The following is a 143,506-nucleotide window of genomic DNA, read 5'->3' as shown; positions in this document are numbered from 1 at the left end:
CATAGCTAGTTTAGCATAGCAGATAAGCATTTTCATATTACTATGCATTATTTCAATATTTAGAAATATTTATAAATATAAATGAATATTTATATATTTATATATTCTATATGAGACTATATTTATATTCAATATTTATAAATACAAATAAAATACATTATTTGTTGTATCTTTTGCCAACATAAAACAAAAGTACATTTTCTGACTTTGAAAAGGAATATTTCCAAAAGCTGCAATCTTTGCTCTCTCCCTTGACAGCACTTTGTTCCCCTAAACTAATTGCTCCCCTTTAAATGGCAATTATTTGCTTTTAAACTTCAGCCATGCACAATTATGTTGACGAATATCCTATGCCCAAGTGACAAATCCTATTTGCCAAATGAAAACCGTTGTTGATAGACTACAGAAGGACCTGCGTAATACTCAGGGCAAGGTCTAATGTGCACGCACACACAATCTCCATTTTCAGTTTCTGGCACTTAGTGTTAGATGCGTACAACAAATAGAAAGCAGGTCACCTCAAGAAATGAACCCTCGCTATTTCAGCTGAGTACTTACTCTTGACTGACAATCAATGCCCCAAACCCCCACAGAGAAAAGCCTGAAAGAAGTTCACAAACTATGTTTTACATGGATTCTTGGGTCAATTTCTCTTAGATAAATGCACAAGGCCCAGCATCACAGGCCATGTAAAATTTGTTCTACTCTGCTGGAATCTGTCAGAGCTAAGGCATGGATGGCCGCCAAATGGAAAGTAAGAACCAGACTTATTTTACCTACCCCTTTCAGCCACATTAGCACTTAAAAGAAGACTGGCATTTTATGTATTCTTGTCTATGACTTTGTTTGTCACTGCCATAATCAACAGTAAAATATCCTTTCTGAAACTCTCCTTAGTAGCCTACTAGATAATGCCTCTCATAGGCATCGGACAGTCAGGCAGCAAGATGTGCAGATCAAGAACCAACTTGAGTCCAGTAGCACCTTTAAGACCAACAAAGATGTATTCAAGGCGTGAGCTTTTGAGAGCAGGCACTCTCCCTCAGACAAAATGGAACAAGGATCATAAGAGCGGAGATATAAGGCAAAAGCAGATGAGTGGCAAATTAGTAAACTGTGTCCTAATATCCAAATCATGCAGTCTGGTACTTTTTTGCTAAAACAGTTTATCAGTCCTTTTGAGTTCAGTTGTAGTTCACAAAAACCTTGGAGAAATAAAAATGTCAAGGTTAGTAATTAATGGCAGGCATTTTCCCAGCTGTAAAAAGAAATAATTAAAAGACACTCGTTGCTTGACCCACCTGTCTCCACCCAAGGGTGGAAGCATCTCCACAAGTGACAAGAAGGAGAAGGAGAAGAGTTGGTTCTTATATGCCACTTTTCTCTACCCGAAGGAGTCTAAAAGCGGTTTACATTCGCCTTCCCTTTCCTCTCCCCACAACAGACACCCTGTAATGTAAGTGAGGCTGAGAGAGTCCCGATATTACTGCTCAGTCAGAACTGAGGAAGACTGCATGCACTCAAAAGCTCATGCCTTCAATAAGTCTGATATTTTTCAGTGTCCTGACTGGCTCAACTGAAGACTTTCTGCTCCTTTGAAAGTACTTCCTCCTCCCTGCTTACCTCCAGAACAGAAGAATATTGCAGACTACAGTTGGTCTCTCATTTCTACACAAAGTTGTTTCTCTTCACAATAAAACTATTTCATTCTTTTAAGCAGTCTAGTTCTTTACTCCTCTTTGGAAATGTAAACTCTGCCAACACCTCCTACTTCTTCTCTACCTCCTCTCTCCTGCATGTCCATCCTGTACCTCTGAAAAGATTAGTAGGAGTACAATGTTAATTCCATGATTGTTTTCCCTACAGAGTTTATAAAAACGATATTTATAAAAGCATCATTATCATTTTGCTGGCCATTTTATGCCTCCCTCTCTCTCTCTCTCTCTCTCTCTCTCTCTCTCTCTCTCTCTCTCTGTGTGTGTGTGTGTGTGTGCACGCGCACACATGTAGATGTATAGTAGTGGAAAGTGTCATCAAATGCCACTAAGTCATTTATAGTTGACATGTAGGGACCCTGTAGGACAGGGGTAGTCAAACTGCGGCCCTCCAGATGTCCATGGACTACGATTCCCAGGAGCCCCTGCCAGCATTCGCTGGCAGGGGCTCCTGGGAATCGTAGTCCATGGACATCTGGAGGGCCGCAGTTTGACTACCCCTGCTGTAGGATTTATAAAGCAAGAGATTAACTGAGGCAACTTGCCATTGCCCCCCCCCCTGTGTAGCAACTGTGATCTTGACTTGTGTCCTCCGACCCAAATACTGATCCTGTTTAGCAACATCTGCTGATTGACTTGTATCCTCCCTTCCAGTGCAAGATGATAACATATTCACATGCTTCACTGCTGGGATTCCTCCCCCCCCCCCTCCCCGCAGGGCACTATGCAAGAACATTTATCATTGGGCTTCATCACCCAGATTGTTCTCTGATGCATCCTACCATCAAAACCAAGCAGTACATGATTTTATTTTTGTTTCTGTAGCGTATGCCTACAAAATGTTATCAACACAAGTCAAAAGGTTGCCTTTTCCAAACAAAAAGGTTGTGTGCCTTTGGTATGCAAGCCTAGTGCAAAGGCTTAGCCTATGTGTAGAACCACTGAGTTAACAAAATACAGATGTTCATGAAGAACAATCACATGGGAAGTGAACTATAGGAGACAAGCGCTTCCCTTAACTTCATCCTCATTTAAAGGCAGGAGGGAAAGAATCTGCTTTAACTAAGGCTGCTGCCTTAAATGCAGTGGCACGTGTTTCTAAGTTGGCACTCAACTAAACAAATTAAAGATAGTTGTAGAAATCACAGGAGCATCATTTGTAGTACTAAATAACAAGGTGCTGTGTCAGCATTCTTTCTATGAAAAAAATGAGAAATCTTCTCCCTTCCTCCTGGATCCCTGAGGAACCTATACTATTTTCTGTGAAGGATTTCCGATGAAAGCTATTCTAAAACATTGTCAAAGAATAGAAGAGAGTAGAACAACCAGGGAGGAATAAATCATGAGGATCTTTCCCAGCTTGTTGGACCCTTCTGCAAAGGTCTTTGACATATTAGCTCATCAGCAAGGTATGTTTCCCATACAACAGCACTCTGAAGCACATACAAGAGGATATATGTGGGAGGAGAATGAAATTGCATTAGAACCCAAAGCAGCATTTATGCTTGGAAAATCCAGATTTTATTTACCAGAATCTATGTAAAATTATTGGGGGAAATGATACCATTTAAGAATAAAAATATTTTCATGTCTAATGCATAGTAGTAAAGACAAACTTTATTGCACTAGGCCATAGTATGTAGAATCATAGTATGTAGAATCATAGAATCATAGAGTTGGAAGGGACCTCATGGGTCATCTAGTCCAGCGGTCTGCAACCTTCTTGTTGCCGCAGACTGCTGCCACGGGGTAGGGGGAGAGGGTGACCCGGGCCCCGCACATGCACGGCAGCCCTGGTGCAAACACACATGCGCGAACCTGCCATACATGCGCGTTTGCACCTGCTGGGACCGCAAACGTGCACGCGTGGTGGTGCTGCGCATGCGCAAAACTGCTGCGCGCTTGCCTTTGCAGCCCCACAGGGCACAAACGCACATGCGCATGCTCAAGTAACTGTATTTCTTCACAAGTATACAGATTCTTAACATATATTGCTACACCTCCCCCCTTCTTTACTTGTCTGTCCCTTTTGAATAGATTGTACCCCTCAATTCTAGTATTCCAATTGTGTGTATTATCCCGCCAAGTAGTAGTACTTGTTTAATAGTAGCTTTCGAAGATCTTTTAGCAGCACTGAAATTTCATAGAGGGAATAATTGATTGCCAAAACAACAAAAGCCTGGTGGGATTGCAAAGCTGCTGTTTTCCTGCAGGCAAGTGCTTTGGTCAGGCTGCTGCTTCCATCTTTGGGAAGCACATTTGTTTCCATTGCAGAGGAAAGCAAAGCGAGTTTAATGAACAGTACACTGCAGAGCAGCTGGTAGAAAACTCTGTTAGTTAAACACTGACATCTACAGTCACATTTCAGAGAATTCCTCTGCAGTGTGGGCTACAGCAGCGAGTTCTGTCTGAAAATGAAGGGCATTCTTGTATTCAAAATTAAATAATCCTATTTCCTTACAGCATCCAAATGAAATCAAGATAACCAGGGTCCAAAACACATAGTATCCAAAATTAATTCAGCAGGAATAGAGTTTACAGATGGATAAAAAAAGTTTCTGCTGCATTTTAGATTATTTGCCTCACCGGGCAGCAGCCATTGTAAATTGATAAAGAACTGCATTAAGCTAATATTGCAGTAATAACCCAAACCCTTAAATATCCAAAAGTTTTAATCCTTGCTCCCTGATACCCAAGACCAGTGGTGTAGTGGGTAGTGGATAGTAGCCTCTTCCCAGGACAAGCATCCATTCATTTGACCAAAGTGGATAGGCTACTTCAAGGCTTCTAATCCCACCCCCAAGTGCCAGACTGCTTCGGTGTTTATCAAAGTTTGGGGGTGGCCACAGTATACCACCCACTGGAGACTCAACCCCAAACCTTTGTCTGGGTTCAAAGGCGTCACAGGAACAAGAAATATTACCCTATGTAGTACAGAATGTATTACATAATACTATGTAATGCAGAAAATTATATGCAAACACCAAGGTGCCTCAGTCACCAGCCAAAAACACCGGACACAAATTGGAACTGCCTGTACTGGAAGAAGAAGTGATCTGGGACCTGAAATAGCTCCCAAATAATAAGGCTCCTGGTATAGATGCCATAAGAGCCTCTTGTGGCGCAGAGTGGTAAGGCAGCAGAAATGCTGTCTGAATCTGTCTGTCCATGAGGCTGGGAGTTCAATCCCAGCAGCCGGCTCAAGGTCGACTCAGCCTTCCATCCTTCCAAGGTCGGTAAAATGAGTACCCAGCTTGCTGGGGGGTAAACGGTCATGACTGGGGAAGGCACTGGCAAACCACCCCATATTGAGTCTGCCATGAAAACGCTGGAGGGCGTCACCCCAAGGGTCAGACATGACCCAGTGCTTGCACAGGGGATACCTTTACCTTTACCTTTATAGATACCATTCCAATGGAACTACTCAGATCTGTTCCACCAGCAGCGATCACAGCATTATGCCAAAAAGTCTGGGAAACTGGCACATGGCTAATAGACTGGAAAATGTCCATTTTTATCCCATTATTAAATAAAGGTGATGCTCGCATCTGCTCAAGCTATTGAACTATAGCCCTGATCTCCCATGCGAGTAAAATCTTATTGAAGATCATTCAGAACCATCTCAAATCAGCCATTGATGCTCAGCTACCAGATGTCCAGGCTGGTTTTCGACATGGTCATGACACCTGAGACCACATTGCAAATTTGCGCTGATTCTTGAAAAAAAACATGATTATCAAAAGGCCATCTATCTATGCTTTATTGATTACTTTAAAGCATTTGACTGTGTTGATCACAAGAAGCTATGGGATGCCTTACATGAATTGTGAGTGTCGTCCCACTTAACCCACCTCGTCAGTTCATTGTACACCAACCAAGAGGCCGCAGTATGTACAATATATGGAGACACTGATTGGTTCAAAGTCAACCAACCAGTGAGACAAGGGTGTATATTATCACCTTTCTTTTTAACCTTTATGCAGAGGTAATTAAGCGGAAGCTTAATCTGGAAGAATCTACGATCCGAGTCACAATTGGAGGTCATAACATCAATAATCTCCACTATGCAGATGATACACTCCTTGCTGAATCAGAGCATGATCTGAAGACCCTGATAAAGAGACTAAAATAAGAAAGTGAAAAGACGGGACTATACCTAAATATCAAAAATGACCAAGATCATGACAACTACTGGCAGTAGCACCAAAGTCATGATTGACAATGACTTTGTCATTGAATGTATTGATGATTTCATCTTTCTTGGCTCTATGATAACTTGAAGTGGTGGATGCAGCCGTAAAATCAAACTGGGCAAATTACACTGGGCCAGAACACAATGTTAAGCATGAACCGAATATGGAAAGATAAGGATATCAGCCTTAATACAAAGTGCCGGCTAGTCAACGCCATTGCCTTCCCCATAACAAGCTATGGATGCAAAAGCTGGACCCTGAAGAAAGAAGACAGGAGAAGAATAAATGCTTGTGAATTATGGTGTTGGAGATGAATGCTGCAAATACCATGTACAGCCAAAGTTACCAACAAGATAGTTTTAGAGAGGAGCAAACCAACTATGTCATTAGAAGGGAAGATATTACGGCTAAAGCTCACTTACTTTGGACACATTATGCGATCAGACTCGGAGAAATCATTAATGCTCGACATGGTCAGTGGCAAAAGGTTGCCAAAGGATCTGCTGGCTCAACACAATCAAAGCCGATACAGGGATGACCATGAACCAACTAAAAGAAGCAGTCATTGACAGAAATGTATGGCGAAAACTTTCCAATAGAATCACTGAGGGTCGGACACGACTGAACGGATAACATCATCATCAATACAGAAAAAAGGCTCGCCGTAGCTTCATCCACCCCTAGCATCTGAGTCCCCATATCGATGTTCGTTATGGAACCCTGATAATTCTTGTCAGAAAGGATCTAGGTCCTGGTTCTAACAATCTGTTAGGTTTCTGCAGTTAGCTCAATAAACAAATTCTTGACTTGGTACAAAGGTTGATTTATTTGAAAGCAAGCAAGTAAACTACACCAGTGCTTTGCCAGAACTGAATTCTGGCCTTAGAACCTCAGTATATATTCCTCAGTCCTATACCCCTCTTCCATTGGGAGAAGTTCAAAAACCTAAACAATTGCAGTGGTGTGAACACATCTTCTTATCAAGGACACCAGCTAGTCCTCCCTGGAACACTGGGAAGATGGATGGGAGGGGTGGTGTGAAAATAAAGGGAAACCAGAACAGACAATAAAGCAATATACATTCAAGAATCCCACAGCTACATTCCCAGCTAACTAACTACTAAATATATGGCAGAAAAGGAAGAAATTATAACCTAGGATTTCATTAAAATTCCACTCTCAATTCTACTAAATCTGATAACCACTTTTGTACACAAGGATAATGAGCTCTTTGGGGAATAAAATGACCAAGCTTTTTTGCACTGTGTACTGGGTCCAACTATGATACTAAGAACAATACAGTTAATAGTCTCATAAGTTTCCTGCTGGGTACAGCATGTCTTATTCTGAAACAACTAAAATGAAAATGCTGAGGAAACGCATAAAATGCAAATTCTAAGCTAATTGTTCAGCTAACGTGTGGTGATTTGTATGAATGGGCACGAATTTCCTGTCAAGTATCTTCTTTAAAAGACGCTGTTCTGAGTCCAAATGTCTTGCTGCATGAAAAAGGGAATTGTTGAAATTGCAACCAGCAAGTCATTTGATGAAGTCAACCTTGAAGGGCTGTTGTTACGCTGTTTAAGCAGTTGAGCTGTACCCGTGTGATGTCTCGTGGCATCAAGTGGTCATTGGAGGGGTCACAGGGAATTCTGAGCCATGTGCTCTGGGGATTCCTTTGTCTTCCTGCTTCTTCAGGAAGAGTGGATCAGTGTATGCCTTTGCAGAAGCAAGAAGCTGCCATTTGGCTCTACTCTCCCTATGTGCTGACATGTGGGATGTAAACTGCTTGAAAGCTAGCTATAGGGATTTGAAAAGTGCTGTTTTTGTAATTGCTTCAGTAAGGAGACTTAAGGAGATGGATATACCTATTTGTAAATAATCTTTCCTAGTAAAGAATATTCTCTTTTAACATCAAAGTGCTGTGAGTCTGGATCTGTGCCTCATCCACAAAGGTAACTATTAACTGCATTCTTTCAAAATGCTCTGTTACTCTGCAGCTTTGTTTCTCTGGAGGGACTCAAGACCAAGCTTAATCCATAAATCCCAACAGGAATCATCAGTATTAATAATTTGGATATTACTGCAACCTACCTATACTGCATAAGAACATAGGGTGGAAAATACTTCCCCAGATGTACCAAATCTTCACTTTTCTCAAGCACACGAGATTGGCTGTCTTATTACTGTGAAGGCCATCATCATATGAATTTTTAAACAGGGATTAAACACATTAATGGAGGCCATCTCTTAACCATAATGACTACAGGGAATGTTTATGTACAGAGAACATTTTTGCACCATCCAAAGGAGCGTCAAAGCAGTTTACAATTACATATACTTCCTCTCCCCACAACTGACACCCTATGAGGTACGTGGGGCTAAGAGAGCTCTGAGAGAACCGTGACTGGCCCAAGGTCACCCATCAGGCTGCATGTGGAGGAGTAGGGAATCAAACCCACCTCTCCAAATTAGAGGCTTCTGCTCTTAAACACTACACCAAACTCTCTCTGTACATCAAACCGGCTCTCAGAGGTCATATATCTACCAGGGGCTGAGAACAAAACACAGGCTGATTCTTTAACATTCCTCTCTGTAAGCTTACAGAGACATCCAGGTGGTCACAACTTAATAGTACTGAACCTTGATCTGATCTAGCAGAACAATTGTCTTGTAATTACTGGTCCAGCACAGATGCTTCCCCACTGGTTTTATCATCCTATAGACAGCAATACTGAATCAGGATCCATAATTTTCTGATGTTATGCCTGATTTTGCCAGTAAAAACAGTCATTCTTTGACTTTTCCATCCTATATACACTGTACAGTTTTATTATATAATCCCTGTATACTAGAAAACAGCAACTGCAGGGGCCAGAGGTGACTCCAGTGCTCTAAAGAATACCAGCTGCTGTCTTCAGATGCCAACACACAGGCAAGAGAAGTGCATGGATAAATGTATGGGTATAGCAACAAGATTAGAATCTCACTTTGGATCCACTCCTGCAGACAATCCTCCAGTAAATTGAGCTGATGCTTGTGGCCATACAGGACTGGTTTTATGATGTACCAATGGATCAATTTTTGTTCAGAATCTCAAGGCCAGGGGTAGTTAAACTGTGGTCCTCCAGATGTCCATGGACTACAATTCCCATGATCCCCTGCCAATATTTGACTACCCTACTCAAGGCCATTAATCGTCTGATCCTTCTGACTCTCCTTCTAACAGCAGTACACATACATTAATTTTAACATAACATGTGGGAGAAAATCATTTCTTTGTGTAGGCTATTAAAAAAACAGGGAATGTAACCGTAATGGTGACAGTCATAACAGCAGCAAGCATGTCAAACTGCTACTATAACTTGCCAGTGGAGAGATAATACATTTATTAAAATTTGATGGGACAGTCAATCTCCCACTGTTATTCTAATAGCATTTATTAACTAGGAAGTTGTGCAATAGAAAAAGAAAATCCAATTTGGCAAATGCACTGTGGGATGCCTTTTCAAGAGAGATGGGGCTTTTAGAAAAATTATGTATTTTTCTCTTATTCTAAATCTCGGAGAGATGAGATAACAAATGCTAAAGACAGAGGGAAGTCTGATGACAGACTGTCAATCTCTAACAATGAAAAGCTGTCTTGACGGGTAAAGTTCAAGGGAATAATAGCAATATTGTCTGTTAACAAACAGGCAGAATCCATAAAGGTTCTCTTTAAGAGCATAACCCACAGTTAGGGTTGCCAGCCTCCAGTTAGTAGCTAGCAGTCTCCTGGGATTACAACTGATCTCTAGACAACAGAGATCCCCTAGCAAGAATGGCTGCTTTGAAAGGGGACTCTATGGCATTATACATCATTGAAGCCTCTCCCTTCCCAAACCCCACCCTCTTCAGGCTCCATTACCAAAATCTTCAGAACACCACCTTGGTGTAGTCGTTCAAAATAGCAGCCTCTAATCTGGAGATCTGGGTTTGATTCCCCACCCCTTTAGTTGCAGCCAACTGGGTGGTCTTGTGCTAGTCACAGTCCTGTTTGAGCTTTCTGACAGATCAGTTCTGGCTCACCTCCACCCAGGGTTTCAGATGTGGGGAGAGGAAGGGAAGGTGATTGTTGCCAGAAATGCTATGCTTCTGCTATAATTGAGAGTTGCCTTTTTAGATTTGTTGGTTAGCTGGCTATCAGGCCAAGTTTTATTGCCTTTTATTGCTGTTTCCTTTCATTTTCACACCTCTTCCCCAACTTCCCCCCTTCCCCACACATCCATCTCCATTTGCCTCCAGAATGCAGCCTTGGGTACTGACTATCTGGCTGTTGTGACTGTTTGAAGTCTTCCCGTGTTTCACAGGTTCTCATAGGGGGTTGTTCTGCTAGTTGAAGGGTTAAATGCAATGCCTGTTTGCCTATGCCTCAGTTTTGACAATGTATTGTTAAGTTAATTTGCTTAGAGAAGGGCCTGTGCCTGGGTTGCAGTGGCACCGGCCACTTCCTAACCAACTGCCCTCCAGGAAGAGGATGAAATCCAAGCCATGAGTAATCCAGTGCCTCACAAGAAGACTCCTCACAGGTAAGCCTGTCCTTAACCCCATTAGCATAGTACCTAGGGATACCTGTTGTACAAGGATTCCAAAGACAAGGAAACTGATGCCCATAAGCCAATGGAAAATGGGGCTAACCTGCTGTGAGATGGTCCCACCAGCAGGTTCCATCAATGGGTGTGAAATCAGTGAGTCCCATGCCGCTTCTTATACCAGTGACTTAGTCCAACTCAGAGAATGGTACAGGGCTAACAATTCAGGGGGTTCTGGACTGTGGCTGTACCCAGATTTTATAAATCCTGAGATGGTCCTGAAGTTGTGAGTGGGACTGGAAGAACTGAATATACCCATCCACTTTGCACAGATGGATACCTAGTTCTTCCAGTGGGGTGACTATCCACCATGACAGTGGACAGCATTGGAGGTGCTACAACCAGTGGAGTGGTGGCAAAGGGAGTGGCTTTTCCATTTGTCTTGGGTTAGACTGGCTTTGGTAGCATGTTTCCAGTGTATGGTGGTGGCCCCATGTAATGATATTGCCTTATGGAATGAACTATCATGGTGATGACCAAAAAGCTGGCTTTTTAAAAAGGTTTGGATAATTAATGGAGCAGGTTCTATCATATAAGTTATGATAGTTAAATGCCTCAGTGTATCAAGATGCTGGAGAAAAATCGGGGAGGTCCATTGCCTTCATATTCTGTTTGTGAACTTCCTACATACATCACATTACTGGTCTCTGCTAGAAACAGAAAGATGGACTAGATGGCTAGATTATCTAAATCTAGCAAGGCAGTTCTCAGACTCATGGGAAACCAAGCAATTTTCAATCCAGGCAATGGCTCAGATCTGCTTTATTTTAAAGGCATCAAATTGATACAGCCAGAGAAGTTCCCATACAATCATGCCCTCTCCTGGCAGAATCAGACGTATCCGTCACCAATGATCTAGCAATCAGTGTATTCAAAGAGAATAAGTAAATTTCTTAGGCAGGTTACCCAGGATATTTTACCTAGCAATATCTTCCCAATGTAACTTATGGCACTAAAGAAGTTCCTTGTTGCCATTGTAAGCAGATGAAATTTAACCAGTATTTTGCAGGAATTCAAGATGTAAGGAGGGAAGGGCTGGATATCCTGCATTCCTGGTGAGATTAATTTCAGCAATAAGTCAAGCAAAGTAGCAGAACAAAACAAAATGTGAATAGGCAGTCAAGGTGAGATTTTATTAGTTGATCAGAGTCAATGTTCCATAGTAAGATAAGATAGTAACAGTGTTCTTTTAAAACACATAACGAAATTTCTGCTTTCTTTAGGCACAGAGGTCAAGGAATACTAGAGAACAATATGTGCTCCACAGGCCTTTCATTGACCTCCAACATCCTTCTACATCCAACACAAATTCTTTTTTATTATTTTTAGAACTGTCCATGAGTCTGCCCTACCCAATCTTTCTGTCTTCCTTCCCAGTATGTGCTTGCTTCCTCTCCCACATAATTCCCTCTTCAACTTTTAACCTTTCTCAGCCAATCCAAGATCTCCTGCTCTCTTAAGAGCCAGCTTGGTGTGGTGAAAAGCCTCTAATCTGGAGGATTTGATTTCCCACTTCTTCACATGCAGCAATCTGGGTGACGCTGGACCAATCACAGAGATTTCTCAGCTTCAACTAACTCATAGAGTATCTATTATGGGAAGAGGAATGGTAGATCAGTGGTCCCCAACCCCCAGTCCGGAGACCGGTAGTGGTCCGTAGATCAGTCGGTACCAGGCCACAGCTCCTCGTCCTCCTCCCCAGCTGCTGCCTCGGGGGCTGCCCTGCCACTCTGCTGCCGCCTCACCTTTCGTGCTCTCCAGCGGCCACCATGGCTGGGGCTCCCCCTCGGCGTGGCACTGCGCAGCTGCTGCTGGCAGCGCCCCCCAACAGGTAGCGGGAAGTCAGGGGCGCCAGTGGGAAAGTAAGTGGCTCAGGTGGCAGTGGTCACGTCCCTTGGCAAAAGACTACCCCCCCCCGGGGCCTTAGCAAAAATGTCAAGCATTGAATGGTTCCTAGTGATAAAAAGGTTGGGGACCACTGCGGTAGATGATTGTATGCCGTTTCTACGCCTTTGGATAACAAAAAACAGGGCACAAAAAGCTTTCTCCTTTCCTAAACGCCTGAGTGATATACATCTCTCTCTCCATTCAGATTTCACCTCAAAACCTTCCTCTTTAGTGACACCTATGGACTGAACTTTTACTCTTCATCAGCAATCAAAACAAAGCCCTAGTAAATGTGGTGTGTTTTTTCACACTTATTCCTTTGCCATTTCTCCCCTCTTTCTCTTGTTTGCCCTTCCCTCTTTCTCCTATCTTTGTTGTTTATCCTCTGAGAAGAATCTATGCATAGCCCCATTAATCTTTTCCTCCCTTTTTTGTCTCGAATAAATCAACTGCCAGTTATTTCAGGTGGAGAAGGAGCAGCAGGAGACGTTTAACATGTTCTTTCCCAGCCATTTATCCACCTCACATTGCCACGTGTGCATGTGCCTAAATATAGAAACATCCCCTTTCCTCAACAGATTAATTACATGGGTACCTGTAATTTCTTGAGGGGAGGGAAATCTGCAAGGAGGAAGGTTTTTGGTTTTTTAATTATTATTATTTGAATTCTATCCCACCGCTCACTTGCATCCTGGGGTGGCTAACAATATTTTTAAAATTAGAATATTAATTTTAAAATTACAATAAAGTTATACTGTATTTAATAAAATAATCCATTAAAATTATAAGCAGTGAACAATAAACATCCAGCAATTAATACAAACCCTTCATCCTCCTTGGTCCCAAAGGTAGGAACACCCAATTTTTCAGGAGCAGCATGATAGAAGAGCTCCGTTTTACAGGCCCTGTGGAACTGCCGGAGTTCAGGCAGGGTCTGGATTTCACTAGGGAGCTCATTCCACCAAGCTGAGGCAAGAGCAGAAAAGGCCCTGGCCCTGGTTGAGGCCAGACACACCTCTTTGGTGTCAGGGACCACCAGACTGTTGCAGTTGGCTGAGGGTAATGCTTATCGGGAGACATACTCAGATAGGTGGTACCTTAGATACCCTGGATCTGGACCACAGATAGCCTTATAGCTTAATACCAACAGCTTAAATCAGATCCATAATTCAAATGAAAGCCAATGCAGCTGTCGTAGGATCAGTGTCAGAGGGTCCTGCAAGGTGTGACCCGGGCAGACCCACATACTTTCTGCACCCAAAAAATATAGTGAAAGGATTACCTTTTGAAGATGCCATATTTTTGGCATTTCTCATGACGTTGTCAACATCCAGAGTCCCAGAAGCAAACCAGTAGCTACATCCTCCATTTTAAAGTGCTAGTTGGGGAATCGCATGGATTCCCCAAAATCCTCTGTAAGCAGAGGAGAACAAGCCACACATGAAGGAAATGTGTGGAGCTGAAGTAGCGCTATTTCTGCCTCCAGTACCCACCCTTGTCCCTCTCCCTTCTCCTGGGGACAGAGTTTTTAATTTTGTTTTAAGCAACCTGCCTGGAGCAACTAATAGATGTTAAATCATCCAGGCAAAGCAAAAAAAAAAATTCCCCATCAGTTAACACACCAAGCATGCCTCTCTACATCCCTCCCCCCAAAAAAATTGGGCTCAATATTAATTTTTAAAAGCTTCAAGGCTCACGATGATTGCAAAAGGGGTAGCATTAAAAAGCACTATGCATCTATGATTAGAAAAAGGCAGGTGGGAAATCAGCTTTATTCAGGATCAGCTACACAGGTAGATGGCCAGATTTCCGGGTCTTTATTTGGCTTTTAAAAGACACCCAAACACTGACAAGGCATTTTTCAGATATTTTTTCAGCTTGGATAAAGCCAAATACTGAAATAGGCCTGGAATTGTTCATGATATTATGTTCATACATTATGTTTTTCCATTTCATTCTGTACTCAAAATATCCAGGATTCCTCTTATGAACAAAAGGGGCCTTCTTGCTAGCAGAACCTGCTGTCCACTAGCAATAATCAAAGGTTGTTTTTTTTCTGAATGATGCAGTTCTCTTTCTAACCCACTTCTGAGCTTCTGTGCTTCCAGCCCACAAGCAATAGAAATTACTTCAGATGTTTTTAATCAAAAAAGCAAACACATCGTAGTTGTTTGTCAAACACAAGCTTTTCATTACATGAGAACGAGGTAGATAGACAACATGCATTAAGACAACATTATTGGAAGATAACAACACCATTAATACTCCCCAGTGGAAACTGCAGTATACAATAAGCAGAACAGCTGGGAGAAATTGCAAATTAGGCAGGCTCATTTTGCATTTTATTGGAGAAGAGAGAATAAAATGGCACTGAGTAGAAGGGAAACCCTAATTATTGGGAGATGGGAGGGGCACTTTTCCCTAACTAAGCTTTAGAGCAGCCTCTGCCTTTCAATTCTCTCAATGCACACCACCAACAGAGCTAGAGAAAAGAACAAGAAAGGCCTAAATTAAACTCAGTCTTATAACTATACTACCATGTGCCTTAGGCATTACGTTTGCATGAAGGAATTGCATTTAAGGCACTTCACAAAGCTTCATGCATCTAAATGCAAACGAACCCCTACTCCTTTGCACCAAGGATTATTAATATGGTTAAAAGTACACTGCCGGCCTCCAGGTGAGGCCTTGGGAATCTCCCAGAATTACAGCTCGTTTCCAGACTATGGAAATCAGTTCCTCTGGAGAAAATGGATGCTTTGGTGAGTGGCATTGTGCCCTGCTGAAGCACCCCCAAATTTTCAGGAGTCTACCAGCCTGGGGCTGGCAGCTCTAGCTTAGGGATATATCTCCAGTACAGACTACCTAGCCCATATGTCTATTGTAATTAGGTGCAGAGTTAGGGATCTCAGGATTTCCCTTTGCTATTTCTCCATTTTTTTTTAAGTCCTGTGCCCAAGTTTTTCCCCTTCTCTCCCAAAGCAAGGGCTTCTACCCCATAATATCATGCTAATTCTGAGGATTATGTAGGCTTTGCCCTCTGAGGTCAACATAAGGGAAATGAACTGAAGCCTATACAGGGTGGAACACAATTTTGAAAAAAATATAGTACCAGTATTTAGCATAGCCTGAATAAAATTAATACACTCCACTGAACATACTCCACTACAACATACTCTTGATGAATGAACATACTCTGCTTACAAGATACTTACTGGACATTGAAAATGTTTGCCTTGTCCAAGCCCTTTAAAAAAATATTAGAGGCCTCAGATTGTTTTATCTGGCCTTCTGGTCCACAGAACCGAATATAGGTCCATAGTGCCCTGAATATATTTTTTGATATAAAGGAGCCAACTACCAATTATTATATTTATTGTTTATTTTATGTATGCTGGTTTTATGTAATAAAGATGATAATGCAGAAATGTGTCTGGTCAGTGGAGGCAATAGTATGCATGCATGTATGTATGTATGTATGTATGTATGTATGTATGTTTGTTTGTTTGTTTGTTTGTTTGTTTGTTTGTTTGTATACCGCCCTCCCCGGTGTGCGAGATCCAAATAAAGGGAGTCTTAGCAATCTGTGAGAATCTCAGATTACTCCCAATAATCAGTTTTCATTTGGAGAAAGAAAACTCTTTATTGTAGAAATAATGATAAGATCATCATAGGGTCCTTGCTAAAAATGCCCCCTTATCTCCTAATGTCTACTGCTCCTCCCAGTACTAAATGGCATGGGCATGAACAGTCCTTTTTGATAAAATTGACAGTCTGTGGTACTCAAGGCCTTTGGGATAGTGTTTTCAAGGCAAATTGTCCCTATTCTTGAATGATTGTATGGTCTTGTCCTTGAGTACTGCCAGGGCCCCCAGAATCATTAAAAGCACCCCTGAATAGAATACATAATTAGCCAGGTGATATCTACTTGACTGACAAAACCTAATATCCTACATCTGAAGAAGTGTGCATGCACAAAAGTTTCTATCCGGAATAAAACTTTGTTAGTCTGAAAGAAGCCATTGGTAAGTTATTTTCTCCACTTGCTAATAGAGTTTGCTTTAAAATGTTTCACCATGCCAGAAATTTCTGCACATTCATTCTACCCCTTTAGAATGCCTAGGGGGAGTTTTCTCCCCCTTGAATTAACCATAGTTAGAGATTTTCCAGTAAACTTAATTGGTATTAGAATGTAGACAAATAAAAGTACTTCTTCACATGAAAAATAGTTTCCCTTCTATAAGATGTGATGTAGAGTTTTAGCTTAGATAATGCTAGAAAGAGAGAGGAATATTGCCTTCATAGCATGCTTGCAACCTTCACAGGGGAAACTGATCACTTTAAGAAACAAGTTATTGGACTAAATCAGGTGTAGTCAAACTGTGGCCCTCCAGGTGCTGGCAGGGGCTCATGGAAATTGTAGTCCATGGGCATCTGGAGGGCCGCAATTTGACTACCTCTGGACTAAATGCTTGGCCTGTTCCAGTTGGTAATCTTTATGTTATATACTGAACTCTGGTGCTGGAGAAGACTCTTGCGAGTCCCTTGGACTGCATGGCGAACAAACCGGTCAGTCCTAGAGGAGATCAGCCCTGATTGCTCCATAGAAGGCCAGATACTGAAGATGAAACTCAAATACTTTGGCCACCTCATGAGAAGGAAGGACTCCCTGGAGAAGAGCCTAATGCTGGGAGCGACTGATGGCAAAAGAAGACGGGGACGACAGAGAATGAGGTGGCTGGATGGAGTCACTGAAGCAGTCAGTGTGAGCTTAAATGAACTTCAGGGAATGGTACAGGACAGGAAGGGCTGGAGGATCATTGTCCATGAGGTCGCGATGGATCAGACATGACTTCACAACTAACGACAACAACTTGTTATATTCTGAATCATTTTCTGATGCCAGAGTGTAATGTGCCTTAAGTTTTTAGAAAAAAAGTACACCATATCTATACAAAGTCTGGAAAGATTTCCCCAGGATTTCCCCAGCTGGGTGACTTTGGGCTAGTCACAATTTTCTTAAAATAATTATCTTAGAGTTCTCTCAGCCCCACCTACCTCACAGGATCTGTTGTGGGGAAAGAAAGGGAAAGGTGTTTATAAGCTGCTGTGGGACTCCTTCAGACAGAGAAAAAGAAGTATTTAAAAAAATGGCTCTTCTTCTTCTAATCTAACATCTCATCTCCCCCCCCCCCCCGCCCAACAACTCAAGAGCTAAGAAGCATGAAATGCCAAGAAGACATATGGTCATCACCCCATCATTTTCCCAACCCAACTCACACATCAAAGAGTTTGAAAAGAAAATGACTTTTTATTGCTTTGCACTAGCTATTATGTCATCCCCAGTTTGTATATTTTCTTTGGAAAAAAAAAGCCATTTCATTGCAAATGTATACCATTTGCTGCCAGAGGCCAGGTAACTGAAGCCAAAAGAAAAACAAGGAAAATACTGAGGATTCATAACTACTATCTATACTCCTGAGGGGGGGAAAAACAAAAGTAAATGTCTTTTCACAACAGGATGGTAAATATTTCATTTAAAATTGCTCCCCACTCTCTTCATTAAGCTTCTTATTGTATGTCTTTTAGAAGAAACTTGCAGCTTCCAAAGAAACAAATATAAATGTCTCCTTTGCAAAGGCAGCAGCTGAATGTAATTAGAGACACAGGGCTGAAATAATAACAAATAAAATCATGACTATGCTTCCGATGATGCAATAGCCCTTGGGAAAAGAGCCCCCCCCCCAAGAGCCATTCAGAGAAGCTGACGAATAATCACCAAGGGGCATCTGATTGGCCCTCACTGGGAGGGCTGATCCCCACTGAGAGCCAGTCCCCCACTGAGCCTACTGAGGACTCTTCCCTATCACCTCCTCCACAGCCAGCATGTCTCTGTGCTGCTGCCACAGATGATGAACATCAGCAAGCTCCACCAAGGGACCTGACATTCTTGCTGGTTTCCCCGCTTCCACATGAGGAGTACCAGCAGCCCTTGATGCAAAGGCCCACCATTATCACCGGACTCTCTGCCTCCATGCAGAAAAAAGAGCACGAGCAGCCTCCACCATGGAGGCCTGCAATTCTCACTGATCTCCCCTTGGGGCTAAGAAAGCAAGCAGCCATTGCTGCGGCAGCCCTTCATTCACACCAGCCTCCCCTCTTCTGCATGGGGTGAGGAGCACTGGCAGCCTCTGCTGCAGTGGCCCATCATTCAGGCTGACTTCACCAGGGGGGTGACTGTGTCCTCTGATGCTCTTCATTGCCTCCCGCCAGAACTTCGGAGGGGGGCAGGCCACCCACTTTTAAAGTGGGCTTCTCTACTAGTTATTGAGTAAAAACATATTTGTTCCAACTATGTATATGTGCTGTCAAGCCACCTCTGACATACACAGTGAGGTAGGTGAGACTGAGAGAGCACTGAAAGAACTATGCCTGGCCAAAGGTCACTCTGTTTGCTGCATTTAGAGGAGTGGGGAATCAAATGAAGTTCTCTAAAATTGTTTGTTCTTTATTTATCTATTCTGAAGACTTCTACTATTTCTCAGCACAAATTAGAAGCCACTCACCACTACACAAGCTGGTTGTCTCTGGTTGTGTTTACCTCTTTTCCTACTGTCTTCTACTTTTCCTAGCATTATTGTCTCTTCCATTGAATCTTGTCTTCTCATAATGTAACCAAGAGACAATAGCCTCAATTTGGTCATTTTAACTTCTAGGAAGAGTTCAGGCTGGATTTGATCTAGGCCCCACTTATTTGTCTCTTGGTGGTCCAAGGAATCCAAAGGATTCTGCTCCAACACATTTCAAATAAATCCAGTTTTCTTCAAACTAACTATGCATTATGTAGAACAGTGGTTCTCAACCACCACCGCCCTGCGACCCCAACAGCAGGGGCGGGGTGGCGGTGGCATGCATGCTCATGTGTGTGTGCACGTGTGCGGGTTCACATGGCAACGCAATGTGCAGATGCAGTGGTGCACATGCACACACACGGCAGTGCACATGCACAGACGTCACTGTCACTCTTGCTGTAGGGGGCTTATCAGCCATGCGGAGTGCTAGGAAGCACGAGAAAGCAAGAGGAAAAATAGAGCATGAGAAGGTGAGAAATGGCAAGGGACATGTTTTTTTATAGCATTAAGCTAATGCAGTTGCTTAATGTTATGTTTTTAGAAGTGCAGAATTGCCCTGAGTTTTCATTCATCAGTTATTTCTGCTTACCTCTTTTCGAGTATTTTCCAATGATATGTGTGCAGGATACCTCAGTTGTGGCCACAGGTGAAGCAATCTCTCCACTATAAGAGAGAAGGAGGGCATGCTCTAACATGGTCACAAGAAGATGAGAAATAAAGCTGATGACAGCAAAGTCACAAAATGTTCTTTATTATGAACAGCAAAGCACAATCAGCCACTGTTAGATCTGTGGGTTCAGGACCACAGAGACACAGGAATCATTGCAGCTATTTATTGGAGAAAACATATGATTTGTTGGCAAGCCAGGAAGGTCAACAGGTGCAGGTGCCAATCTTTCACCATCATCTTGGAGACAGCATCCTTAGTGGCGCACAGCATCCTCTCTGCTTGACCATTGGTAGAGTGGTGGAATGATGCAGAGGTGACACAGTGAATGAGACAAGTCAACAGGAAATCCTTGAATTCTTTAGACCTGAACTATGTCCCATTGTCATACACAACAGTATCTGGCAACCTGTAGGTGGGAAAGAGCTGCAGCAATGCCCAAATTACCACAAGCAAAGTCACTGTGGTCACATGGACTACCTCCAACCATATGGAGTAAGAGTTCACCACTACTAGGAAGGTGTGACCTTGGAACAGGCCAGCAAAGTCCAAATGAAGCTATGACCAGGACTTTTTAACAGACTCCCATATCTGCACAGGGGCCTAAGGGATCTCTGGCTGGCTTTCCTGTCATGCCCAGCACTGGTGAGCCCAGGATTCAGCCTCCCAGTCAATCTCTGGCCACTACATATAGCTCCTGGCTAGACCCTTCATGTGAACAATGCTGGGGTAGCCTTCGTGTAGTGACTTGGGACCTGGCAGCATAGTTTTAGAGGTACTACCACCTGCTGTCTCCACATGGGACAGCCCTTGTGGAAGGACAGTTCCAGGCACCATGTAAAAAGAAAGGTCCAAAGTCTGGGTCCAGCTTTCCACTGGGCCACCACCTCCAAATCCATTGGAGAACCCCAGACAGCAACTGGTCCTTGGCTAAGTGGAAGCAATGTCTGAGGCATGGAGTGGGGGGGGGGGGAAGCAAGAGAGTCCAGCAGCATGATTTCGCAATCCAGGACAGAGGAAGAGGCATGAGAAATCATCAACTATTGTCATAAAATACCAATTTTAACCTACAGTGTCTGGCATTGGACTATGTATATCACTGTGGATTAGCCTTCACTCTTCTTTGGAAAGGATGCTTGCACTACTTAGGAGTTTAAACAGGATTCACAGTTAGTGTTATCAGTACATATTACAAAATCAAACCTTCAATCATTTGGTTTCTTTTAATAATCTGAATAAATTCAGAAAACTAATGTGCCAGTCTTTTGTGCCATGCCTCATTACACATGGTATGAGCACAGGCTTCTGCTACATTTATTTTGGGCTGACTGCTTATAGGTAGGCCATCAATTTCATCATAGTACTCAGCTACTTCATGTAATTGGTATAGGCTCTTGTGTTTAAATCCTATAAGGCAAAGTTGTTCATCTTTATTCATATGGCATTTTCCATATTTAAAGGTAAGGGTATCCCCTGTGCAAGCACCGAGTCATGTCTGACCCTTGGGGTGACGCCCTCCAGCGTTTTCTTGGCAGACTCAGTACAGGGTGGCCTTGCCAGTGCCTTCCCCAGTCATTACCGTTTACCGGTGACTATTTATCCCTCTGCAGTCAGTTCAATTATACTCAGAATACAGGATGTAAATTTTGGAACTAGAAACACATCTCTCAAATACATTTCATACGTGGAGCCATCTAATAACAATCATGTCAAAAATCCTTTCCCTTTCTTAGTAGCTTTAAGGCACTGTCCATTTCCAATAAAAATAGGCATTTCAGGAGTATTAAAAACTTTGCAGTGCTGCTTATATAACTTGTAGAACTGGAGTCGATATATCTCCCATTTATCTATTTCAAACAAACACAGAATTTTATGGGGTCCAGGATTTTTGCTGAATATCACAATTCTTATGTGGGCATTAGAATGCTTTATGCCCAACCTAATCACAAAAACGGCATTTTATGACTTTAATCCTGGCATCTGGCATTTGCTGCTGCCTTGAGGTTGCCAACCCCTTCCTGAAGTTGTTCTCTGCTTCCCCCTGTGGTCACTGCCAGAGTCATTAAGACTATTTGAATTGCTTTCTTCCTGGTCAGTGCAAGTCATGTGACCTTGCAAATTGCTCTTGGTTCCCTTGGTAAAGAAGCCAGTTTTATGAACCTCATTTCTATGTTGATTAGGGTTCCCTCTCTTTGCATTTTCTCTTGCAAACCCATTTTTTCTTGCAAACCTCCCCCTTTCAGCAAATGATTTATATGCAAAGGCTTAAGAGTTAACATCACAATTCTCACACAGGGCGTTTCTCCATGCAACTTGATCTGAAAAAAAATTTAACAGCTTCATCCAGAGTAACTGGAGCTTTCCTATCAATCTGACTTGTGATCGAATGATAATCGTATGGCATACTAAAAAACAATGTAGTAATTATGTTTATATCTGCCAATATAGCATCAGAGATTTCTAACTCCTGGAAAAGTCCTTTCATTTTTAATATATCCTGATCAAAGGGTCTCATTCTCAATAATGCATGAAATAAAGTCTCTTAATTAATCCAGAGGAGTAGGTCCACCCCTTTCTAACAAGAAACATTATCATGTCAGGGACAGACTTTTGTTTTAGCAAATCAGGATATTCAGCTGTACTTACATATGAGATGATAATTGTAGAGGCTTTTGCATCTTTCTCCATCCAGCTTTCAAGGCATCTACGCTCAGAGTGACTGGAGGAATTCCTCCTACAATCTTGATTAATTTCTCTGCTCTTAGCACTAGCTTCAGGCATCCAACCCAGTCTGAAAAGCTGTGCTTCTTCAAGCAGATGAGTCCCACTCTTAAAACTGATCTGTCTGTTTCATTCATGTCTACACAAAAACAGAGATTAACGTGTGCTCTTCAAAATGGGAGAAAGCACTTTGATTTTTCTGTCTAGTGACTTCTACCAAGCATGCCTCTTGTTACTGGACCACTTGTAGTTCATCATGTGTCAAAAACTTAAGTTGCACCAAATATGCAAACTTTTTGCAAAAATAATAAATACATTAAAATATGATATGGCCTGGGCTCATAACCTGAAGGATATTAATAGGATGAACTTGTGGTAAAGTCTTAATATTACTGAAAGCAAGCAGAGTGCCTGGTTTGGTTTGGAAGAACAGTGTGCAGCTGTGTGCATGTGATCAGAAAACAACAAAGAAAGAAAATACATGTTCTGCTTAGTTGTACTTAACTAATATCAGAATGATATGGCCTGGGCTCATAACCTGAAGGATATTAATAGGATGAACGTGGTAAACAGTTCATTGCATCAAGGCAGCAATCAACAGCCAAACGGCCCATCAAATTTAAAGAGTTACCAGCTCATGAAATAAACCTTGCAAATTTGGGGGGAGGGGTTTGATGATTTATTTTGCTGTATGCTGCGGAACCTATCAGCCATACTTTCAGCATTGTCATTAGATTGCCCTCAGCATTTTCTAAAGTCAATTTCAAGCCCGGTAGTGAAATGGTTAAACACTAAATCATCCATGCTTTGTCCTGAGTGATCTTTTAGCTCAAGGAAAGTTAAAAATCTCTCCTTGATATACCATCTTGGGGCTATTGCAGCTAACAATGTATGTGAGCAACTTTACCAACTGTCCCTGTAGCCTTTTGCTCCCTAGGGCCTAATCCTAAACTAAAATAGAATGTTACAATGAAAATGACACGGGTTACAGTAGGGTTGAGTTATTGGCTTAAGTCAATATTATTCTGAAACAGAGTACAAGGAAAATTGTTGAAGGGTTGCTTAGAGCAGTGTGTTATGACAACATGTGTAAAAAAGGGCTATGACCATGTCAGAAATATTATACACATTGGCTGGAGGCCCCCCTAGAGTTGGAGACCCTAGGCTTCAGCCTAGTTAGGTTAATGGTAAATCTGGCCCTGTAAGCACTATGTTTTACTTATTTGCTCATGAACTCATTTTTTTTCAATTCCCCTGTTATTTTTATTCATTTTATTACTTTATTCACTTGCTTTACTCAACTTGCACAAATCTAAAACCCCTGAACTGAACAGTTCTTTGGATCCTGACCTATATCTGTAGATTCTCATTTAAAAAAAAAAAAGACTTGCAAAATTACTTTCTGTGTATCTTGCTAGGTTTTCCTTATGTAAGGGGGAAGAAGAAGGAAGAAGAGTACAGGTGGCTTAAGAAGAAAATATACTGCCTAAGCCCTTTTCTTGAATGGGATTCTAATCAGCAGCACTGCAGCTGCGACACAGTGTTTTGTGTTCCAGTGATTCATTACAGCAAGGGCCAGCAGACATCATCTGCCAATGTATGCTTGTGAAATAAGGAAACAGTTTCCCATGAAAAAGTTAGAATAAAACTGATTTTAGAAACTAGTTGGCATTTTCTTTGATTACTTCCTGTGGAAATCTTTTGAAAACCTTTGTACTAACACAAGCAGAAAATCATGATGCTAAACAGAGCTCTCTTTCGCCCCAAGGAGTTTCAGGAAGGAGGCCTGCTTGGTTTAGAGATTAGGGGTAAAAACTGCAAAGAAAAGGCTTACTCAAGCATGCTAAGGATGGGGGCAGAGGAAAAAGATCAATAAAAATTGTGGTTAAAATTAAGAATGTGTTTCATTAGGTGACCAAGGCCAGCTTGGAACTTTTGGAGATTAGTGACTGAGCTTCCAGGTCCCCTGAATGAGAATGCAATGCGATTTTGCACTCATTGCACAATTAAGTGCACAGAAATCAGTTGGCCTGATTTCACTCAGTCAGCCAGCATAATAAGAAATCATAATTGTTTAAGTCAAAATGTGCAGAAAATGGGCCTTTCATCGTGCTGGATATATCATTGTCAATATTTATCTTGAACAAAGTGAAGCTATGTTTTGTTTTAAAAGTTAAGCTTTAAGCCTCTCAGACTTGCCTAACTTTTGCTTTCCCTTACGCCTAGAATCCATATCTGTTCAATACTGGTACAATCCAGGCAGCTGTATAAATACTCCTTGGAAAGTATTAATCAACTCCAGTACAGGAGGCCTGTTCTCTATTGCATCTGATCACCCTATCTATGAATTTTTCTAAGCTTTTCTCCCTCCCCAGTCTCCCTGTCTCACCCATGTCTTTGTAGTTTAGATTGCACCAAATGTTTGGGCTACTTTGAAAAGCAGGTCATCCCCTTCCCAGGGGAGGGGTGGAATGAGGTCTGCTAGCGTTTATCAGAGAAGCCTTTCCCAAGCCCTGTTATTCCTGTCTATGCCTTTGTAATAATGTCTACGTCTCTGAATAAAAAAACCTTGCATTTGAAGAAGTTTTCCTGTTCGTATCAACGAGCACACTTACAGTTAGACAGGACAAACATTTGACTGCTTTCAACACGCCATTGGGGCAGTTTGAGTACCTTTCTTTTGATTGATTCTTACGTCTTGTAGCTTTGGAATGCCTATGTGTCTTTTCAACATTGATGTCCTTGTCTGGCAAATACTGTTCAGAAGAAATAATGAGTACTTGTTGCCGGTCTTGTTTTCTAAAAGTCTCTAACACTCCTTTTCCTGTCTCCCAAATTTCAAGTTTCTCTTCTGCTTGGAGTTCTTCAATTCTGATCCCCTGATCTTGTAACTGACTAGTGACAGTAGCTATCTTTAGTCCATCACTTCTTCCTAGAATTTCTTTCTTGCTGTTTTGGATTTCCTTAAAAGTATCCTTGAGCAAATCTTCTGTAAAAGCTTTCAAGTCCATGGTCTGTTTTTCCAAAAGACGGACCATTTCACTCCTTGTTATCACAGGCATATTGATAGCAGGAAGTAAATTATTCCAAAAGTGATAGTCGGATTTTGTTCCAAGCCAGAAGAGTAGACTTTTCAGGTTTCCAGGTCGCCTTTCAGTGACATCTTGAAGCAAAAATAGTGAAGGCTCTCGTCCTGGTGTCTGGAAGTCTCGCGGGAACTATATATCTTGCCACTGATCTCCGAAACATAAACAATAAGAAGAGGGGGAGGGCTCCCCTTCAGAAATCCCTTGGCCTTGATCCCCGCCTGTAATAAAGTCTCTCCCAACTCTGGTTAGCCTCAGCTTGTGCTGAAAGAGACCATAAATAAAGGAAAGGGGGAGGAAAGAGCCCAACTCACGGTGTGGCGATAGAGTGAGCAAAAGGAGACTCCAGTAATCTCTGAGTATGATGATAATTGGACACCAAACAACAAGGTCAAATCCAGTCTACGAATCAGAGGGTTTTTTCTTCTTTTTTATAAAATAGATACAGCTCTAAAAAAGATTAGAGTTCAGGACGATGGCGGCTGAAGTCCTCTTGTCTTGCAGCACAAGCAGCTTAGTATCCCGGGAAAGAAAAGTTCCCCAAGGATCAGAGATGGCCCCAGGAGCTTCTGTAAACTTTCCTGGGTAGAAAGTGGGGGAAGTTAGCGAACCTCACCCTCTTCTGTTGACTGCTGCCACGAATCAACCCCTGCCTGGCTGCGAAGTCCCCAAGCAAGTGGACTCTTCAGGACTCCAACTAGACCCACCTCTGGTGTACATGTAATTTTATTTGTTCTATTCCCAAAAACCTTCAGATCATATCCTTTGAGTTAAAAATGGTCAGTGAGGGAAGCGTCCTTGACCTCAGGAAAGGTACTCGTGGAAAACAATCTCTCACTGTGGTGTTATATTGCCAACAGTCCTCAGAGAAGCAACCAGCTGGATAAAGACCCATGCCTGACTGAAATCCACAGCCCACCCATAGCTCAATGCTGCAGTAACAAGAAATTTTTGTTATTTTGAGATGTTAGGGGAAATGTTACTGAATACATTTTCTAGCTGTAACCTGACATAGTGTGCATGTGGAGTCATTGGCCAACAGGCCAGTCACTAACTGTTGCTGGGTAAAAAGTATTACATTTAAATATTACAAAAACAACAATTCCCACCTAGTACAAGTAATATCATGAGACAACAGAACATTAGCCTAAAATTATTGTTGTTTTCTGATTCCAGGATCAAGTAACAGCATCAATCCAGTTATAGAAACATAAAGAATCATTTCACGTTTCTAAGAGATTGTCTTTGTTAAACTAAGTGGTGGGTGGTGCTGAAATGTATTGGAATGACACTTGAAATATGGGGATGCATTTGTCATTCTGCCAAGGACATGGAGAGAACCTGCTTAAACACCAGCAGGAAAACTATTTGTTGAAGCAGCTGAAGCAGTAAGTTGCAATTCATTGAAAACAAGCCCCAGGACCCTGCTACATGATCAACAACTATTGAAGTGGGACTTGAAATATGGATTTGATGGTGCAGAACAGGAGATAGATAATGCACACTTTGGACTGACCTCCATTTGGTGGAGTGTGATAACCAACAACATCCAAAGAGCAGCTGTGTGCATCTCTCAGATGAATTCATCTGAAATATGTCAGCCCCAGATGTGAGAATTGTTGGATATTCTGTTTAAAAGTAATATTAGTTAGCAGGGTTGATATATAAATGATGCCAGAAAAGGCAGTGTTATAATATTTTAATAAGACTGTTTTACTAGGCTACCCGAGTAGGGGGAACTTGGCAATAAAAGAAGAATATATATAGCTTCTTATAGCTCATAAAGGAGCTCTACAGTCCTAGCTGTTACATGTTTGAAGTCTTAAGATGGATCTCTCTCACTGCCCAAGGCAGTCTCAGAGAAGAACAAAAGGAGGAAAGAAGAGTCCTCCTCTTCCAGTCACTTGCATGGGTGAGAACTAGACACATTAGCTATGGTGGTTCAACTTTGCATACTAATAAACATATCACATGACCCACTAAGCCTGTTCCCACAGCAACACGTGTCAACAAACATTAACCCTTTCTCTGACAGACAGCGGCTGAAGCTTACTAAACAGACAAAGGCTAACAAAAATTCAGAGATATTACTTGGATTCTAGGATCCAGAATGTGAAATTTAAAACTTGCTCCACTAGTACTTTAAATTAAACTAAGGAATTTTTTTCCTCCATCCAGATTGGCTCTCAGCAGCTCAGCTCCTAGGTGTGATTATCATTGAGGTGGGTAAAGATTTACATGCTATAATATGCTCCAGCACAAATCCTTGTTCAGAGAAAACTAGATGGCCAATAGAATGGTTTTAGACTAGTCTTCTCCATGATATGCTAACTTTCTATATATCCACCTTGTGCAGTCCCCCCTCCTCTCACACTGGGAGCCCAGGCATATTTACCACTCTACTTAAAAGAGAGAATAAGATAATTAACACTATTTGGTGGTTCTGCCTTGCACTTACTCAAAACAGGTCTGTCAGCTCTTTCTAATTATGCTCAGCTCCAGGGCTTTCCGTAGTATTAATAGCTGAGATGTACATTGCACGCTTGAAAAGGTTCCCGTTTGAAGTTTTTAATAACCTCAGGGTACCCCTTAAGCCACTTGGGAGGGCAGGAAACAAACAAACAAACAAATAATGCCAGTGAGCAAGACTGCCAACCTCAAGGAAAGGTCTGGAATTCTTCATGAATTACCATTGGTCCCCAGGCTAAAGATATCAGTTTTTCTGGATGAAATGGTAGCTTCTGAGGTCCAACTCTATGGCATTATGTCTCCACTGAACTCCCTCTCCATTCTAAGCACTGCTCCCAAATCTCAAGGAATCTCCCAGGATGGTGTTGGCATCCATGTGCTCCTAATCACCTTGATATTCCTGTTATAATCTTAACTATGTTACTGTTTTCATTTTTGCAGAACATGTTGGGGGTTATTTGAATGCAAAGGTGGAAAACAAAAATAACATTAAAAACTTCTTAGAGAAGCCACACATTTTAATTCATAGTAAAATAATTTTCCTGAATCTGCTTCTTCATTGTACAGAGGCACAGCTAAACTTGCAACCAACACACAACAGGTAATTGCTTTTAAGGAAAGTACTTCTACTGCACCAGGAATGATTGAATAATCTAAAAACAAGACAGAACTGCCCACCCTGGAGTAAACTCACAGGAAAGAGATAAGGTCACAGCAGGTAGCTTACCTCTGTGGGTTTCTTAAGAACTTTTTATTATTCATTTATTTATCATAGGTTGCACTCTAGCAGTTCTTTGTCTCATTATTTGGTAGTTTTCTACACAGAAACCACCCTAATTTTTACAAATTCTCCATGGTAAGATATCATAATCAAGAAAATGTCTGGGAGGAATAAGTGAAGACAGAAGCTACTGCCTTAGTACGATACGATATAACATTTATTGTATATAGCCAAAGGCCATTACAAAGCACAATTAAAACAATGTGGTACAAATACAAATAAAATAATATTTCTCCAATATTACATACATAAAATTGTAAATATGGGCTACTGAGTTATACAACAAGAAGGAAAAAATGGCATATCAAGGTGGAGGCTCCTGTAAAAATGCTTTGGCTCGGATCTTCCTGGCAGCCAGAGCGAAGTGCCACCCTATGTGAGATATAGGGGTCAACATCTGATAACAGATAGGTGACTTTGTCAAGGTCAGAAATAGGGTGTGAGTTTGGTAATAACTTGGCAAGGAATTTGCCCCTGGGTTCCGAATACAGGGGACAAGCCAAAACATAGTGGGGCAGGTTCTCCACAGGTGGATTTCCACATATACACAGGCTATGGGTATTTGGAGATATCGCCCAGAGAGCATGGCTGATGGCATCATTTCAAACCGCAACGATATTAGGGCCATTCTAAGATTACATGTTGTTATGTTTACTAAATATTATGCTCTAGAGTGGTCTTTTCTAATTGTTTTATACCATGGGGCTGATTGTGATAGTATTGCCTTAGCATGTTAATATACCATTGTTTAACTAACTGCTGCCAAGAACATGTTTCACATAGTATAAACACTGCCTCCTTTACTCTCTCAATTCATATTTCAACTAGACCACCAATCCACACTCTTTTACTACAAGTTTGAAGCTGATTGCTGGTGCTGAGGAATTGATGCAGGGAATTGCTAGGATTTTTTGCCACAAGATGGCAGCCTTTACTTTCTAATATCTTTTAAATGGTTTCCTACTTATAGCTGGGAGGGGGTAAGGCTTAGGATAGCCTTATGTTATGTTACATAGTTGAGGAGCTTGGGAATGTTCAGCCTGGAAAAGAGGAGGTTGAGAGAGGACATGATTGCTGTCAAAATATCTGATACTTTGCCACTTAGAGGAGGGCAGGGAAAGGTTCCTGTTTGCAGCAGAGGACAGAATCCATAGTAATAGGTTTAAATTATGTAGAGAACAATATTGGGTAGCTTTCAGGAAAAACCTGTTCACAGTCAGAGTAGTTCAGCAGTAGAATCGACTGCCTAAGGTGGTGGTGGTGAGTTCCCCCTCACTGGCAATCTTCAAGCAGTGGCTGGAAATAAATAAATAAGACAGGCAGGCAGATACTTATCCTGGATGGTTTAGGTTGATTCTCAACTGAGCAGGGGTAGGACTAGATGGCTCAGATGGCCCGTTCCAGCTCTATGCTTTTATGGGCCCATTCATCATGGAGATCACAGGCAGATGGTTTCTTAGCATTATTTTCACGTTGTCAAATTTGCAGTGACAGATAGCTAGACACAGCACTGCTACGAAATCAGCCATGGACTCCCCTTTGTGTTGACCCTGACAGTAGAAGGCATCACACCTTCTTATCTTAGCAGGCTGAAAGTCAAAGTGTTTGTTGTAGCTTATTGACAATGCTATTGTACTCTGCCTCCCATGGCTTGACTGGAGCCAGATCTCTGGCAAGAGCAAAGGTAGAGTGGCTGCAGACTCTCAACACTGTGCTGCACTTTTTCACTGGATCGGTGATGTCAAAGTAACACTCAGGACAGGCAACATAAGACTCCTAGTCTTCCATATCATTGGCTTCAAAGGGTATAAATTTTGGCAGACACTACGGCAATTGTGATTGGTGGAGACCTGGCTATGGAAATACTCCAGCCAATCAGGCAGCCCTTACGACTTAAGTCACCACAGTTATTTCAATAGCAGCTGACTCCCCGCAGATGGTGACAGGGCACCACAAGACTCCCTTTGTTGTGAACCAGAGTGAGAGGTGGGCGCACTTGACCAGACAGTTCCTCTTGGGCAGACAGGGCACTTAGCACAGCGGAAGGCTCACTGGTGGCTTCAGTCAAGTTGTTACTTGCCAGGGCAGGCTGCCTAGCACAGCCATCCCATCCTTGTTGTCCATATTAAGTCTGCAGGTTCGGTAGACACAGACACAGCCCCTTGTAAACAAGCAGTTCTTCATTAACTCCAAGCAGGGAACACATACACAACACAAACCTATATATAGTTAGGCTAGCCCACCAATTAACCTATTTGGTCCTTATCGCAGGCTACCAATTGGTCCAGGGGTAGTCAAACTGCGGCCTTCCAGATGTCCATGGACTACAATTCCCATGAGCCCCTGCCAGCATTCGCTGGCAGGGGCTCATGGGAATTGTAGTCCATGGACATCTAGAGGGCTGCAGTTTGACTACCCGTAAATTGGTCCATGAGTCCTTAGAACAAGATTCCACTATTGATAAACTTAGGATTTCTCATTTGCATAGTAGTCAGATCGGTTGAGCTCACGTATATAACAGTGCCAACTTTTTAATAGTAATGTAAGAAAAGCTAGCCAACTAATTCCCTGCCCTCTCATCGACTCTGCGAAAGACAGGCCAGTGAGCCTCATGACGGAAGCAGAGATGACTCCATGACAGCGACGTTGGTACAGAAATTGACATTCAACGTAGGCACCTGCCCAACGCCGAGTCCTCAGACATAGTAATTATCAAAGAGGTTACAACGGTAACATGATCCGAACAGCCCTTCCGGTTCCCAGTTGAGCCAGCTGTCGTGGTTAAGAGCCTGGTGGTGCAGCCAGGAGAACTGGGATTGATTCCTCACTCCTCCTCCGCATGCAGCCAGCTGAGTGACCTTGGGTCTGTCCCAGTTCCGTCAGAGCTCTCCCAGTCCCACCTACCTCACAGAGTGTCTGTTGTGGTGAGAACGGGAGGCGCTTGTAAACCGCTTTGAGACTCGTTCCGGTCGTCAAAAGCATGGTTTAAAAAACAACACCCTACCCCTTCCTCCAGTTGAAAATCCATAGGAAGGCGAGAAACAGCGCAATCTTCCCTCCCAGACCTATGCCTGGCGTCTTCCCCTTATACACTGCATGGGCGGTCCAGGGCATACCGGAAGTTCAGGTTGTGCACAACGCGGTCGCTCTGATGGGGCGGGGATTTAGCTGCCGCTTTGCCCTCCCCGTCGACGTAGCGGAGTGCGCGGAGGGGCGGAGTTGTGGTCTTTCACCATAGAGATAGGAAAAGGAAGCGGATCCGTTTCCCTTTCGCTGACTTGGGGCAAGGCTATTCGGGGGGGCGGTCCCTGCTGCTGTTGCATTCCCTGGTTGTGGTCGCCAGGTAAGCCTTTGGGAAGGAGGAGGAAGGGTCGCAGGTGGGCGGGCGGATGGGCATGTCTGGGCGGCAGGATGGATTGGAGAGGGGGGGAGCTTCTCAAGATCTCCCCCCCCCCAGCCCTCATTTCAGAAGGTCTCCCTTCCATGATGCGGATTCTGCCCCTCTAACATCTGTGGTTTGCAGCAGGGGTAGTCAACCTGTGGTCCTCCAGATGTCCATGGACTACAATTCCCATGAGCCCCTGCCAGCAAACGCTGGCAGGGGCTCATGGGAATTGTAGTCCACGGACAACTGGAGGACCACAGGTTGACTACCCCTGGTTTGCAGTACAAATGTTGACCGGGCTGAGACTCTGCAGAGAATGCCTGTTACTGGCAGCACGGAAAAATGTGAACACTAGCCTTGTTAATATTGACCATGTTGGTTTTTTAAAAATGCGATGGTAGTAATGTTCGTTTTATTGGAATGCTGCCTGCCACAACATTCGCTGGCGGCAGTGTCCAGCACAATCAGACGGTATTAAAAGCAAATCCAAAGCCATGCCCCCTAAGGTCATCCACGTTGCTCTAAAAAGGAAGCAGAAACAGAAAAAAGGCTGCAACCAGTAATGCAACAAGAACAACAGCAGCTTAAATGAAAGAGCACCCAAACAGAATATGTAATAATGGTAATGGATGGAAGAAAGACCCAAGCAGATTCATTAAAAATAAACTAGGTTTTTAAAAAAGAGATGAATTTGACCCTGAATGATATTGTGTTTGTTGATAATATCAGTATTGGTGCCATTTAGTTTTAACAAGATTGGTTTTCCATACATTTGTGGATTGGCTGGCTATATGAAAAAAAATATCAGGTACAGAGTGGTGGTGATGATGATATTAAAATGAAAGGAAAGAAGATGGCTTGTCTCTGTATGTTCAGAAACTTTTAGTGTTCTCTTAGTTTCAGGTGCTTCATGTGCATTAAATTCTTTGCAACCATTGCTATTTTTATCTTCCTGTTCCAGAGAGGGTGGCGGAGGGTGGCTGGCAGACAATGGGGCAGAGACAGGATTTTAACTGGAGACCTCCTCTGTCCCAGCTGCTGCATTCCACCAAAGCTTTGGGATGAATAAAATATGGACAGAGATCCGCTTTTGAAAACTTTCTCAAGTCCTAATTATGACATCTGTCTGTTAGTCTATGAAAGCCTTGCCCAACTCAACTTATAAAACCTCTACAGTGCCATAGCTACTTTGTGTGGCTACTGCTGTGTAGCCTGAATATGCAATATCTTTAGTATGCGATATCTCTTTCACAGGATCTGACACAGTAGGTCAATATTGTTATTCCTATCTTGCACTGGGGTAGAGTGGGTGTGTCTGAGACAGTTACAGCTCCCTTGAGGCCTCACAGTGAACTCATGACAAATTAATAATAAAGAGGGAGTTTCTGTTTGTCACTCACATACTGAGCCACACTCATTTATGCTGTGTCCTGAAATTTGAGTATTACAAAATTTCCTGGATGTTATATAAACTTTCATATAGTGGAACACAGATTACCTTCTCTTCTCCCATCCTACTAACCTGAGACCCTTCTAATAACATTATATACATTATAAAGTGATTGTTAATGTTTGCCTTTGCTTTACATGCCCACTATACTACTTAGTTCTTTAATCAGCATGAATTCCTAAAGTAAAAGCTAATTGAGAGAGGAAGCTCATTCTCTGCTAGACAAAAGAAAAGTCAAGAGTGGTTTAAGGATTTGCAGGACCTGTAGCACCAGATCTCTATCATGCTCACAAAAGTTTTGGGTGCTGTTTAACATACTAGGCCATTAGAATGATCAGAAATGGGGAGGATGATCTTTTCTTAGGCCATCGCATATTGACTAGTCACAAATCTTAATAGCTCTGTAGTTCTTACATAAACAGATCAAGAGGATTAATTAGCGCACTAATTGAGCTCTAAGCGACAAGAAAAATATCAGGCTAACTTTTACAGAGCCAGTTTATCTATGGAGCACATGTAGCACATACTATGGGCCCTGCACTTCCAGAGGCCCCACATGGTGCTTCCCCCCACCCACCCCCCCGCCATGAGTCATAGTCATAGCTTTTCTCCTTCCCCTTTTCTCCTCTTTAAAGACAATTGGAGTGACACTTTTGACAATTAATCGATTGCTTTTTGAAGTATACTTTAAGGTCCATTAGATCTCTATTGGTGTCTTTGCTACTGATGAAAATACATTTGAAATACTTGTCATCCCTATGGCGCTTCGGTGAAGATTACAAGAAATCTGTAAAAAGAAAAATAGACTAGAATCATTAAATGTTATTAAAGTCTTTATATCGATTGTACTCTATTTAGCCTTTGTGTGTTGACTACGTCTACTGAACAAGTGGCTTAATTTTTCTGAATACCTAATTAGGCTGCTCTTAAAGATATCAGCCAGTGAGCACTTCTTTTAAATCAAAATGGTTACTATTAAAAATAACAGTACCTTTGCTAATTCCAATATTGCATTGATGGTCAAGATAGCTTGGGACATTTGCTGCCCCCCTTTCCAGGTACCTTCCTTTTATGAGAATATTCTAAAAATAGTCCTAATTGTTAGAGAGCATGTTTATTTCTCATAACTGGTGGCAAAATATTAAGCCGCAGTACTTATTTGAATTCTGGAGCAATATAGACAGTGACAAGCGCAAACTTGCTAACAAAATGTATTATCTCCCCCAATCCCAATCTCATTGGCAGTTTTCTTCTGGAAACCATGATTTCTGAAAGTGGTGCGTTTCTGAAGGGCATGATGCTAGGAGGGGTCTTCTGTGTACTGATCACTCTTCTCGGACACATTAAGATGGACTACACCATTAAATCTCATGAACACCGCCACCTTCAGGCTCCCAGAAAGGAGGATGTTTTAAATCTGTCCGAAGATGAACGCCTGGGTTTTAGCCATAGCATCCGTGTCTACTGCATCATCCTTGTCAAGCCTAAAGACCTTAGCTACTGGGCAGCTGTGAGAGAGACCTGGAGCAAACATTGTGACAAGGCAGAATTCTACAGTTCTGAAAATGTGAAAGTCTTTAACTCCATTGTACTTGACACAGAGGACATGTGGCCAATGATGAGGAAAGCGTATAAATTTGCCTATGAAAATTACAAAGATGACTACAACTGGTTCTTTTTGGCCCATCCTACAACATTTGCCATAATAGAAAACCTCAAGTATTTTCTCCTGAAGCAAGACTCGTCCCAGCCATTTTACACTGGCCGTACAGAGACATCTGGAGACCTGCAGTATGTGAATGGTGACGGAGGAATCGTCTTAAGTATTGAATCATTAAGGCGACTTCATAAAGTTTTTGCAGATCCAGACAAGTGTCCAGAACAGGGGGGCATGATTTGGAAATTGTCTGCAGATAAACAGTTAGCTGTCTGCTTGAAGTACACTGGGGTGCAGGCTGAAAATGCAGAAGATACTGATAAAAAGGACATCTTCAATACTAAATCAGTTGGTTCTCTTATTAAAGAGGCAATGTCAAGTCACCCCCAACAGGTGGTGGAAGGGTGTTGTTCAGATATGGCTATCACATTCAGTGGATTGGCTCCTAATCATATGCACGTGTTGATGTACGGAGTGTACAGGCTCCGAGCATATGGACATGGTTTTAATGATGCTTTGGTTTTCCTACCTCCCCCAGGCTCTGATAATGATTAAAAATTCTTATATCAGAGTGGTGGATAATGCATATGAATGGGTGGTCTTCATCTATAGCGTCTTTCAACAAACATTGTGTATATAAGTTAGTACAAATTTTGTATTTCATGGTTTTGGTGTAATTATTTACTCTTTTGCATAACCTGTTTTTGTAATCTTTGCAAATGAAAACGGGGTCTTTAAAAACAATCAACCAATCTTTTTAATACAGATCTGACTTAAAGATCTGATTTGTAAATCTATTCAAGGTTTGATGGTCAACATAACTTAATGTAAATATGTAATATAAGAAAATGTTCTTGATCTAAATTAATTCTATTTTTACAGAATGTTGTCATTTTTTAATATTTACAGGTTTTCTGAGACAGTCAAATGAGAATACAGGTGTTATAAAATAGTCTTCAGCTGTTTCTATCGACTAGCACATAAAGCTTGCTCTTTTAGCTTTTTAAAATGAAATCTATTCTCCTGTAACTGTTGTGAATCTTGTATTGGGGGCAAGGAGCTATTTCAGAGGCCTTACTGCACCTTCTAAAGAATAGCAGCTTTGGTAGCAGAAGGACCACCTGAAATTGGGGTGAAGACTTAAGGTGAATCCTCTTCCCTATAGGGTGGTATGTGGCAACAGCGTCCGAATTGGCCATTCCAGGCCGATGCAGCCCGCGCCGCACCGAGGAGGGGAGTTTCCCACTGGCGCCCATACCTCCCCCCCGCCACTCAGACACTGCCGCACACAGCCCTACTTCCCAACTCCCAAAGTCCTTTACTAGCATCAAAGAAATGCAACAATTCAGGCTAATTACAGGAACATTTCTTTTGCTTCTTAAAATTTTAAATTTTAAAATGTTTGTACTGTTTTAGTGTGGTACCTTGGGTACATTGCATAGCTTATTAGATGCCACATGCCTCTGATTGCATTTACTTGCACTGTGTAATCTGCCTTGAGTTTTATTTGTTTATTATTTTTTTATATTTATATACCCCCCTCCCCGAAGGCTCAGGGTGGTTTACAGGAAACAGGAAAAAGATACAAGCGACATCATATATGGTAACAACCAATGATAACAACAATAACATTAGAAAATGATGGAACTGCAAAAGAGCCTCAGCTCAACTCTTACTGAGACCCAGTGGGTTAGGTAGATTAGTAGCAGTTGTAGTAGGATGGGGGGCTTGGGGGCCAATTGGAACCGATGGTTTATGTCGACCTCAACCAAATGCTTGGTGGAGGAGCTCCCTTTTGCAGGCCCTGCGGAAAAGTTCAGGTTCTGTAAGAGCCCTGATCTCCTCTGGGAGCTTGTTCCACCAGGTGGTGGCCAGAATGGAAAAAGCTCTAGCTATGGTTGAGTCCAAGCAGTGCTTCCTTGGGGCCAGGGACCACCAGGAGGTTGGAAATGGTAGAGCGCAAGGCTCTTTGAGGGGTGTAGGCAGAGAGGTGATCCCTCATACTGGGCCCAAACCACGTCTGGACCAATTGTAGTTTCCGGATCAAGGATAAGGGCAGGCCACCATAGAGCGAGTTACAGAAGCCTAGAGGTGACCATCGGGTGGACCACTGTGGCTAGGTGTTGATTAAAAATAAAGTAGAAGAGTTGGTATTATATCTTGCTTTTCTCTACCCTGGCATCTCAAAATGGCTTACAATCACCTTCCCTTCCTTTCTCCACAACAGATACCCAGTGAGATAGGTAAGGTTAAGAAAATACTGAGAGAACTTTAACTGGCCCAAGGTCACCCAGCTGGTTTCTTTCTTTCATTTATTTATTTAAATTTATTGGCTGCCTCTCTTGAGCCTGTCATCTCAGGGCAGTGTATAAGATGAGAAAATACATGATAATAAAACCACTAAAGACATATTGTTTTAAATTACTAGCTTTTACCCATTGCTTCCCCATCACAGGGAGATATAGGAGGAGATCCCACCCACTCATGAGGAAGCCCATAAAATGTTCTGATCTTCTAGGCATACTGGCCTCAACCATACACCAGGCAGAAGAGTTCCTTCTTACAGGCCCTGCAGAACTGTCAGGGCCCTCAGAAGCTCATTCTTCCAGGCAGATGCCAGGACCTTTCCAGCCAAGGCCAGTTGCACTTCTTTGGGGCCAGGTGCTTGGAAGAGCTGTGAGAAGAAGAGCATTATCTCAGGAGCTCACTCAGGAGCTGACTGCTAGCTCCACCCTCTGCTGAGTAGGCCTTTGTGCTATAAAGCGCTCTTGCGTGCCAGAGGCATGCGCCAAAAGCACATGCAGTACAAACAAAACCCAAAGGACTCTTGGGGTCTGGATTAAACCAGAATACTCTGTAAAGAGCCAAGAGCAAGACCTAAAGGACTCTTGGCTGTTGGCTTTTCGCCTGAGGATCATGCCAAAGGTTTCAGTGAAGCGTAGGACTGTTTGTGGAGCAGTTCAGATGAATCAAAGTGGCATGAAGACTGAAGAAGGTTGCGTAGTGACATGTACCATCTGTGGAATATTTGTCTTTTTACCTCAGGGGGACAATTTTTACAAATGCAGCAAGTGCAAATTAGGAGAAGGCCCGGGGATTATAGAAGCTATTGATTACACTGCAGGAGGAGGGAAATCTATCAAAACAAAATCAGGAGCACCTAATACAGGAAAGCAATAATTGGAAGTAGAAGAATAAGGAGAAGGTCTGACCCACTGATGCTCAGCAATCGGTTCCAAGATCTACCTGAAGAGGTTGATTCAGGAACACAGGAGCATGTGCAATCCCCCATGAAGATCAAGCCCCAACGTAGACCAGGGAAAAAGTCACAGGCCCCCACAGGTGAAAGTTCTAGGTATTCTCCCCCACCAACCCCACAAAGCTCAGGAAACGCTTATCTGTTGGAAGACCAAGTCTGCTAAAAATGCAAACTCCATTAAATTCTTAACTTGTCTTGCCGACAGCTTCATTTCCCAGAAAGTAGAGAGGGGAACCAGGGGCTCTGCCATTTTAGACTTGATTCTCATCAATAGGGAAGAACTGGTAGATGAAGTGAAAGTAGTGGGCACACTTGATAGCAGTGACCATGTGCTTTTGGAATTTTCAATTGTGGGAAAAATAAAACCTTTACGTAGTCGTATGTATAGACAGGACTTCAGGAAAGCTGGTGTTAACAGACTTAAAGGTATGTTGCGTAGAGTCCCATTGTCAGAAAGAACTAAAGAGATACGTGTCCAAGAGGGCTGGGAATTTCTTAAAAGTGAAATACTGAAGGCTCAATCACAAACAATTCCCTTGAGAAGAAAAAATGGAAGGAGCCTAAGGAAGCCAGGTTGGCTCCATAAGCAGTTGTCAAATGATTTGAGGAAGGATGAGTATAAACAACCAATAATTGTAGGGGGGAGTGTTAGAAAAGCTAAAGCTCAATATGAGCTTAGGCTAGCAAGAAATGCTAAACATAACAAAAAAGGCTTCTTTAGTTATATTTCAAGCAAGAATAAGAATAGGGACACTATAGGACCACTGTGAGGATAAGAAAGTGAAATTATAATAGATGAAGACAGGGCTTAACTGCTTAACTCCTATTTCTCCTCAGTCTTCTCTTGTAAGGGAAATAGTCATCAATGTGGTGAAAATGTAACACGTGGGGGACAGGAATGGTGGCCTAGGATCACTGTTGGAGCAGTCCACAAACACTTCGTTTCTACAAATGAAACGAAGTCTTCTGGGCCAGATAAACTGCATCCAAGGGTACTAAAAGAACTTGCAGATGTCATCTCTGAACCTCTGTCCATTATTTTTGACACTTCTTGGAGAACTGGTGAGGTGCCAGATGATTGGAGGTGGGCAAATGTTGTCCCCATCTTCAAGAAAAGGAAAAAGGAGGATCCGGGTAATTATCGACCTGTCAGCTTGACATCTGTAGCTGGAAAAAATTTGGAACAAATAATCAAACACTCGGTCCTTGAGCAGCAGGAACTAAGAGCTGTGATTTCTAAGACTCAGCACGGGTTTCACAAGAACAAGTCATGTCAGACCAACCTTATCTCTTTTTTTTTTGAGAAAGTGACTACCTTGCTGGATCAGGGGAATGCCATGGACATAGTTTATCTGGATTTCAGTAAAGCTTTTGATAAGGTTCCACATGATATTCTTGTTCACAAGTTGGTAAAATGCGGTATGACCTGAGGGCATCAGGTCAGTTACCCTTCTCCGCATATTTATGACACCCAATGACACCAACTATTGGGCTCCCAGTATCCCCTCGCATTTAGATATTCCCACTCTACAAGGTTGTGATCATAATGTTATCTGAGCAAATGTTCCACTGTGTTTATGTTATGTTATGGTTATTGCTGATGATGCCCCATTACTGATTCAGTTATCAAAATTATATTGTTATCTAAGTTATATATATTATATAAGCTATCAAACCCGGCCCGAAGGAAGTGCGCCTAGTCTCGACCAGGGCCAGGGCCTTTTTGGTCCTGGCCCCTACCTGGTGGAATGAGCTCCCGGGTGATCTGCAGGCCCTGCGGGATTTGTCAGCTTTCCACAGGGCCTGTATAACGGAGCTCTTCCACCAGGTCTATGGTTGAGGCTGGGGTCAGCGAATCAGGGACATCGCTCCCCCCCCAGGAGTTGGAGTGTATGCTACTCCCCTATCCTTTCCTCTTCACCTCTTTGATAATTGGGGGAGGGATGGGATTTTTAGCCGTCATGTTAGTAGATTGATATTTTAATGGGAATTCTAATGGGGTTAGTTGTTGTGACCCGACTCGAGCCTGTTGGGAGAGGCGGGAAATAAATCTAATAATAATAATAATAATAATAATAATAATAATAATAATAATAATAATAATAATAATAATAATAATATATTGTACTTTATACAATTCATGTTCTCTGTGAGCCATCCTGAGCCTCAAGGGAGGGCAGTATATAAATGTAAATAAATAAAATAAATGAAGTACACAGAAAATGGTGGTCTGGCCAGGCCCAGTTCCTGGCTGACAGGAGAGCATGATGTATGGCTTGGCCAAAACTAGACCAAGGGTGGATGCCACAGGTAGTTGGACACTGCGTGCCAGCCCAATAATGGGTTATAACATTGGCTGTAACAGTCTCCAGAGATCATCCATCAGGGCAAAGAGAGCAGTCTCCCCCCCTATGGATAGGACAGAAGCTGAGTGAGAATAGGTCAAGGACCGATGCTTCCTCTACATATGCTAGCAAGTGGTCCATAGCTGCTTGCTCAATCACCTTCCCCAGAAATGCAAGATGTGGCATGAGCAATAGCTGGCCAGGTTGCATAAGTCCAGATGTCTTCTTCAATAGAGGGTGAACCACCACCTCCTTCAAACCGTCCAGGAAGGTTCCTGTAATAAGGGACTGATTTGTTATCTCCCACCCTCTCACTGCTCATATTTGTGAGAGACTTCAAATTCTAAATAAGTAAACTTTTTGAAGAAAGTTTTTTTATTAGAGAATTGCTAGTACCTAACAATTCAGAAACATTGTTTAGAACTGATTCACAAAACATAGGGTAAGCAATATAGGAACTTCCCCCTGCCTTGGGAACTCAAACCAAACACAGTTCAAATGAGTCAAAACAAAGAGATAACCATTTGGGCTTCAAGGGATGGGATGGTGTAGGAAACTACAGGACACTAAGGAGTAGGAGGTCAGGAATGTCTGGGGAGGATGGTAAGCATAAAATATAATGGCAAGAAATCAACCTTGGGGTCAAGCTAAGGCATCTGGGTAACATCATGGCACAAAGGCCAGACTAGCTAAAAACTCTAACATCCAGCGAATTATAATCATGGCAGAAATACATGGGGCTTGTGACAGTATTAAGTAGCCATGAAGGGCAGGAATCCAGCAGATACGTGGTAGGCCTAATTTAAGGTAGCAACCTATCTACTGGGTAAATGGCCTGAAGCATTCAAAAATTCCCTCTGGATGTGGCCAAGGGGCCTCTAGTTTTTATAGAAATGTATAGAAAATGCATAGAACATATAGAAAAACAACTCAGCTAACAGGAACTCAGCACTCACTTGATTTATTTAGCATAGTCACAGAACAAAATTTGTACATTCAGTCACACATTTAAAAAAAGAATTACAAACAAGTCCATACTGGAAGTGCATTTCTCAGGCGCTGCAAACATTCTGCTGCTTCATTTGTATGTCTTCATATGCCAGAGCCCATCATTTAAATAGTGGATATTTTCAATGCCAATTCCTTTGTTGACTTTCTCACTGTGAAAGAAGAGAGGTGGGAGGTAGAAAAAAAGAAAAGGAATTTTTCTAATGAGACTTTTTGGAATGTAACCCAGAAGGGACCAGTCTCCAAATCAAATTGTCATTTGCTTCAATTCAACATGGGAGATTCTTCAAGTTTATTTTCTGACACACATCAGATGCACTCTCTATGCACAGTAAAACAGTAGCTGAGAGTGGTGTTCCTAGATATTACATATCTTAGAAAGTGGTGCTCCAAAAAGAAACACTATACCAATATTTGTTGGGGCTATACCTAACAGATTTCCCTTAACTACTCAGCTATACTTTGTAATTGGTTTCAGATATGAGTGCATTATTTAATATTATTGACCACTGAGGAACAGGTAGGGTTGAAAAGTGTTTGGTCTGTTCATGTGCAGTTAGATCTATATAGTTTTTAATCTAATTTTACTTTGTTTTAAACCTAATATTGGTGCACTTTAATAAATAATTGTTTAAATTTTATATTGTTTTATAGCTCAGCATTTGAGTTCCTGATTTGGTTCAATTCATCAAGAGAGACTCTTCAACTGATATTAGATAGAATCTGAATTACCAAGATACTGTGTAGATTACTGCTGGGGCAGCAGTGAGTAAAGTACACTGTGATCAGAGCTAGGGATAACAAACAAACCTGCACGTCTCATTTCTATTTTTCCCCTCCATCCATCATACCAGTTTTCTCTTAAAATCTTACTCTCAAACAATGACCTTCTGGAGCATTCAATCAGATACTAGTTTCACCAGAAATGGTGCCAGGCCCCTCCCCCCAATTCTCCAATCTCACTGGCCTTCTCTCAAGATATTTCAATGAACGCTCTTGCATTCACACCACAGTTTTGCTTCTTGGTTGTTTACTGGGGGGGGGGCACAAGCACACACCTCTGAATACTGGACCATAATCTAGTGCAAAGCTTTATAAAAAATATTTACTTATATGCACATATGCAAAGAATCTTGGGAAGCGCTGGCAGAAAGAGTACAACAGGAAGTAACTGGGGACTACAACTTCTGTCCAGAAACATCCGCAAACCGGTGTGGGAATCTTAATAGCTTATAAAATTGCATTCTCTACTTTGAACAAATATGTTTTAGGAAACAGAATATCTTCCATCATTTTGCCACTGCTTCTGGGAAGAACCAGGAACCAGTGCCTCTCCCATCTTGCCTGGGTCAAGAAAAGCTTTACTTCCAAGGGACAAAAACATTCGGTTGCTAGGTAAGCTCCAAGGGCAAAGATCATTTGCCTTGAGACCATCACAGTGCAGCAGCTGAAGCAAGAGCAACAGAACCATCTCAGTCCCAGATTCAGGACAATTCATATTGCTGCCCTTTCAATACCTTCATCTTCCACCATGGCCTTTTAAAAAGAACTGTATTAGTACATCTTAATTTACTCTTATAATGAGCTGCCTTACAGATCTATTGGTGGCCAAAAAAGTGGCATATTATTATTTAAATAAATGAATACTTGCAAACCAAGAAGTGCAAGTTCTTGTAAATTCAGCTGCCATTCACACAAAAATGGAGGGGGATAAGTGTATAACTACAACCAGTGATGAGAGAACAAGAAAGGGTTTACCATGATGCTCTTCTGAAGAAAGGAATAGTTTTATGAAGGTACTACACAAATTCAGGGGGCATGACATGACTCCCAACAGGCTATGGAGTTGCAAAAGAGTTGCAAAAAGCAATGTACAATTTCCATATCAGTGGTGGGAGACAACAATGCCAGGCTATCTCTGAATCAACTTGCGGAATCAACAGCATAAGTCTGAAGGATGGTTGCAGAGTGACATCTTGAGCTTGCATTATACCTCTCGGGGACAGAATGATGGCATTTCCTTTTTAAAATTAAGACTCACATGTCTTCTGCTGACATCTTCATTACTCCAACACACAGCGCATGTTGCTTTCCTTCTGCCATTATTGCCTATAACATTCAGCTTAAGGAAAACATCTCATGTGTTCTTAAACAAAAAAAGGGTGAGGGAATAGCTTCACAAAATAGCCACTGGATTGAGAGCCTCTGGAACAACTAGTTAAATATGTAGCTATTATTAAGAACTGCTAGGCAGTCTGCTTTGTATAGTACTAAGTAAATTATTTTTAGAGAAAATAAGTTTTTGAATCTTTTTAAAAGGTTAGTTATATAAGCTACCAGTGGCCTGCCCAGCCAAGAGACTAATTAGGTCTTGCCCATGCCTGCTCAATCTCAGCAGCTCTGGAATATCTGGCCTTCAAAACTCTCACCAGAGCCTTCAACCATTTTAGCTTCCCTACAGTGAGGACACAGCAAATCACTATCATTCCTGAAGGAAGGTCGACATTCCTGGAGGGAAGACTACTACACTGAAATGTAAAAACCCAAAAGTTAACAGGAACTTCCTCTGCCACAATTCTAAGAAGCCAATACAAAGCAGAACACCAGAGTGAACCTTCATTATGGCTCACCTGATGACTAACTTAGGACCATACAAGAAGTCCTGCATGATCTAGGGCTCCCATACCAGAAGAACAGTTTGTCCAGACATGGACCTATGCACTGACTTAGACCTCTTGATGCTCTCTTCTGACTTGGCCCTCTCTTTATTAGATCTCCTGTAGCTTAAAAACAGCCTTTTGTGTCCATAATGCTAGCCACCTGGAGCAGTCTCTCTGAAAAGATAAGAACAGTCCATACGCTGGCCAGAAATGCTGTGACACCCTTTCTATCTAAAAAGGCATTTTTTTCCACTTGCATTTTAATCAGCACTGCATGAGCCACTTTAATCCTGTACAGCAGTGGTTCTCAACCTTCCTAATGCTGCAGCCCTTTAATATAATTCCTCATGTTGTGGTGATCCCCAACTATAAAATGATGCAAGTGCTTTCACAGAAATTAAACCCAAACTGACCAATGGCATGAAGATCCATTGGATTGTATATAAATTGGTTTTTCGCCAGCATTTCTCTGTTCAGTTCTGCCTCTTATCCAACCATGCCGATCTTGCTCTTTTCCGCTGCTCCAGACAGACAAACGCTCTATCTCGATCTACCCCACACGGCTGTTGTGTGGATGGCACCCCGCCCCACCAACTTGCTTGCCCTGCCGCAACCCCTGTGAAAGGGTCGTTCAACCCCTAAAGGGATCCTGACCCCCAGGCTGAGAACCACTGCTGTACAGATTGGGGAAAGGCATAGGATATGTATACATGCACACCTAAATACAAACAAATTACAACTCCCAAAAATAGTTGAGAGCAATCTGAGAGACACAAAAGAGGGTCTCCCAATTGCCTGGTCCAACCCCTAAAATAAGAGGAACAGGTTGAAGAACTCCTTCAAGGGACTGAACAGTCTTTAAAAAAAAAGAATTAAAGGGACACCAGAAATTAAACACTTTTATTGTAAGATGGTTCCAGTGTTCTCAGATCCATAAAATCTAAAAATCTAAATAAATAAATAACCTATTAAACTAATACTACAAGATGAAAGGGGGAGGGGAAAACACAATAGTTTAAAGCCATAGTCTTCTTTATATAAATAAAATTTCATGTGCTATAGTGAAAGCTAAAAAGAGACCAACAGACCAACTGTCCAAGGATACCACAATCGTATCTGCAGCAGCAGGGTAAAGTTTCGCTCCTGGAGAAGTCAGACCAGGACACATTATATTTGCTCCACTAAGTACAAATTTAATGGCTCCTTTATCAACTTGTTGATGTGGTAGAATGAATGGATCTAGGAATGGATAAAAGTTAGTATCAGAAGCGATATGGCACCAAATGGCCTTAGTAATATACTCAAACATCTAATACAAGGGTCATTTATTGTATGTCAGCAATAGTCTACTTTCTAAGATGAATGATTGGACTGAGATCTCCCTATGTTGTTATCACAGTCAGCAAATACAGTATTCAACAGTTTCCCTATTTAGTTCATTTTCCAACGCAAGCTTTCTTACGTTTTGTCTACTTTGCATCCATAGGGATTAAGTTTAACTCCATCGGTACATGGTCTTCCTTCAGTGCCAGACCCCCTAATTACATCTATAAGAAATGTTCAAGAGCAGCAATTGTCTTATATGTTCTCTACACTCAGCAGATGGAGAACACAAGTACTGAATAGAATTCAGGGATCTTGCAAACTGTGTCTGAAAGGCAGCAGTTTAATGTATCTTGAATATGGATACAAATATGAAGGACAGAAAGAAACAAGATAAAGGACCAGCACCACCAAAAAGACATCTTTGAACAGCTCCAGCCAAACTAGTACAGCTCTTTGCAAACAGAATAATAATGTTAAAGATGTAAATCACTGAATTTTGACTTGAAGACAAAGAGGTTGCTATTTCATACTCTGTTGCAAAATTCTTCAGGAAAAAGGAGTGCTCAGATGATAGCTAGATTAGGCCTTTAATTGTGTTTGCTGGAATGACTATTGTGGCATCACTTGTTTTGATAACTTTATGCCCTTCCAAGATTGTAACAATTAATCAAATGTTAAAAATACAAACAACAAAAGTGTCAAAGTGTTATAAGGTGAGCTTCCATGGGCAGCAGAATACAAGCTGGAAGCAAGAAAAAGTGAGAAATGTAAATATAGAATGGAAGAAATAGGCAACCTATTTGCTAGACAAGGTAAAAGTACAAAGTTAAAGGGCAAAGGAGTCTGAAATACTGCACAGAAGATGCAGCTCAGCACAAACTAGTTAGCACTTTAAGTTGTAACTAAGCAGTAACTTGAGCACATCCACTCAAGTGTAAATGACAAGCCTATTTCAATAATGCAACCCTTCTGGCTTCCCCCCACATTTTCACTTCCACACTTACATTTATGAAGTAATCTCAGTGTTGGATAGAAAGGCCCTTCTCTTTGCCTGAAGAACAGTAATTCTCCATTTACTGTGAGGATTTCTATATGTTCATGACTGGAAGACACAAAATTTGCTAATGGTTTAAAAGGTAGTTTGAAATGGGGTGAGATTTTTCCACGCAAACAAATTAATCTCGTGCATATTTACAGCGTTTTGTAATGTGACAACACAACCTAAAGGCATATATATCATCCAATATCTATATCCTCTCAGAAAATGATGTTTCAAGTCTCCAATCTGGGGTTATTAATCATAATCAACCTGAAGAGACAGGTTTGGCTTTCTGGTTCCCTAGAGTAGTCTACAAAGTATGCAAAAAGCATTTAAAACATGATCTAGCAAAGCACTCATTTTGATATTTTACCATCATTACCAATGAGACAGGCAAACAAAGTTCAGAAGCAAAAGCAACTTGAAGAACACTGTAAAAGGAGATACTCACCAACGTACTATCTTGACAGGATCTTTCTTTGGCATAATTTGGTTTAACCATGGCTCAATACCAGGAAACTGATCAAGCAGTTGATTCTTAATGCCTTTAATAACAGATGTTTTTAACTGGATGCAGTTAGATACATTTTCCTTTTCATCAAATCTGTCAAATAAATTAAAGTGTATCAGAAGTGATCTCCAGAATCTGTGAAAGAATGTATGGTAAATGGGCAAAAAATGTTGGACAATGGGGAAATATGTAGACAAAGTGTATCAAATATACATTAAGCTCTAATCTTAAGGAGAATTTCTTTTAAATGTATTATTGGTATTTGTCACCTGAAAGATAAAAATGCATAAAATATGGCTAACACTTGATGGAAATGTGCACAACACAAATGGGCCTTTTTATCATCTTTGATGGATATGTAAGAAGGCAGAAAACTTTTGGACACAAATATATACCTTAATTCAGAAGATACAAAAGTTTGAGATATGAATGAAACCCATTAAACCCAAAGGGAACCTCTCTGGTTTCAATCGTATCTCGGTCTTTTGTATCTTCTGTATTAAGATATGTATTTATGTCCAAAAGTTTTCTGCCTTCTTACATATCCATCAAAGATAATAAAAAGATCCATTTGTGTTGTGCACATTTCCACCAAGTGTTAGGCATATTTTATGCATTTTGGATAATAATATAACAGCAGGAATGTTATATGCTAAAAATGGAAAAGCTTGTTACTACCTGCAATTGAAGAATGGTGAATAAGGATGGTAGAACTGGCTGAAATGGCTAAACACTGTCTTAAAAGACAACTCTGGTTATTTTTAGATAGTTGGAAACCTTTTAATACTTTCTGTGTGATGCAAATTAAAAAAAGGAAATTATTGTGGTTTTGAGGACTAAGGGGGAAAATATGAAAATATAAGGAAAAGAACATTTTAGGCTTTTTTGATATATTAGTATATGTAATAGATAACAATATGATTTACAATTATAGAGAAAATCAAAAGCCTCTATTTATTCTTTTATTTTTTCCTCTTTCTTTTTGTCTATTTGTAAACTTTCTGGGGGGGATTGGTCTGTTATCTTTAAAAATCTCACAATAAAAGTTTTATTTGTTGTAAAAGTGATCTCGAGTCACTGACAATGACTTTTTAAAATGTAATTCAAGTGCCAAGGTATTTCAGATATTTATTTATTTATTTAGATTTCTCCCACTGATTTTAATAACATTGCTTCCTTTTGTGAAAGCATGCTTAAATATGACCGTGCCTTCTCCTGCATTGCCCACAATGATTTAATAAGTATGTATCCTCTAAAGTTTTAAGCAGTTCAATATCAGATAAGGATTAGCTAGTTGGACATAATGATAACAATTAACATGTCTAGACCACATTTTAAAACCTACCCTTTACAACAGAGATGTGATTACTTCAATCTTTTACAATAATCCTCATGCTCCATATGCATGCATTATATTTCCAAAGCAAGTTTTACACTTGTGGCATAACTTATCTCTGTTAGCTGAAACAGAGAACGGCTCTTGTTTAAGAGCATCACAAGTGCCTTCTTGAATCTGGCAACTGTCCACTTATTCCAGCATTCGCTGCAAGAAGTCCCAGGAACTAGCAGCGCACTAAATTTCTGCAGCTGAAATTTTTCACTGTTTGCTGATCAAATTTTTTTGATTTCTGAAACTTTAGAAAACATCTATCAAAAAAAGAAAAAGAAAAAAAAGACAGGCAACCAAAGGTCCACTTTCAGACTATATTCTGAAGTTTCTAGAGCTATGAAAAGAGCACTTTGAAAGAGTCCTTAGGCCTATTCCCGTGCTCTTCCAAACCCTATGTCTATAAATCCTTTCCTCCCCTCCTGTACTTTCTAGTCCCCTTATCCCATATCCCTTCACCAGTTTCTGGTTATCCGAATTCACTTACCCAAACAAACAGGACTTACCTCCGGCATGCTAGAAATACATTTTTACATATCACAGAGAAGGGGATAGACAGACCAATATCCTAATCTCCGTCCTGTGTTTTTTGCCTTTAACTATCAACACCGAGCCTCCTGCAGCACACCCATTGTTGTTGTTAGGTGTGAAGTTGTGTCCGACCCATTGCGACCCCATGGACAATGATCCTCCAGGCCTTCCTGTCCTCTACCATTCCCCAGAGTCCATTTAAGCTTGCACCAACTGCTTCAATGACTCCATCCAGCCACCTCATTCTCTGTATACCCATAGTCCCCACCTAGCCAAGGGATGCGTCGGGGGAGGGGGGGGAAGTGATTTATTCCAGGATAATTTACTTTCTGAATACCCTATACATGCTGAGGTCACTACTTTACCTCCAGATGGCTTGGTTTCCTCTGTTTGTGGCTTCCTATGTCATTTTACTATCAGATATTATGCTGCATTAATCGCAGTCTTGACCCAGGTAGCTCAGGTTCGACATGTGATTCCCCCTCCCCACCCGTTTTAATTTCGCAATTCCGCGAGAGTTTTCATTTTTAAAACGCCTGCTGCTTCGTGCAATATTAATTAACGACAGAAACGGAGACCCGCCTGACGACCACCACATTCCCCCCACCCCCGAGAACGTTCCCCACTCACTTCTTAAACATCCTGGGGACGTCGAGTCCCCGCGCCTCCGGGCGGAGAGAGGACCTGGGAGGGGCGAGGCAAGCACCCACTAGCTCCCGACCTGACCCTCTTCGGCCTCGCAAGAGGCCTTAACGCCCTCCCGTCACTTCTGCAGAAAGGAAATCGGCGTCGCTTTACGGCCGTCGCGTCGTGAAGCGCTGCCCCGGCCGCACCTTTTCCGAGAGCGAATGAAACACCCTGCGTCACCAGCAGGAAGGGGAGGAAAGACTACATTTCCCATCAGGCATTTCGTCTAAGGAACGTTAAAGCCGGTAGTTGAGACAGCCTTTTTTCCCTCATAGCGTTGGCACAAGCGTTGCCATGGAGACCTTCATCAGTTTACTTTGGCCCACGCACCACAGCCAGCTACCGAGAGCGGATTTAAAGTGCCCCATTTATGACCTGGAGCTGCCTCAAAGATAAATGCTCCCTTCTCACTTAGAAAATAACATAATTTAACGGCAGATTCAAGCGGCTAGCCGCGTTGGCCTGGATTAAAACAACAAAATTTGAGTCCAACTGTACCTCTAAAACCAAAGATTTATTCAAGATGTGAACTTGCGTGTGCATGCACTATTCCTTAGTCAATTGAACAGGGATCATAAGAGTACAGATATAAGGAGAAAGTACATTAGTACACTGCGTCATAACGTCCAAATATGCAGTTGGATATTTTTTTGCTAGAAAAGTCAATCAGTCCTATGGGTTCAATCACTCCAATGTTTTTGTAAATTCAACCCATAGGATTGATTGACTTTTTGAGCAAAAAATTATCCAACTGCATATTTGGACATTACGCATGCACTCAAAAGCTCATGCCTTGAATAATGTACTGGCACTAATTGCAGTGAGGTAATCATGTTAGTCTGTTGTGACAAAAAGGTGCCACAGGACTTCTGTTTTATTCTGCTATAACATACTAACATCCATTCCATTGAAGTAGCAAAGTTTTAAACATTTTAACATGTTTTTGTTTTACCATAAATTTTGTAGTCTTCAAATTATTCCATTATAAAACTATGTATGCCTTGCCTAACTAGAATAGTGGTAAAAAGAAGTGTGGTAAAGTTATGCTAATCTTATTAAACAATTAGGAAATGCACAAAGCCTAGTGATTTTTATTTATTTATTATATTTATATATACCACCCTCCCCGGGGGCTCAAGACGGTTTACATAATAACAAAAGAACAATACATGGAATTTAAAAAAATTCTTGGCTTAACCAAACTGTGATTATGTTAAAACCTAGAATAAATGTTAATTTCTACAGCGATGAAGTCAAACTTACTGAAGTTTAACCCAGTAATTTCAGACTAGAGTCTTCCTTTAAAGTTCTTCTGTTGATAAAAAGTCACTCTTAGTTTAACATAACCTGAGTAAACTATTGGTCAAAACCTATATTGTCGACTCTGGGTGACAACCAAAAATGCCATGCACTGAACTTGGGACTTTCTGCAAACCAAGCAGATGCTTTACCATTCTTTCAAATTTCCAAACCAGTAACACTGGAAAAGAAAATGCTTTGATCTATACAAAAGAAACAGATCAAAAAGATTTGATATTTATTTTTTAATAAAACTAGCAATTCTTCAGATAAGAGTAATGACATGAACCTGGTTGCCTTATTGTGTGCTGCAATTTATATATTAGAGAAAATCAAATGGTAGATCAAAGAGTACCCATATTAAAAAGTAATTCAATTAGAGTTAAGTAAGTGTGAAATTTCATGCAAATCCATAACCTCTTGTTCACTTCAGCCTTGCAGTCTATTCTGCACTTGTTTTGAAGCTACAAACTTGGTTCTGCAAAGCTGTTTATGTGGAAGATTTTCACCAAGTTACCAGAAAAGGACAAAATAGAACAGAAATCTCTAAGCCTTCAAAGAATCTGCCTAACAACATAATCTCTACTAGAAAAGTAGGTCAATGTACATGTAAGAGGGGTATAACTGAATACAATTAGACTGCTACTTTTTCAACACAAAGATGAAAGTACGTAAGAATAGAGGTTGAATGAATTAACAGAAACTGTCAAAAAATTACACAATATAAATATGTAGATAGGTTCTGATTATGAAAAGCCAAGAGAAAATGATTAGTACTGAAAAAGCTGATTCTAGTGTATAAGTGTTAGGGAGAGATATTTATTATTGCCTTAATTAGTGCCTTATTTGAGTCTCCCAAATAAAGACTCAAAGTGGCTTACATTGTTCTGTGAGGTAGTTAACACTGAGAATGTGTGACCAGCTCAAGGTACTTTGGAGCTGTTCCATTAAACTCAGAATCACAGAATCAGAGTTGGAAGAGGCCATACAGGCCATCTAGTCCAACTCCCTGCTCAACACAGGATCAGCCCAAAGCATCCAAGAAAAGTGTGTATCCAACCTTTGCTTGAAGACTGCCAGTGAGGGGGAGCTCACCACCTCCTTTAGGCAGCCTATTCAACTGCTGATCTACTCTGACTGTGAATTTTTTCCCCTGATATCAAGTCTATATCGTTGTACTTGTAGTTTAAACCCATTACTGCGTGTCCTTTCCTCTGCAGCCAACGGAAACAGCATCCTGCCCTCCTCCAAGTGACAACTTTTCAGATACTTAAAGAGGGCTATCATGTCCCCTCTCAGCCTCCTTTTCTCCAAGTCCCTCAACCTATCTTTATTGGGCTTGGTCCCTTGGCCCCAGATCATCCTCGTCGCTCTCCTCTGTACCCTTTCACCAGCACTTGTGTATAAATCAGTACACGATTGTCTCTTAATGGAAAGTTAAGCACGCTTAACGCTGCATAGGATCAATCAGCCAAATTTCTGCACATGATGGTGAGAGGCAAATTGAAACCAGGGAAGGAACCGAGGCGTTCCCCACAACCCATTCCTGGCCAACGAAAAAAGGGGAGAACACGCCTAAGCCTGCCCCTGAAACGGGCGGGGAGGAGTCTAGGGATAGAAGCGGCATTCGAGAGATTCCTACCTCCCCTTCCTGCCAAACTTTTACTCCCCCCAACCCCACCGGGAAGCCCACACGGGGCTTCCGATGGGGCTCAAATGCCGTCGTGCCACGAGAAAACGAAAGGCCACCAGTAAAGCCGTTACGGAAGGCCACAAGGATCAGCCCGCCCCCCCTTTCTGGGAGCAAAAGTGCCGTGGCCCCGCCTCTTTCCATAAGGGAGCTTCAAGCGCTGAAGCGCGAGGATTTTCTACCGGACCAGCCGCCCCATGGCCGGGCGCGCGAGAGGCCAGCAGCAACCCGGCAACATGATCACTTCCGGTAGGTCAGAGGACAGAGGAAGGCGAGTGCGGTGCTAGGTAGCGGGAGGGAGGGGGGGGGGTAGGCCGAGGCGGAGGTTGAAGAGGATGCCAGAAAAGGCCGAGGCGTGACAGACAAGGCCGGCCACCTTCCTGCCAGAGCCTGGCCAGCCTCATTCGTCTGACGGATCCCCACGGGGAGAACTCGAGGTCGGTTCCAAAGCTCCCGGCAATGCTTCCGGGCGGGGCGGCTTCCCGGCATGCCTAGCGACCGGATGCGCCGCCATCTTTAGCCTTCCTGCCTCCCAGCTCTAGTATTGACAATAACAAGCCGCGATTCCTGGCCGGTCTCCCTCCCCCCTCCCTCTCTATCGACCACGAAAGAGGAGGAGGAAGTGGAGGGGAAGTGAGAGAAGGGAGCACGACTCCCCTCTCCCCCCTCAGGAGAGAGGTGGCCTCGGACGGGGAAGACCGTGAGAAAGGGGACCCTGCCTGCTTCTTGGAGCGGAAAAGGGGGCAGAGCCGAGAAGGAGGCCTGACAAAATCGGGAGCAGGGAGAGACGCCCGCTCCCCCGGGGCAGGCAGCACTCCCTGAAGAAGAAACCAACCAGAGGGGGAGGGCAGACAAGCGTTGTCCTCCTGATCGAGGGGGACCCGCTTGGCACGGAGGCACAAGTGTTGGACCCCGCCGGCGAGGCAGAGTTCTTCAGTTACCAACTCAGTCTCTTTCTGCGTGTCTGTCACACCAGAAGGATTTGATGCCCTTCAGCCTGCTCACCTCTGTGTGTTCATGTTTCCCACAGGTTTCTCTTCCCCCAACCCCTCAGCAGCAGCGGCTCAGGAGGTCAGACCTGCCACTGATGGTAGCAGCAGTAGTTCCTCTTCGTCCTCCTCCAAGAAGAGAAAATTAAATAGTAATAGTAACAGCAGTGAGAGAGAGGAGGTTGACGCCATCTCCTCGTGCTCTTCTCTTCTTTCCAAAACCAACTCTTCCTCCACATCCTCTGTCAACACCATCGCTTCTACTGCCTCCTGTTCCTCCTCAGGGGTTTCCTCTTTCAACCATCACCTGCAGAAAAAGTTGCGCTTTGAGGACTCATTGGATTTTATTGGACTTGATGTGAAGATGGCTGAAGAATCTTCCTCTTCTTCCTCTTTATCACTTGCTGCCTCTTCTCAGCAGCAGCACCAGCAGCAACTCAAAAATAAAAGCCTTCTAATTTCCTCAGTAGCTGTGGGACACCACGCAAATGGCCTGACCAAAGCTGCCTCCTCTACTGTCTCCAGTTTTGCCAACAGTAAACCTGGTTCAGCCAAGAAGTTAGTGATCAAGAACTTTAAAGGTAATAAATAGCTGTTGTTCCTTATCTCTGTGCGGGGTTGAGATGGCCAGTAAGCTATAAAAATCACTGGGAACATTCAATACGCTCCTGTAATGGCTCATGTTAGCAGAGGCTGGGCCACCTATTGTGTCCTCACTACATCCAAGTGAAGCACTTTATTTTTCCCACAGGAGTAAATGACAGCATGCTGAATTGGGTTAAACCTGCTCCTATTTGCTGAGCCTGTAAACTGTCTTGAAAATTGACATGTTTTCCATCAACTGCTTCACAGATTGCAGCCTGTTTTAGACCTTGTCCAAGAGAATTAACTTGTACCATTACCAGTGGAACCAACCTCCTACTGTATAGCTCCACTCTTTTCGTATCATAGCTCTGCTTATTCAATTTCTTAGTATGATGCTAGTGTGGAATATTATAGTACAATGATATCTTAAGCTTTTAAAAGTCTGGCAGTGTTTGAAACTGGTTCTTTAAAAATAGATATAATTGCAAAAATGTATGTGTATATATCCCATGGTTTCTCAGAAAAGTTTATGAAACTCCCTTAGGCAGTCATTTGAAGAATACACTTGTATGCAGCCTTCTGTTGTTCCCTATGAAAATGAATGAATTTGAGCAGTACTCCAATCATAAATGGAACTGCCTCCTCTTGAAATCACATATGAGAATTTTTTTGTTAGGCCAAAGCAGCAGCACTTTCCATATTGTCTACTTCTTACATCAGAATAGGATAATGAGTCTCCGGTGAGGGTGGTGTATAAATATAATAAATATACAATCAGCCGTATAGCTATGTAGCGTGAGTTGTTGATAATTTAATGGTTCTTTGTCATGGGGTACCTAATCTTGTCTGCTGGGGGAAGATCCTGTTCCCTGACGTTCCAGAGTAGAGCGAATGTGCTGTAGTAAGTGCTGGGTTGTTCAAATTCCTATTCTGCCATAAAGCTCACTATATGACCTTGAACCAGTCACTAACGGGAGGGACTGTGGCTTACTGGAAGAGCCTCTGTTTTGCATGCAGAAGGTTCAAGGTTAAATCCCTGGTATCTCCAGTTAAATGTATCAGACAGTCAGTGAGGTGAAAAACCTCTACCAAAGTCTCTGGCAAGGTGCTGTCAATCTTACTAGGCAGTACTGACCTTGATGGACTGGTAATCTGATTCCATATAAGGCAGCTTCATACGTGTCCATGTTGGACCTACATCACGGGCTTGTTAGACTATAATGGACAAAAGACAGCAATCTGCAACAAAACTCCATAAGATATGGTAAAAATGCCTCCATTGGAAAATATTTCCTTATGTTTGGAAATTAATATGGGACTAGGACTTATTCCTAGATTTGGCACAGGTAGAATGAGAACTGGACAAACTGAATAAATCCTGACTGAGCCATCAGTCACTGCCAGGTGACATTATTCAGGTATAGAGATAAAAATTCTTGAATAAATCAAGTCTTTGAATAGAATCCTGGCATAAAAGTCCTGCAGAAAGTCACTGTACACATAAGGGACAGATAGGCAAAACCATACAGAGCAATACATGTTCAGTTGTAAGGCAGGTATGAAAGTATTTTCTTTTTCGAAGGAATGCTTTATTGGGTGGGAAAATCATTGGTTCTTATCCCCGCCTCCAAGAAACTTCTTGTTTGCCTTTGATCATTATGTGTGCATTTTCCTTTCAACATATGCTTCCTGGGCCTTCATAAAAGTTCTGGTCAAAACTGAAAAATGCAAAATTCCTTGAGGATGAGAATACTTATATACATGCTTATTTTGGGATTAGATTGGTGGCTACAATATATTGGATATACAAATGGTATTGGACATTAGACAGGTTACATGAAGAGAACACATAACAAATGGAGAAATGCATTTTATCTATTGTGTATATCCATATTTTATTTATTTCTATTTATTCATTCTATTTGTAGCCAGCCACTCCCACACAGTGGTTTTAGCAGGTAACAGTACAAATGTGACCCACAATAAAATCCTTTAAGATAAAACCAATTAACCCACCCATAGTGGTGACAGTAACCCTTCCCCCATTCCACAGGCTTTGGTGTAGTGCCTCAGAGCATACCAGGTAAACCTGATGACCTGACTTCAGGGAAGGACCCAGGTCTAATTGCCCTGGCCTCAACCTAGGACCCGAAGTGCTCAATTTTACATGTCTGGTGGAATTAGGAAGGTTCCATCAGGGTTCTCAGCTCTCCTGGGAGCTCATTCCACCACGTCAGGTCCAAGACCGAGAAGGCCCTGGTTGAGGACAGGCGAACCTTCCTTGGGCCAGGGACCTCCAACAGATTTGCACTCACAGAGTGTAGTGCCGTTTGGGGGGCATAAGGCGATAGGCAATCCTGCAGATGTGTGGGATCCAGACCACGATGGCCTTAAAGGTTAATAGCAAAACTTTGAACCTGATCTGGGCTACAACCAGCAACCAATGCAGCTCCCTCAGCACTGGCTGGATATGGGCCCTCTAAGGTGTTCTCATGAGGACCCCAGCAGCTGCATTCTGCACCAGCTGCAGTTTCCAGGTCAGAAGCAAGGGCAGGCCTGTGCAGAGTGAGTTACAGAAGTCCAGTCTGGATGTGACTGTTACATGGATGACTGTAGCTAAGCAACTCGCGGACAGATAGGGCACTAGTAGCCTTGCCTGGTGAAAATGGAAAAACGCCAAGCAGGCTACTCTAGTGACCTGGGCCCCCATAGACAGGGAGGCATCCAGAATCATTTCCAAGTTCCTGGCTGAGGGCAAGATGTCAAGTTGCACCCCAGCCAGGGTGGGTAGGCACACTTTGAATTGTAGTATCTAGGTTACGAGATATGTAGGTTACTAATTAAAGAGACTCAGCGTGGACACTTGCTTCATAAAACTGTCTGTAGAAAATGATAAAAAACATTATAGGATACCATTATAGGATACTTGACTTTCTCTTGTCAAGAGAAAAGTGTCTTCCATCCCAACACCATGCTGAAGTTTGGTGAACTACATTAGAAAGGGAGTTCTAGAGCTTATAGCATTTCAGGATGACAGTTCTCTCTACATATTTTAAAGTTTTTTTTTTAATATTCACCCATGAAAGCTTGAATTTTTTTTAGACTCAGAAAGAACAGTATCTCCCCAGAGCAATCCCGTTTCACAGGCCAGCAATTCCTTGCAAAGGAATAGTCACTGCTAATGGGAAAACTCCGCAGACTTTTGTATCCTTTCATTGTGGATGAATCTAGAATTTACTGGTCTAACAGGATCATTTTTGGACAGAGCTGTGTTCTTTTTTTATTTACCAGAAAATAGGAAAAAGACCCACCGTTATACATATGTATCCATATATTTGCATGGTGTGTGCTCGTAGAGACTATGTGTACTTACATGGAGACATAAATACAGATTGTTCTGGATCAATGGCTCTCAACCTGGCGGCCGAGACCCCTTTGGGGGTCAAACAACCCTTTCACAGGGGTCATGGCAGGGCAAGCAGCTTGGCCGGTGTAGATTGAGATAGAGCGTCTGGAGCAGCAGAAAAGAGCGAGATCGGCATGGTGGGACAAGAGGCAGAAATGAACTGAGAAAATTCGGGGGGGGGGGGGGACCAATTTATATACAATCATGAACAATGGATCTTCACGCCATTGGTCAGTTTTGGTTTAATTTCTGTGAAAGAACACTTGCATAATTTAATGTTTGGGGGTCACCACAACATGAAGAACTGTATTATCAGCGGCATTAGGAAGGTTGAGAAGTAATTGGGATGGGGGGGCATGTCACTGTTGAAAGTTCTGTATTTGAGCTTCTAATTCTTGCATTCTTAAATTGTGTATTTACAGCTATCAAAGGATTCTGATTTTTTTCATATCTTCCAGACAAACCTAAACTGCCAGAAAATTATACAGATGAAACCTGGCAAAAACTGAAGGAAGCTGTAGAAGCAATTCAAAATAGCACTTCAATTAAATACAATTTAGAAGAGCTCTATCAGGTAAGCGTTAAAATATTAAAGCTTTCAGAGTGGCAGGTGGAGTCCTGTATACCTACAAACAGTCCTGTTTTAGGGTTTATTCACTGTGGGGGTACTGTCAACTACTTATTTGAGTTGGATGTTAAATGCAATTACAGACCTGTAATTCTTCTCTTGATGAGGAGCAGGTTCTGGTTGATTAGAAGACCAATTCAAACGATTCAATTTTGGACTTGTTTTTTATCCCAGCTGTCTGTCTTTTCCCCTTTTCCCCACCAAGGACCCAGTAAGAAAGTTCAGATAGTGAATTGATTTGCTGAGCAGTTGGAGCCCAGGCTTCTTATATAACCATGATGGATCTTAAACACTTGTCTTTTTCTTTCTTGGGAGTTCATTCAGAAAAAGGGATGAGAAATAGAATGGTGAATGCCCTATACAAATGTCTCATGCCCTCAGTCCACTTAAAGTCCAATTCTAATAGAGTTGATTAGTATCTTTACTAAGCACTTGTGTACATTATATTTGCTCAACTCACAGCAATTACAATGGACTAGGTTTTGAAGCATTATTCTTTTAGCATGCTGGTATGTTGCTTACCAAAAGATTGTTTGGCATTGTTGTGGAGTTTCACAACAGCATGTATTTTGGGGTAAACTACATTTATTCAGTCAGCCCATTCAACCATCTCAGGATGAGCTGTCCTTGTACACATTCTCTGGAAGACTATCAGGCTCCTAAGGGCAAGGTTTTGTGGACCCTCTTGTGTATGAGATTCTGAAGGCTTCATGGTGGTCATTTCTATTGGGACCATTTGTTTGAATCTAAAAATAAACACCTTGTGTTAAAAATAGTCATATAAATTGCCAGTGATGTGAATGCTAAATAAACCAGTTCTGCTCCAGAGCAGCTGCTCAGTAAATGGATCCAATTCCCCATGAGCCTTTAGGCATCATTATCTAAACTATAGCAGAAAAGTCATTTTCTTCCACATACCTAAAAAAATAATTCTTCTTCTCTTTTGAGCAGCAATAAACTTGTTATCATGCTACTTCCTTTACTATTAAAAATAAAAAGCAAGCATTTTGAGTCCCTCATTTTTGTGATGCTTGTTAAATAGTTTTGAAGTACAACTGTTTGTTCTAGCCTGCTTTCTCCCAGCCTGTGTGACTTGGAGGTCCTCCATCTCAGATGTGTCTGTTCAGTTCTTTGGAGATTTCTGTTAATTCATTCTTACTATAAGTAAGTTGATTGTGTGGTGCCTTTTAAGATATATGCTGCTTTATATAGGAACTGAATTCATATTAATTACAAATGAAGAAAAGATAGTTCCCTACCTCCAAAACTAAATTTCAGTAGTTGGGTTGGATTAATTAATTAATTGAAGCAAATATAGGTCTGTGCATTTAGACTTTGTCTTAGCATTTCTGTAGTACAAGTATTAAACACCCTACACATGCATTCTCAAAAGAGTCTTACTATCTCTATATTGCAGATACGGCAGTTGAGGTTCATAAGTAGTGAGGGGGGTGAATATTGGCATGGGGACATTGTGACAGATCTGCTTAGCCACTGTATTGAACCACTTTGGTAACTTCTAGTTGTCATGCGGGAACATTAACATTAACATCTCTCACAACGGGAGAATTCCCAGAGGGATTGATAGAGGCAGTACGTCCACTACTGAAAAAAACATCTTTAGACCTGCAAGAGCCTGATAACTACCGACCCATCTCGCACCTAGCATTTCTGAGAAAGATGGTAGAAAGGGCTGTTGCAAACCTATTAATGGCATTCCTGGAAGAAGCTTTGGTCCTAGACCCATCCCAGTCAGGTTTCTGGCCTGGTCATGGGGTAGAGACGGCGCTAGTCACCCTGCCACCGACAACTTACTTGCGGAATTCCACAAGGAGAGGTCCTCTCTCCTATTAAACATCTTCATGTGCGCTTTTGCACAACTGGTACGGAAGTTTGATGGAGGTCCTGTGGCTAGGTAGGAAGGGCCCGTGTGAGAAAGCATGTCTGCCCATCCTGGATGGTGTGCAGCTCTCTACGGCTCACTCTGCCAGAACCTGGGTGTGATTCTGGACACTTTCCTCATAATGGAAGCCCAGGTCGCAAAGGTAGCGTGGCTGGGATTTTACCATCTCTGCCAATTCAAGCTCCTAGCGCCCTACTTGGTCCCGGAACATGTAGCCACGGTGATCTATGCAACGGTCACCCCTAGGCTGGATTTCTGTAACTCACTCTACGCTAGGATGCCCTTAGCCTTGACCCAGAAACTACAGCTGGTCTGAAACGCAGTGACCAGGATCCTTCAACAACACCGTGGAGGTCCCACATCTGGCCCATACTCCATCAAGCTGCAGTGGTTGCCAGTTGAATTCTGGATCAGGCTAAAGGTTCTAGTAATTACCAAGGCCATACATGGTCAGGGCCCAGTGTACCTGAGGGACCGCCTCTCTGCCTATGCCCCCAAAAGAGCTCTATGCTCCACCACCACCAACCGGCTAATGGTCCCTGGCCCTAAAAAAGCCCACCTGGCCTCGATCAGGGCCAGAATATTCTCGCCTCCACCTGGTGGAATGCGCTCCCGGAGGAGATCAGGGCCCTGTTGGAGCTAAAACAGTTCCACAGGGCCTGCAAAAAGGGAGCTCTTCTGCCAGGCATTTGGTTGAGACCAGGCATAACCAACAACATCTGCAGTGCCCCTGCCCCCTCCCTCTCAGAAATCCATCAATGTGCTCTGCTCCTGAACCTGTTTGCACTGTTACCACTGTTACAATTATCAGTTAGTAGTATTAATATTATGGTTACTTATGTTATGGACTGTTTCTTGTATTGTTTATACGTTTTATGTATATAAATATAATATATATTGGCATATAAATATAATAAATAAATTAATTAAGCACTTTTTCGGCCAAAACAAGTATGTAAATTGTGATAGAACCATAACCTCCAGGAGATCAATGCTAAGCAAAGTTAAAGCATGGAGTAAGTGTGAAAGCACCAGCATTCTTGGTCTGAATATTGCTCATTACCTAGCCTCAGGAACTTTTTGATATTCTTCCTTTCCTCATTTTTCATGTGGATATTATCATAGGGTGCTTCTTCCAACTCCCAACTTTTGTGCCCAGTGAAAGGGGGGGCTGTTCTGATTCTTGGTCTTTAACTTAACAGAATGCGTGCAAAATATAATCGTTGGTATTTAAATGTATAACATTGAGCAGATGGGCTTAGATAGTAGCCATATGTAACAAGTGATTTGAAACAGCATCTGCTGTTAAGAAGGCTGCATTTACTTTCTAAAGTGCCCAGTTTGCAGGACATCATGAAAGAACTTTGGGAGCCTTGTTGAATGAATCTGCCTCCTGGGTACCATCCTTAGTCTTGACTAGGCAGAGCAGACTCCTTTGAAAAAAGAGCTCTAAGAGAGTCGATATTAAAGGAAGCTCAGACCTTCAGGCAGTGTCAAGCCCACATCAGTTCTTCCGAGGAATCTGTAGGAGAAGCTCTGAGCAATTGCATTCTGCCAATTGTAGCTATACAGTGACAATGTAGCTAATGAATGCAAATTCCCAGAATCCTTCCTGTGTCCACCTATAACAAGGTCTCTGCACCAGGGGATGGACCATCATGTGTGATTCAGTAATGCTTCTAACTGAGCTGAATTAGAAAAGCTGTTGCTAAAGGGATGATTATACGTCTGACATCTTTCCACCCTCCCTGTTTTCTTCTTCCTGTTGTACCCATGCAGAACTTGTGCTAGACCAATATGAATTATTTCCAGAGGATGGCAGTATCATCATTAGAAATATTTTCCTGAGTGTCCTAGTTAAGTCTCTTTGAGTTATTAAGAAAGCTGTCTCGTTCTCATAAACTCTGTCCCCTGCAGCTGAGAAGGTGAAGGAAGCAAATGCTGGAAGGAGAATATTAGGGAATTTGTTCTATTGCTGTGGCTCTTTACATACAACTCTCCTTGAACAAAAAGGAAACCATACTCTTTGCTGTAGAAAACCAACTATCTGTGTTTCTTCAAGCAAGACTATATGATAATTCATTTTGATAGTTGGTATTGTGCTTAGAATCTTCAAAATTATCCTCAGTGACAATTGATGGGCTATACATTTAGAATCTGTGTATTCAGTGCTGCCTTGTGTTGGGTTAGTGAGTATTTTTAGAGATGGTAATGTAAAAGCTAATTATTGAATTTAAAAATGCTAGCTGTTCTCACATCAGACAGACCCAGATGATTTAGAAATATCTAGGAAGAACTCTCTTAGACTTTTGTTCTTTAAAATACCATATAAATAAGCAGGTTTAGATTAGAGATGGGATTCCAAAATCACATGTAGGGTTCAAAGCCAGTTATACTGTTCACATTTTTTATTTGGAGTTTCCCTTAAATCTGTGTATCTCACTTACTTTTTGTGCTTTTACAGGCTGTTGAAAATCTCTGCTCCTACAAGATTTCTGCTAATTTGTACAAACAATTAAGACAGATTTGTGAAGACCACATCAAAGCACAGATTCATCAGTTCAGAGAATATCCTTTTGATTAGTAAATCATTAATGTTACAAAGATGAATTTTATCTTCTTGCCTCTGGCTTTGGAATCCTGTAAACAACATTTTGATAATATAATAGATTAAGAAGCAGCCAGAATTATTATTTGTGGCAAGACTGTGTGATGAAGCTTTGGCTCTTCGTGAAGTGATAGTGCAAAACCTAATGATTATATGCCAGTTTGGAAGGCATAGAAGTAGTACAGACATTTGAACAGGACAGAAGGAATCAAAATATTAATGTTTAATTATCAAAGAGTGATTAACAAGAGAAGTATCTTATGTTCAGGGCTGATGAGGTTATGGACAATCCTAGAATTAAAAATGGGGTTCTAGTCATAACTAATAACTACTCTAACTTCTTATATTTCCTGAGGAACATCTCATGCCATATTCACTGCAGATTTTAACATCTCATGTGTTTAAACTTGAATTTTAGAGGTTGGGAGTTCTTACTGTGGGGGATGGTGTGGAAGAAGTCAGGTATTCAAATCTCTTGATTTGTTGCTGTTCTTCTAATGGCTACAGTTCAGAGATATGTGCATGCCACATTTTTTTCTTCCCTTGCTCTCAATCATTCATTTATCAGTACCTTGAAGTCTTTTGTTTGTTTTGTTTGTTTTAAGTGCAAGGAAGCAATTTGAGGTCTACATTTTTGAAAGGAAATTAACAAGAAAATCTTAGGTGTATGCCAGGCTCTGTGCATGATTGTGACACCAGATCACAAATCATCTGATATGGAAGGCTGGTTTTTCATGTGGCTATACTCCAACAGAACTGCATCACAGTAAATGTTTGATAAACACTGTACCCTTATATTAGTACTGAGAATTAGTTCTGGTGTTTGTGCTTTTAGCTGACTTTAGGTGGATATTTGGACTTAGGAGCCATATCCAAAATTAAAACATACAAATGCTTTAAAATTTAGCTTGACTTTTAGAATTAATAAAATTAGTTTTTAAAAATTAATAATGGTGTAGAGCTGTGGTGTCATTAGCCTCTTGGTTTTTTACATCATAATTTGTTAAGACATTCTTAACTGATTCCTTATGGATTCGTTGGACAGTGTTCTTTTTCTTAAGAAAATAGACAAGTGTTGGCAAGACCATTGCAGACAGATGGTAAGGTTTACTCTCAATTTAAAGACTACTTAAGTAAGCTTGCTCCAAAGGCCACTGCCTGCAGCTCCCTAAAAGCTTGCCTAGAAGGTCCAGGATCCTAAAATAGGTTTTCAGGGAGCACAGGTAGAGGTGGGGAACGAAGATTGACAATGTGCACACCTGTGAGAATATAAATGCTTTTGGCTTGTACAGCAGGATCTGTGGATCTGACCCTGTTTGTCCTCATTGCCTGCAAATAATTTTTGGCCTGTAAATAACCCACTACCTGGTATTGTCTTATAAATAACCCTGAATCTTATAGTCACACCAACATTACTTTTTTGTTAGTCACATGCTCAGAAATAATTAATGGTATTTAGAACATAATTTTTATCTTTCTGCTTTTCTGGATTCTGACATTTTTGTCTGATTTGTACCTTCTTTGGGCTATTTCTGGATTTTAAGCTTAGCTCGTGTTGTATCATTACATTATACAACATACAAGTCACAACATGTATGTTAAGATATCCCTCCTTGTATACAGTTTCTTTCTATTTCTGATTTGTTCCATCACCAAGCTTTGGGTTGGACAACAACATTGAGATATTGCGTATAAAATGAATCCCCAGCAGTTAAAATCATATTTAGTGTATGTTAGGCAAAACGAGAATGGCTTCTGGAGGTACCCTGGTTCAGATTTTGGTACTCTGGCTCAGATTTTGGGATGAATCTGGGCTGAATGGAATTTCATAGTGCCAGTTGCCATTATTTTGGTACTTGAAACTTAGCACATGGAAAGGCCAGTAAAGGGAAATGCACTCTATTAATAATCATCATTAATCATAAAGGAATAGAAGGGAGAAACTTCATAACCTTGCTGTTGTAAGTATACACATTTGAATATATATCCCACTGAAACAGCATTTCCTTCCCAGTAAATATGTTTAGGGATAGGGCACAAGAATAAGCTCTTATGTGTCTACATATGATAGACATAATATGCTTAATTTCATGCACAGCCTTATGCCTTGTTTCTTTACAGATAATGATTAGAAGTATCTTTTTGTTTCTGGATCGAACCTACGTACTTCAGAATTCAATGCTGCCATCAATTTGGTGAGAAATACTAGTATAGATCTCTTTTTTAAGATTTCCAAATGCTCTCTCAAATGTAGATAAGCAGTTTTTCTTAATTTCTGTTTTGACTGATGGATGCAAATTCTCTATGAAATGAAAACGTTTATTGCATTAATAGCTTGTGTATGCTGATTTTAGGTAACATAACAGTTAAGAGATCAAATAGTGTCTCGTGTTAATTCATGCCCAGTAATGCGTATAGGGAATCAGCAGGGCTTTCTGAGCTAATTCAGTCATTTTCAGAGTTTTCAAATACTAATTTAGGCTGAGATACTTTAAAATTTTTCCAAGCTTGTCTTTTGTTTGAAAGAGTACACAGTGTTTAGTATTTACCAACATTTCCATCCATGTAACAGTGCATCGTTCATACACATAAATGTACCTGTGACTGTTACTTGTGGATATAAATCTCAGATTTTATAATCATAACTAATATGGTGCCTTTGAGTGTTCTGAAATATGTGCTTGCTTTGTACATCTGCTTAGTACTTCTGAAATCTGACAAGATCTTGTATAAGTGACAGTTACAGACAACCTGGTCAGAATTTCTGAGTGCTGAATGTGAGGTATGAGTATACTTGTTCACCTTTACCCTTTTATCTCTGGTTATAATACACAGCCAAATACCAGAGGGGCAGAAGAAAATAGTATTCCTCTAATTCAGGGGTAGTCAAACTGCGGCCCTCCAGATGTCCACGGACTACAATTCCCAGGAGCCCTTGCCAGCATTCGCCAGCGAATGCTGGCAAGGGCTCCTGGGAATTGTAGTCCATGGACATCTGGAGGGCCGCAGTTTGACTACCCCTGCTCTAAATCAACCATTACTTTGGTAGAGGGTTCATGCCATGAGTACGTAAAAACTATGGTTCATTTCCACATACTTAGGTGGCTAGTCACTTGTAACAAAATGGATATATGCCAAGGTTTCTGGTATAATTCTGCATGTGCCTGTGGACTCTGCTTCATTTTGGTGTGTTTAAAATTCGCTGCTTTTCCTTCAGGGATATGGGGCTAGAGTTATTCAGGACTCATATAATCAGTGATCAGAAGGTTCAGAACAAGACTATTGATGGCATTCTTCTGTTGATTGAGAGAGAGAGAAATGGCGAGGCTATTGACAGGAGCCTGCTCCGCAGCCTTCTAAGCATGCTTTCAGATTTGCAGGTGAGTAAAACACAGTTCTTTATTTAAGCCTACCCAAAGAAGTCACGGCTTACAATCTCAGATCGTTATTTCGAGTCCCTAGAAATGTGGCTAATCACACTTTAATTGCTGAACTAGGCCAACGGAGGCTTGAAACCAGAGCCTGGTCTCTTACCTTTAGGTATTGGATCAGTTTTCATTTTAGGGCTCAGTCAAGTAACCTGTTAAATTATCCTCACAATTCCAATTGGTCTTGCAGACTTTCTAACAAACCCCTCTCATTGGGCTTAGACTTGCACTCTTTGATGGATCTTGAGGAGAAAAGTATATATAAGCTCATAGCAAGAAGACTGGAGGACATTGTGTATCAAACCTTACTGTCGTTTACATCTCTATGTCGCTCTCCCTCTGTATGGAATATTATACCGTTATATAAAGTTATCCGCACCACCACCCACCTTACCATTATTGAAGCTTACCCCGACAGGAAAACTTTCATGCTTGCTCGGCTGAACTCTTTCCTTTCTAACGTTCTCTTAGGGAAGTATAACCGTATTCATTTATGGTCCCTGATCTTCTTCCTCATATTATTTTGAATCTCCCATATTGCATCATTTTTAGGCAAGGCTTTTAGAATTAATTCCTTCTTTTTAACGAAACTGAGTAACCTTGTTTGATTTTTAATTTTATTACTTTGTATTGCCTTAATTTTATTTCTCATTATGCCTTTAAGGCTTCTGTACCTGTATCTTATTTAAGCCTGTATAAGAGAGTAGCTACAGGAACCTCTTTTAAAAAGCAATTTACTTTTGTTTGTCCCCCCCAGATTTATCAGGATTCTTTTGAACACAGATTTTTGGAAGAGACAAATCGGCTGTATGCAGCAGAAGGACAGAGGCTAATGCAAGAAAGAGAGGTATTTTGTTGACCTGTTGATTAAAGTAGCCGTGAGATTGTTTAGCTCCTAACTTAAGAGTGAATGGTATCTCCTGTGACATTTGTCTCATAAATACCCATTCTGTATGGTGGTAGCTGCAGCAGACTGCTGCCAGTTCTTTGCAATGAGGCAGTTTGCCCTGCCACTTCCTGTGTCCCCATAGAGCACCGTTGATGGCATCGCACATTGTCCGCCGTGGATTTCTGCCTCAATGCGAGGCAGCCAGAGCAGAAAGGTTCTACCATGTTGGGGGTGGGTGGCAGGGGCCGTTTAGGAATGCAATAGCAATACTGCATTCCTAAACAAAAAATGTCCCAGGTGGCTTTAGCCACCTAGAGCATTTTTGTATCCCTTCTGGGACACTGTATTTGGTCCAGAGGAGGGGAAGACCCAGGCCTGGAAGGCCCAGCTCTTCTCTGCCACATGGGCTTGGCCCTGTTGGTGCCCGGGGCGGAAAAGGGAATGCAGAAATATCCGTGTTCCCTTGCCGCAGGGCAATGGATGGCCTGAATCAGGCCCGGGTTGGCGCCAACGTCACGTGAAAACAGTTTAACCCCACTGCCAGACGAGTGCCAGTCCAAACCTTATTCCCCGTGTGAAAAAGGTCAGAGAATAGCTAACAGGAGGCATACTGTCAGTGAAATGACTTGCTTGTCCAGGCTTCAGACCCAGTGTGGTATAGTAGTTAAGAGCAGCAATTTCTAATCTGGTGAGCTGGGATTAATACCCCGCTCATCCACATGCAGCCAGCTGTGTGATGTTGGCCTCGTCACACCCCTGATAGTGCTGCTCTGACCAAGCTGCCCTGTCTGAAGCTTTCTCAGCCTCACCTACCCCAAAGGGTGTCACAGGGAAGGCGATTGTAAACCACTTTGAGACTCCTTCACGTAGTGAAAAGTGCAGTATAAAAAACAGCTCTTCTTCTTTACTTCTCAAGAAGGCTATATTATGAGGTTTTTGAAGAGTTCCACTGTATTTAACTTTTCTGTTTCCCCAATCTGGCAGGTTCCAGAATATCTTCATCATGTGAACAAACGTTTGGAGGAAGAGCAAGACAGGATTATCACTTACTTGGATCAAAGCACCCAGTAAGTGTGTAAATCCCAATAATTGCTTTTTGCTGATGTGGGGGTTATGTACTAAATGTGGAGAACCAAGCAAGCTATAATTCCATCATTTGCCACCCTTGTCTTTCCCTTGTTACCTCACCCATAGCAATTGAAAATGATTTTTTTCCAAGCCCTGAAAACAGCCGAAGTGTTACATATATTATTTTGTTAGCTTCTGCATTTATTAGAAATTTTTAAGAAATGTGGGGGTGGGGCACGTCCAAACTGAGTCATGCTTTTTAAAATAATGATGTAAACCACAACATTTTAAATAGTTGGGATGCTACCATGTGAAGCATAGCTTCTAGTGTTCCAGTTGGTTGGTCTGAAAATGGTTTATGGTGAACCAAAGAAATGTAATTCTAAACCTTTTTTTCCTATAGAAAACCACTAATTGCTACTGTAGAAAAACAACTTCTAGGTGAACATTTAACAGCCATTCTACAGAAAGGTAATGTATCTTTCTTTATCGAAAATTTCTGTTTACTGCTTCTTTGGGGCTTTCATTTCCTGTGCTGTAAGGAAATGACATGGTCAGGTGCTGCTTTAACACCCTTTGCTATCCAGTTCATGAAATAATACTAGTGCCCTCTGTCTCCCCTCCCTCCCCCCCGGATGGTTACTGAGGGGCGGTATAGATAGGTTTGAGTTTTTCGCCGCATCTTGTTAATTTCACTTGTTTTATTATGTTTGTTAATTGTATGTATTCTTGTTTTTATGGATTTTACTGTATGGTTTTTACTGGGTTTTTATGTCTTGTAACTCGCCTTGAGCCTCCGAGGAGAGGTGAGTAAGAAATCCAATTAATTAATAATTAGGAAGGTACCACAATTCCCATTCTCCCTGCCTGAGGTAAGGAGTCACAGCAGTGTTTTCAGATGTATTTTTGGAGTAAGGATGAATGATGCTAAAAGAAAAGCAAATACGGATAAGAGCTTGAAAGTAAACATAATGTAACATAAATAGGCCATATGTACAGTAAATGGCCAATATTCTGGTTTTCTCTAAATCATGGAATGCATTTCTTGGAAAATCAAGGGAAGAGATATCGAACAGAAGTCATTTAGGTATCTAGGGCTTCTTTTCTAGTATAATATGAAATGGTCCTTACACCAAGACTATGACATAATGTTAGCTCCAGATACAATTTAATGTACTGCCAAATAGTCTGGTTCCTTCCTTATTTGTGGACCTGTATATTTTAAGAGCCTCTTGTGGCGCAGAGTGGTAAGGCAGCTGTCTGAAAGCTTTGCCCATGAGGTTGGGAGTTCGATCCCAGCAGCCGGCTCAAGGCTGACTCAGCCTTCCATCCTTCCGAGGTCGGTAAAATGAGTACCCAGCTTGCTGGGGGGTAAACGGTAATGACTGGGGAAGGCACTGGCAAACCACCCCGCATTGAGTCTGCCATGAAAACGCTAGAGGGCGTCACCCCAAGGGTCAGACATGACTCGGTGCTTGCACAGGGGATACCTTTACCTTTTTATATTTTGAAATGGTCTCAACTGATAACTTCCAAAATCAAATCTTTAGGCATTGACCTATACTCCCTGGGCAATTCTGACAATGATTATATATGAAAAAGTACTATCAGAAAGGAATGGTACCAGTGTAGTCTCTTCAGGAATTATACCAATGTTGCACCAAAGTCTGTTGGAGGGAAAGGAGTTTCTTAATTCCCTGAAGGCATTAGGAACACATACCACTATTTTTAAAATATATATTTATTTTTAAAAAATAACATGCCAAAATAAAAGGAACACAAAAGAAAAAGGAGGAACTACATACCAAATAGTACATATCAAAAATCATCATACACTGCCAGGTAAAAAACAGAAAATATTTCTCCCCAACATCCCCTTCATTATTATAATCTTCAGGACATTCTCTTCAAAATACAATAGTCCTTACTTCAAACATTTAAATTTCAAATGTCATAGCAATATTATTAATTTCATCATATATTTTTGTTCAGAATCCTCTTCCTTATACCTTTATATTCAAAACTTGTTCTCATTCTGCTTCTGCATTGTAATACATTTATATAGGGTTTATAAATTGTTTTTCATTCTAAGTTTGTCTCCTGCTTATATGATAAACACTCTCTCCTCAACTTTTGAAATTGATCTGTTTCTCAAATAAGTTGTTAATTTCACTATTATTGCATAACCAGCAAATTTATTTTCCCATTCTTCTAAGATTGGCCAAACATCTGTTTTTCATTTTGCTAAACGGATGGTTCTAGCTGCTGTCACTATATATTACAATATCTCTTCCAAAACTTTTATTAATTTCTTAGGAAATATTTCTAATGGCATATTCTTAGCTTCCATGTGTAATTGTAATATATCCTACATTTTTGCATGTGTTTCCTTCCAATATCTTTTTGTTTTTTACATCCACCACATATGGTAAAAGGTTCTGTCTATATCTTGATGTTTTGAACGTTTTCCTTTGTAAAATTTATCTACTTTTTAAATATCCTTTGGAGTAATATACCATCTGAAAAACATTTTATACCAACTTTCTCTTAACAACTGACTGGCTGTGAACTTAATTTCTTTTCCCCATAACCATTCCCGCTGTTGCAAAGGCAATTGCTTTGTAAAATTTTGCATCTTTTTAATCATACATTTTTTCATTTGTTTTCTTCTGTTCTTAACTGAAGTAATAATGTAGTAAATGATCTTTTTGTTTTGTAATCAGCTGTTATTTCTCCTAAAGCTCCACCTTCTATGTTTATTAACTTCTTTAGCCTTTCAGATTTTTAATCCAGTCTTCAATTCAGATCAGACCTGCCATTTGATACTATAATTTTATATTTGGAACTGCTAACCATCATCTCTTTTTCTCATTTTGGAGAATTTTAACACTTATTCTTGGTTTCTTTCAATTCCAATTAAATTTATTTATCTTTCTTTATGACTCTCTCAGTGTTTTTTTCTTTTATATGTATAGGTAGTGTTTAGAATTAAAAAATTAATTTTGGCAATACGTTTGCTTTTGCTGAAATTCTACCCAGGTTTGAAACAGTTAATTATTTTCATCTGGACAAGTCTGCTTATCAGTTTCCAGATCATTTTTTTTGAAAAGATTAGTTTTGTCTGGACACATTTATATCCCCCAATATTTAATAGAATCAATGGCTACAGTGTATTCTGTACTTTTTATAATATTTCTTCTTGTTCCATTAAGAATTTTTGTTATCATTTTTGTCTTCTTCCTATTAATTTTAATTTCCTGAAAGGGATCCACATTCTTCATTATGTTCCATGACATACTGTAAGGTTTTTTTTTTTTTATCCAAAACTGTTAAAATCATGTCTCTGTATAACTTATAATTTTAAATTGTCATCCACTTTTATTCCTTTGATCCTTGTGTCTTGTCTGATTTTGTGGCTAAAGTTATCACAGGAACATACAACACTATTAATAAAAATGTAGAACCTAAGAGAACTTGGGGGGGGGGAGTCTCATGTCCCATCTCCCTTGTGCATTTTCTCTTAGGCACCACTTGGCTATATCTGCATCCACTCCTTTTTTTCTTCTCCACCCACCTACCTACTTAAAATTTCCCCTTTCTTCTACAGGCAGCCTCTGCCGCCCTCACACCCTACGCAGATTGTTCTGTTTTCCTCCCCCTTCTTCATCTTGACATTTCAGCATTGCTGATGCCTCCTCCCTCTTAATCTATTTTGTCATCCCCATTATTCTTACATGGTGGCAACTAAGGCTTGGAATCTTCAGCAGTGTTGGTTGTAGATTGTCTAACAAGCCACAAAATACCTGCAGAAATCTCTCTGCATAGTCTCATGAGGTCTCAATGGTATTTCTTACAGAAACAGATATTTCTTTGCTTAATTAGGCTTTTTTCTGACATCATTTTTAAATATATATTTTATACTTACTTCGTAAGGGCTCACCCCACCTCCTCAGGTATTCAGCTCGTGAAGGTCCCAATGTGGGGCTGCATCACAAGACGGATAATGAAAACGGCGTTGCACTTACCTGTAACCATTGTTCATTGACGTCTTGTTTGCAGAAACACATTCCCCCTTCCATCCACTCTGTGAGCCTTCTGTCTTGGGATGTCTTGATTCAGATCGGTCCAGCCTAGGTTCCCAGCAGCAGTTTGGAACTAAGGGTATGGGGTGCTCTGCCTCTGATCAAGTGTGCATCTTGGTGGGAACCCACATGCATGCGTACCATGTCGGGGCAGTAGCACCCCCTATAGGAGCTTAGCTGGAGAAAACTTTCCATGGCTGGCCTGTGCTTGCAAAGTCCCAGTGTGTGCCTGCACACGCAACATCATTGAACAACCGTTACAGGTAAGTCACCCAATTTTCTCTTTTAATTATGTACTTAGTTCCTTCTGTATTCTTATTCATAATTCAATAGCCTTTGTCCATGAAAGAAGCCATAACTCCTGCAGAAACAATGTACATTTGCCATTTCCCCCCTTTGTTTCATTCTGGCAAACTTTGTGTAACTGAAGCAGTAATGGGAAGAAATGGTCTGTTGTCTCATGAACTGAGCTGAAAACATATGTTTTTCTTGAACAAAAATGCATCATTTGGAATGATTGTAATCTGCTATAATATTGAAAATGTGCAGGTTTAAACCATCTCCTGGATGAAAATCGAATTCAAGATTTGTCTGTACTGTATCAGCTGTTCAGTCGGGTGAAAGGCGGTGTGCAAGTTCTCTTGCAGCACTGGATCGAATATATAAAGGTACAGACATGTGATTATCTTCTTTCTGTCAAGCTTAAGAGCAGGTCCTACATTTATTGGGTTGAGGGAACAATCCTGTATATTATTATTAGTAGGCTTATTGCTGAAAAACAAAGGCCAAAACAAAATATTCCTATATCCAAATCATTGGATCAAGGAGTGGACAGAATAGTCTAATGTGGAGTGTTCCAAGCTATCACCAGTATAATAAAACTATATTGAATTAATTGTAATTTCAGTCTTGAAATAAATTTTGACTATCGAGGGGAGGATATCTATCTGTAAAGCATGAGGAGATATTTGGGGATGCAGTTGGAAATAGAAACTCTAAGCTGCATTCAAATCTTGACGTTGCAACATGGTGTCTAACTACACAAATGTGATACTGTGTCACATATCTATAGTAATAGTTTGGATTTTCACTACTTTCCATAAAGATTATAATATTTTAAAAATAATCTCCACCATGTCTGCATCACTCTGACTAAGTCTGCCAGGAGGTGGGATTTGTTTGTGTTATTAGTCTGATTGTTAGAGTAAGATGCAGGATGAGTGAGTGGAAAGTCTGGCATGGTGAATGTCAGACTTTCAGAAGGCCAGCAGCCCTTTTTGATATGATGTTTTTATTTTACAGGCATTTGGTAGCACTATTGTAATTAATCCAGAAAAAGACAAAACTATGGTCCAAGAACTGCTGGACTTTAAGGATAAAGTTGATCATATCATTGATATTTGCTTTCTGAAGAATGAGAAGTTTGTCAATGCCATGAAAGAAGCTTTTGAAACTTTCATCAACAAAAGGCCAAATAAACCTGCAGAGCTCATAGGTACGTTTTTCATTATGCCACAATTATCATCTTAGGATGTCAGCAACAACCATTGGTTGTTAGTGAAGAAAATTATGAAACTTGCTAACCCTAAAACAGATGTGCTGTTGGCGTATTCCCTTAAGAAAGCTGATCACACTACTTCAGGCTTCCTTTTTACAGTCATCTTGGCTTCATGTTTAATAAAACTGAGTGGCGCAGAGTGGTAAGGCAGCATACATGCAGTCTGAAAGCTCTGCCCATGAGCTGGGAGTTCAATCCCAGCAGATGGCTCAAGGTTGACTCAGCCTTCCATCCTTCCGAGGTCGGTAAAATGAGTACCCAGCTTGCTGGGGGGTAAACGGTAATGACTGGGGAAGGCACTGGCAAACCACCCCGTATTGAGTCTGCCATGAAAATGCTAGAGGGCGTCACCCCAAGGGTCAGACATGACTCAGTGCTTGCACAGGGGATACCTTTACCTTTTTAAGTATATGATATAAATTATTAAGCTTATCATATTGCAAATTTTTAACACAAAGGTATAGTCTTAAACTTAGTGAGGACTTAATTGTTTTATGATTTCTCAGTCAAAGCAGTGCTGTTGCTTTCACAAACTGAATATCAGAACATCCATCAGTTGCTGGAGCTTGTGTGGGGAGGGGAGCTTTCAGTCACTTATTTGGTCTGCAGTACACCCTCCAGCTATTAGATCAGTTTCTGTAGCACTGTCTTTTGTGTTCAGAGATGGGTTTATTTGGTTTTCGTAAAATACATAGGCTTACAGTCATCAATATAACTATATTTCCTAGAAGAATTAATAAAGCAGAAAAAGCAAGTGTATAGGGGAATCCTAAAACAGCCAGCACATCCAACAGCAGAAGTATCAAATGAAGTATCGCTTGGCCTAAAAATCTTTCAGCCAGAACAATGCAGCAACTCATAATGATCAGTAATAGATACACACTAAAGCATTATAACAGTAACTATGGATTTTGAGCTTCAATATTAAAGGGAGAAAGCTTTTAAGGAAGATTAGCTAAAATGTGTCAGCAAAAAAGAATGAGTAGAAATGTTTTTACTTGGTGCTTAAACCTGAGATTTAATGCCAGGCATGGGAGAGGGAGTTGTATCTATGGCACTAGGGCAGAAAATGCCCCATCTCTTTTGGCCATCTACCATGTCACTCTCAAAATAGGTTTATTCCTAATAGTGAGTCAGTTGTCTGCCTAGGTTCACTTTTGCAGACTGCATTTGTTTTGTGGGCAGGGGCAGACATGTCTTGTTTGCATTATATCTAACAAGGCAAAACCTTTGTTTTGAATGTATTGAAAATAAATATGAAAATTAGAAAAACCAAGTTTTGTTAGGAGTGGGCATTAAACTTAATGGCAGCAGTAGCAGATACAATCAGAAATGTCTGCTTTTTGGCAAGGGATGAGCATCATATAGGGAAATCTGTGGGGAGGTGGGGTTGCCAGATCCAGGTTGGGAAACTCCTGGGGATTGGGGGATGCAGTCTGAGGTACAGTCCCCCAGAGTCTACCCTCCAAAGCATCTATTTTATCCAGGAGAACATGATTTCAGGGCTGCCATCTCTATTTCAAGATGTGCTTAGGAATGATTTTATTACAATTAAAGCAACTTCCTGCTTCCAGATAAGATTAGATACCGGCTAGTCCCAGCTCCATACCTGGCTACTCTAGAAATCAACAAGCAGAGGAGGGCCAGATGCTCAGCGCTTCCCACAGCTGTTCCAGAAGGCCATTATAGAAAAATCCCCTTTTCAGGGAGATTCTGTCCCTGTGCTTGAGACCAGTTAGAAACAAGCAAACACATTTTGCTGCACTGCCCCACCTTCTATAATTGATTGATTGATTGATTGATTGATTGATTAATTAATTGTATTTGTATACCAGCCTCCCGTAAAGCTCAGGGCAATTTACATAAAGCATAGGGATATACGTTGTAATCATAACAATAAGAACCAGAATTGAGTAACAAAAATATAAAAGTTAACAATACAATAGGACTTTCTAAACAGAAGCCATAGGGAGGTCCGTTGGGTTCATGATATAGAAGGGACGTCTCTGGGGCCAGTAGATGATGTTAAGTCTGTCAGCCTCAACCGAGTGCCTGATGGAGGCGCTCCCTTTTACAGGCCCTGCGGAATTAAGGGAGGTGAGGAAAGCCCCAGGGAGCTCATTCCACTTCAGGGAGCTCATTCCACCAAGTGGGGCCAGGACAGAGAAGGCTCTGACCCTGGTTGAGGCCTATTGCACTTCTTTGGGGCCAGAGATCATAAGCCAGTTGGAGGTGGCAGAGCATAAGGCTCTTTGGTAGGTGTCACCAAAGAGGCAGTCTCTCAGATATACTGAGCCCAGACCCCATATGGGCTTAATGGTGATTACCAAGACCTTAAGCTTGATCTGGAATTCAACTGGGAGCCAGTGCAGTTGTTGGAGGGCAGGCCAGATGTGGGACCTCCACAATGTGTTTGTGAGGATCCTGGCCACAGCATTTTGGACCAACTGTGGTTTTCAGGTCAGTATTAAGGGAAGGCCTGCAAAAAGTGAATTACAGAAGTCTAGTCTAGAGGTGACGGTCACATGGATCACTATGGCTACATGTTCTGGGCCCAAGTAGGACGCTAGAAGCAGATGGTAGAAGGCCTGCCGCTCTACTCTTTGACCTGTGCCTCCATGGAGAGGGAGGCATTGAGGATCACACCCAGCTGCTGGCAGAGTGAGCTACTGATAGTTGCACTCCAGGCGCATTTCCTTGCTTGGACCCTTCCTGCCCAGCCACAGCAGTCTTTGAAGTGTGTTAAGCTTCAGACGACTCAGTTTGAGCCAACTCGTCACTACTTCCAGGCATCGGGCAAAGTATTCAAGGGGAGAATCAGGGCAATCATCCATCAGGAGTAAGAGCTGCGTGTCATCTGCATATTGATGACATCCCAGCCCAAACCTTCGCACCAGCTGAGCAACAGGGGGCATGAAGATGTTAAATAGGATTCGAGAGAGGACTGCTCCCTGCGGGACTCCATATGTGAGCTGATGGCAGGTAGACCCTCTCCTATGGCTACCCTCTGTCTGCGACCCCAGAAAAAGAAGGTCAGCTATCTGAGAGCTGTCCCCCATATCCTGGCATCGGCGAGGCAATGAGCTTAAGAGCTCATGGTCAACTGTGTCAAATGCTGATGAAAGATCTAATAGTACAAGCAGCGCTGACCTGCCTTGGTCTAGCTGGCAGTGGAGGTCATCCCATCATGGCGACTAGCATTGTTTCTACCCCATGGCCAGGCTGGAAACCTGACTGGGATGGGTCAGGGGCTGAAGTTTCCTCCAGGAATGATATTTGATCCGTAGCAGCCCTTTCATTCAGCTTTCCCAGAAACGCTAAGTTCAATTGGGTTCAATTTTTTTTTCAGCAACAGCAACAATACTACTGACTCTTCTAATCCTTCTGTGAATTCTCCCATTAAGAGGGAGAGGTTGATTGTTTCCCGGATGAGGGTCCCCTATTCTTATGTTGGTTATTTTTAGGAGCCATGACGAGCATGGGTCCAGTTGGCAATTGGTAGGCCTCGTTGCTGTTAGCATCCTGTCCATTTCAGCTAATGAGAGTCGTCTGAAGTAACTCAGTGTTCTCTCCAGAGATGGCCAAGGGGCCTCTAGTTCACTTTCTGTGTACAAGGCTGGAGGGAGGTCTTGGCAGAGAGTCAAGATTTTGTCTGCGGAATGGCTCACCAATGCCTCACAGCTAATATCTAATTGGCTCTTGTTTTGGTGCCCTTCATTGAGGGCAGTGAGGGATTGAACTAACCTCAATAATTGTACTGAGCCTGAGTGCACAGATGCAATTGCAGTTGAGTAAAAGTTGTGCTTTACTGACTTCGCCGCCATCTCATAGACTTTCATCAGCATTCTGTAAGGTGTTCTCGAATGTTCATTGTGAGTGTCCCTCCAAACTTGCTCTAGTCCTCTCAGTTCCTATAGTCCTCTCAGTTCCAGGTTTCCATCACACAAACCAGGTCAACCATGTGCTCTGAAAAATTAGCTTGCAGAGTAGAGGCTTTAACCCCAACATGTTTTATATTTTTTGCTTAAACATCCCTCAGGTATTCAAATATCTGTTTTTTGTATTCATTTGGTACTATTAATTGTGCATTTGAACTTTGATCTGAATGACCATAAATAAAACTTCTTGTTGTACAATTAAAGCATGTAGATCACTTGACCTTGCTCATAACTACTAACAGATCCCTTTTATCTGGCCTTAGTTTAGTTCAGCTTCTTTGAGGGGCTTGGCACCATTGGCTTAATTTGAAATGGAATTGGAACCAGACTTGAATCAGGCCTGATAAAAACTTTAGCTGTGCAAATAGGCAGACTGTTCAGAGAAGTGCTTCTGTGTGGTTCAGTGTGTTTCTTTTCTGCAGAGGTGTTCATGTTGTAAGAGTCAGAGTTGAACATTGCATACAGGGCATTCCTTGTTGATTATAAGCAGCAGCAGTTGGGTGGGGATTGCAGGGCCTGCTCCAGAGTAAAGTGAAGGCCTGCAAGTTCAGATCCCATTACATCCTTTATTCTGTTTTTATTTCAGCTAAGTATGTAGATTCAAAACTTCGTGCAGGCAACAAGGAGGCTACTGATGAAGAGCTGGAAAAGATGCTGGATAAAATTATGATTATATTTAGGTTCATATACGGTAAGAGCTAAAATTTTCTCTAGAATTGATCAGCTGCAAGTAATCAAACCTTAACGTACGTTCAGTATAAGTTTCAGAGAATCCACAATTGTATAGCTCTTGTCCTCTCTGTTAACTGTTCATGAATTCTTTCTTGAGTTGGGGTCTCGAAGACTAGAGTGAAGTCCTACTACAGGGTAGCAGAAAAGATCAAGAGTCCAGTAGCATCTTAAAAACTAAAAAAGATTGTGGCAAATTATGAGCTTCTGTAAGTCACTACTCACTTCTTCGGATACTCATACCCTGTCACAAATTTTATTAGTTTTTAAGGTGCTATTGGACTCTTGCTCTTTTCTATTGCTGCAGACAGACTAACGTGGCTACCCTTCTTGATCTAATACAAAGTAAATAATCAAGTATGTTGATTTATCTGAACACATGACACTTCTATACACACAAGCAGTATAGTATAAAGACTCTTGGAAAATTGACTCCCCACCCCCACCTCTGAACTGCAGGACTCTCCATGTTCATGGAGACGGTATGTTCATGGATACCATCTGCCATCTTCTCAGCTTAGCTACTGTCTGCATGGCAAGCTCTCAGTCCCCTCCTGCTCTTTCTTTGGGTTGGTGGTGGATGGTGGGTGGGATGAGTATATATGCTGCAGTATTGTCCTCAGGAGGTCCAAGAGCCTATAGTTGCTCATCTCTAATGCTTGGTAAATGGGCTACAGTTAAAATTCCACTGAAGCTTTTGAAAAAAATGAGCTTTCTGTCTTCTACAGGCAAGGATGTTTTTGAGGCCTTTTACAAAAAAGATCTAGCTAAGCGGCTATTAGTGGGCAAAAGTGCATCAGTAGATGCTGAGAAATCCATGCTTTCCAAACTCAAACATGGTAAGGTTTTCATTTGTTCTCTTAGTTCTCCTTGTTCTGGCTGTCTCTGTGTTTTCCCTCCTGTGATAAATGCTGCAAAGAAGCAGTTAAATGGTCTGAGATGAGTTTCCTTCACACTCCCTTGTTAGCCCTGCTTATGGGGGAAATCACATACCTGAAGCTCCTCAGTGCTTTTAATAATTACCCTTTAGGCTGGTCGAAGGGTTGCAAATTTTCCCATGCATGCTCTTTCACATAATAGAATTTATTTGACCTCTTGTTAATGACACACTCTTTTATACTGGAATCCATAAAATAAGCCTAACTGAAATTTCAATACAAATATCCTTTTACAGAATGTGGAGCTGCTTTCACTAGCAAGCTTGAAGGAATGTTTAAGGACATGGAACTTTCTAAAGACATCATGATACAATTTAAACAGGTATGAGAATTGCACTTGAGAAAGCCTAATTCATATTTTTCCTCACCATGGCCTATTATGCACGGCCGCTGAAATGGCGGCATGGAGAACGCGGAGGAGGAAGAAGCGAAGCAAACCGCTTACCCACGGGACAGAACGCAATGGCGGCAAAACCCAAAGTATCCAATTATGCACGCGGCTACTCCGGAGCCGCGTCTGGTTGCGCCCTGGTCCCGGGAAGCTCCACTTTCTTCCGCATCTCGCTAATGTGGCTTTTTCGGCGGCATACATTGACTCTGCGCCCGGTTGCCACCTGCAGCGTGCATAATTGGTGATTTTAGCCACCACCATTCCACCCCAAATGCGGACCTTCCATTCCGTGCATAATGGGCCCATAGGAGTAACTGTCTCTTATTTTATCTTATTTTTAATTTTTATTCTGGTTGCCAAATCTGTATACCCATTGTTGTTTTTGTGGAGCCTGTATGATAATGGTAAGGGCTGGAGTGACCTGGATTTAAATTCTACTTGATCATGGCATTCAGGGTGCATATGGCCTGCATTCTGACCTTAAGACCGATTTACTTGTTACAAGCACAAACACAGCTTATTGTTTTGCTTGAGTACTCCTGTTCCTCCTCTCCTATCATGCACTATGTCAGTGGTTCTCAACCTTTCCAGTGCCGCGACCCTTCAATACAGTTCTTCATGTTGTGGTGACCCCCAACCATAAAATTATGCAACTGTTCTTTCACAGAAATTAAACCAAAACTGACCAATGGCATGAAGATCCATTGTTCATGATTGTATATAAATTATTATTTTTCCGGGGTTTCTCAGTTCAGTTCTGCCTCTTGTCCCACCATGCCAATCTCGCTCTTTTCCGCTGCTCCAAACAGACGAACGCTCTATCTCACTCCCCGGCCAAGCTGCTTGCCCTGTTGCAACCCCTCTGAAAGGGTTCTACGACCCCCAAAGGGGTCCCGACCCCCAGGTTGAGAACCACTGCAAAATGTGATTGAAAGATTTTAATTTATGACCTCTGAATATAAGTATCTTGGGAAATTGGAGTTTTTTTCTTCCCCCAAAAAAGCGGGGATTCAAAACCATGGTGTTTTAAAGAATTTTAAGAATTAAACCATGGTTTAATCTCAGTTTGTGAGGAAGAAACAAGTTCTGGTTTTGAAATCTGTTTGAAGGCTTATAAAACCAGAAAGCTTTCTCTGATGCGCACACATGCGTGTGTTTGTGGGGGGGGTGGAGTAACCATGACAAGCTGCATTCATGCCTGTTATGAATACTCACAGGGCTGTGGTAATAGAATACAGGCATTTTCTCTTAGCCTAAACTAAACTACCTATGAAGTAGTAATAAAATGTGGAGAGGGGGACATTTGTGCCACTCAGAACTCTTTGGAGAAACAACAGGATACAAATGTCATTTAGATTTGATTTACAGAATCTGACAAATAATGCCTATAACTTGTTTGTAACGCTTCATTGTAATTCCTTCTGTTTTTCATTCTTCTTGCAGTATATGCAAAATCAGAATGTACCTGGTAACATCGAACTCACAGTGAACATCTTGACAATGGGCTATTGGCCAACCTACGTGCCTATGGAAGTCCACCTGCCATCAGAGGTAAGACAGCCTATATTGCCAACATATTACTGATTTTGACCAATACAAATGAATGGTTAAAAGTTAAAACCTAAAGTGCCTAATAATTTCTAAAAGTCCTGAGTGTTCAAGTGCCAAGAATGTCCAAGATAACATCCATCTTTTGGAAAGATATTAAAAATGCCTTGTAAAACAAAGTAAAATTGGACATGAGCTTGTACTACTGTAGTTGTATAAACTAAATTCTTTGAGTTGTACAGGTACAGTGACAAATTAGGATTCCGTTATTTTATGCTTCCTTGTTTCTTATTTTCTAAGTTTGTAAAGAGGAAAAAAGTGTTAATTGCATGTAATATCTCCACGGAGAAACTACTGCATGATTAAGGCTGTAGTTCTAAAAATACTTTCCTGGGCAGTAGACCCCATTGAATAAAATGACCGACTTCTTAGTAGTAAAAGGAAGAGAAAAGGAAAATCTGGATGAAAAAATGTTAATCAGCTTATATAGATTACAACTGTTGTGATTCTTTCTAGATGGTAAAACTGCAGGAGATATTTAAGACATTTTACCTTGGAAAGCACAGTGGTAGGAAGCTTCAGTGGCAGTCAACATTGGGGCACTGTGTACTCAAAGCAGAATTTAAAGAGGTAATTTTCCTTTTTGGTGTCTGTACGAATGATTCAGCACGTGTTTGAAATTACAGTATAGATGAAATATAACAGGAGTTTTTCATGGCCATTCCAATTCTGAAACTGTCTGAAGGGTCTCCAGGTTTCTCTTCAGCTCCCTTGAACTCTTTTTTTTTAACCTCCTAAATTCTATTGCTATGTAAGTACTTACAAGTGTAAAGCAATCAGTCAAATTTTATTACAGCATTTGCAGTCATAACAAAAATTTTAAAAAGAGAAGCTTAAAATTAAAAATAAATGAATTAGTAAAACTGATCAGGCAATAGTAAAAGCTATACAATAGGAATTATATTCAGTTATAGCAATTTGTACTAACTTAATTCAAATTGCACAATATTTTTTCACTTGGATAGTGATCATTGTGTTATCTCCCATAAGGAGTTTTATGATCCACTCCTCTTCACCTTCAACATTCATTTATCTGATCAATGATCTCGGCATGAAGTGCCCTATAAAAAGGGCATCTAAAAAAAACATGGTTAATGGTTTCTGGATCCTTAGTCTTAGAGGAGCAGAATCTTTTTTCCCTAAGTGTCTTATTAAAGTGTAAGGCTCTCCATGCTTCAAGGAAAAAATCACCAAATGACGAAGGTAAAGGCCCTTTGTATTAGCTAAGCTACATAATATTTGTAGTGCCATTCTTTCTTTTTGCTTCAGTATTCATGAGAATTTTTAATTTTTTAAATTTTTACTATTTTAGTACCTCTTTCTGTCCAGTGGAAAACCCAAAGTGGCTTGTAACATTCTCTTATTTTCTGTTTGATTCTACAAAAACCCCAATATGTGTGACTGGCCCAAGGTCACCCAGCAAGCTGCCTTGGCAGAGTGAAAATTCAAACCTGGGTCTCCCAGATCCTAGTCCAGCACTGGAACCACTAAACCACACCAGCTGACAGGGAACGTGACCGTTGAACAATTCCAACTTGGATATAAAGGCAGCAGTTATCAAAATAATATCCCCAAAAGCCGTATGTTTTCATTCTGCATAGACCTGAAAGTATCTTACAGTGAACTAACTGATATTTTCAAAAGTAACCCTTTCTCTCTGACAGGGCAAAAAAGAATTACAAGTCTCCCTGTTCCAGACTCTAGTGCTGCTCATGTTTAATGAAGGCGAAGAGTTCAGTTTAGAAGAGATAAAACAGGCCACGGGAATTGGTTAGTATTGGGAGCTGCTTGTGGCTTCTGAATGCTGGCAGCTAACCTTCTAAGGTTCTCTCTCTATGTATTGCAGAAGATGGAGAGTTACGGCGAACCCTCCAGTCATTAGCCTGCGGCAAGGCAAGAGTACTCACCAAAAGCCCAAAAGGCAAGGACGTGGAAGATGGAGACAAATTCACTTGTAACGATGACTTCAGGCATAAGCTGTTCAGGATAAAAATCAATCAAATCCAGATGAAGGAAACGGTACCTACTCTTATTTTCCCTTTAGTTTACTTATAATAGATGTCAGGATCAGTCAAAGGCAGTGCAGTAGTAAAAATGTTGGCTCCAGCTGCCTGTTTTATGCAGCTTGGGTGAGCCTGAGCTATTTTATGTGGTGGGAGTATCTACCTATTCCTCTTTTGGGGGATGGGATGCTAGAAAGCAGAAGAAGGCTCACTGCCAGATTTCTGAAAAGCACATTGTATTGTGTGTGAAATAACATTGGACCTGTTATTTCTGTAGGTTTGTTTGGGTAGGTTTTTACAGTACATCCTTGCTAGTCAGGACTGGAGCTTTGTGCCATCTGGCTTATTCGATGTAATATTTTTAATACCCTGTTTGGTTCCTGTTTTCTTCCTGATCAGGTAGACTTCTGGAATGAAATCTGGGAAGAAAGTTCATGTTTTCTTCCGGGCATCAGTCAAACCTTGCTTTACACTAATCCCCTCTCTAGACTAGGTTTTGAGTTGATAGTGAAGATTTCTGTCGTTTCTACTACTTTTTAAATGGGCTCCATGTCTAGAATAAGGACTCCACCTTATTTCCTTTATTTTGGGGGTCGTCAACCCCCCGGTTCGCGGCCCAGTAACGGGCTGCCGGCGGCGGCGCTTGCCTCCCCCCCCCCCGCAGCGAGAAGCTCACCAGGCCACGAGTGAAGCGGCCGCCAAAGCAGCCACTTCTCTCGCAGCCCGGCTAGCTTCTTGCTGCGGGGGGGGGAGAGGCCAGCGGACACAAACGCGCATGCGCATTAGCACCCCGTGCTGGCGAAAATGTGCGTGCGTGGTGCCCGGGCCGCCAGCTCTTCCCCACCCCCAGAGGCAGCCCTGAACCGTAAAAAGGTTGGGAACCGCTGCTTTACTTCATTTATCGTCCACCATTCTCCACAAGAGGGATCCAGAGCAGCTTACATCTTTCTCCTCCATCTTATCCTCACAACAGCCCTGTGAGATAGGTTAGGCTGAGAGCATGTGATTAGTCCAAGTTCAGCCAGCAAGCTTCCATTGCAGACTGCAGAGATGAACTTGGGAGTCCCAGATCTTTCAGGCACATATTATGGCAAGCATTTTAATAGTATAAACAACATAAACCTGACATGTTTAGACTAACCACCCTAGCAACAGAGATATTAATAACAATAGCGGTGGGCTCAATAATAGGGGGAAAACAGCACACACAAAGGCCCTGACCTTGGAAACATGGTGGTACAAATCCAATTATAAATAAATAAATTAAAATAAAGCTATTTCCTTCTAGTTTGGTGTAGTGGTTAGGAGTACGGACTTCTAATCTGGCATGCCAGGTTCGATTCTGCGCTCCCCCACATGCAACCAGCTGGGTGACCTTGGGCTCGCCACAGCACTGATAAAACTGTTCTGACCGGGCAGTGATATCAGGGCTCTCTCAGCCTCACCCACCCCACAGGGTGTCTGTTGTGGGAGAGGAATGGGAAGGCAACGGTAAGCCGCTTTGAGCCTCCTTCGGGTAGGGAAAAGCGGCATATAAGAACCAACTCTTCTTCTTCTCCTTCCCCCTTCTTGTGTACACTTGACAAAGCTGGCATGAGTCCATGGCTGAACATTCTACTTGATATATTTATACTGTTCCATCTTGCTTATATGATGCTTAATATTAATTTTAAAATTATGAACGTATGCATCTTTATTACTCGTTAACACTATACTTACATTTTAATATGACAAGCACTTGAAGCTCTTGAACCATACAAAACAACTCTGAACATGTAGAGAATTTTCCCTCTGCATTCATATTATAGTTTCATGTATCTTGGGTTCTGTGGCAGATATCCAGGTAAGCATCAATACTTTACTCATCTAAAATGTACAGTCAATTGTATTCACTCTATTAAATCACAGATTATAACAGTAGATATATTTTGATTTCTGATATACTATTTCCCCCTTGTCCATCCCCCCCTTTTGGCATGCTCAGGTGGAGGAACAAGCAAGCACTACAGAAAGAGTCTTTCAGGATCGGCAATACCAAATTGATGCTGCGATTGTACGAATCATGAAAATGCGCAAGACGCTTAGTCACAATCTGCTTGTGTCTGAGGTGTACAACCAGCTGAAATTCCCGGTAAAAGTAAGAGAATTTTATTTATTATTTATTTATTTAGATTTATATACCGCCCTCCCCGAAGGCTCAGGGTGGTTTACATTAAACTAGTCAACAATACATGAAACAGTCTTCGTTAAAAAAACATACAGTAATTAATAACAGTGGTTGTAACAATATAACAGAATAACAATATAATAAAATAGATGAATAATAAAATAGAATGAAGGGTGTTCAGCAATTAACTCAGCAGCTTTGTAACAAAAAAACCACAGTTTGCATTTTTGAATGTTTGTCATACTAGATACTCACATGATTTAGCCAGAAAATGAAAATAACTTGCAATGGAGTATCAGCTGGGGTGGCAGTGAGTTTTTAGTGGACAACCTACTCAGAGTACATGCTTTGGTGCATTGTGGAGTCAGATGTTGCCCTCCTACATAGGAAGATCTAGTAGTGGCCCAGCTATTGGTGCTTGCAGCTTCCACCAGCAAGAGAAATGTTATTTCAGGAAGCTCTATTGGGTATGTGCAGTTTGTGATGCTGTGTTTCAAGATGGCCGGGGTAGCATGAACGAAAGAAGCATTAGCCACTCGAGCTCCTGGGCAGGGAGTGAGAAGTGAGACACACTGGTGCAGGCAGGCTGTTGGAAATGACCAGCCACCCCCACCCCCATGCCACTGCCTGAGGTCATCCTCTATAGCAGGCTTTCTCAACCAGTGTTTCATAAAACCCTGGCATTTCTTGACAACTCTGGAAGGATTTCCCAAATGGGTGGGAGTTAATTAATTTTTAAGGTATATTTTAAATGTGTTAAATATCAGGTGATACGACTATGTATGGTCATGTCAACCCACCCACCTCTTTCTAAAATGGCCAATGATGGGCCTGGAGGGGGCGAGAAAGGGAGAGATCCCAGGTGAGTGTGTCCACAGCTGTGCTTCACAACCATATTCTGCCCAATTTTGCCACTTATGGGGTTTCTTGAAGCCTGAGGAATGTTTCAGGGGTTTCTCAGCAGTGAAAAAGTTGAGAAAGGCTGCTCTATACAGCCAGCCCTGGAAAGATCTTGTAGACATGGTAAGTGCATGTTGACAGCCACCGTTTCTATGACTGAAGATGAGGTCCCAAATCCCTTGTATGTATTTGCACACCTGAGGAAATTGGGTTGAATAGTATTTTTATTTAATGAAAAGAGGTACAAAACCAGTTGCTGACATTCTGAATTGCTTTTGCAGCCAGCTGACCTTAAGAAGAGAATAGAATCGCTAATTGACAGAGACTACATGGAAAGAGACAAGGAGAATCCCAATCAGTACAACTACATTGCATAAAACACACACAAATGGGCCTTTGCTTTCCTTTTCTGCACACTTGATATTCTACTTGGTTGCTGGTGGATAAATGAGCCAGTTGGTCCCATTAAAATAACTTTTTTTACTACCAATGACTGAGTGAAAGCAACGTAACGGGGGGGGAGGGGGGAATAGTATAATGGACTTTTTCAGTGGCTTAACATACCCATTTAAAAGAGTAGTATTTACATTTTACGAAGAATGCTGTTGAACTCTTTGCATGATATTTGGTATGACGTGCAGAAAACTGTAAGGACGTACCTGGTCTTAGTGATTCTATTGGTCCCCAGATTTAAAGAGGAAGTCTCTCTTTAGCGCAAGCCTGTCATCCTTTTTTTCATCTCAAAATAGTTAAAAGGTAAAATTTAACAAAAATATAGTCTTTAAAAAATGCTTAAACTGCATGCAAATCTCTTGATTACTGTACAACATTATTGGATGTATTTATCAAATAGCAAAAACTTATATGGATTTGACTCCCTCAGAGTAACAAAAGTCTCCGCCATACACTGAGGATACCAAAACTTTTCTGCAACTGTTGGAAAGAGAATTTGCACCCCTGTGAGTGGTCTTCTGAGATTTAAAGGGCTTATCCCTGTTTGTTGTTGGCACCTGGAATAGCTTGAGGTCTGTGCTGCAAACATGCCATGGAAAACTAGGGGTTACACTGCTGATAAGGCTTCTATTTGCAAAGAAAAAAGAAAGGAAAATAAACATTACTATAAAAGCTGCCATGGGGAAATTTCTGTCTCCATACAAAGAGGGGAAATTCTAACAAATTCTCTGCAAGAGAGCAAACATTAAGGCTCAATGCTTCCTTCTCCCTATTATCCAAATCTTTTGTTAAACTTTTGTTGAGCCCATGATCACAATGGCCCTGGATATTGCATCCTTGCATAACAGAAGCAGTTTTAAGGCCTAATGAATCTACCAGGCCCCCTAGTCCTCCCTAACTTGGGAGAGCAAAAGGGTACATACTAAAAATTGTTTTCAAAACATATGATCTGGAAGCAGCACCTTCTACCCACTTTTTAAATTCTTAATTTGTATTGAGAAACATTAGATTAGCTATTCAGGTAATCTCATTTGGCAGACCAGAGAGGACCCTGTGCTGTGTACAGTGTTGCATTCATTGTGTCTAGGGGATTCTTTCCTAAGGTGGCTTTAAAACCTGTGCTGTTCTAAATGTTTATCTTCAAACAATGTTCCTGTTGAACAAAAGTAAAGCAATTTATCATTGCATGAAGCAATACCGATAACAGCTATTGTCCATTGGCGCTGACCTTCACAGCCAGCCCCAGCCACAAGAAATGTTCCAGCAGTTCACCTTCAGGTTTAGTTTATTTTTTATCCCCCCACTGTGGAAAAATTTAGTCATCTCCCAACTGGCATGCCCACCTTGTGCAGAAAAATAATATTACTAGCATGGAGGCTGAATTACTAGAGGCTGCACCATGCAGGATAGTGAATAATCTTACTAGGAGTATAGAGTGTGGTTAAGTATGCAGGGAAACAGTAACAAGGAATTTGTCATAGGAAAGGCAATTAAAAACCTTTGGTTACCAATGTCATACTCTCTGTTCTCTCATGGTTTGTGATCATTCTGAATTTTTTTCCCCCTTGAATAACATTTTCCTTTTATGTACAGCAAAGAAGCTTGGCAGAAAAATCAGTCAAACATAAGGGGGGGGGGGTAGAGGGAAATTAAAGTAATACAATTTTGTGTCTGAGTGCCGTAAAACAGATGACATTATTTTGAATACATTTGTTTTTAAAGTATTCTCAATTTTTAAATAAGCTTTTACCTGTAACTGGTTTGGAATAGGAAGTATTTGGATCCTGCACCCCCTGTATACATGGGCATCTTAGCATTACATATGCTGACAATTTGGATTGTTCTATTGAGTTCTTTCTTTTCTGTGCAGTCTTTTCCAGAGGCAGCTTAATATTGTAACGAGGGCTCTGGCAGAACTTCAGATTAGACCTGAAGCGAGCATACAATTCTGTCCTCACTCCTTTACTTACCAGCATCTATGACACACACACACATGCACTCTCCCTAGTTTGGCGATTGCTTTTGACAAATAAAGGAAAACTTTCCAGCTATACTGTTCAGCAACTTTAGTGGGATCATGTGCCTGCTTTATTAAGCCATAAATATCTTAACCTTGTTTTCCCAGTGGGCTTAGACTGTGGCTGACACAGCTTGTCTGGCCATAAATTTTTGAATCTTTCCTCTATTGCATGCAGTTTATAGCAGCCTAATTTATAAGGAATTACAATTTATTCTGATACATATTTTAGGCTTTTGGGTTTTTTTTTTTTAAAAAGAATCTTTATATCCCAAATGGGTTATTTTTCTTTCTTTCTTGGCTGGTTTAAACAAATAAAAGTGACCATTTTGTTTCAAAATTAACAGCAAATGTGTTGTAAAGATTGTTCTGTTCTATAGCTTACACAAAAGTGCCAAAGTACATATAGTTAATAAAAAAGTAGAAAATTGTTAAGTTTACTTTAGCTGTGGTTTTCTCTTTTTGATCTTTCAGATGCTCATTTTGTGTCTTTGGCGCATGTGCGCATTTTGTGTATATGTGTGTCCTAGTCTCCTTAACTTCTGACCATATCATCTGTTTTTGTTCGTGCATTTGAAAATCACTATTTTTAGTGCTTTCATGTAATAGGAGCATCTCCTTTTTGAAGAGTTTAAAATTGTAAGAGTACAGCAGCATTCAAAAATGTAATATACTTTTTCTATAAGTAAATTCTTCAGAAGAGTACCTTTGGAGTTTGGGGGAAAGGGGACAGATGGGAGGGGAAATAATCTTGTTCCTTTTCAAAGCCTTTTCACAAGGTCATTTAGAATATGAGGCTGTGCTTGTTCACTGCATAAAAATATTCAACTTAAAACACGGATCTTGCAAGTGGAGCATGTCAGCATTGCGTCCTTCAATGCAAAAAAAAAACCCACTTTCAAAAGGTCAGTGATGGGTACAGAAAGTCTCTTATTTGGTAAATAATGTAAATACATGTCCTTTTAAAAAGGTGAGTCTGTTATCTAGGTATTTTGTGTCATTTAATAAATAAACAGTTTTGTGTTGCTAAACTCTTCATTTTGTTAATGTTCGTGGAATGTGTTTCATGTATGTTGAGCGTGTTGTCATTCTCAACTTGAAAGGATGGATGTCTCATGGCTCAGTGCCATTCTTAAACCAAAACAAACACAGTCCATGGGCCTATTATGCACAGCCGCCGAAACGTCGATTTCGGGTAACAGAAAATGCGGAGAGGGAAGACGTGAAGCAAACCGCTTACGCACGGGACGGGACGCAACGGCGGCAAAGCCCAGAGTAACCGATTATGCACGGGGTGACTCTGACGCCACTTCTGGTTGCGCCCCGGTCACCCGGAAGCTGCACTTTCTTCCGCGTTTCACTAACGCGGCTTTTTCTGCAGCAAGCACCGAATCTGCAGCCGGCGCAGTGCGTTATCGGTGATTTTAGGCAACGCCATTCTACCCCAAATGCGGACCTTCCCCTCCGTGCATAATGGGCCCATGTGGCACCTTATTTACTCATTTGTTGGACTTCTGTGCTGCTGCTTCCAGTGCTGCTGGCCTGCAGTATCTTACAACAAAATAACAATAAAATGCAAATAGTAAAAATCTTCTCCCACCCACTAACCCCATCCTCTTACTAAGCCATCACCTTACTGCCAAATGTCAAAAGTGCCCAGAAAAGATATAAAGGACAGGATGTCAAAATACCAAAAGGCACCAGAGGAGAGGCCAAATCTTACTCAACCTGGTCTCAACAAAACACCTAGCGGAAGAGCTCTGGCTCGCAGACCTGCAGAATCATAAAAGCTCTGGCAGGGCCCTCAGCTCTTCTGGGAGCTCATTCCACAAGGTAGGGGGCCCAGGACCAAAAAGGCCCTGGCCCTCGATGAAGTCGGGTGAACCTCTCAAGGGCCAGGGACCTCCAATCTGTGTGTACCTGCAGGGGGCACAGGTCCCTCATATACATTGGTTCCAGACAGCAGATGTTCTTGAAGGTTAATGCCAAAACCATGAACTTGATTTGGTAAATAACTGGCAACCAATGCAGCCACCTCAGCTCTGGCTGGACATGGGCTCTCCCAAGTTCTGCTGCTAGCAGCTACATTTTGCACCAGCTGAAGTTAAAGATCTATTGGAGCATAACTATTGGGAAGCTAGAGGCAGCCCACTTTTTATCATGCATTCTCATTTAGCAAAATATATACGGAGGGGAAAGGAGCAATAATATACCAGTGTGGTATAATTTGATTCCTCATTCAGCGTGCAGCCAACTGTGTGACGTTGGGCTAGTCACAGTTCTCTTAGAGCTGAACAAAATGTGAGTCCAAAGTCACCTTTAAGAACAAAAACATTTTATTCAAGATGTGAGCTTTTGTGTTCCTCAGACAATCGTGCAAAAATCATAAGAGTACAGATATAAGGAAAGAGTAAATTAGTAAACAAACATCACAACAAATATGCAGCATGATGATGAAGATTGGATAGTTCCTTACTGGAATATTGAAATCTGTCCTTTTGGGACAGATAACCTCTAAAGGGGAAAGCTACTTTCTGCTGGGCCACTGCAGTCAGACTAGCAGTGCCCTCCTAACAGAATCACACCTCCATACACCTGTTGAAGTCAAAGGGTTTAGAAGGATATAAATTCCCCTAAGGGTACAAATGTAAGCTGTGTTTAAATCAGAAGTCCCGAGATCAAATTCTATCAAACTCATCAGGTGATTAAGCAAACCATCCCCCCTTCCCGTTTTAATTTGCAGGATAAGTGACCTATCTTACAGGTTTGTGCAAGAACAACTACAAGATCAATGCAAACAGCACTGAACTCTCATTTAAAGTGGCGGTTACCTTTCCATCTATTAACACGGTAGAAGTATTTTTTGCAACAATTCCTTATGTTCCTGAAGATCTAGGCACGTTCCTGAATTCATGTTTCAAATGAAGTTGTCTTAGAATGCAAAAATAAAGAGCCATTTTGAGCAGAAATGAATGAATTCAATGAATGAACTCAAGCTTTGAGCGGTTTTATGAAGGTTTCTCAATTCTGGACTTTCCCTTTCTCCTTCCTTCCTTTGCGAAGCTGCCAAAGGCGCCTGCTGCCAACCTTTTAGCCATAAAATGCATTCAAATATGCACACTCACATTCAATTTAGATAGAGAGGAAGACGGAAATGAACGCAGCTATTTAAAATGGACAATTAATGGAATGCCTTAGTATTTGTAGGTCTTTTAACCACCTATCCAGGCGGCTACAAAACACACCGTGCTGTCTGAGTTGCCACTGGCAATCTTATGTTGCACCCGGCGGCGCCTCCCAGGCCTGCATGCGCGACAAACCTCACCCCCTTTATTTGCAAATATTACAAGGTTTCACGTGATGTGCTTGACAGCCTCAAGTCAGCGTTTTCTGTCGGCAGCAGCTCGGTTTAATTATTTCGTTTGCCGTCCCCTTCGCGCGAGAGTTTTATCCGTAAAAACACAAATGGTAATTGATTTCCCCTCGCTTCGCCTAACGCAAAGGAAAGGAATATGCTCCGCTGAGCCTGCACATGGGACCGGGATTGAGCATCAATAGGGGCAAGATTTAAAGAAATTTACTCAGTCCGTTCTCTTCAGTGAAGCTTATTTCCAAGGAAAAGCCGCCAGCCATTCTTTATATGGGGGCGTTTAGCTATAAAACTCTGATGGAGTCCAGCGGCACTTTTAAGACCAACAACGTTTAATTCCAGATCGAGGCTTTCGTGTGCACGCACAATTCACCGGACTCAAAACTTTTCCCTGTTGCTTCAGAACAGGGCTGTTCGCTTGAATCCCACTCGTTTACTCTGGAGTAGATAAAGCAGCAGTACATGTGTTAAAACAAGCGAAACAAAATGAAAATGAGAACGCGGCTTCGTGCATTTTGTTGAACCTTATAAGTATAATCGTTTTGCTTTCCAGTCAAACAAATGAGCGATTCTCCCATGAACCAGGAGCAAGACAAAATGGCTTTGCTCTAAAACCGCAATATCCTGCACTTTCAGGTGCGCGCGACGTCTTCCAAGAAAAAGCAAACGACAATAAACGATTGACACGTTTACAAAAGACGACTGCAGCTTGACACAGGCGAGCTGTTGTTACAAAGCGGCGTATAAAACGCCTGGGAAAGGCTTGTCAACTTCTTCCAGGATTACCGCCCTCCCTCGTCTGGTCCTGGCGGCGATTCGGGTCGTGAACCGCACAATCAGCGCCCGAGCCAGAGCGGCGCTGTGATTGGCTAGCCTCAGGAGGCTCCTCCTCCTCCCGGCTCTTCTGGCTTTCCTCTGCGCATCTGACTGGTTTGGGCGGCTCGCTGTTGCCGGAGGCGTCGTGGGGGCTCGCTGGAGGCAACTGGGGCTTGAACATGGAGACGCGTCGCGCTCTGCTCGGCCGCCTCGTGGGTCCGCTGTGCTGCGGTCTCCTCCTCTTCGTCCTCCTGCTGCTCGACGGCTCCGGTGAGCGGTGTCTCGTGGGGAGGCAGGTCCGTGCTGGGCGGGGTGGGCTGGAATTGGGATCCCTTCCGCCCAAGGAAAGTTGGGCAGCTTAAAAAGAAGGGGTGGGGGGTGGGAGGCGTGACTCCGGAGTGACGCCTCGGTAGCTGTTCTTACGTTCCGTCCTTTGAAAGGCAAACTACTTAAAGCAATTCCAGCCCTTTCGGAGAAGAGGGTGCCTGTTATGTCTCTGAGTGAGTGTGCTGGGTGTACCTTCCAGTTAAGCCCTTGTGATTTTCCTTGCATTGGAGACTGTAGGAGCTGGCCTGTGGCTGCTTTGCACTGAATTTCTCTGGAGGAAGAATGGGCAACCTCTTGTGGCATTCAGAAATCAGGATGTCAGTCTGCAAGTGGGGTCTCCCGGAATTACACCTCCTCCCCAGACTAAAATGAATGAGATTTTTGTCCTCCCCAGGCTCCATCCCCAAATCTCCAGGAGTTTCCCAACCTGGATGCAGCAGCCTTAGGTGGCATTAATGTGACTCAAAAGTGACTGTAGGAATTACTACCTAGTGCAGGGGTGGGCAAACTGTGGTCTTCCAGATGTGCATGGACTACAATGAGCCCCTGACAGCATTTTAGTCCATGAACATCTGGAGGACCACAGTTTGCCCACCCCTGACCTAGTTTGTGCCTCCTTCTAGTTAATCTTTTCTGCTAGTTGTGTATGGACATAGCGAGATAATCTGGCATGGGCATGCTCAGTACTGGTAAGACAACTTCTCAAAGTGATACTTAACATTTTTCACTTTGAGTTCCCCATGAAGTACTAATAAGGAACTTCAACTACTTCTGCCTGTGGTGCAGTGTTTCTTTTTTTCCTTGTATAATTGATGCTGTAAATAAAAGGGTCTACCTTCAGAGAGAGGCCTGTGGTGTAACTAGTTTGGGGGGCCCTGCTCTTACAAAGTAGCTATATGCTTTGAATGCATTTTTCTTATAGAACTATACACAAGGGGAGCCTGGGAGAGGCCTGACTGTTATGGCATGAAGAGGGGGGGGGGAGTGCTGGTAAGAAGGCCAAGAGATGTCCTGCATAGTGCAGGGGGTTGGACCAGGATAGTCAACCTATGGTCCTCCAGATGTCCATGGACTACAATTCTCATGAGCCCCTGCCAGCAAATGCTGGCAGGGGCTCATGGGAATTGTAGTTCATGGACATCTGGAGGACCACAGGTTGACTACTCCTGGACTAGATGACCCAGGAGGTCCCTTCCAACTCTACGATTCTATGAATTCTATGATTCGGAGATGTCTGTAGCATACTTTGAGCTCTGTGTAATGGAAAATCTAGGGAACGTGTGGCTGTCGACTGTGCAGATTTAAGGGGGGTATTGTATTTTTTCTCTATCATCAAACAAACCTCTACACTTAACTGGGGATGGGGAAGTGCATTGTGTCCAGGGCTAGCCAGTGTTGTCAATTTTGCCTGCCTCCTCAGCTAAAACCACATTGTTCAAATAAACACAAAGCATTTATGAATTGCCTTTCATCAAGTAGGCAAGCTGCTTATAGCCATGTTGGCCCAAAAGTAAAATCCAAAATACTAAGCATATAATCCATGTAATACTTTCGATTAGGTCCAACCCAAGGACACATAGCCCTGATTCAGAGAGTTTAGGCTAGCACTCTCTCATCAGGTTTCAGAAATGTAGTAGGGGCAGCCCTGGCTGTTGGATGGGAGACCTCCGTGGAATACAGGGGTTGCAAGGCAAGCAGTGGCGAACCACCTCTAAACATCCTTTGCCTTGAAAACCCTATTGGGGTCTCCATAAGTCAGCTGTGAGTCAATGCAAAAAAAAAAAACAAACAAAGGACACTGTAAATTTCCTTCATGCCAACACCTGGGCAGTACCACAAAAGCCGGGACATTTTTAAAAAGTTTTGCCAAGGAAGTGATCCTGAGGCCGTTTGCATCACTTAACAATGTGAGGCTTGCAGTTCCCTGTACTCAGAATTCAGCTACGTTGGGGAGGGGGGAGGCACATTCACTATGTTCTAAACCAGTGGTTTTCAACCTTTCTAATGCATTTAATACATTTCCTCGTGTTGTGGTGACTCCCAACCATAAGATTATGCAAGTGTTCTTTCACAGAAATTAAACCGAAGCTGACCAATGGCATGAAGATCCATTGTTTGTGATTGTATATAAATTGTTTTTTTTCCCCGGGGTTTCTCAGTTCAGTTCGGCCCCTTGTCCCACCATGCTGATCTTGCTCTTTTCCGCTGCTCCAGACAGACAAACGTTCTAACTTGATCTACCCCACAAGGCTGTTGTGTGGATGGCGCCCCCCCCCCCGGCCAAGCTGCTTGCCCTGCTGTGACCCCCGTGAAAGGGTCGTTCAACCCCCAAAGGGGTCCCAACCCCCAAGTTGAGAACCACTGTTCTAAACCCTTCCAACTACCCAGTAACACTCTTTAGTGTATTTTCGGTAAACAAGAAGTATATCACTGATGAATGCTAAAAAAGGAAAAGGGCTCAAAATCCAGTAAGCAGAAAAGCAAATGCGCATTTATAGATAACATTAGACAAGAAGCATCACTCCAGTGCTTTCAGACGGAAGATCTTGAATTGGACACCTGAATTTTAAAAAAAAATACAACATAGTTGATGTGGTGCTGCAGCAAAGGCCCCTGCTCCAAGGAGTACTATAATAGGAGTTTCTGCCCATAAGTAACAGCAACTGTTTGGTTTTTCCACCAGGTCTTTGTTTTTTTCCGCCAGGTCTGTGGTTGAGGCCGGCATGCTAAGGAAGAGCTGGACACCCCCACCCCCCACCCCGGTTATTCTGATCTCGAGTTAGTGGTCAGCAGCCCCTTTTTCTGCCCCTGGGGGTGATATTGGGGATGGAGTTTAGTTGTTTTGAGTTTCCGACGCTTTTGTACATCTTGTGTATTTTGATTGTCTGTGCATTGTATTGAGTGTGATTTTTGGTTGTTTTAGGGGTAGTTTATTGGGGCTTTTATGCACATTCTGTAACCTTATTGGGAGTGGCGGATAAGAACCACTCTATGCTGGGTAGGCCAGCATAGAGTGAGTTACAGAAGACTAATCTAGAAGTGACCGTCGCATGTGGGCGAGATGTTAAGCGTTGACCCCGCAAAGCTGGTAAATGAGTAGCCTAAAAAAATCTCTTATGGAATTAACCCTGAAACATGTAACTTGTAGCAGCACAAACCTTAACTTTATTCTGTGTGTATATAATCAGAAAAAGACTATTGGAAAGGAATGAACTATTAGTAAACAGTACAGATGAAAAGTAGGATCTGTACAAGTGGCTAGTGTCCTCTTAACAAGCCAATAATATTCCAGCTTCATCAGAGACATATGCGGTCGATGTAGAAGTGAAGGACGATGCCAACGTCACATGTGTCTATGCAAGATGGATGATGAACTTCTCAATCATGTATGAATCCAATAATAGTGAATATGTAAGTAAACCTGCATACATTTTGCTGTTTTTGCTTTTTGAATATAAAAAGGTAAAGGTATCCCCTGTGCAAGCACCGAGTCATGTCTGACCCTTGGGGTGACGCCCTCGAGCGTTTTCATGGCAGACTCAATACGGGGTGGTTTGCCAGTGCCTTCCCCAGTCATTACCGTTTACCCCCCAGCAAGCTGGGTACTCATTTTACCCACCTCGGAAGGATGGAAGGCTGAGTCAACCTTGAGCCGGCTGCTGGGATCGAACTCCCAACCTCATGGGCAGACAGCTTCAAACAGCATATTGCTGCCTTACCACTCTGCGCCACAAGAGGCTCTTTTTTTAAATATATCTTTATGTAAAATCTTAAACCAGCTTCACAAAAATAGATCTTGACGTCCAAGGCTAGAATAGTGAATGTTGTATTTAAAGCCAACTCTTTAAAAAGAAATTGCTACAGTATTTGCTGGCATATAAGACTACTTTTCCCCCCTGAAAAACATGCCTCCAAGTAGGGGGGTCGTCCTATACGCCGGGTGCACGAGTCGGGATAGACATAGCTGCCCATAGTGGCCTCCCGATGCCCGCCCGGTGCCCATAGTGGCCTCCTGATGCCCACTCACCTCATTCTACATGCCATCCAGTATCGCGCAGTATCCAGCACGGCGCACTTGCGCACTAGTGCCGGTCACAGAGAGATGTGCAGAGAGATGTGCAGCCGTACAATGATGACAATGACAGGTACTATAATGTAAGAAACTCTATATTTTGAGTGGAAATGTTGGGGAGTCGTCTTATATGCCCAGTCGTCTTATACGCCGGCAAATACAGTATTTTAGAATGGATAAGACACACCTATGTGGTAACTTAATGATGTAGTAGTAGTGGTGGTGGTAGTGGTAATGGTAGTAGAAGAGTTGGGATTTATACCCCGCTTTTCACTATCCGAAGGAGTCCCAAAGCGGCAGTACGTTTCCCTTCTTCTCCCCACAGCAGACACCCTGTGAGGTAGGTGAGCTCTGACCAAACTGCTCTGCAAGAACATCTCTAACAATGGTGATTAGCCCAAGATCACCCAGCTGGCTGCATGTGGAGAGTGGGAACTCAAACTCAATTCTCCAGATTAGAGGCTGCCGCTTTTCACCACTACACCATGTTGGCTCTTTAGTGGTGGGGAAATCTGGGGGACATCCCATTTCTTTCTGTGTCTCCTTCCTACACTCATATCCCCTTTTCCTGCTTGTTTCCTACTCCCCCTCCCATCAACCAATCTACCTTTATCCAGACTTAAGCTTTCCCACCCTGGTAGCCTTTCCTCTCTTCCATTTCCTTGCTTCTTTCCTCTTTGATAGATCAAAACCAATGCTTGGAAAGTTCAGCAGTATGGCTGCTGACACCCACCCTCCATGGCTGCCAAGACCTTGGTGGCCATTCATCTCTTAAAGCTACAGATGTTACTTTTGATTAGCTGGTTCACTAAACTTCAGGTGGTTCTGCAAATCTGGGGTTTTCTTAAGGTTTGTAGAACAATCCCCTTGTGTTTCCCTGGCCCCATTGTATAGAATTTTTGATTCACGCTTCTGAGAACTAGTTCAGAATTGGATATAATGTTGCCCTATATATAACATTCTGTTAAGCCACCAAGAAAAAAAATATAGCTTTATAGCCAGTATAGGGAATGGATCACTTTAAAGAATGAACAGAGTCTGGAACAAAGAATAAACTATAGCATTTTGGCCATAGTGCCTAAAGGAGATTACTTGTGCTCCTGCTACTAAACCTCAGTTTACTGTTTGTGTACTGGTGTTTTCTGCAATCTTTCAGAAAAACAAGGCTTTTACGCTCCCAGAAAATGTGAAATATGATGGAAGCAGTTGTGGTAATGAAACAAGTGGTCCTCTGCTGGCAATAGAGTTTGGAGCAGGACACTTCTGGAGTATCAACTTTACAAAAACAAATGATACTTACCAAGGAAACATCACCTTTATCTACAATACCAATGATGAGGAATTATTTCCAGATGCTAAAAGGAAAGGTAAACATGGGATTCTGAATGGTTCTGCCGTAAAAAAAAATAAAAAATTGCTGTGTGATTCTTCTTAGTTCCTGTCGGGCTGAGATCAGGTCTCAAACTCCTCTAACTGGAGAGAGGTAGCCATGTTAGTATGTAGCATAAAAGTCCAGTGGCTCTTTAAATGATATATGTGCTTAGTCAGTGAGGTGCTACTGTTGTTTAATTTTGCCAAGAGGTTCAAGCCCTGGTCATTCACATTCTGCACCAAAGAATCTGAGCTTTACAATCGACATAAATATTTAAAAAATGGGCCATCTAAGTTTAAGATTCTGGCAGGGGTTTCCCATAAAACTTCAGTCATCTCTTTGCATCAATAAGACCATGTTTTCCCCCCTCAAAAAGAATTTAACTACAAGATGACGTCTTCACCCACTGCTGCTTTTTCTACCATCCCACATCTAAAGTGATCTTGTTCTGAGAGATTAAGATATTATCTTACTGGCCACTTAAAACTATATGATCATCCTCAAGGAGCCTTGATAATCTGCCCTGAGCCTCTGGAGAAGGGCAGCAGATTATAAATAAAATAATCCATCTTTTGGATCTGTTTGTCTCACTATGAGAAGTTATAGGATAGTTGCATTAAAGGCAAATGTAGTTCAAAAGAATGGAGGAAGCATATGACGTGGTTAAAGCGCACACTACCCAGCACCACTGCCTAATCAAATTAGTAGCCCTTTGCAGGAGCTGTGAAATATATTGGGGAAACGTGATCACAGATTTCTGATAAGGCCTTGGAGTTCTATATCAGTTTGGTGGTCTATCTGCAGCACGAACGTAGCTTTCTTCCTGAACCCAGGGTTCTGTTTGTTCTGGCATAACTTGCAGATTACTGAGGACCCTCCCTTCTACCTTAAAGAAGGGTGAGGGGCTACAGTTCAGTTGCAGAGTATCTAATTTGCTACCAGGAATTCCCCAAGCTCATCCAAAGCCTTTCCAGTTAATGGGTAGTAGGTGATGTGAAAAACCCTGGCGATCTACTGCCAGTCCATACTGACCTTGATAGACCAACATCAGACTTGGTATAAAGCACCTTCATCAGTCAGTATTGAAATGAAATCTACAGAAAGCAGTCCACGAGTGTCACAGCATATTTTGTAAGGACAGAGGGGATGAGATTTGCTTGGTTCCCAGAATGCATAAATGAATTCTCCTTGCATGATTGTTTCCCTGTACAGGACCAATTGTTACCTCTGCAAACTATCCTGTGCATCCGATTAAGTTGTATACAGTATACACCTGTCATAATTTGGATTCTGTTCAAGCTGGCAATGTCACAAATGACCTCTGGAACACGAGTTTTCAGGCTTTCCTACAGAATGGCACCTTAAGTACAACATGTGAGTAGACAGACACATGCAAGTATTTTTCTCTAGCACTATACAGGTGGGTGAATAGCGATATTTGATAACTTGATCTGTCCTGGCTGAGCCAGAAATATAAAACTGCTCCCATCAAATTAAGGCTTGGTAGCAAACATCTTGAGACAAAAGTCACCGCAAGTCTAAACCCCTCTGCACCCTTTGTTACCAATGCTTCTGTCGCTTTCCTTGGTTAAAGTTGGTGGTTGACCTTTGCCCAGTTCATGAAGACAAAAATAAAGCCTTGGTTATAACATTTACCCACTAGGTAGGTATAGCTTTTAATGAATGCCAGCATCTCACAGAACCATTCTTACCTGCATTTGAGTGTTTTTCATGCTACTACTGTGTACTCTCCTTTTTAGATACTCATTGTGATAAAGACATTGCCGCTTCTGCTGTTAAATATGCTGAGGATGTTTCTCCTGCAACCACAACTGTTTCTACAACAGCCACAATTGCTTCTTCCACGATTGAACTTACGACCACCACGACTGAACTTCCAACCACCACGACTGAACTTCCAACCACCACGACTGAACCTATGACAACCACGACTGAATCTACGACCGGACCTACGACAACCACGACTGAACTTACGACAACCACGACTGAACTTACGACAACCACGACTGAACTTACGACAACCACGACCGAACTTACGACAACCACGACCGAACTTACGACAACCACGACCGAACCTACGACAACCACGACAGAACCGACGACAACCACGACAGAACCGACGACAACAACCTCTATAGCTACTACCACTGTATCTACTACCTCTATATCTACTACTATATCTACTATAACTGTCTCTGCCACCACGACTGCAGCTGTTACAGCTGAAAATTTGTCACCTGCTCCTCTATTCACTTTCAGAGCCACAGGGAAACCTGTTACAGGAAACTACTCTGTCAATGTTGGTGCCACAGCCTGTCTTCTGGCGAGCATGGGCCTGCAGCTGAACATCTCCAAAGACCAGGTTTCATATTGTCCTTACTTCCCAGTTATAGCAATGTGATCTCAAGGTTTCTGGATAACTTGTACATTGTGTGCTTACTGTCTCAAACTATCTTCACAAAAGGAAAAAAGAAGAATGTGTGGGCTTCCTAGGTTAAAAGTACCTGGGGGGATCGTCTGACAATATTCTGGTACTCCGCATTACTGGTAGTACTATCCTGGCTGCATAGTTCCCCTGTAGAGGGAGCCAAGGCTTCTGAAATACACTAATGAGGCTTGTTAGCTGGGGAACAGCAGTCTGACCAGGCTCATTCCTTGGAACTGGCAAAGGTGATAGAAATAGCCATCATGTTTTGGAAAATAAATAGGTGATTCTGATCTACTGCCATTGGGGAGTTTCACAACTGGCTGCAAAAGTTGTTGGACAGCAGAAGCTTGTAAGCCTGGCCTACTAACTCTGGTTTTAAAAATGTTTTTAGAATCCTTGGATTATTAATATTCAACCAAACACTACTGAAGTTACTGGTAGCTGTAATAGAAGAACTGCAAACCTCAAGCTGAATGATAGCAACAGCATAATTATTGATTTCTTCTTCGCCATTGTAAGTAGACTGTTGTGTGCCTATGAGATACCTTCAGGGTTTTTTTGTTTTTTTTGGTGGGCATTGCATTACCTTCTCCTTCAGTCCCTCTAATGTTAAAATAGGACTACTTGGGAAGGAACCATAGCTCAGTGGTATAGAGCAGGGGTAGTCAACCTGTGGTCCTCCAGATGTCCATGGACTACACTTCCCATGAGCCCCTGCCATTGTTTGCTGGCAATGGCTCATGGGAATTGTAGTCCATGGACAACTGGAGGACCACAGGTTGATTACCCCTGGTATAGAGCATACTTAGCACATAGTGAATTTACTGTGCACCTCCCTGGGATTGAAAGTAAGGGAAACAAATTTCATAAAACATCTCCCAGCAAGAATTGACGATATGGCAGATGATATGGGGAACCATCTATCCAAGATTATGGAAAGTCACTGCCAGAAATAGAGCAAACCTTTATTGGGCTAAGTATACCAATGACCCCATCTGATAGAAGGCAGCTTCCTGTGTAGTTATTCCTGAAATGTCAATTTGACAAGTGAGGGGTGAACCTGTTTGCCCCTATTGCATTTTAAAAAGCTCCTTATCCTGCCTGTCCATGTGCTTGACACAAATGGAAGTGTGGGAAACTCTTTTTCCTTCCCTTCCACCTTCTTACATAAATATTTCCTTGTACCACCAGCTCGTGCTGAATTTGCCTGACCTCAGAAATAGTCCACCAAGCACCAGACATAAAAATGGGAGGGGGAATACAGTGCACTAATAAAGGACGAAGCAGTAGGGCCCTCTGTAGGAACAGAACTGTGACATTAACGGGCAATTTGCATTCATTAATTCATGCAAATGGTGCTTTTTGTGGTTGTTGCTTTTCTTCTGAAGGTTTAGCAAAACTAGAAAGCAATAGTCTTAAAGCTGTTTGTCTCAACTGTGTGTAACTCAAACTTGGTGGATCTGTCTTTCAAACAGAAAAACGGAAGTTTGGAAAGGTTCTACCTGAAAGGGGTGAACATCACGGTTCCTCTCAATGGTAAGGTGCCACCTGGTTTGGAAACAATCAACTGTGACCCAGCAAATACCTTGTCTACTTGCTTAGCGTTTGGTTTGTTTGGTTTGTTTGGTTTGTTTGGTTTGTTTGGTTTGTTTGGTTTGTTTGGTTTGTTTTGTTATTTATATTCTGCCGCTCCCAGCAAGTTGGCTCGCAGTGATTCACATCATATAAAACATTCCATAAAATTTCCAACATGTCAACATTTCTAATATTCATAAAATCCCCCATAAAATCATACCCTAGCCACACTTGGCACAGAAGAAAACCCCCCTAAGAAGTCACAGCATGTTATACCTCTTGTACCCAAATGGAGAAATCATTCAAAAGACCTGATCTGCCAGTTTTTATTGAGTGATAAGGATGCTGATGTCACTTCTATTATGGCTGAATTTCTGTCTTCAGTTTTTAAATTCAAACTGACTGGTGTATTTTGACTACCTCTGCTTATTTTGCTAACCTGATTTATGCCAATAAAGGTATTGTGTGTGTGAAAAAACACCTTCCGGGCTACTTTCGTGACCTGAGCTTCCATGGATAATGAGGCATCCAAGGTCACACCCAAATTCCTAGCTTGGGGCACAGATGTCAGTTGCACTCCATCTAGGCATGGGAGATGTGCTTCCTGGTCCTGCCCTTTCCAACCCAGCCACAGGACCTCCCTTGCAGCTCAGGCTGGTTCACAGGGAACATTAAACCAATAATACAACATGGTACAATCAAACAACAGGAATGTCCATAACAAAATATTTAATATCTGTTTTATTTCGATCGTAACTGGGAGGGGGGGGATGACTCTGGGGCCCCATTGGGGGCCCTCAATCAAATGCTTCGCAGCTCCATTTTGCACGTCTGTCCTTGAGCTGGGTTTACCTGCCTGCCCAGAAATTCAGCTTGGGATACCATGTTGGGCGGTTTTTCAAGGAAGTAGCTGAAGATAAGCTTTTCTAGCTGCAGGATGCTATTAAAATCCTGATTGGGTTTTAGAATCTCACACTTGTTGCTGGTTAAGAGTATATGAAATTGTTCCTCTCCAGACTCTCTTAGTGCTGGAAACAACAGCCTCCATTACTGGGAGGCCTCCCTGGACAGTTCGTACATGTGCAGGAAAGAAGAGACCCTGGTTGTGACGGATGGATATCGAATAAAAACGTTTGATTTAAGGGTCCAACCATTTGATGTAAAAGAAAACAAATTTGCTACAGGTAAGAATGAATCTCCGAGCAAACAGGTTGAGGGCGGGGACGGGGGGGGGGGACACTATGCATCTTTACTCTTTCTGGTAGGAACAAAAGCTCCTTGGCCACAGGTTAGCTTCTGAGTCCAAAGGACCAGCCTTAGTAGCTGGATTCTGAGTTGAATTCAAGTTGCAATTCAATTTGGAGCTGCAGGTAGTATCGAAAATACCAACAATCTGTGCCATTAAAGCTCAGCAGAAGAGATCCAGAAAAGCAAGGCTTGGCTCCCATGACGTAGAAATTCTTACCCATCCAGCCTTGTCAGACCTTCAAAAGGCACCTGCCCCACACATCTACGCTTTCCAAGCACATCAGGTTAAATTCCTGTGTTTATTCTGCTAATGTATTACAATCCATTGTGTCCTTTGAAAGAAGCATTAGTTTCCTTTTCAGACTTTCTTCAATAAGCGACACAGTGAGGGCGGGTTTTGCTACGGATGTAGTAGATTCTGACTTGGGCGGTGGGGGTGGGATTCATCCCAGAAAGTAATGCTGATATATAAATATTTCTAGACGGCCTCTAGTCACGTTGTAAGTTGGCAGGCTCAGGAAACGCTTTCATTCAGATTGAGAGGCCTACTTCAGAATATAGCGATGGGCTGTCTGAGCTTTGCCGTGCTACTAGGAAAGCTTTAAACTATGTCCTGTTGAACCAATCTTTTCTAACTTCCACAATCCTTGCCCCAGCGAGAAGACTCAATAGCCATCTAGCATCCTATCCTGAGAGGCCCTCTTAACCATTGTCTCATTTGGAGTTTGACACTGATCCAGTTAAAGGATGTGCCAAGATTATTTTACTTATTCCCAAGTAATCTTGCAAGGTTTCCCAGGGGGGGATATAAAGCTTTAACCATTTAGTTGCTGTTTGCATTCTGTCCCATGGACAGGTATGGCAATAGGTCTCTTAAATCCTGCAGACAATGTTCTAGGACAGGGGTAGTCAACCTATGGTCCTCCAGATGTTCATGGACTACAATTCCCATGAGCCCCTGCCAGCAAATGCTGGCAGGGGCTCATGGGAATTGTAGTCCATGAACATCTGGAGGACCACAGGTTGACTACCCCTGTTCTAGGATTTAACTAGGCACTTCAAGGAGAGCCTTTTTGGAATTGCTCTTGGCCAATATCTTTTTCTCTTTTGTCACTACCTTTCTTGCCTACAGCACAGGAGTGTTCGCTGGATGACGACACCATTTTTATCCCGATTGCAGTTGGCACTTCTCTTGTAATCTTGATCGCCATTATAGTGTTTGCTTATGTAATTGGCAGAAGAAAAGCCTATGGTGGATATCAGACCCTGTAAACGTTGTGAGGTTCTTCTCACTCGGTTGTAATTCAAGCAAGGGAGAACTTTAAAGCCCAGCTTCCCATTCTCAGTTCTCCATAAAAGCGTAGAAGATGTGTGCGCACATCCCATGCAATCCATCCCAACCCAGGGTGTGTCTCTGGACCTGTTAAGATTTTGTAAGTTGTATGGAATTGGATAAAGGGCATGGTGAAATTTCAGACGACAAGTTTAAACCTGCAGGGTTTCTAAATATACCAGTTAATCAGGCAGCAGTGTGAAAAGAGAACTTAAATGAAACCAGACTGTTGGAACAACCCATGGAGAACTGAAATTGGTACTTGCTGCCCTGTGCATTCTATTGTTTACAAGTGAAGGCTAGCCTGGCTGCCTTGGTTAACTACTCTGGGAATCCCAGAGCTCTTGCTAGCACACACAGCAGTGCTTGTGGTGTTCTTCCCACTATTGACACCAAACCCTGAACATCCCAACAGCTTGTTTTAGCTCAAGAAAGTCTGCTAGACCAGTGTGTGCAAGCTTCCTTTATTAGTGTTACATTAGTAAACTCCTAAAGTTTGCACTTCCAAAATAGCTGCCTCCTATGCTGTCTAGTAATCTAGAAAACTACAGAACCTCATCTTGCAGGTGTAACTATTCACCATCTACACAGGCAGGTAGAAACTTCCAGCTTGCTCGGTCTCTTTATAATAACAAAACCAAAATCAATAATTTGTGTTCCTTGAAGTGTCCTTAAGCTGCACAGTAACTGGAGCCCTGTTTAAACACTCGATGTCCAAGCCCAGCAACTGTTGAAAACTGCAAAACAGCATGAGTGTCTGTGAAGTATCTGTTACAGAGCAGATATTAGTTGGTCCATGTGCTTTGGTGTACAGCTGTGCATTAAAAGCTGCTTGGTTTACTGATTTCAGTGCTTTCATTACTTGGGTGCAATGGGGGACGGAGCATGAGCAGCCATAAATTCCACCATATATAATTACAGTGGGGGAGATCACGGATCTGCTGCTGAATTTGCTTTTGGGAAAGTAGGAATTGTGCTATGCAGCAGGGATAGTCAACCTGTGGTCCTCCAGATGTTCATGGACTACAATTCCAATGAGCCCCTGCCAGCATTTTCTGGCAGGGGCTCATGGGAATTGTAGTCCATGGACATCTGGAGGACCACAGGTTGACTACCCCTGCTATACAGGCTACTTAACCATATAGATTTTGTGATTGTTGATATTCTACATGTAAGAGAGTTGCCTATCAAAGAATTTTCCTGAGAGTTTTGACAAATTGCTGTGCTTCAGAATGAACTCCAAAGGGATCTGTTTTAGCAAAAGGAACTTAAATTTGACCACGTCCTTTGCTGCACAGGCAATTGCTTATGTATAGTAAACAGCTTGGCTCTCCCTAAAATGAAAACTGAGAACGTTATGCTCTGTCCTAGATTAATTTGAGTTCAATTCCACTTAAAATCATTTGAGCCTTTTCATAAGTATCATTCTGTGGCTTGAACAGACAACAAGATGGCCCCTCATGGCTGCCTTTCTCCTTGCATTCTCTGAAAAACAATTGGCTTGCAGTTAATTCTTTTAGAGACCTCCTTGGCTTGCTGATAAAAAGAGGAGTATAAAACCTTTGCCCGCCTGCTGTCACAATCATTGTCTCTTCACCTTCTTCTTTGTAGGAAAGCATAAGCCAGTTTAAATCTATTTGAAAACTTTAGCGGTGCATTTGAGTTCAAAACAGCCAAGTATACCTCTCATTCCAGTGAGTGGCTGAACTGCTTGGTAGCAAAAGGTTCATTTTCTGATGCTTTTCACTAAGTGTTAACTGGCTCATGTAAACTTTTAAAACCTCACTTTAATCTGTTGATTTCTTTTTACTGGATGTAAATTGTCTGTTTGAACAAATAAAGACTCTTCTGTTCATAAGGAAACTTGGTCACATTGCTTAATGTGGAGAGGGGGGGGGGCTTCTTGCATGAAAGTTGCTCTGCTAACTGCTGAACCAATCAAAGAACTCTAGGTGGGGAACTCTCTTGCTCAAATAGGAGCAGCCTTCAGACCTCCTGTTTTGCAGGAGCATTTATTACATTGATGTGTCCATTATGCACCTGCCATAGAACCCTGTGCAGGTTACAAAGAATTCTGGAGCATCTTCTGCAGGGGTGGCCAAACTGTGGCTCTCCAGATGTCCATGGCAGGGGCCCATGGTAATTGTAGTCCATGGACATCTGGAGAGCCAGAGTTTTGGCCACCCCTGTTCTAGTGAATGCTTAGTACTGGTCTGTCCAGTCTCACCACTGTTCCTGCAGGAACAGTGGTCTCTTCCAATATTCAAAGCTCCTACAGGACTTCCCATCTCCCTGGAATAGATGTAAGGAAACTACTTTAAAGAAGGCTGAGTGGCAAACAGTCTGCAACCCACCAGGATGTCCACAGGCCAACTTCTGCTAGAACACTCCCTGCTTGACATCTTTGCAAAGAATGTTTGACTGAGTGAGCCTTGATCTGATCTATCAACGGCTGATCCTGGATGTGAATAATACTTACTTTGTGAGCTTTAAGCACCTGTGTTATGCTGGCAAAACTAGGCAGGAGTCTAAAGTTAGCCTAGTCTCGGTTTTTGATCTGCTTAGTAATTGTGCTGGGGGAAAGATAGTTAATAGGGTGTGAGCAGCAAGCCCTGGTTGTATTCCCTTAACATGCTGCCACAACTTCCACTCTGCATAACCCTTGCAGCCAAACACTTTTAACATAAAAATGAAATGTTTTACCCTTTGAACTCTTTATGCCCTGGGTACTTCTTGACAGGAACATTCCATTTTCAAGTTTTAAAACATCCCATAAAGGCATACTTTATCAACTCCAAAGAGTTGACAGCATTCAATGTAATCTTGTAGTCAGAGTCCAAAAAAAATTGCACCCGTTTGGCACAGCAGGGGGGCAGCTGTTAAAAAGAGTCTTCAAAAATCTACCTGACTTCCTGCCGTATTAACACACTGTTTAAAAATGGAAGAGAGGGGAAGCCTCTTTGTAAACTGATTGCTCTGGTGACTTGGGGTTCTCTGAAAACCTTTGCAATGTCTGCTTTGCTTTTTGCTCAGCACTGTCTGGTAACCTGTGGCTAGTGGCACTGAACAGAATTGCTCCTGCTTGGAGTGTGTCTAGCAATTGCATGGTGCAGAATCCTGGCTCTCAGCCAGTATAGCCAGTAGGCAGGGAGTTGCTCATTGAGAGGTGATATATAAATGCAGTAGGACGGTGAAGTCCTTCCCCCTTGCCTTGTGGCAGTCGAGTTAGGTGTATGGCGGATACATGAGGTGGGATAGATCCCCCTTTTCCAAAAAGCTCAGATCAGAATACTTTGTTTCGTCTTCACCATTGTATCATGGCAACAAAGTCAGCTAAGCTGGGCCAGTGACTTGAATTCAAGAAGTCATTTAATTAAGCTTTTGAAGATTTGAACCCAGATCTTCTGATACTCTAACCCAGGAGTAGTCAAACTGCGGCCCTCCAGATGTCCATGGACTACAATTTCCATGAGCCTCTGCCAGCATCTGGCAGGAGCTCATGGGAATTGTAGTTCATAGACATCTGGAGGGCCGCAGTTTGACTACCCCTGCTCTAACCACTACATCACATTAGCTATAAACCAATGGTTCTAGGCATCTGAGTCATGGTCTGGCCTCTTCTCTTCTCCCCCCCCCAAAAAAATCTTCACAATAGCTCTTGACAAGGCAGAATGGGGTTAGAATCTGGTTCTCCAATTGCAACTAAGAAACTAACTGCTGCACCAGCTCTCCTATCTGAAGATCCCATGGAATGGAATCAAAGGCTCCTTTAAGATACAGGAAAGCAGTCAAAAGTCTGGACCTTGCCTTTTTGATGTATTTATCAGATGGGATAAACAACACAATGGTCAAGGGTAGTTTTTCCCTGGCAGAAACCCACCTGCTCTGGACCCCAGTATCTTCTGCTGTGACATCCAGCAATTGAGTTTGGATAGTAGGTGCTTGATGTATAATTTCCCTGTCATATAGAGAAGACTTATTGGAAGGCAACATATAATTCTTGGTCTTATATCATTTGTCCACACCTCTGGCGTTATGCCTGTTTTATTTACCATTGTGAATTTCAAGGATTATGGCATCTAGACCGGATGCTTGCCCAGATTTTAATTGGCCAATTCTACTATTTCATCAGATGTCACAGGAGGCCATTCTGGTAGGTTATCCAGAGCTGGTTCAGGTAGGTTTGTTACACAGATCTGCTCATAGAACAAACCCAAAAAATAATGAAGCCACGTGTTGGGAGGAATAGCAGTCATAGACGGAGCTTTGCTATGAAAGGTTCCTCAGATTGCCTTGAGTTGTATAAGGACGTAGCTTGAAGGAGTTGTTCCCATTGATGGTTAATGAATTTATCTTTTTTTCAATCTTATACGGCAGGGAAAGTCAACCTGTGGTCCTCCAGATGTCCATGGACTACAATTCCCATGAGCCCCTGCCAGCAAACGCTATAATTGTAGTCCATGAACATCTGGAAGACCACAGGTTGACTACCCCTGTTATACGGTGTTGTGATTGATCAAGGTCAAACTATTCACCAGGTAAAACTGGCTTTAGAGTTACAATAGTGATGACAAATGTTACACATGCAAATTTTTAGGTCCTTGCAGTCAGTGTCGAACTGTCTGCCATGTTTTATTCTGCATTTTAGGCTTCTGTCTTGGTGACTCACCAATTACTTGTTCTCTCTGCACATGACAATGTTCTTCACTGTTGTCTCTGATGTTTTGTCGCTGTTTTAAACTGAGCTACAGATCATGCACTGCATGGAGACATATCTTTGCAACAACAAAAAGGAAAAGGAGATACCAATTCTGTTCTTGTCGCAAATGAAACTATAGTTATTCCACAGTGGTCTTCTTGGCGTGGCATATTCTGACCTGCAGGGTGAATTTACAATTAGGTCTTTAAGTGGGAAGGGGGTGGGGGAATTGTTTTATCCCCTGAGAGGGATACTCAAAGGCTTAACCTGTACTCATTACCCTTTCTCTATGCAGCTGAAGACTGCAGCCCAGAAGAGGTGGACACCTTCTTTGTACCTTTTGTGGTGGCAGCAGCCCTGGCGGGACTAGTGTGTCTGATTATCATGGCTTATTTTATTAGCCACAGAAAACATCATGGTGCTGGCTATGAGCAGTTGTAAAAACAGGACTTCAGGCTGGACATTTTCCTTTTTCAACCTGCTGAGGAGTAGTTTGCACCTGCAGAATTTTCCATTCTTATGCATGAGTTTTTTTAAAAGATACACAAAGATACGTTGGATCCAAAGAGAAAACCACGGTTGTATGTTGAGTTGTCCTCTCATATGAATGGGTTTACATCCATTGCTTGGATATGCTGTTTATAAAAGCAGGTCTCTGCAGTGCCAGAACACTGCGATGCTAAGGACGGCTGTAGATGTCCCTTTTCTTTGAAGCCTGGTGCAGAATTCATGCTGCCTCTTTGCAAATCATGGCTTGCACATCTGCCCTAGAAAGTAGGTCCACTCCCTTTGCCTCCCAGTGTTAAATATGGGCTTCACTTAGCAGTCTAAGCCATGGCTATTAGGGAATCTGTTTTGTTCCAACCATCATTTACTTTTGCATATGTGTGATGTGCTGTTGGTAGAGGGAGAGGGAAATAGCTTCAGAGAGAAGAAAGGAACCCATGTTCCCAAAGTTGTGTCCCAATTTGCAGGCCATGGCTTGTGGAGAGAGACAGTTGTGTCTACACTAGCCTAAAACCCAAGTAAGCAAATCGGTCTTTGTCTTGTTTGAATCTGGAATTATGGACTAGTTTGAGGAACTGTTTGAATGCTGTGTGCTAAAATGTCATTCTGAAATAGGGGATATGCTCTGCTTACAGTTGCCTTTCACAGGAAATGAGTTATGTGCTCAAAATTTTAACACATTTGTGGGGCAGATGTGCATGGACACGTGAGCTATTTCAGCTGATGAAGACTGGCAGCATGGCTTATGGGTACTTCCCACTGCACGGCCTTTTGTGTCTGTGAAATCCTCATTCTCCAGATAGACCTCGTTCCCATGGGATGTTGGACCTGCTGCCAGAGTGCTGTAGCGTGGTTCTAACATTTGTGAACAACAGCAAGCATTATGCCTTATTACAAAATGTCTCTAATAATCTATGCATATCATTGCCTATTTGATTGTTTTTTCTGAATCTAATTCCACACATTTGTGTATTATTTACTAAAATAGTTGCTTTGAGCTCCATTGGAGAGGAAAAAAGGAGAGCAGAAGTTTTAAGTGAAAACTAGCCTTTTGATCAACAGTTATCAAAGCAACCCTTAGTTCTCTGGTATCAATGTGCCTCATCACTAGTGTAACATTTGCAGTACTTTTTTAATGGGAAGTTGTAGAGGTTGCCTTCTACTATGAATGCCTGTACTAAAAATGAAGAAATGGGTACTGAATAGTGGGTGCTGTCCTTAGAAGCATACATCTCCAGTCTACCCTGCTCCAAAAACTGACAATGCAGTAATAAACTTCCTCGCTTAAACATGTGGTTTGGGAGCCAAGTACAGCCTCTGGTATTTAATGTTTTGTGCTGCTTTTTCACACTTGTCTGAGACTCTGACCTGGGCCTTCCTCCTACAGCTGCAGCTCTTGCTATTTTGAATTGTTGGTTATAGTTCATTTTGCAGCAAAAAAGCAGCGGCTAATGGGAAGGTCTAATGGGAAGGTCAAAGGAGGTCAGAGTTAGACAAAGCACAAACTCTGCACTGATCTTTTTTTTGTCCTGGGGGGCAAACAGAAACCTGGCAATTTTCAGAGTGTTAACTCTTAAACTGCCAACATTTCTTCTGCCTTCTCTGTGGCGATACAAGTGAATTGTTCATGGAGAATTAAGCACCAGTATTTGGATGATCTTTTGGCATTGTCTATTAAATTTATACCTTCTTTTCATCCTTCACAAAGAGATGGACAATTCTAAAATCATTTCTGCAACCTCAGTCAAAAGTGCCTAACTATTTGTCAAACACTAGATGGGAGGCATATGGGAAAGCCACAGAAGCTATTTTTGAAAAGTTATAATGCTATCACTGATGCCCTCAGTCATTTGTACTCTAACATCAGAGTACAAATGACTGAGGGCATCAGTGATAGCATTATAACTTAATGGGAAGTGTGATACCAAGCTTCTTTTGCAAAAAATGGAAGAACTGGAATTTGTGTTTGCTGCATTTTTGGACTGGTGTACTTGGTCATTTTCACAAGATCAGCAAAGTCATTCAGAATCAGAATTGTTACTGAGTACTTGTATAAGTTTGTACAGTTCATAATTTTTAAAGCAAAATTAGAGAAGGTTTTGATGAGTTTGAACAACAAGCGAGAACAACCTTGCCATATATTGACTTCAGAGCTTCACCAGGAGACAGAGAGTAACAAAACAGAAAGGAAATTATGGAAGTTCACCTGGTCCTGATGAATTCTTGTCAAGAGACACATTTAGGATGAAATCATTTATTCCTACATTAGATGCACCTCACGCCAATTTAAGAAGAGCTACTATGTACAGTGATGTTACAGAAATGTTTTCCTTTCTGGCAGCATCTAAGAAAGAAATTCAGCAAGATGTTGAACTGTTTGTGGAAGTATAGCCAGGAGATGTTGATTTGAAACTTACTGATGAACTTTTGCACTTTTCACTTGCATGTGAGATAAAGCCATAGGTCTAAAGAAGAGTACTCTCTCATACAGACCTTTAGCAAATTATATACAAGGAAAAATTCAGGTGGCCTTCCCTAATGTGGAAGCAATCTTGTGGCTATTTCTTATCTCAGTGGTCACTAACTGCTTGGGAGAAAGACTCAAAAGAATTAACAATGAATTAGGGGCCACAATGTCTCAAGAGAGGTTGTCCACACTGAGCATTCTGTGCATTGAAAGTTTCAGGCTTAAACAAATTTTGATGGCCTTTTAATTTTGTTATATGGAAAATTAGAAAAAAAAAACCTTTTAAAATCTTTGTATATTTGATTATTGTAATTTTTCTATTATTGTGCATTTTAAAACCGACTGTTTAACGACAACATACAGTAGGATCTGGGTCACACTGTCAGGTAGTCATGATCATCTTGTTAACACTTCCCAGGCTATAAAATTTGTAAGCTCAACATTTTAAAAAAGAAAATAACTTACTTTATACTTATAATTTTGTTTTCCTAAAAATGCCTCATTACTCCATCAAATGTTCTCAGTTTGGTTATTGCAAAGTTGTTCAGTCTTAATCTTAACATTTGTGTATTTTTTCCCTATCGCCATGCTGTTTAACAATAAAATCTTGTGTATTTTAGAGGAGGAATTGTGAATTTCAGAATTTTACACACCTGTGCTTTACACACCTATACACATCCTCTGCTTTACTCAGTTTTGTTTAAAATACTCCTGCCTCTACCATCTTCCTTTAGTTGTGAGGGCAGGTGGCGGATTGAGGGGAGGGCTCACGAGTGGAATAGCCTAGGCCAGGGGTAGTCAACCTGTGGTCCTCCAGATGTTCATGGACTACAATTCCCATGAGCTCCTGCCAGCAACTGCTGGCGGGGGCTCATGGGAATTGTAGTCCATGAACATCTGGAGGACCACAGGTTGACCACCCCTGGCCTAGGGCCTCTCTTCATTTAAATCCAGCACTGTCTGTGCCTCCGCTTTAATCCTTGCAATAACCCTATAGGTAGATTAGGCTGAGAGACTGACCGACCTAACATCTCCCAGCAAGGCGTTGGGAGGGATTTGAACCTGATGCTCCAAGATTATATTGCAGGGCTATAACTACTGTGCCACACTGGCTCCCTGGCTAGACTTTCTTGCTTGGCTGCCTGGGGAATTTCTTGCTTTCTGTGGATGAGTTGTCACAGTGAAGTCTGCCTCAGTGCCCCTAACACCACCCAAGGCGCATCATCCTCTGTCCCTTCCAGCACAGCCAATTATGGAAGATTGTCCAGTCGAAAGGAGACTTTGAGACCCACAGGGGTAACTGGATCCAAACCTTCAAAGGCATCCTATGGTCTTTGCTTTCTCCGTCACCTTAACTAGGGTTGTGTTTTAGCCTTGGTTCAAAGCCTATAGAAATTTCCAGCACGTTTTGTTTGTGTGCTGTGATACCGGCTTGAGCCTCAGTGTACTCATCCCACCTCTAGCTCTCAATGGCCTCTTATACTTCCAACCCCCACCTTCAAAAAATTTCCTGCAACCAGCCCTGCCTCTGAGATCCTATGCAGATCCACAACTGGGTCATTTCCCAATGTTCATCAGCCACGCAGGTGTGGTGAAGAGACATTTGCAACAGAGCCTTTCCCTTGTCTCTTAAGGAGGATGCTAAATCCTTGGTTGGTGAAGCTCGAGAATGACCCTACATTCTGCAGCACACTTTCTTTTTAAGTTGTGACTTGTTGGATATGACAGTGGTCTCCTTATTTACGCCCTGATTTGCTCAATCCAGAGCAGCACCAGAGCTGTGGGCTACAAGAGAAGAACCAGCAACAAAGCAATGCTATTGAAATGATATCTGTTGTTTCTAACAGTTGGGATTTCTCATTTTAAGGGTTGTTGGGAGAGTCCGGCTCAGACTCTTTCTCTTCTGTAGTTCTCATAATCGAAAGTCCAAAGATGAGTTGGCTGTAGAGGGGATAAAGTGAAATGGGGGGAAGGTGGTAAAATAAAGGATAAAGCAAAACGGAAGGGTGGGGGGAGGGAACTTTTAAAGTATATATCCATGCTTGGCTAATTTGTCCTGTCCAATGCTTGTTTTCATTAACTTCCTCTCCGTTGCTTCCTTTTTTTACATCTTTCTTCCTGCAGCCGAAGAGTGTAGCAATTCTGACCTGACCTTTGTCATCCCTCTGGCGGTGGGTGTGGTGATTGGCCTCCTTCTCATTCTTGGTGGTGTCTGTTACATGATTGCAAGACGGAAAAATCGCTCTGCCTATCAATCTGTATGACCTTTTCTGCGCTGCTTCTGCTGCCCCCCCCTCCCCTTTTAAACATATGCTATGAATTTATGATTTTCTAACAGTAAAAAAGAAAGTTTCCATTGTTTGAATCTGCAGTTATGATTGAGAGAGCCAACTGCATGGTGCAGTGCCATGCTTTTCCACATGGTAAGCGTTTTTTTTTTTTCCCTTTGTGTGTGTGTGTGCTGAAGAAACTATTCCAAAGAAACATCTTCCTGCTACTGAAATTCCGAGGTCTAGTCCTATCACCGTAACTAGTCTGTGTTAGCCTATAGTTGAGGGACAGAACCAGTGAAGGGGGTTAAGCTTCTACAGCAAACGCACTGAACTTCTGGGGTACTTTGCAGCACATTTGTGCTCCTTGCTTTGACCATTTGGTAGGTCAGGCAGGATCTGCTACTTGCTCCATCCTTCCAAAGGAGCTTTGGGATTTGTGTTCCTGGTACATGAGTGCCCCTCCTGTTTTCTCACCTTGTCCCCGGGCAAACGGCTCCTGTAGCTGAGTGGGGGGTTCCCAAATAGTGTGAAACAACAATAGATATTGAAATGAGAGTGGAGGCATATTCCAAGGGAAAGAAAGGAAAATCACCAATTGCTCCCAAGTTCTTGGCAAATTCTAAGTAGCTCTTAATACATTAAATGTTTAACAATTTAAAATTTAAAACCAAGTTAAAAATACATTGTCCTGCATCAGCTAAAATGCATTAATTTCTGTATCCCCCCCACCTCCAGGGTTGGGTTAGTCTTGAGGAGTGTTGCTAGTCCTTTAATGGCCCCAATCAAAAGCCTAGTAGAAGAACTCCATTCCTAAAGGGCCTGCAGCTCATCTGGGAGCTCCTTCCATCAGGTAGGGGCCATGAAAGGAAAGGCCTTGGTTGAGGTCAGACATACTTCTGTAGTGCTGGGGACAACTAGCCAGTTTGAATTGGCTGAATGAAGTGCTCTTTGTGGACCATAGCTAGGTGGTCCCTCAGGTACACCTGGCCCAGACTGCATATGGCCTTAAAGGTCAATACCAGAACCTTGAACTTACTCTGGTATTCAACTGGGAGCCAGTGTAGTTCCCTGAGAATAGACTTAAAATAGGCCCTCCAGGATGTTATTGTGAGGACCCATGCTGATACATTTTGGACTAACTGCAGTTTCCAGATCAAGGAATCAGTGGAACAGGCTTCCTCAGGAAGTGGTGGGTTCTCCATCTTATCTCACATGGCTGGATAGCCATCTGATGGAGAGGCTGATTCTGTAAAGGTTCAAGGGGGTGGCAGGTTACAGTGGATGAGCAATAGGGTTGTGAGTGTCCTGCATAGTGCAGAGGGTTGGACTGGATGACCCATGAGGTCCCTTCCAACTCTATTATTCTATGACTAGGATAGGCCTGTGTAGAGCAAGATACAGAAGTCTAGTCTCGAGGTGACTGGCACATGGATCACTGTGGAAAATTGTTCTGGAGCCACATAGGGCACTAGTAGTTTAGCTTGGCAAAGGTGGTAGAATGCCAGTTGAGCTATTTTGTTGATCTCTCTATGGATAAAGCAGAGTCAAAGATCATGCCTTGGAGGGCATGATTTTCAAACGGCTCTGGTTCATCCAAGCCATCACTGCATCCAAACCACTGACAAATGTCTTTGGGGGTGAGCCCAGATGGCCATCCATTAGTAGCTGGGTGTCATCAGCATATTAATGGCACCCAAGCTCAAATCTCTGGACCAGTTGGAACAGAGGGTGCATGAAGATGTTGCACAGAATGGGAGACAAAATCGCACCCTGAGAAACTCTGCACAAGAGCTGACAGTGGTGTGATTAACTATCCCTCGCTGCAACCCTCTGTCTGCAACTGCAGAGAAAGGTGATCAGCCATTGAAAGGCTGTCCCTCGTATGCTTATGTCAAGGTGGTGAGCAAGCAGCTCATGATCTGCCACATTGAACACTGCTGCCAACCCGCCTCGATCAGGCTGACCAGTACCATCTCCACTCCATGGCCAGATCAGAAGCCATACTAGAATAGATCACAGGCTAAAGATTCCTCTAGGTATACTACAAGTTGGTTGGCAGTGGCCCTTTCAACCACCTTCCCCAGAACACAAGGTACAAGATGGGGTGGTGGTTGGGTCGGTCCCATGGATCCAATGATGACTTCTTCAACAGGAGCCAAACCACTGCCTCTTTCAGCTCCTTGGGGAACTCACTTGTTGACGGAGAGATTTATAATATCCTGGAGGGAGCCTCCCATCCTTTTGTCACTTGATTTGCATAGCCAAGAAGGACAAGGATCAAGTAGGCAAGTGGTTGGTTAAAGCCTTAAGACAACCCATCCAAAAATGACCATGGCCCTCCAGTTCACTTACTGTATCAAGGGTTTGTGGAAGGTCCTAGCCATTCTGTTGTTTATTGTTTAAACTCAGCGGACAGAAGAAATATAGTAGTGCAGGAACTTAATGTACTGGATAGGACCAAAACATTTCTTTTCCAGCTGCATGTTCTAGCAGAATTTCAAGGAACTCTCTAAGAGATGCTGCTTCCACACAGACCTGGTTGAGCAGGTAAGTCCAGGGAACATTGCAGAGAACATTGTATATCATCGCATCATGTTGGGTGAAGACCCAGCAAAGTTGAGTCTTCATCAAGCATAACTTCTTGGAGAACCTCCACTTAGTAGGCTTGACATTACTCATGCAAGTCTTTTCACAGCAATGTAAACCTAGTTCTCAGGTCAGATTTAACCCCACAAAGATCTAGAGCAAATACACGTTTTCCTTTCAGACAAGACTTGTCATTGTTATCCCCAGAGACTGATTTTTGAAGATGGTCGTGAATTAGTTCAGCAAGGTTTGATGTTGGGGAAAGCAGAAACTCTGTGAGATTGTGTGTGTGCGTATATAGTACATCTAAACCACCATAAGAGCCTCTTGTGGCGCAGAGTGGTAAGGCAGCAGAAATGTCTGAAAGCCCTGCCCATGAGGCTGGGAGTTCGATCCCAGCAGCCGGCTCAAGGTTGACTCAGCCTTCCATCCTTCCGAGGTCGGTAAAATGAGTACCCAGCTTGCTTGCTGGGGGGTAAACGGTAATGACTGGGGAAGGCACTGGCAAACCACCCCGTATTGAGTCTGCCATGAAAACGCTAGAGGGCGTCACCCCAAGGGTCAGACATGACTCGGTGCTTGCACAGGGGATACCTTTACCTTTAAACCACCTCACTGAGGACTGAGCCATTTGCAGTTCAAGTTCAAGAACTATTGTGTGGAATTCTTAAATGTAGGAAGCACAAATATGGAGAGCAGGTCTTCAAGTTCTCAGGAAATTGTTCTCAACATTCAGGACATGAATACCTGCAGCACAGTGATTTGGTACATTCTGGCAATCAGGTGGTTGGCATGATTTTGTGGACATAGCAGACTGCTTCGATGAATACAATTAATTTGAAGCATTCACTGCTTTGCATGTCTTCCAGCAAGAAGGAATCTAGTGGCTGGCTCCTCAAATGAAAGAAGGGTGTGTTACCCTTCCCCTTCTAACTAGGTAAAGGAAGAACCACATTCCATTCCCTGCACTCCAAGTTGCAGTGGTACTACCTTCTTTTCTCTTAACTGGACATCGACTCTCCCTGGAAGCAGAGCTAAATAGATTTCCTCTGGATGAGAGGTTCATTTTCCTGGGGGCCAGAGTGTAGTTGGCCCAGTTCCATTTTTTTCGTACTCTGACATATTCCCATCTGCTGTTTCACTTTTTTCTTCCATGGTTTATGATGGAATCGGCCACACTTGCTTCCTGTGGCATGTTGCATACAAGTCTGTGCATGCATACATCTATCATCTCTATGGCGGCATATGAAGGTATCTGGACCCAGATTCTTTATACATCTAACCTGACCTCCTTGACTTATCAACTGCTGAAGATGTGCCACATTCCCAAATAATATCTTCAATTGATCAAAGCCCCTTTGGGCTGCTTCTGACCAGTCAGCAAGCATTTTCATGGTGTTACAGTATAAGTTATAAATTATATTGTATAAGTATAAATAATAAATATATGATACATGAACTCACACAACCATAAAGATTACTGATGATTTTGCTTGATGTCAATAAGTCTGAGTCCAAAGAAATGTATCTTGTGTGCTTTCCCAAGGAGTCATGAGTGTCATCCAGCATACGGAAAAATACACTCAAACCCATTGCTATGAGTTTTCGAAGTTGAGTTATGGTGCCACAAGTAAGAAGCTTCTTAGCTGAGGTGTATCATATCCAAATGCACCCAGTTAACTCCCTTTCTCCACTCTAATTTCCATTTGAATTTTCTACACAAAGCTATCAATTACTCCTTTATGAGATGCTAAATATGAAAACAAAAGAGATTGCAGCAACCTTAGGAGGTCTTAAGCATGAATATACTTGCACATTGGGCATGAATATGTTTGCAAAATGGTATGTGGTTTTGGTACATCCTGGAGAACTGTAAAAAAGAAAAGTCTCCTCTCTGCACCCAAGATATCCCCAAAGTAATGCAAGGACATGCAACATCCCCCCGGGGTGAATTTGGAGCCATTTGCTCGGGTGAGGGCCCAAGTTTCCTAGCCCAGGCAATGGATTGGTAATCCATGCAGCTGGGGAATGCTGAGCAACAGTTGGGTCCCTTAGAGACTCTACAAAGGTTGCTGCCCCTAATGCTTGATATCCCACATTTAGAATAGATTCAACAGATCTGCCTTCTTCTCCATATCCTCTTTGCTAATTCTAAGGTACCCACAAATCTTGGATGGAACACTTGTACTGCAACATGTACCAGGTGCAAGACTGTAACAGTGATCCCAAAAACTTTATGTATGCCCATACACAAGGAAGTAGCAGATGTGCTGCAATACTGAATTATTTGCTGGCATACTACAATCTCTTTCCCTATTGCATCATAAGTCTCTTTTGATCTCCTGCAGTAAGTTGCCATATCAAGAAAAATGTGCACATTGAGATTTTCTTATTTTGGTTTATAGGCCACTCTATCCAAAGTAAAAACATGTTGGCTGACAAACCTCCCAACTGCATTAGCTGAACCCCCATCTTGCCCTCTCCCTGGCTACAAAAAGCCATAAGAACAAGAAAAGAGGCTGCAAAATTTCTAGGAACCCCATAACTTGGGCTATGGTAAGTCTGCAGGGGAGTGAGGAGCAGTTCTCAGGCTGCCTTTCTGTGTGCAGCACAACAGCACTAATAAGATGCACAAAAGTTTTATTTAGAGAGGCCATGCCTCCAGGGTAGGGGAGGATTGTGGGAAGCCATCTCTTAGGTTTGCTGGACCTCAGCCTGGATCTTTGTTGCATTTGAACAGAAGCTAAAGTCAATACAGAAAATAAGGTGGTATTTGTGCCCTTCTAAGCTGAAACCTCTGCCAGAATAGTTTTAGACTGAGACAAGTCAGCCTGTATTAACACATACATTCCTTTTATGACTATCTAACCATTCTTGCAGATCTGGTGTCTATTTAAACAGCCAGGAATTGGGGAGACATGAATGTCAGGCTACACTTAAAGTGAGAATGACAGTTTCTGGGGGCAGCTACTAATTTTATTTTTTAAAGTCCAGAGCAAAGGTTTTAATCACTTAATTAGAGACTCCCATGCTCAAGTCTAAAGGAGTGCCTACAACAGCACACCATGGATGGAGAATGGGTGATCAGCTGGTTTAATCGTGTCTGGGAAACAAATTCAGAACTCTTATGTTTAAAAAAAATTAAGGTGAATAATACATATGATTCCATTAGAACTTTGATGTATTGGTTTCAAAAATGAAAGTTTGATGCAACCATGGATATCTACTTGAACTATCTTGTGTGTTTTTAGAAACAAACAAGAACTCTCTCTCCTGGCTTGTGTGTCTCTTTGTAGGATGAATGGTTTAAGTTTTGTATTACAGTCTATAATTTATGAAATATCATTATTTTGGGGCTTTCCCTTTAAAATGTAAATAGTACCCTAAAACAAAGCCTGAAATTTCCAGCCATTTGTTTATGGTCATGTTCCATTAAGAGAGAGGATCTGATAGCCCTAAAAGGAAGCAGGTGCTTCTCTGGTCTATTCATTGATATTCATTGTGAAAACAATTCTCCCCAAAAATCGGTCTTTATGCACATTGTTGATGATGCCTTTTCCATTCAGTTGACATTGTATAGGAATGGACTGGTTCTTTCTGAGAGTAAACTGTATGGCCACCAGCGGGGATGTGTAGTTCTCCTGGGAAGAGAAAAAGAGGAGGCAGATGAAACAAGACTGTACCAATCAGAATAGCTCCAGGTCCATTTAATGTGCTAGAATTTGAACAAGGAGGAAGCCCACTTGGGCTCTTTTTATTTGGCTCATTTCCTCAAAATTACTTTATCCTGCTTGTTTTAATGTTACACAGCCCTTGAAACAGCTAACGGGTTATAAAGTCAAGCTAAAAACTCTCTCAATTTAACAGCAGAACAATAGTAGTGAAACCAGTGAGCAGAGAAGAAGCTGCAGATGATAGCACTGCCAACTTAAAAGGGGGGAGGGGGCTGCAACTTCCAAATGCCTCCCCAAATAAAAAGGCCTTGACATGAAACCCAAAAGATGAGGAGCAAAGGTAGTTCCTGGGAAAACATTTCTGAAGCCTGAGTACAACACCCCAAAACAGCTCACAAGCTGGTTCACAAGGGCATGCTTGTTGAATGTTCATTGTCACCATCATTTCCATAGAAATATGTGCTCAGTCAAGGAAAATACTAAAAAATATCTAGTAAATGCTAGACACCTGCTGATGGTGTTTGACAACCCTAACAAGGGGCAGATAAGTTTTGTGGAATAAAATGTAACTCTGACACTGCCCATGTTGAGGTTGGCCAAAACCAACTGAAAGATCACAAGTTTTGTCTTATGAATTTTATTCATTAACTAGAGTGAAAGTCTGTTGTGGGTGATACTACGGGCACTAGCATAGGGGGAGGGGGGAAAGTAGGAAAGAGAGGTAGAAAGAGAGTGATGAAAAGATAGGAAGAGGAAAGAAAGAGATAAGAAAAGAAACAGTGAGAAGAGAGTGACAGCAAGAAATATAGGCAGAAGGAAAGAAAGTAAGAAAGAGACAGAAAGAAGAACAGAGAGACAAATATAGAGAGAAAGAGAGGGAGAGAAAGACAGAATTACAGAGAAAGAGAGAGAATGAAAGAAAGCAAAGGAGAGAAGTAAACAAAGAGAGAGAGAGAGAGAAAGAAAGAAAGAAAAATCCCCAGCACATGCACACACCTGTGGCTTGGATGGCTGCCTGGCGTGGCATCTCCCAGGCAACTCCACTCCCTGCCCTCCTTGGGCCAAAAAGGGCGGGTGAGCCTGGGAGATGGCGCACCAAGCAGCCATCGTGGGTGCACTCACCCATGGGCCGAGAAGCCCTGCCACGGCCTCACAGGGCATTTTGGCCCAGGGGTGAGTACAGGAAGCCCTCCCACCCATACTCACTGGTGGGCTGGAAAGTCCTGCTGCAGCCTCTGCAAATTCATGTCCACCAGAGAGTGTGGGCAGGAACTCCATGGCTCCCTCCCCCCCTGGAGCCACAGCAACCTCTGTCCCCGGTGGCAGGGGCATACTGGCAGCAATAGCACCCTGGCCAGGTTGGTCCCTGGCCAGGTTGGTGGGGGCAGGTGCAGCCAGTCCACAGGCCAATTGGATGTGTGCCCATGGACCAGAAGTGCAGACAGGGGCCGCCCACCATGGCCCTGCTCAGTTATATGTACTGCAAAAGCTGCTACAGCCATCCCTGTCTCTGGACGGCTTACCTTTCAGAGGTGGACCAGCAGAGTGGGCTGGCTCTTCTTCCAGCTGGAAGAAGAAGGAAGGGGAGGGGGCAGGCAGATTCATCATTGGCCATCTGTGGGAGAATGGTTGTTCCCTGTTCAGGGCCTATGCTCACAGATGGCCAATCAGGTAGGGAATGAGTTGTCCCCATACATTTGGTTTTATTATATTTTGTTGTTGTTGTTGTTGTTGTTGTTGTATTTTGGGCTAAGATTACCACAACTATTTCTGCTATGTCTGTCTTTAATGACCCACTTGCCTTAACATTTAGAAACAGCTCTTCTTCACAGCTAATAAAACAAATGGCATATGAATTCATCAGTTGTCCTCCTACTTACGTGTGTTAGTTTGCCGTAGTAAGGGAAGTACATTGGATCAAATGTGGTGCTTGGATAGAAATCTATTGCTTCGATGTAACTTTTGTCACCTTTCTGCAATTTAAAAATACGGGAATGAGTAGGAGGATATGTAAAGTATACAAAGGCTTCTGGAAATAGAAGGCAAAAGCTAATTATGGTAAATCATCCAAATTCAGGTGTATGATGCCATATGATAATTCTTTGCTTAAACAGCCAATCAGTCCCGTTGAGTTCAGTTGTAGTTCACAAAACCATTGGAGAAATAAAACTGTCTACATTAGTAATAAATGGCTGTCATTTTACCAGTTGCTTCCATCCATCTCCACAAACCTTTTTGGAACTAAATTAGATTAACAAAGCCAGAAGGATACCATGAGAAAATGTGTTGGAAGACAGACCCAAAAGAGAAAATAACAGAACACCACTAGTGGCTACATATAGCTCTCAACTCGACAGTACAACGCATCATCAGTGACTTACAACCCCTACTGGATAATGACAGTTCTCCTTCCCAAGCACTGTGGAGCAAGCCTTTTCTTGCACACAGACAGCCCCCCAATCTCAAACATCTCACCCACAACAATGCAGCATCTAATGTGAACGTGGTTACTGGTACTAGAGTTTGCAACAAACCCAGATGCCAACTTTGCTGCCACATACACCTCATTGCCACCTAACAACCTAACAACACCACCTACACCATCAAAGGCTTATTCACATGATCATCTTCCAACATTGTATATGCCATCAAATGCCAACAATGCCCCTCTGTTCTCTACACAGGGCTAACAGGTCAAACCCTCCACCAAAGAATTAATGGAAACAAGTCTAACATCAAAAGCTGCAGGACTGAAAAACCTGTAGGGGAACACTTCAACCTTCTATGACATTCAACAAGGGACCTCAAAGTAGCAATGGACTTCAAGAACATACTAGAAAGGGAGATTGCAGAAATGTAAGTTATTACAACACTCAAAACAATGGCATACCGTGGACTCAACAAGGACATAGCTTTTTTATCTCACTATAAAATCAGAGTCCAGTAGCACCTTTAAGACCAACAAAGATTTATTCAAGGCGTGAGCTTTCGAGTGTGACACAGTTTACTAATGTAACAAGATTAACTTTTGCTTTTATATTCCTACTGTTATGATGGTCAGTTCTTAGTCTGACAAAGAGTGCTTGCACTCAAAAGCTCACGCCTTGAACAAGTCTTGCGTCCCTTACAGGCTGTGCTCAAGGATTACAAGTGCTAGCTGGGGTGGAGGACCAAGACAGTCAAAGAGAGAAGAAAAACAATGGTGTAGGGATGTGGGTTACCATGTTTCACTCAATGGTCCCTATGCATTTACCATGTTACTTTATCAGGGGATCTGTCTCAGAATGTTCCCCATTTATTATGGTGCAAGAATGGAACTTAATAAAAATCTTTTTTTCCCTTTATTGCCCCATTGTTTTTTGTTCTCTGCTTTGACAGGAATTACAAGGCAATAAGCACAAAGTGATTTAAACACTGGAAATGAGCTAAATATTATTATTCAACGGCATGCAGTCAAAATACAATACAGTCTTTCACCCTTCTCCACCCCACACAAGCCTTTTGTTTTAGATAAGATAACGTCCTCTCCTTCCTACAACACAACCGTTTCCAGGCACAAGGTGACCCAGTTTAGAAAATCCTGCCATATATAACTTAATTAGGAGGCAATAATTACCTGCACGTCGCATTCCACTGTCACTGGAGTCCCATAACCAGGTCGGTAGCCAATAATCTATGGAGAGAAAGAGCTTTTAAATTGCTTTTCCAAAAAGAAAAACAAAAGAACACCACAAAGATTCCCATACGTTTGGAGAAGCCAGCTGTAAAGGATTAGCAAAGGTAGAAGCTCACCATCATGTTTTAATCTTTGTACATGCTGAACACTTGCCAAGCATCTCAACAATGCAACCCACAACCCCAGACGCTGCTGGACCTACCCCAGCTTCTTACCTGTGCAGGTCCACACAGACTCATGCCACATCCCAGTACCTCCACGGCTTTGCTCACTAGCTATTGACTATCTTAGAGGAGAGGGGTGTTGTTTCTGTAGTTCTGCCAGGGACCAAGCTTGAGGTCCAAGGCAGGATCACAATCCTGCACCCTAATCAGTCAATGTGCAGCTAGATCCTGGCTGCTGGATACAGTCAGGTTAAACTGAAACTGATAAATAGCCTGCAAAGACAGGAAGATCTGTTGTGCTCTATTGCATATATTGGGGGTTTTCATTGGGTTTCTCCAATTTTGTTTTAGTGCCCTTGTATCTCTGTACCATCATGTGGGGTCACAATAAAGTGCTGAAATGAATTCCCAGTGTCCTGGTCTATTAAGGCATGATTTTAACAGAAAACGTTTAAATATATATATATCTATGAGAAATGGGTGACAGAAGTTCCTCAGCCATTTCCATCATCAAGTCTGACAACAATCCTGTGCCCTTCTCCAGAATACATTCATATGGAAGAGAATCCAATGAGTTTTGTTGGAACATGCAGAGCATGTATACTTAGGATTGTATTTTAAGTTGCTGCTTGCTATATATATATCCCCCTAGCAAGAAAGCCCATTGCAACTAGGAATGCAATGGGCACTAGGACCCAGGGGACACCAGAAGGAGCAGATCTCTCTGTGTCTCTTTCTCTTTATCTCCCTCTTGCTGTGCGTGTCTCTTGGTGTGCCTCACAGCAGGAGGCATAGCAGGTAATCAGGGCTGGTTTGTAGGAGGGAAGCAGGGCAGTTTGGGGCAGCTCCTCTGTCTCTCTCTCTCTGAGTCGCAGCCACCTCTGCTGCGACAGAGGGAGGCTGTTTCACAAATATATAGAGGAACCATGAATAAGGATTTATTATTTGATTTATATACTGGCACTCTCAAAGACTCACAGCAGCTTACAATAAAATGATAAAAACACAGACCCCTTAAAGAAAACCCACACTTTAAAACACATTGAAGATGGCTATTAGTTGGAGTTAACCCCGCCCATCTCCTCCCATCACCCCTGTCCAGCTAGCTGTCTGGAGCTCTTTCCTTAGGAGCGGATCTATCAAGATCACACCAATGTATATATTAACTATAAAAATGCTTGGTTACCAATATAAAGCAGAAGTTTCAACAAGTCATGGTTCTTTTCCTGGTTTTAGTGGTGTGCATTTTACTACTGAGTCCAGGCTAGCCAGATCTCATTAGATCTCAGAAGCTAAGCAGGATCAAGTACCCAGAGGCAGGAAATGGCAAATCACCTCTGAAGAGATGTTGCCTTGAAAACCCTGTGGTTTTGCCTTAAGTCAGTGGTGATTTCTTAGCAAACAACACCAAAAGGCTTAATAAAGCCTTTTTTGCACTGGCAGTTTCACTTGCATTGATAGTCTGTCCTGCCCCACACACACCCCTTCATGGGGAAAGACAGCTTTCTCCCTACTGTGCTTGTTTTTTATTTGAATTGAAGTTTTTTTCAATGTAAGAAAACACTTTAAAATTCAATCATCCATCTGCAAGCTACGGTATCATTTCCCCAATGGCTGCATGTGCAGAACAGACTTGTGTTATAACAGAAAGTAAGCAAGCAAACTCTTTAGGGCAGTCCTTTTTGAACAACTAAAAGAAAAGGCTGCCAGTGCAGTGGATGCTTATCCTTAAGAACTAAAGGGAACCTGCAGTCAGAGCCAATATCTCCTGGCTAACAAAAGATTGAGATAAACATCAGGAGATGGCTGTCATCCCCATGGCCTGCTTGCAGTCTTCCAAATTTCATCCTGGACTGATCCAGCACGCTCAGTCCTAGGACATTAATGCATTTGCAGCATTCCATGACACATAACAAAAGAATGAAAGTAAATTAGTTTTCCCCGTACTCGGTTCATCTTTAGCAAGACGCACGGCTGTCCAGTGGAGTAGCCAAAAGTCTTATCTTCCAGCCCCGAGCAATTCTTCAATACGGATCGCTTGAATTGGCAAGCGCGTTTCATGGTGTCTTCTTCAGTGTCTTGAATGAAATAATTGCCCGGTGTGCACACAGCATTTCGGCCTTCTTGAACACTGTCATTATAAGCTGTAGTTAATAGAAAGAGTTAATGGGTTTGCAGCAATGTCAGAATAGCGTCAGCAAGGATTAAATATTGCATGATGTCAATGCATCTTCTCCCCTCTCTTATATTGTTGCTATGGAATGAGTCTGAAAACTGGACAATGAAAGGTAAGTTTACACAATCAACATAGGGTGCTGTTTTTGACCGTTTATGCATTGGAGGTTTTATGCTGGACTGCAGGCTGGAGTTTTAGTTGTGGCAGGTTGCCCCACTTCTTCCTGCACCCACACGGGGGAGCATTTGGCCCAGTACACCCCATCCGCCCCCGATTTGTATTTCTGCATGAGAGGTGGGGTAGTGAAGTTCCCAGTAAATAAATGGTCTTTGTGAGACTGGGAATCAAGGTTAAGAAGCAAACCTCTGCTCCTACAGCAATTATTTGTTTGTTTGTTTATTATTTTGTTTTATATACCGCCGCCTTTCCTAGGAATCCGTGACGGTTCACAGAATAAAACATTAAAATACAATAAAACCCCATAAAACCCCAATTTACAATAAAACAAGCAAGTGGTCAAAACACCAATAATCTATCCCATCCCACCTCGTTCAGAGTCTTCTTCCAATAGGAGTGAGTGGGTGCGGTCTAGTAGACTCTAATAGACTCCGATAGACTTTGGGAAGGGGTCCTTGATGGAAGCACCGGGGGTCTACCCTAGCCTCAACCAAACGCCTGGCGGAAGAGCTCCGTCTTACAGGCCCTGCGGAAAGCTGACAATTCTGACAGGACCCTCAGCTCTTCCGGAAGCTCATTCCACCAGACTGGGGTCAGGACCAAAAAGGCCCTGGCCCAGGTCGAGGCCAGGCGAACATCCCAGGAGCCCAGGACAACCAGTGAATTCATACCTGCAGAGCGGAGGGCCCTGCAGGGGGCATAAGCAACCAAGCGGTCCCGCAGGTAAGTAGGACCCAAGCTGCATATGGCCATTCTGGAAACACAAAGGCCCTCCCCTCTTTTGATGTCTTAAATATGATAGCTGTGGTCCAGTTTTTTGTTTACGCGGCAGTCAGAATTGTGCAAGTGGAGCCCTGTTAGAAAACAGCAGCTGTACCTAAGGTTTCTATGTGGGGCCTGAATTTCTCCAGGCATTACAACTGATCTCTAGAATTCAGAGATCAGTTCAGCAAAAGAAATGGCAGCTTTGGAGGTCAGACCCTATGGCAGGGGTAGTCAAACTGCGGCCCTCCAGATGTCCACGCTGGCAGGGGCTCATGGGAATTGTAGTCCATGGACATCTGGAGGGCCGCAGTTTGACTACCCCTGCCCTATGGCATCACATCCCCACTGAGCTCTCTGACCAGGTCCCACCCACAAACTTTCTAAACTGGATTTGGCAACCCAGATTGTATTTATTGTGAGCCAGCTGGTTAAGAGTGGCAAGCTCTTATAGGAGCACCAGGTTCGAGTCTCCACTCTTCCTCCATATGCTGGGTGACCTTGGGCCAGTCACAGTTCTCTCAGAGCTCTCACAGCCTCACTTCCCACAAGGGTGCTTGTCATAGGGAGAGGAAGAGTGGGCGATGGTAAGCCATTTTGAGACTTCTTCAGGTAGTAAAAAGCGGGGTACAAAATATTCCAGCTCTTTTATCAAATATTTAGCAGGGATGGGGGAGTAGGATGTAAATCCACAACTCCACCATCCTTTCCGAACAGCTAAGAGGTCAGAACCACTCATTTCTTCCTGGCAAGGTGATTGAAGGGATGTTCCCTTTTAGGTATGCACATGTGCAAGTGTGCAGCCTTTAGCAGGACTGGAGAGGGCAGGCTGTAATACTTGAAATCTATAATTAGTTGCTGGTATAGTACTTCTTTTTTCCTGCACAGATTGTCAGTCATTCAGTTTATAGTACAGAGAGATAATTTCTTCAGTTTTGTACTGAGACACATAACTGCAATTACACAAACAGGCAGTCACAGGAAAAGCCAAAAGAGGCTAGCCACAGTTGGGAACTTTCTCTGAGAATGATTTTCAGCAAAGTATACTAGGAAGCATTTTTAGCCATATAACCGGCAGAACTGCATAATTCCAGGCAGAACTGATTTAAGTCTATTAATCAATGTGTGTTCACTGAGTTAAATATACTCAGCATCAAGCTGCAAGCCCTTTCAAAACCCTCTGCTCAGTTTCTCTATTTCTGTGATAGAATCTGTTGTAACTGATATTTTTTAACCCCATTTCTCTTTCATGATTATGAGCTACCATCTAGTTCGGAGAGAGCTGATGGTTGTTTTTAATCCAGTTGAAGGATCAGATGAGATCTAACAAAGGGTATGATCTGAAGAAGACAATCACCTCCTAAAAACTGCTCTAAGTTTCGTACATAAAGTTGCCACGATCTAGGATCTGACTCCACAAAAGTAATGGTGAATCCACGTTTGACATGTGGTCTAATCATAACTCCTGCAATAAAAAAAGAGAAAGCTGAGATGAATTTAATGTTGAAGAGCCCTTCAGTTCTGGATTATAGAGTAGTCTCAATAGATTTAACATAAGTAAGGGCCTTTTCGCACAGGGATCTTTGTTGCAAATTGTTTGCGGAATGAAAAATCGCCATTTAAAATAGTGGAATTCGTCGTTATGCATACCTGCCTTTGTAGTGGAATCAGTTGCGTTTTTTAGCGTTTCCCACAGGCTTCCGGTCTCGGCAGAAATCGCTAGAAAGGAAGCGCTATTGCCAAGCTCGTCCCGCCCCTGGCCGTCAAGCAGCCAATGGGCAGCCGTTAGCATGCTCCCAAACAGCCCCTTTCCCTTTAAGAAATGTTTTTAAAAAAAAAAAAACGACCCATAGCAATGAATCTAGGTAGATTCGTTGCTACGGAGAGACCCATCCAGCTGCCTAATGTGAGCTGTCGTTTGATTGTATGATCATTTGCACGCTGCCTCGAGTGATAAAAAAAAAAATCCCCCCCCCCCTCTCACGGGCACGATTTTCGGCTGAATTTATTTGTAAAAAATAAAGGGACTTTATTTCAGCAAACGGGCTTTTCAGTTGTTTGTACTTAGTGACTAAAGGTGAAGGACTGAAGCCAGGGAAGCCTCTAAACAGAAAGAGGCTCGCCGGTGCGTTTATCCCCGCTCGCTCGGAGAAAAAAAAATGGCGATCGCTTCGCCGGAAGTTTGGAGGAGAGAGCCAGGGGGAGGGACTTTGAAGAACCAGCAACAATGGTAACGCACAGATCTTTAGCGCTACTGTTGCAGATTGGTTGCAGGAGTGTATCGCTATCCGGAGGGTGAATCCACTTTTCTGGATTCCCCTGAAAGCGCCACAACGAAGCGCTTTTTGCTGATTGGTTTCAGGATTGTTGCAGATTGTCTACGACGTCGTGGGTTATGTCAAATTAGTAGCGTTTCCAAATAGCAACCATTCTGCTACTTTGAAGCCGTGCGAAATGGCCCTAAGATTTATAAGGATTCATATTCATCGCATTGCATTTGGAAATAACTAGTTTCCCAGATGGAGAGATGCCAACCTCCAGATGGGGATCCCCGTGAATTACAGTTCTCCCAGAGAAAAAGGCTGCTTTGGAGGGTGGAGTCTGTGGCAGTGCTCCTCACTGGGATCCCTGTCCTTCCCAGGCTCAATCTCCAAATCTCCAGGTATTCTCTGGCTTGGATCTGGCAGCCCTGCTCCCACCTGCCAGCTACCAGTAGCCAGAGGAGACCTGGCAGCCCAAGTGGTGATTCAGAGATATCTTCAAAGCAAACAGGTGTCGCTTTATACCACAAATGACTAATTTTAGTATAGCCATTTGTGAGCAAATAATTGTGGAAGGGTTACTTACAAGTTGGATATCCACATTACATGGTAGGGAGGGGAAGGGGGCTTTTTGTTTGTTTGGTATAATAAGAAACCATACACTTAACAGAGCTCCATATGAATTAAAATTGTTTGGAAACATCGAAATACAGCAATCTGTTTGCCAATTTGAATGGGCCAATTTAAATGTGCTTCCCCGACAATAAATGTCATGTGCAGTTGGCCACAATTCAAGGGCTGACTTTGACGTTTCAGTCCCTACATGCTTTGAGAGGATGATGTTGGAAAAGTTTCCTTCACCATAAAGACCATACACCCAGCCTTTGAAATCTGCACTGGACACCCTTCCCTCTGACTCTTCACCACTGGAGATCAAGCCAAAGACAACCAGAGAGAGGGCTTTCTCAGGGATGGTGTCCCCTTATGCAGTAATCTCCCCAGATAGTTCTTTGTGGATTGATTGGTGTTTCTGTTTTGATATGCACTCGATTCACTTCCCCACCCCGTTTTACCAGCTCTTGCAGTTGTTTCTCTTTGTTGTGTTAGAATCACAGAGTTGGAAGGGATCTCCAGGGTCATCTCGTCCAACCCCCCTACCCAATGCAGGAACTCACAACTACCTGCCCACCCACAGTGACTTCAATTTCATGCATGAGTGATCCCTCCACCAGAAAGCTCCAGAATGCAGCCTGGCTTGGAGGAAATTCACCTACCATCCCACAGTGGCGATCAGCAATTCCCTGAGTATACAAGGAAGGGCCACAATGACAAACACTGGCACATTCCGTTCCTGCCCACCCACTCACAATCTGCCTAAGTTCATAAAATCAGCTTCTCCATGACCTATTATGCACAGCAGCAGCCAAGCTGGGCCACTACCGGAGTGCTGCAGCGGAGCAGCATGCTCCGCTGTTTATTGTGTCCCCACAGGGGATGTCATTCAGCAGTACAAACTGGTGCGTCTCTTTCTGTACCCCCATGGGGGATACATTTTGGTGACGGACCAGCTGCACCTCAAAATGCCTCCCCCCAGGGAATGCAACCATAACGGAAAGGTTCCACTGTGTGTGGGGTGGGGTGGCGGGGGGTTGTTTCACAGGAAGGTGGGATTGCATGAGACCATAATCCCACCTTCCTGCAAAATAGCCAAACAAAACCCCATTCAACCACACGACATCTTGAAACACTGCAGAGCCTAGTGGAGCAATTTTGTCCCCTCCCAGCCACTGTAGCACAGGGAGGACCGGCTCTTCTTACGTGCATGGGCTTAGCACTGCATGGCCACTGATGGCGGCCGTGGCAAAAAAGGAACGCTAAAAAATCAGCAGTCCCTTGCCATGGGCCATCAGGGCGAGGAGGGGGCCAGGCTGGTGGCTGTGTTGTGTATAAGTGGGGATTAGCCTCACTTCCACGGTGCCGCCAGCCTGGCCTTTCCTCCCCATGCGTAATCAGTCGATATATACCTTTATTAACTTTTAATCTTAATTTTTCACTGTATGCCTCTTTGTGCTCATTTTAGAATGAAAAGCTGTTTATAAATGGTCTAAGAAAAACACAGAAAAGCAAATCTGTTGTGCTCAAGCACTCACCTGGTGGAGAAACTCTGTCCCTGTATTTAGGTGTGTATGGGCTCAGAGTAAGCAGCATTACATACATACAAAATGCAAACATTCCAGCCAAGAAAAGGTAAAATAATAGATAAAAGAGAAATATTAGGCCTGCAAGACAGAAAAAAAATACACATATTGTTGATAAGCTCATGTATAAAGAGCTATATGAAAGTGTAACAATTAAATGTCATGGCAATGCAGCCATATTGGTTCCTTAGGCTCGCAGAGTGAACACAGCTAGCCTCAGTCCAGAAATAAAAAGGTAAAGGTATCCCCTGTGCAAGTGCCGGGTCATGTCTGACCCTTGGGGTGACGCCCTCTAGCGTTTTCATGGCAGACTCAATACGGGGTGGTTTGCCAGTGCCTTCCCCAGTCATTACCGTAAATCCCCCAGCAAGCTGGGTACTCATTTTACTGACCTCGGAAGGATGGAAGGCTGAGTCAACCTTGAGCCGGCTGCTGGGATTGAACTCCCACCCTCATGGACAGAGCTTTCAGACAGCATGTCTGCTGCCTTACCACTCTGCACCACAAGAGGTTCTTAATCCAGAAATATCCACACACAAAAACAGTGGGCCTGTCTGATATCATCCTTTGATACGAATACACACATTTGCTCTTTCATTATGATAGGTAAACTAATAATCTGCATTAGGGAGTCAGGAAAGGAAGGCTAGCAATCTGCACTGCATCATTATTGCACCTATTTTCATATATGCACCCATTCACTCATGCAGCAATGAATCTGCACCACTGCTCTGCTCATTTGCAGCCCTGGTATTCCTGGTAGTTTCTACACAGAGAAGGCACACAGAGCAATGAAGATCTAGGCATATTGGAGTATCCAAGCAATGTTAATCTAATAGGTTGTAGGTGATTTGGTTTTGATAGGTGGGTATCAGTGATTCTTAAAATTACTTTATTTTACTGTTTGCTGATTTTCTTGTGGTTGATACTCTTTTATTAGCCTTGATCCAAGGGGAAAGGTGATATCAATGTTTCAATTGATTTTTTTTCCTGCTGGCCACAGCTGCTTTATAATTACGATTATTGTTTATCAGGAATCTTGGTAGTAAGAATATATGCAGGATACAGATGTTTTAAATACTTTAATCCAGCTTGTATTCAGCCAATGCTCCATGAATGCAAGTTGTCATTATAGCATTATGCTTTACTGTGAGCACTTTTTTTTCCTCTTTCTGAATAAGCCCCTTTCAGCCGAGTTCCTTTTGATGTGCCTTGTAGCTGGCTTGCCTACCCATCTCTATTTTGCACTCCAGATCACCTGTATTACTCCCAAAAATTTCAGGAGTTATTTGTTCACATTAAGTGATCCTGAGGACATGTGCAACTCCGTCTCTCTTTGACTGACAGTGAGTTTTCTCTCTTGCATTTTTTTTATTGACTAACTTCTGAATTCATATCAGTAAAAAAGAGCAAGAGACATTTAGAACCGTAAAGACGAATAACATTTGTGGCAGGGCATGACCTTTCATTAATCACTGCTCAGTTTTTCAGCCATCCTTACCACAGTTCCTTTAAATATTTGCGAAACGGCCATCTGGGCGGTGCTGTCCGGGACACAGGAACCGGCTGTCCGGACTGCACTTCCACTCGAGCAGGCCAATCTATTGGCCCGGCCCCTGGAGTGCCTGCCTCAATGAGTGGCACGTGAGCCGCTCGCCCAGTCTCGCTGCCAGAAGGTTCCTGGCTGGCGAGGAGGGCGTTTCTACGGCTCGCGCCATTCCCCGACGTTTGACCCGGAAGCCAACAGCCAGCGTGGGCCAAGCGGCAGCTCCCACAATGGTGCAGCCGGCGCCGGGGGGGGGCTTTCTGTTACCCCTACACCCATGAAGGCCTCTCACCACATTTGTGGCATGATGAGAGGCCTTCACCAGCCAAGCAGCAGCTCCCGCGATGTCCGGCCCGGTGGGGGCAGGTTCGTTCTGTCGCCCCTTGGCCCATGAAGGCCTCCTGTCAAGTCACAAACACGGTGAGAGGCCTTTGTGGGCCAAGTTGTGGCTCCTGCAATGGCCGGCCCAGTGGGGGCAGGGGCTTTCCCTCGCTCCTTGGCCCATGAAGGCCTCTCGCCATGTTGCAGACAGGGCGAGAGGTGTTTGCAGGCCAATTGGCAGCTCCCGTGAGGACTGCCCTGGTGGGGGTGCCTTTCCCTCGCCCTTGAGCCCTCAAAGGCCTCTTTCCATGTTGCAGAAAGAGCAAGAGGCCTTTATGGGCCAAGTGGTGGCTCCCGCAAGGTCTGGCCCAGAGGTTGAAGGGGCCTTTCCCTCGTCCCTTGGCCCACGAAAGGCTCTCACCACATCTGCAGCTCTCACCATGGCCCGCTTTCCATCACCCCCTAGCCGAGCGGGGAGCTGGCATGGGGGGGCCGCGGGGGGGGGCTTTCCCTAACCTTTCCAAGGCCCATTTTTAAAATGGGCTTTCCTCCTAGTATATTCATAATCATATACCAGCGCCATATGCCATTGTTAGTAGAACAGTGGAACTGGACCGTTTGTCATGTTTTAAGTAAAACATTTTAAATACATTACATAAATGAATGTACACAGTCCTTATAGCAAACAGTAGTGTGATTAATCCTTAGCCCAAAGTACTGGGTCATTTTGGGGGCTAAGAAATAAATGATTTTAGGGGTCAAAGCAAATTAATTTACCGGGACCTGCATTCATCTGGCATTGGTAGCAGCCACTGGTAGGTTTGGATGCCTTTGTTTGGTTTGGCTTTTTAAGAAGGAAACTTTTTTCTTGTGATATCTGGGACACTGAAAGGGAAATGTGTTCATGCCCACTTTGATTATAGCTTTGATTATTCTTTCCACAAAGAAGGGAAGCTGCCAGGACTGCATAACAGTGTCTACTCTATTTCTCCCTAACTATTTGCATGGAATTTATATTATTCAAGAAACACCTATGGGAATTATCTCAGGATAATCAGCAATATACATAAGTGCCATTAAGTTACAACAACATATAGTAACCGCAGCAAGGGTCTTTCAAATGAGAGGCAGAGGTGGTTTGCCATTGCGTTCCTCTGCAGATTCTTCCTTTGTGGCCTCATATCCAATTACTGACCCTGTTTAGCTTCTGAGATCTGATGAGATCTAGCTATACCCTCTTGGAATGTCTTAAGTTCATACTATATTGCCATCCTTTAGCTGAATATTTGATTGAACTGAGATCTATCTGTGTAGATGTGAAACAGTGAATTAAAACTATACTAAATGTGAAAGACTCCGCAATATTGTAAAAGTAGTTGTCTTTGTTGGCTATCTTAAATTAAAATCTTTCCACTATGGATTTGATAACTGCAGTTGTTTAGTTTTATGCTTTACTATTTTATGCCAATAAAGGTACTCTGACTCTACTGTCTCTGAGAACATTTCTGACCCACCAGCATCGGTAACGGTAAAGGTAAAGGTATCCCCTGTGCATGCACCGAGTCATTTCTGACCCTTGGGGTGACGCCCTCTAGCATTTTCATGGCAGACTCAATACAGGGTGATTTGCCAGTGCCTTCCCCAGTCATTACCGTTTACCCCCCAGCAAGCTGGGTACTCATTTCACAGACCTTGGAAGGAGGGAAGGCTTTAATCTTAGGCATCTGTAAAGCCTAAGATTAAAGATGTTCTGACTCCTTATGAATCCCACTTGTTGGTCAAATGTTACCCCTGATTCAGCTGTATATGAAGTTCAACACCTCTAGGTAGGCTATTGCTATATTTTGACTATATGTTTCTTAGTCATTAGTGAGCCACATTTGCCATAGCAGTGCCAAAAATTTGCAAGCCACCCCAATCCCACAGTCTGATTGGGTTTGAGATGACCCCTTATATAACTATCTTGGGATTGGGAAAAACGACATATTTGAAGTGGCTCGTATATATTCAGAGATTGTCTAGGTTTTTCTTTCAGAGGCATGTTGGTACAGTGCATACATCATAGAAAACAGACAGAAAGACTCTCCCATAGACTGGAAAGGAAATTTCCACCTACCCCAGCTATGAGCCGTCCTGCCCATACATTCCCTCGTCTCCGGATTCCACAGGAAGATTTTAAACTGTTTGATGATATTACCCGATGTTTTCTTGGCCGTTGCTGGTGACTTCCCTTCGTCTTCTTCTGCATGCTCTTCATCCCTATTTTCCTGGAATGATGACAAAGCAATCCCCCCAACGATGCACAGTGTTTTTCCCCCTTCAGAATGAATTTTCCATTAGCCCCAAGATAAATGTCAACAAACTTACAATCTAGAGGTGATCTAATTTTCCATATTTTCATTGTTGATTGTATTACAGAATCTCTCTATCTCCCCCCCACCCAATTATTTGTTCACCACCATAGCTCCCTACATGATACGTCCAGCCTTCAGTTTCCATCCTGACCTCTCCTTCACTTGTGCCACCATTTCATTTCCAGTCTTCTTGAAAAGGACCAGAAGGTATGAAAGTAATTTCATGGGAAGCTTCACTACAAATGGAGGGGGGGATCAAATGAAAACCAGAAGTGACAGAGCCACACATTCCAGGCAGCCACTGAAACCCTGATATGTTTTCTTCAGGCCTTGCTCTCTTCCAAGAGATACAATAAATCTTACAGTTAGCTAACAAGGCAATCCTAAAATGTTTTGAGGAAAGTCCTAATGGCACCCTCCTTCTATATGCTCCAAAGCCAGTCCCCATTTTGTGAATATTGGGAGCCTGGAGGGGTGCCTCGTTATCACATTCAGATAAGATACAGAGAACCAAACTGAACTGAGGACACCCCCCCCCCCCAAATGCCAACATAGATACAGGTTAGAACAATAGCAGATTCCCGCCAGTGTGCACTATTGTCAGTTTCAGTTCAAAGTAATTGGATCTGGCAGCCAGGACCCAGCTGCACGTTGCCCAATAGCAATAACAGGATTACAATCATGCCTCAGACCTCAAGCTCAGTTCACTGGCAGGTCTACATACACAACAGAGCCTGGAGAAGACAGGAACCTCACTGTGATTGATGTTGCAGTGCACAGCAGTGCATGTGTGTGCTTGCTTCCTGCCTACTCAGCCAGTAAACAGGAACATCATGGTTAAGAAGCTCAGCTGGAATCCATAAAGTCACCAGCTTAAATTTGAATTCCTGGTTGACCTTAAGTGATCTATGTCCTCTCAGTCCCTTGCTCTGTTGTGTGGGCATTAGAGAACTGGCCTAGTGTTGTAGTAAGAGTTACTCTGATAATGTAATTGAACTGATGCGAATGCTGAACATTCAAGATAAATCATGAGAATACTAGATAAATGATGAGAATTATTACTATTACTATTTAAAAACAATCTGCTCCTTATGAAAGGGGGGACATGTTCCAGTCAGAAGATGTTTGGATTAAAGCTTAGAAGGTCTGAGCAATCAATGGTGGAAGAAGTTCAATTTCCTATGGTGTTCTTGGCTTCTAACTTGGCCTCCACATTTTAGGGAATTGGGGGAATTCCTGGAGATTTGGGGACATTATTTAAGGAGGGTGGAGACTGGATAAAGGAAAGTAATTTATCATAAATATACAATATTCTTTCTCCCTACAAAGAAATTCATAAAAGGAAGTTGTAATCCAAGTTGTCCACTAAGATGAGGCACTGGAAAAATGGATCAGTCTTTATCTTTACTGGAGCTTGTCGTTTATGGAATGCTGTACAATAACTCCCTATTTTTTTGTTGGAGACAAGGGCACTCTACTGTACATGCATGGGATGGGTTGTGGTTCCAAAACACCCACAAGGCTATGCAAGGTTACTCCTGTACACTGAACTTCTATCAATCAACACCTTCTCCCACCTTCCATTCCTATGGAACACGATGATGGGAGTAATACCAGCATTTCTTGGTCCAGCCAGCCAGAGCTGGCCTGAGAAAGGATTTCTGTTCCTTACATAATAGCTTTGCACAGGACAATCTGTACATCAGCGAATCATGAGTGTCTGAATCAAGTTAAATATGAGAAACTGAAAATTAAACTAGGAGATAAGAGCACAATCCAGCCAAAAGTAAACCAGCCCTGTTGATTTCAAAGGCAGAATTAATACTTGCTTGCCTTTCTCTCAGGAAAATAAATAAATTGGGATTGCTTCCATAAACATGCAGTTTGACCTTGCTTTCATGCTTATTCTCAAGAAACCTGAGCTCTGTGGAGTTTGCCCCCAAGTAAGTACACATAGGATTGCAGATACAGGTACAAGACTAATATCAGGGTTGAACCACCACTGAAAGTGGGATGAGTAACTATAGACTGCTTTGTTCAGTGAACCACCACCTGCTTTCACTGGACTAAACAGTTACACCCTTCTAAGTCCACTGAAGTAAACGAATTTTAAAGAATGTTACTCCACATAGGACTGCTTTATTAATTTGGGAAATTAAGTCAGAGATCTCCAACATGGCGCCTCTGGGTGCCATGACACCCACAATAAAACCCCATAAAAACCACTGAAAAACGTATAACAACATGAAGGCAGCAGAATAAAATACCTTCCCCCACCTCAGGGGGCTAATAGTTAGCAGCAGGTGACCTCATTGGCTCAGGGAGGGGCCTGTGGAACTGCAAAAGCTCCGTTAGGGCCCTCAGCTCTTCCAGGAGCTCATTCCACCTGGTCGGGGCCAGGAACGAAAAGGCCCTGGCCCAGGTTAGGGCCTGGCAAAACCTCCCTTGGGCCAGGGATCTCCAGTATATTTGCATCTGCAGAGCTGTGCCCTGACTGTGCATGGCCTTTACTGTCAGAAGTAATTCTTTGCCACACCTTAAAGTGACCTCAGAATCCCCCCTCCTCAGAATATTGGAATCCTATGATTACCATGACCAAAGATGGAACATTAATTAGCATGGAATTTTCCCACCATCATTTATTTTGATAACTGCTGAACAATTTAGACGTTACCTCCCCTACATGAGCCCCTTAAAAGCATTTTCATGGTTGCATTCCACAATGTGCATTGGTCCCTGTTGCTTATGAAAATCGGAACAGATATACTTTCTGAAGCAACAAGACAGCCAATAATAGTGTGTGTGTAATTAGCTGACACACTGTGAATCTGAAATTGGACTGTCCATGCACTTGGATGGGGGATCAAAGACCTCTGCTAAACCATGCTGAGAGATGTTATACAGGCATAAGAACGTTTGCAATAAAACTATCTGGATGGTTTCATAGGGATTGCTTGATTAAAATAATACTAAAATCCTTTTAGTCTAGGATGGGCAAATTAATTACTGTAACATCAATGAACCAATTAATTATTTCAGCATTAACTTATTATTGTAACCACCAACAAATTTTCAGCCAGCGTTTTTTTATCAGCAGCCAGAATATCTCGCTCTGAATTCTTCATTATTGTGCTTTCCCTCTATATTTTCCTGATTTCTTCCAAATGCTGGGGAAAAGGTGGCAAGGTCCAACCATGTGCAATAACAGTTCAATTCTGCATATGAATCCACCGTATCTAATGCATTTGGATATTAAAAGCAACTAGTTCATTTAACTGTGTTCCCCTGGTTGCTATCAGGGATCACTTACTTACCAGCTTATTCCCACGGTGGTCCTCAGTGCCTCCAGATGTGGCATTCATTTCTATGGCTTTGTAAAAAATGCAGAGGGGGGGGATGGAATAATTAGTATGGATGAAGCCACGTCTCATGCGAATAATGCATGCAGCTCTTTCCACCACATTCACCAACCCTGGAGAATTCTTGAACGAAACCCTCTTTTTGGAATAACCCCATAATCCCCATTACATGTAGACTGAGAAGCAAAATCAAACACAAATGACCAAGAAGATACCTCTTTCTTAGACTTCACCCCCAGCAGCAGGTAAAAAGTGTTGCTTTTTCAACGTTGCGAGGAAGAGATAAGCTGTAAGCAGAAAGTCAGTGGCTGAATTGCTTTCATTAGGCAGATGAGATCATGCAATAGGAGTCCAGATAGGAATGAAAGCCTTCTCAAAAGGAGAGTCACAGACCTGAACAATACTGTCTACTTTAAGAGAAATGTTAGTAAAACAAGAGCCTGGGAAGATAATCATTGTTATGTCTACCTGTGGGGGCTGGGGATCAATTCATACAATATGACAAAATAGTAAGATCAAAACAAAGTTAGTCTGACTATATGTGCCAATATGTCTCTGTCAGTCAGCGGAGTAACTTGTATGAATGCTTGCAAAATCTCTTTAGCAGTTGGGGAGTTGCTATATTTATCACTTTTGAGTTCTGGCAGGCCAGAGGTGGGATTCTGCAGTGTCAGTTTCCCAGTCATCTATATTTCCATGAGCTCTCTGAAGTTCACTGGAGAATAGCCAAGCAGGACAGCTCACATTGAATGCCCCATGGTGCTATTGGGCAAACAACACGTCCTGTCAAAGCTAGAATACTAGAACATCACTCTAGGATTAAAATAGAAATACAAAGGTTCCTTTAACTGAACAGTTTCTTGCATGAAATCACTCTCCTGATAATCTTAGATTTTTATTTTGTAATGTATAGCAAATAAAAAACACAGCAGAACAGATGTTGAGAAAATTCTTTTGCAACCAGAGGGATACTATATATTTGAATTTCAACCATTAGGGTTTGAATTTAATATGGAATTCTCTGGATATAATTGTTACTTTCAGACAGCATTATAACTGTAGTTTACATCAGGGGTAGTCAACCTGTGGTCCTCCAGATGTTCATGGACTACAATTCCCATGAGCCCCTGCCAGCAAACGCAGGGTTGACTACCCCTGGCTTACATTGTCACTTTACGATGGTTATGTATTTTAAGGTGTCATTGTAAATTTAATTTTTGTTTGTAACTTGAAGATTATTTTCCTAATGAAAGCTGGCTTTAAAAATAATTTGGTTGTAACTCCAAGTTGTAGACTATAAGCATCTGGGAAGGCTTGGTTCCCAAAAGAGGGATCTAACGCTCCATAGAGGTTCCCATAGAATTTTAACACAAGGTATTATTATCAGTATTTTTATAACTCTTCTCTTTGTTGCGGTGAGGTGGTGGGCTAACAGCTCTTAGATTACCATGTCAAACACAGCCGACAGATGTTTTGCGACCAAAGCTATTCCTTACGTAGTATGAAAAAGAAGCTGCTTTTTTCTCGCCCCCCCTTTCACTATCCAAAGGAGTCTCAAAGCAGCTTACAACCACCTTCCCCTTCTCTCCCCCGAAGAGACACTCTGTGAGTAGATGGGGCTGAGAGCTCTAAGAGAACTGTGATTGGCCCAAAGTGACCCAGTTGGCTGCATGTGGAGGAATGGGAAATCAAACTCGGTTCTCCAGATTACAGGCCACCACTCTTAACCACTACACCAAACTGGCAAATTTTTAATATTTAATTTCAGTATGAAAGGTTGATGCTAAGGCACAGAAGTCAAGCCCCTTCCCTGAATTTTCCATTTTCATTTGTACTCACGGGTAGTCTTATTACAGGGATTCTTACCACTTCTTCCTTTCCTTTTGGGCCGGTGACTAGGGATTCTTCTTTGTCTAGCAATCACTTCTCTCCTCCTCCCAACTGACTTGGAATTCTCTCTGACTTCAAATCGCAGGCAATTCATTGGCTTGCAACTGTGATTCTCAGACTGTGAGACTCAAAAGTGAGACATAACCCTCTTACTGGTGTGTCATGAGGAAGGAGGAAGATAATGAACTGGGAAAGGAGGCTGGATGGCAAGGAGGCTGAGCTTGCCTTCACATGTGTGAGATCTTCAAGAAATACAGTTCTTTGTCATTTAGAAATATTAAGCACTAAAAATATAAATGGGTTCAATGTTACTTGATGTGAGATTCTTGCAGTTTATGGTATGGAGGGGAGAAAATCATCCAGGGTTACTTTGCATGTGGGTCCTGAGAACTATAATAAGCTTAGAAGTTGATGCTAAAAAGTACAGTAAGTTTAGAAGATGGTCCCCACTTCAGAAGGTTTGCGGGCCATTGACTTAGACAAACGCTAGTCCAGCATCCTCTTAGTGGATGGCATTGCAAATAAAATAGCTAGCCTGTAGCTCTTTTCC

The 143,506-nt window shown here is 42.3% G+C and overlaps 5 protein-coding genes across 14 annotated transcripts; 3 read left to right on the top strand and 2 right to left on the bottom strand.

Annotated features, from left to right (window-relative positions):
- The first annotated feature begins 31,957 nt into the window (after positions 1–31,957).
- C1GALT1C1 (C1GALT1 specific chaperone 1) lies at positions 31,958–36,226 on the top strand. Of its 2 annotated transcripts, none has more exons than XM_077308127.1 (2): positions 31,958–32,125; positions 34,863–36,226. In XM_077308127.1, the coding sequence occupies exon 2, from the start codon at positions 34,879–34,881 to the stop codon at positions 35,827–35,829; it is 951 nt and encodes a 316-aa protein (XP_077164242.1). In that variant the 5' UTR covers positions 31,958–32,125; positions 34,863–34,878; the 3' UTR covers positions 35,830–36,226. The 2 variants fall into 2 exon arrangements, with proteins under 2 accessions (XP_077164242.1, XP_077164243.1); XM_077308128.1 differs by having other exon boundaries at positions 32,008–32,159.
- Positions 36,227–41,823: 5,597 nt separating this feature from the next.
- MCTS1 (MCTS1 re-initiation and release factor) lies at positions 41,824–50,185 on the bottom strand. The gene is made up of 6 exons (XM_077308722.1): positions 49,971–50,185; positions 47,363–47,515; positions 46,877–46,974; positions 45,652–45,785; positions 43,928–43,995; positions 41,824–42,038 (listed from the first exon to the last, which is right to left on the bottom strand). The coding sequence occupies exons 1-6, from the start codon at positions 49,979–49,981 to the stop codon at positions 41,957–41,959; spliced, it is 546 nt and encodes a 181-aa protein (XP_077164837.1). The 5' UTR covers positions 49,982–50,185; the 3' UTR covers positions 41,824–41,956.
- A 2,797-nt stretch (positions 50,186–52,982) lies between these two features.
- Positions 52,983–90,335, top strand: CUL4B (cullin 4B). 2 transcript variants are annotated; one of them, XM_077308720.1, is made up of 21 exons: positions 52,983–53,265; positions 54,047–54,586; positions 58,455–58,570; positions 62,992–63,095; positions 64,166–64,235; positions 65,257–65,330; positions 66,353–66,515; positions 67,321–67,410; positions 68,437–68,519; positions 68,924–68,991; positions 73,152–73,270; positions 73,905–74,097; positions 78,685–78,789; positions 79,556–79,666; positions 80,002–80,087; positions 81,600–81,707; positions 82,221–82,334; positions 83,429–83,534; positions 83,611–83,783; positions 85,752–85,904; positions 87,116–90,335. In XM_077308720.1, the coding sequence occupies exons 1-21, from the start codon at positions 53,214–53,216 to the stop codon at positions 87,209–87,211; spliced, it is 2,724 nt and encodes a 907-aa protein (XP_077164835.1). In that variant the 5' UTR covers positions 52,983–53,213; the 3' UTR covers positions 87,212–90,335. The 2 variants fall into 2 exon arrangements, with proteins under 2 accessions (XP_077164835.1, XP_077164836.1); XM_077308721.1 differs by lacking the exon at positions 52,983–53,265 and adding an exon at positions 53,313–53,453.
- A 3,221-nt stretch (positions 90,336–93,556) lies between these two features.
- LAMP2 (lysosomal associated membrane protein 2) lies at positions 93,557–115,822 on the top strand. Of its 3 annotated transcripts, none has more exons than XM_077307371.1 (9): positions 93,557–93,760; positions 97,110–97,228; positions 99,046–99,256; positions 100,474–100,635; positions 101,022–101,644; positions 102,102–102,224; positions 103,186–103,246; positions 104,302–104,469; positions 115,664–115,822. In XM_077307371.1, exons 1-9 carry the CDS (start codon positions 93,670–93,672, stop codon positions 115,801–115,803), a joined length of 1,698 nt encoding a protein of 565 aa, XP_077163486.1. In that variant the 5' UTR covers positions 93,557–93,669; the 3' UTR covers positions 115,804–115,822. The 3 variants fall into 3 exon arrangements, with proteins under 3 accessions (XP_077163486.1, XP_077163484.1, XP_077163485.1); XM_077307369.1 differs by lacking the exon at positions 115,664–115,822 and adding an exon at positions 110,861–114,158; XM_077307370.1 differs by lacking the exon at positions 115,664–115,822 and adding an exon at positions 105,666–107,729.
- A 4,790-nt stretch (positions 115,823–120,612) lies between these two features.
- On the bottom strand, positions 120,613–143,083 carry ATP1B4 (ATPase Na+/K+ transporting family member beta 4). 6 transcript variants are annotated; one of them, XM_077308432.1, is made up of 10 exons: positions 142,933–143,036; positions 141,282–141,353; positions 141,022–141,077; positions 137,470–137,620; positions 133,439–133,567; positions 130,385–130,492; positions 127,860–128,056; positions 125,689–125,745; positions 123,953–124,045; positions 120,613–122,039 (listed from the first exon to the last, which is right to left on the bottom strand). In XM_077308432.1, exons 3-10 carry the CDS (start codon positions 141,067–141,069, stop codon positions 121,881–121,883), a joined length of 942 nt encoding a protein of 313 aa, XP_077164547.1. In that variant the 5' UTR covers positions 141,070–141,077; positions 141,282–141,353; positions 142,933–143,036; the 3' UTR covers positions 120,613–121,880. The 6 variants fall into 6 exon arrangements, with proteins under 6 accessions (XP_077164547.1, XP_077164546.1, XP_077164548.1 ...); XM_077308431.1 differs by having other exon boundaries at positions 142,906–143,003; XM_077308433.1 differs by lacking the exon at positions 142,933–143,036 and adding an exon at positions 141,535–141,667.
- Positions 143,084–143,506: the final 423 nt, after the last annotated feature.

This window comes from Paroedura picta, chromosome 13 (genome assembly GCF_049243985.1).
Source record: "Paroedura picta isolate Pp20150507F chromosome 13, Ppicta_v3.0, whole genome shotgun sequence".
In the NCBI taxonomy this organism is placed as follows: domain Eukaryota; kingdom Metazoa; phylum Chordata; class Lepidosauria; order Squamata; family Gekkonidae; genus Paroedura; species Paroedura picta.
Note: the sequence above shows the minus strand (reverse complement) of the source record. Positions and strands in the feature narration are given on the sequence as shown.

What these genes read in the sequence shown, in the direction of transcription:
- ATP1B4 (XM_077308428.1), bottom strand. Translation starts at nt 143,050, where the DNA reads ATGAATTGCCTGCGATTTGAAGTCAGAGAGAATTCCAAGTCAGTTGGG. An exon ending in GGACAGAGTTTCTCCACCAG is followed by an intron (nt 130,493 to 133,438) that starts GTGAGTGCTTGA and finishes TTTTTATTGCAG; the next exon opens with GAGTTATGATTAGACCACAT. An exon ending in CAGTGGAATGCGACGTGCAG is followed by an intron (nt 124,046 to 125,688) that starts GTAATTATTGCC and finishes TTTAAATTGCAG; the next exon opens with AAAGGTGACAAAAGTTACAT.
- CUL4B (XM_077308720.1), top strand. Translation starts at nt 53,214, where the DNA reads ATGGCCGGGCGCGCGAGAGGCCAGCAGCAACCCGGCAACATGATCACT. An exon ending in ACTGGATCGAATATATAAAG is followed by an intron (nt 73,271 to 73,904) that starts GTACAGACATGT and finishes TTTATTTTACAG; the next exon opens with GCATTTGGTAGCACTATTGT. An exon ending in AAAACAGGCCACGGGAATTG is followed by an intron (nt 83,535 to 83,610) that starts GTTAGTATTGGG and finishes TATGTATTGCAG; the next exon opens with AAGATGGAGAGTTACGGCGA.
- LAMP2 (XM_077307369.1), top strand. Translation starts at nt 93,670, where the DNA reads ATGGAGACGCGTCGCGCTCTGCTCGGCCGCCTCGTGGGTCCGCTGTGC. An exon ending in AATCCAATAATAGTGAATAT is followed by an intron (nt 97,229 to 99,045) that starts GTAAGTAAACCT and finishes GCAATCTTTCAG; the next exon opens with AAAAACAAGGCTTTTACGCT. An exon ending in TCCAGATGCTAAAAGGAAAG is followed by an intron (nt 99,257 to 100,473) that starts GTAAACATGGGA and finishes TTCCCTGTACAG; the next exon opens with GACCAATTGTTACCTCTGCA.
- C1GALT1C1 (XM_077308127.1), top strand. Translation starts at nt 34,879, where the DNA reads ATGATTTCTGAAAGTGGTGCGTTTCTGAAGGGCATGATGCTAGGAGGG.
- MCTS1 (XM_077308722.1), bottom strand. An exon ending in CCTGTCAAGATAGTACGTTG is followed by an intron (nt 46,975 to 47,362) that starts GTGAGTATCTCC and finishes TGTGTCTTCCAG; the next exon opens with TCATGAACATATAGAAATCC. An exon ending in CTGCTGCAGATACGATTGTG is followed by an intron (nt 43,996 to 45,651) that starts GTATCCTTGGAC and finishes TGAATGTTATAG; the next exon opens with GCAATAATGGCAGAAGGAAA.